General features: G+C 35.1%; 19 protein-coding genes across 26 annotated transcripts; 2 read left to right on the plus strand and 17 right to left on the minus strand.

The window, feature by feature from the left end:
* Positions 1–9969: 9969 nt before the first annotated feature.
* Positions 9970–11264, minus strand: LOC149493446 (uncharacterized). Its single transcript, XM_089726143.1, has one exon. The coding sequence runs from the start codon at positions 11004–11006 to the stop codon at positions 10209–10211; it is 798 nt and encodes a 265-aa protein (XP_089582269.1). The 5' UTR covers positions 11007–11264; the 3' UTR covers positions 9970–10208.
* Positions 11265–16085: 4821 nt separating this feature from the next.
* On the minus strand, positions 16086–20818 carry RID3 (Transducin/WD40 repeat-like superfamily protein). Its single transcript, XM_089726486.1, has 8 exons — positions 20465–20818; positions 20271–20384; positions 20027–20160; positions 19755–19902; positions 18583–18782; positions 17437–17564; positions 16669–16916; positions 16086–16482 (listed from the first exon to the last, which is right to left on the minus strand). Exons 1-8 carry the CDS (start codon positions 20672–20674, stop codon positions 16306–16308), a joined length of 1359 nt encoding a protein of 452 aa, XP_089582612.1. The 5' UTR covers positions 20675–20818; the 3' UTR covers positions 16086–16305.
* A 2572-nt stretch (positions 20819–23390) lies between these two features.
* LOC149493448 (heat stress transcription factor B-4-like) lies at positions 23391–25401 on the minus strand. The gene is made up of 2 exons (XM_089726468.1): positions 24798–25401; positions 23391–24666 (listed from the first exon to the last, which is right to left on the minus strand). The coding sequence occupies exons 1-2, from the start codon at positions 25044–25046 to the stop codon at positions 23830–23832; spliced, it is 1086 nt and encodes a 361-aa protein (XP_089582594.1). The 5' UTR covers positions 25047–25401; the 3' UTR covers positions 23391–23829.
* An 11672-nt stretch (positions 25402–37073) lies between these two features.
* Positions 37074–40521, minus strand: SBP1 (S-ribonuclease binding protein 1). Its single transcript, XM_037638412.2, has 4 exons — positions 40338–40521; positions 40097–40200; positions 39515–39831; positions 37074–37714 (listed from the first exon to the last, which is right to left on the minus strand). The coding sequence occupies exons 1-4, from the start codon at positions 40409–40411 to the stop codon at positions 37190–37192; spliced, it is 1020 nt and encodes a 339-aa protein (XP_037494340.1). The 5' UTR covers positions 40412–40521; the 3' UTR covers positions 37074–37189.
* Positions 40522–40945: 424 nt separating this feature from the next.
* Positions 40946–41879, plus strand: LOC105630942 (protein RALF-like 34). Its single transcript, XM_012212941.4, has one exon. The coding sequence runs from the start codon at positions 41320–41322 to the stop codon at positions 41686–41688; it is 369 nt and encodes a 122-aa protein (XP_012068331.1). The 5' UTR covers positions 40946–41319; the 3' UTR covers positions 41689–41879.
* Positions 41880–42740: 861 nt separating this feature from the next.
* Positions 42741–44544, minus strand: LOC105630941 (uncharacterized). Its single transcript, XM_012212940.4, has 3 exons — positions 43782–44544; positions 43492–43677; positions 42741–43396 (listed from the first exon to the last, which is right to left on the minus strand). Exons 1-3 carry the CDS (start codon positions 44268–44270, stop codon positions 43112–43114), a joined length of 960 nt encoding a protein of 319 aa, XP_012068330.1. The 5' UTR covers positions 44271–44544; the 3' UTR covers positions 42741–43111.
* Positions 44545–45791: 1247 nt separating this feature from the next.
* On the minus strand, positions 45792–48662 carry LOC105630940 (subtilisin-like protease SBT3). Its single transcript, XM_012212939.4, has one exon. The coding sequence runs from the start codon at positions 48160–48162 to the stop codon at positions 45865–45867; it is 2298 nt and encodes a 765-aa protein (XP_012068329.1). The 5' UTR covers positions 48163–48662; the 3' UTR covers positions 45792–45864.
* A 2357-nt stretch (positions 48663–51019) lies between these two features.
* On the minus strand, positions 51020–53805 carry LOC105630939 (subtilisin-like protease SBT3). The gene has a single exon (XM_012212938.4). It carries the CDS (start codon positions 53463–53465, stop codon positions 51162–51164), a length of 2304 nt encoding a protein of 767 aa, XP_012068328.1. The 5' UTR covers positions 53466–53805; the 3' UTR covers positions 51020–51161.
* Positions 53806–55223: 1418 nt separating this feature from the next.
* LOC105630938 (subtilisin-like protease SBT3) lies at positions 55224–59600 on the minus strand. The gene is made up of 2 exons (XM_089725598.1): positions 59304–59600; positions 55224–57455 (listed from the first exon to the last, which is right to left on the minus strand). The coding sequence occupies exons 1-2, from the start codon at positions 59513–59515 to the stop codon at positions 55346–55348; spliced, it is 2322 nt and encodes a 773-aa protein (XP_089581724.1). The 5' UTR covers positions 59516–59600; the 3' UTR covers positions 55224–55345.
* A 1437-nt stretch (positions 59601–61037) lies between these two features.
* Positions 61038–63587, minus strand: LOC105630937 (subtilisin-like protease SBT3). Its single transcript, XM_089725599.1, has one exon. The coding sequence runs from the start codon at positions 63448–63450 to the stop codon at positions 61141–61143; it is 2310 nt and encodes a 769-aa protein (XP_089581725.1). The 5' UTR covers positions 63451–63587; the 3' UTR covers positions 61038–61140.
* A 2107-nt stretch (positions 63588–65694) lies between these two features.
* LOC105630936 (subtilisin-like protease SBT3) lies at positions 65695–68067 on the plus strand. The gene has a single exon (XM_037638407.2). It carries the CDS (start codon positions 65695–65697, stop codon positions 67987–67989), a length of 2295 nt encoding a protein of 764 aa, XP_037494335.1. The 3' UTR covers positions 67990–68067.
* On the minus strand, positions 67675–73586 carry LOC105630935 (Protein kinase superfamily protein). 3 transcript variants are annotated; one of them, XM_089725600.1, is made up of 9 exons: positions 72616–73586; positions 72235–72339; positions 71904–72026; positions 71644–71814; positions 71415–71544; positions 71105–71314; positions 70811–70959; positions 69955–70006; positions 67675–68003 (listed from the first exon to the last, which is right to left on the minus strand). In XM_089725600.1, exons 1-8 carry the CDS (start codon positions 73281–73283, stop codon positions 69976–69978), a joined length of 1587 nt encoding a protein of 528 aa, XP_089581726.1. In that variant the 5' UTR covers positions 73284–73586; the 3' UTR covers positions 67675–68003; positions 69955–69975. The 3 variants fall into 3 exon arrangements, with proteins under 3 accessions (XP_089581726.1, XP_089581727.1, XP_089581728.1); XM_089725601.1 differs by lacking the exon at positions 69955–70006; XM_089725602.1 differs by lacking the exons at positions 67675–68003; positions 69955–70006 and having other exon boundaries at positions 70597–70959; positions 72616–73583.
* Positions 73587–75028: 1442 nt separating this feature from the next.
* LOC105630934 (transcription factor bHLH95) lies at positions 75029–77529 on the minus strand. The gene is made up of 3 exons (XM_012212932.4): positions 77094–77529; positions 75951–76394; positions 75029–75408 (listed from the first exon to the last, which is right to left on the minus strand). The coding sequence occupies exons 1-3, from the start codon at positions 77274–77276 to the stop codon at positions 75307–75309; spliced, it is 729 nt and encodes a 242-aa protein (XP_012068322.1). The 5' UTR covers positions 77277–77529; the 3' UTR covers positions 75029–75306.
* Positions 77530–78854: 1325 nt separating this feature from the next.
* On the minus strand, positions 78855–82972 carry LOC105630933 (transcription factor SPATULA). Of its 2 annotated transcripts, none has more exons than XM_020678063.3 (6): positions 82424–82972; positions 82156–82251; positions 81986–82051; positions 81825–81890; positions 79577–79894; positions 78855–79495 (listed from the first exon to the last, which is right to left on the minus strand). In XM_020678063.3, exons 1-6 carry the CDS (start codon positions 82784–82786, stop codon positions 79415–79417), a joined length of 990 nt encoding a protein of 329 aa, XP_020533722.1. In that variant the 5' UTR covers positions 82787–82972; the 3' UTR covers positions 78855–79414. The 2 variants fall into 2 exon arrangements, with proteins under 2 accessions (XP_020533722.1, XP_012068320.1); XM_012212930.4 differs by having other exon boundaries at positions 82156–82254; positions 82424–82970.
* Positions 82973–84246: 1274 nt separating this feature from the next.
* LOC149493449 (putative E3 ubiquitin-protein ligase RHG1A) lies at positions 84247–90555 on the minus strand. Of its 4 annotated transcripts, XM_089725604.1 has the most exons (7): positions 90250–90342; positions 89795–89834; positions 87028–88827; positions 85453–85506; positions 85013–85111; positions 84775–84918; positions 84247–84702 (listed from the first exon to the last, which is right to left on the minus strand). In XM_089725604.1, exons 3-7 carry the CDS (start codon positions 88738–88740, stop codon positions 84571–84573), a joined length of 2142 nt encoding a protein of 713 aa, XP_089581730.1. In that variant the 5' UTR covers positions 88741–88827; positions 89795–89834; positions 90250–90342; the 3' UTR covers positions 84247–84570. The 4 variants fall into 4 exon arrangements, with proteins under 4 accessions (XP_089581730.1, XP_089581732.1, XP_089581733.1 ...); XM_089725606.1 differs by lacking the exons at positions 89795–89834; positions 90250–90342 and adding an exon at positions 90346–90555; XM_089725607.1 differs by lacking the exon at positions 90250–90342 and having other exon boundaries at positions 85453–85503; positions 89795–90192.
* A 2838-nt stretch (positions 90556–93393) lies between these two features.
* Positions 93394–96722, minus strand: LOC105630928 (NAC domain-containing protein 19). Its single transcript, XM_012212923.4, has 4 exons — positions 96129–96722; positions 95254–95568; positions 94109–94588; positions 93394–94012 (listed from the first exon to the last, which is right to left on the minus strand). The coding sequence occupies exons 1-3, from the start codon at positions 96585–96587 to the stop codon at positions 94475–94477; spliced, it is 888 nt and encodes a 295-aa protein (XP_012068313.1). The 5' UTR covers positions 96588–96722; the 3' UTR covers positions 93394–94012; positions 94109–94474.
* Positions 96723–97185: 463 nt separating this feature from the next.
* Positions 97186–99251, minus strand: LOC105630929 (putative acetyltransferase At3g50280). Its single transcript, XM_012212924.4, has one exon. It carries the CDS (start codon positions 98964–98966, stop codon positions 97614–97616), a length of 1353 nt encoding a protein of 450 aa, XP_012068314.1. The 5' UTR covers positions 98967–99251; the 3' UTR covers positions 97186–97613.
* A 537-nt stretch (positions 99252–99788) lies between these two features.
* On the minus strand, positions 99789–105648 carry LOC105630930 (polyadenylate-binding protein 2). The gene is made up of 9 exons (XM_089726509.1): positions 104987–105648; positions 103574–103692; positions 102733–103389; positions 102526–102603; positions 102367–102456; positions 101679–101816; positions 100748–100924; positions 100461–100664; positions 99789–100333 (listed from the first exon to the last, which is right to left on the minus strand). Exons 1-9 carry the CDS (start codon positions 105237–105239, stop codon positions 100088–100090), a joined length of 1962 nt encoding a protein of 653 aa, XP_089582635.1. The 5' UTR covers positions 105240–105648; the 3' UTR covers positions 99789–100087.
* Positions 105649–107427: 1779 nt separating this feature from the next.
* WOX4 (WUSCHEL related homeobox 4) lies at positions 107428–108715 on the minus strand. 2 transcript variants are annotated; one of them, XM_012212920.4, is made up of 3 exons: positions 108420–108715; positions 108039–108326; positions 107428–107944 (listed from the first exon to the last, which is right to left on the minus strand). In XM_012212920.4, exons 1-3 carry the CDS (start codon positions 108639–108641, stop codon positions 107789–107791), a joined length of 666 nt encoding a protein of 221 aa, XP_012068310.1. In that variant the 5' UTR covers positions 108642–108715; the 3' UTR covers positions 107428–107788. The 2 variants fall into 2 exon arrangements, with proteins under 2 accessions (XP_012068310.1, XP_012068312.1); XM_012212922.4 differs by having other exon boundaries at positions 108039–108323; positions 108420–108665.
* Positions 108716–115480: the final 6765 nt, after the last annotated feature.

Here is a 115480-nt window from a genome sequence, read left to right on the forward strand (position 1 = left end):
CAAGCACTGTGATCACTGTAATGGAACTGGCCACACTAGAGAGACTTGTTTTAAACTGACTGGTTATCCAGACTGGTTTGTTGAACTCAAAAAGAAAAAGAAAGCTCAAGCACATTTTGGACGAGTAGATGATGAACAATCAATTATTAAATCAGGAGACAATGAGAATGATGTATCCAGAATGGTGAGAATGGAGGTCCAGCGTGCAATCAAGGGCAAGATGCAGTATGATGATAAGGCAGAGGATACACCTGTAGCTAATGCAGTCAGTTTTGCAGGTATTGTTTCTCATTTTCATTATAATGTGCATGATAAGTATGATTTAGTTCCATGGATTGTTGACACTGGTGCAACTGATCATATGACATACATGCATCATCTGTTTCATACATTAACCAAATTACCTAAACCAAGAACAGTGACTTTACCCGACAACTCCACTAGAACTATAACACATGTTGGCAAAGTCATAATGCATGACAGATTGGTATTAAAGGATGTGTTATATATACCAACCTTCAAATGCAATTTATTATCTGCATCAGCCCTTGCAAAGGACAATGCACTATCGGTGAAAACACTACCTAACCACTGTTTGTTACAGGATTTGCAGACTGATGAAGTAGTAGCGATTGGCAAGTTGTTTGGAGGCTTATATTTTCTTGATAAGAAGTGTTTTGTACCCATTCCTACCACTAAAGCTTTACACACTTGTACCAAACATGATGACCATTTGAAACTATTATGGCACCTTAGATTGGGTCATATTTCTATGGCTAGACAAAATCATGTAATAAACTCAGATACAAACAGTGGTTCTTTTGAATGTAATGTTTGCCCCCTTGCAAAGCAACAAAGATTGCCATTTTCTCCAAGCTGCAGTATTGCTAAAGGCATGTTTGATTTAGTACATATTGACCTATGGGGACCCTATCCTATCATTTCTTTGACTGGTGCTAGATACATGATTACTATAGTAGATGACTATAGCAGATACACATGGGCCTACATGTTACCAAATAAACAACAAGTCCACTCAATTCTTGACCATTTTATTAACCTAATAGACACCCAGTTTCATACCAAAATTAAAACAATAAGGACTGATAATGGCACTGAATTTGTAAATCATATAGTAAAGTCATTGTTCCTTTCTAAAGGAATTATACATCAACTATCTTGCCCTTATTCTCCACAGCAAAATGGAAGAGTGGAGAGAAAACATAAAGAAATTTTGAACATTGGAAGAGCCCTCCTATTTCAGGCTAAGTTTCCTAAGCTTTTTTGGTCTGAGATTCTCCTATCTGCTGTTTACCTAACAAATAGAGTGCCATCTGCACTCTTAGAATGGTTAAGCCCTTTTGAAAAACTGCACCAAATACAACCAGACCTTAAACACTTAAGAGTTATTGGCTGCTTGTGTTTTGCAACCAATACTAACCCACACAAAGACAAGTTTGACCCTAGAGCTAAGCCATGTGTATTATTGGGTTATGGGGCTCAACAGAAAGGTTACAAGTTATATGACATGCACTCTAAGCAGATTTTCTACTCCAGGGATGTTGTATTCAAGGAAACTGTTTATCCTTTCCATCACAACACACCTTTTGAGTCATGTACTTTTACGATACCAGACTGTTTAGATAACACCAACCAGGAAACCCCAGAACACACAACCACTATACCTGAAACACCAACACCAACAACACATGACAACATGATTAATCTTGACCAAACAAGACAACAATTTCCAACAGCTGCTGAACCATACATACCAAATAACCAGACAGAACCTACTCAACCTTTACTACCAGAACAATCAATTCAACCACTTAGAAGAAGCACAAGAAATTCAAGACCACCAACTTGGATGACAGATTATATAACCAATTGTGCTAATTCAAATTCCACACATCCCTTACTCAACTCACCCTATTCACATGCATATGCATCTTTTGCATCTAATGTCAACAAAATCCATGAACCTTTATCATATAATCATGCTATTTCTGATGAAAATTGGGTACAAGCAATGCAAACTGAACTCAAAGCTTTAGAAGACAATGGTACCTGGATCTTAACTGAGTTACCTAAAGGGAAGAGGGCCATCGGATGCAAGTGGGTCTACAGAGTCAAATACAAACAAGATGGGACCATAGACAGGTATAAGGCTCGCCTGGTTGCTAAAGGGTTCAATCAAAAACTGGGCATTGATTACAATGACAGTTTTTCTCCTGTTGCTAAAATGGTAACTGTGCGAATCCTATTTGCTCTAGTAGCTAAAAACCAATGGACTCTTCATCAACTTGATATTAACAATGCCTACTTACATGGCTATATTGATGAGGACATCTACATGCAACCTCCAGCTGGTTATTCTAAAGCTTCTAAAGGCCAAGTGTGCAAATTGACTAAGTCACTTTATGGACTTAAGCAGGCTGGCAGAATGTGGAACCAGGAGTTGTCAAACACATTGATCCAGTACGGTTTTCAACAGTCAGTGAATGATCACTGCCTATTTACAAAAGGGGCAGATACTGACTTTCTAGTGCTTATTGTCTATGTGGATGACATTTTAATTGCAGGGCCTAACATTCAACTTATCTGCAACATTAAGGAGTTTCTCCACTCTAAGTTTACCATTAAGGACCTAGGTGATGCCAGATTTTTCTTAGGAATTGAAATCCTACGGTCCCCTGATGGCGTCTACTTATCACAGCAAAAATTTATTCAAGACATGCTGTTAGATTCAAACATACAGCAAACAAAACATGCATCCACGCCATTGGTACAAGGTCAAAAACTTCAAGCAAATATGGGCCCATTACTCACAGAACCAGACAGTTACAGACGTTTAGTGGGGAGATTGCTTTACCTCAGCTTCACTAGACCAGACATTACTTACTCAGTCCAGCAGTTGTCACAACACATGCAAAATCCTTGTCAGGGTCACATGATAGCTGTTTTTCATCTTCTCCGCTACTTAGCTTCCTCCACAGATCTGAAACTGTTCTTCCCCACTTCCTCTACGCTTGATCTTCAAGCATATTGTGATGCTGATTGGGGGGCTTGCCCTGACACTCGACGGTCTCTCACAGGCTATTGTATTTTCATCGGTTCCTCGATCGTGTCATGGAAAACAAAAAAACAACAGGTGGTTAGTCGTTCCTCTGCTGAGGCGGAATACAGAGCCATGGCTAATACAGTGTGTGAAGTCATTTGGCTTGACAAAATATTAACAGATTTGCGGGTAAAAATCAAAAAGCCAGTACCTTTATTTTGCGACAACCAAGCAGCACTGCATATTGCCGCCAACCCTGTCTATCACGAACGCACCAAGCATATTGAAATCGACTGCCATCTCACTCGTCACTACATTCAAACAGGCCTTATCGACCCACAGCATCTTCCTTCCGACTCACAACTCGCTGATTTCTTCACCAAACTCTTACCCATCTCTAGATTTCGAATGATGACTGTCAAGTTGGGCTTGGTTTCGTTCCCCCCGCTCCAACTTGAGGGGGGCGTGAACGAGTATGAACAGCCTAAGGGCCAACACCAACAGCAAAGCAAAGAAAGAAGAATCGAGAAGCTGCCGCCCTAACCCAAAGCAAAAACCCTAAAAATAAAACACAACATTTCCTATTTATATTAAACCCATATAGCATACCCGTTTCACTTAACCCAAATCCATGTAACAAACCCATCAACCCATATTGTACAGCTGTAATTTTAATTCAGTTACAATAGACAGTATACAATACAGTAGGGCCTAGAGTAAGCAAATACAGCACCCTTGTAAATATAAATAGTACTCATTGTACAAACTTCGGTGAATGAGAAGAGATATACAGTTTCTTCATTTTTGTTTGTTTTCTGTTCAGAGCTTAATTATAATTTGTGCATTAATTGCGTGCTTTAGGTGAAGATTTCAGAATGTATATATAATATATTTTTATAGGTTTAAAGAATCATATATTAGTATTCAACATCACCATCATACTTATCCTTTAGCTCCATTAATTAATTAATATGATATATACTTGTAATAATAATAGTTATATAGTAAAAAAACGTGATTAATAATACAATTAATTTTGTAGTTAGAACTCAGAAGCTGTGAGATACCGATCTCCTCACGATACATGTGAGATTATTATTATTATTATTATTATTTTCATAATATCCGGAAATGGAGATAAGTGACAAATTAAAAAATTAAGAGACAAGAGAAATCCAAAACAAGGCCATATCTTTATTTTAAAAATGGTTTTTTAATCTCATGTATCATCTGTCGTTTTTCTGTCATCAAAATTCGCAAATTTTGATATCAAGATTTTATTGTAATAAAATTAACATTTAGTATTTTTTTTATGTTATAAATTAAAATCCATAAACAACTATATTCGATTTTTGGTATATCTTTAAATTTTGAAAGAGAAGCACGTAATTACATAGTTTAGATTTCTTATAATGTCAATCAAATACTTTACTACACAATTACTAATTTAAGGTTAATTAGTAACTCAGTCCAAATGGGAAAATAAGAACAATTGGTTGGCTTAATCATTGCAAGAAAATAAGCCAAATGAAGGATTTTGGTTCAACACGCACAAATTGTAATTTGTCCGGTTTCCACAATTCCATTTGAGTGTTCAACCTGTCTTTCTCTTTATGGGAATCATTTCTTTTTTGAACTCTACAAATTCTGAGTGCTTTCGTTTCCCTTTCATTTAATTTTTAACTTTAATTCTCTATTCCCATATATATATATAATTTCTTTTGTGAAAAATTTTAAAGATGTATCCTCCACCTTAACCATATAATAATAATATTTTGAGACCATAAGCTGATAATCTAAAATTGTTCATTTATTTCAATTGTTCAAAATAGTTGATAGATGGCGTGTGATAACAGTTACTAAAATCATCGTTAAAGGTATATTTATTTTTTATAGATTACGGTGAACAATACATTTTTTTTTTTTCAATTTTTAAAGTAGATATATGTTTTTTTTTATCTTAATATGTTATATAAGTAAAACATATTTATTAAATTTTTTTGAATACAATATTTAATACAAATTTTAATTTTTAAATGGCTAATGATTAACATAATACTAATTTATTATTAATTATTATAATTTAAATATAATATAAATACAAATAAGTTATTAACCGAAGAAACTCCAAAAATGGAGTTTAAAACTCCTAGCAAGCTCCCGAATATATAGCTATCAAAGATTTTGTCTTATGTTCTTTATTTTCTTTGTTAATTACACTCTACCCAACTTTACACTGCTTAACATAGGAAAATAAACCATCTTCTATGACTATACTATCAGCTTCGCCGGCGTCCGGCGGCGCCCCCCACCCCCACCCCTTGTCGTTGCTAGGGGTTGAAAAGTATATGAATTCCTTTAACCTGCTCAAATTGATCAAATTTTATGTTTGACTCACATTTACATCGTGCGAAAATGCAATTCTTCTGTTTTAATATATAGTTTCAAGTTTTATTATTTTCACTCATAACTCGTTAAAGAAAGTACAAATGGATCTTTAGGCCCAAATATGAACAAATTCATAACAAACACAAAGGGCTCAGCCCAATTTACAAGCCCTACGGTCAATGAGGTGGGCTAAAGTTAAACACAATCCTGTGAAAGAACTTTTTCTTTTTTTGAGCCCAAACAACACAATTTAATGAAACGTGACAAACAGCTACTCACCCAATACCAACGATCCGTTTGGTTTGCCACAAAAATAAGTCATGGTGATTTTTTTTTTTTTTTTTTTGGTTGAAAATGAATTAAACAGTGATTCTAATTGTCAAGTATGCTTCCATTCATTTTTTCAGCCATACAAGATGCAGGGGATAAAAAATTTTGATTTCGAGTCATTTTTACTACAAAAAATTACCATTAAATTGGTGAATCTTATTCAAAAAGTAAGATCATCTTTATTGTATAGTCATTATATTATTTCGATCTATTATACTTTTATGAATAAACAAAACTTATAATTCTAACTTCAATTAAAAATACTTAAAATCGTGAAGAAAATAATAGACTAAATAAATATATAATAATAATTAATTGACAGGAAAGAAGATGTGAACATTCAATTTATCTTCCTTGAGAAAAAAAAAAAAAAAAAAAAGGAAGACGAAAGTTTTTCAAGCTAAGATTGGAATTCTATATTCTGCAGACAGAATCGTGAATAATTAAGTTTGAAAAACAGCATACAGGCCACCTTTCAAATAGGACAAGATGATAAAGAAAATAGAATAATAAAGATTAGAAAATGTTAGAAACCTACCCAACCAAAATAATCTAATCTAATCCTATCCATCCATCAAATGATTTTCAAGAATATTTTGCTTGTCCTTCTTTTAATGCCCCACACCCTTAAATCTTTATATATATACCTACATCACTCCATATCTTCTTTTCTCTTTTATATTATTATTGCTTCCTATACCACTTTTATAAACCCTAAGAACAAATAACAATACGTATATATTATATATATATTTTTAAGAATGATTGTTAGAGTTCACACGATCATCTCTTCGGTACTTTTAAAAAAATAGATATAATAAATAGCTTAAATTGGAAAAATAAAACTCATTGAAAATTTTTTTCCTTTTATTTTAGGTTTACAGCATGCGATGTCTTTACCCGCTCATGCGAATGGGACTAATTTATACTTAATTACTTTGAAAATGAAGTATGCAATCCACTATTTCTTATTTCACCGCAATTCATTTTTTTCTTTTGATTTAATGAAGAATTTTTTGTCTGTTTTCTTTAAATTTTTTTTTTTTAAAACCTTCTGTTACTAAATTAAAATGTCCAAGAATGACTAGGCCAGGTATGACACCACATTTGTCTCCATCCGGTTGGTATACCACGGGTTGGGTTTTAATCGAAATTGAACCGAATTTGGTTTTTATTTTGATTAATATAAATTAATATGGAATTGCCTATTCTAAAAAATGAAACTGAATTTAACAGTTCAATAACATGTTCAAGTTTAAGGAGAGGAGAAAAACTACAGTCGTATCAACAATCCAGTTGGACATGGTTCAGTGTATAAAAAATTTTTTTAAAAATAATTTAGCTGAGTTTTTAAAAATACACGTAAATAAGTTTTTTTTTTTTTTGGACTTTTGAACTGAGCGGTTCATTGGATCGGGATGCTTATGTTGCTGGTGGAGGGTTGATTATGATTTACACAATATATGAATAAGACAATTTTCTTTTTTGAACCGATATACATAAGACAAGTTATTTGATTACATAAAAATTAAATGTTTGTCCGGGGAAATACAATGCACTGGAGGTGCAGTAAAAGGTATATGCCCTTAATTTGTAGGACAAGGAGGCAACTCCAATATCAATGGCAGAAATCCCTCAATATTTGGATGTTGGGACCTTAGCGGGAAGCTTCACATGGGTACTCTGATGGCTTCTTTGACCACACCATATCGATGGAGTATTTTTCTTTTTAGAAAAAAGAAATTAAAAGAAATATGTTTTTATATATGTATTCATGCTTTTGCTTTCAATTTGATAATATTTGTTTTTATTTCTCCTAGATTGAAACTAATGGGCATTGCTTGGAATGGAGTAAGGAGGAATAAATGTGTAATGATGAGGCATCATCCATTCCTCAAGACATAAACACTTGACTATTCCGATCTGGGAGGCAAAGACATGCCTTGCCTCGACCTAACCTGTCCTTTCCCTTCCTTCTCCAACACTAACAATCCCTTCTCTCTTTTTTAATTTCCATTCCTTTTTTTTTTTTATCAAACACGAGAACAATTTTGTTTTCTCTTCTCTTATCCATGGCACATTTATTAGGGTAAGATAATGCTAAGCAATAGTTCTATCAAAAATCATGCATGCAATCCATCAGATTGGGTTTTAGTGGTAAGCCGTAGAAACACTTGAACATTGTACCAAGATTTAATCTTTAATGACAATACTCTCGTGGAGAGGCCTTTAATTCAAATAGTCTCGGACTAGTGGAGATTCGTTTGGTGGTTGAGAGATCTGTAGACAGTTAAACTAATATTAATTCGTGTCTATCGAGATACCACGTGGTTAAAAAAGAAAAAACTTAACATTTGAATTTTAGAAAATCAGGCCTTTATTTATTCCACTTCAGCTTAAATCCCTAACCATTTGAATTTTGCAAGATCTACTTCACATCCCTAAACACACTTTGGAAGAGATGGTGGGGGTGGGCAACAATTGACTCTTACTTATTTGGAACAAAAACTATAAGGATGACACTCCAACATGGTCCCGTGTCTAACCAAGATAATTGTCTCTAAGCCCAGCCCACGAATCTGTGAGGTTTTTTTTTTTTTTTATATCTGTGAGAGGATTCGTATCTGAATTTATTGTCAAATCGTATATGCACTTATCATTAGATTATATTTTAATATGCAAATATATCAGTCTTTGCTTAAATGAGCATTTGATCGGTTGATTGTTTAGTTCCAAATTCTTACTTTAAAATTTAAATTAATTTTATTTTAAGAAATTTAATTCGACGGAAAATGAACGTCACGGTTTTTAAAAAATAAAATAAAATATATGCAAGCATTGACCGATGACTATTCCTAGTTGCTATGTTAATTATTAAATGGGATTCGATAATTAACAAAATAAGAAAAAAAAAAAAAAGATGCAGCCAGTGGAGATTGCTGACAACTTACAATATTATTAACAAACAAAAATGTAATGAATCATTTCTATAACCAGATAAGTTTTTTTATTAAATTTCTCAAACTTTTAACCAAATTTAATGTCACCGGCAAGCCACAAATCCATGACTCCGTTCCGTCATATCATATCATTGCATATTATTTGTTTTTTTTTTTTTTAATTAAGTGTAATCCTATAAATATAGTTCCAAGTTACTAAGCCGTCAGGAAAGGGGGGCTAAATAAAATAGTTAAATAAAAGAGGGAAGTTGACGTGGAGTGCCACGTAAGGGAAAAAGGGCCCAAAGCGTTGACCATGTAGATTGAGTTTCACGTGTTAACATTCTGGCGGACAAGGACGTCATTGCTTTTGCCACATTTGCAAAATGAAAGCCCACCGCTTTGTCAGAACTTCACGTGCATTTCTCGTGCATCTCTCTCCTATCCCCAAACCCTCAATTTTCCTTTTTTATTTTCACAATGGAATTCAATTTAACTATTGCTTTTTAGTATGGATTTTGTTCATCAACTGATAATAGAAATAACCCTAATTAATTTGGATTTAATTAATAATTAGTATCAATTTAACAATTGAAAGCAGAGCATTATTAATTACTCATCCAAAAAGATAAATCTAAGCTAAGTATGAGTAATTACATTTCTGGTAGGTAGATCCAACACATCTCTTTATATTTTATTTGTCTTCTTCATTTAAGCTGCAATTCGCAGGATATTATATTTTCTGGGGTTCCTATGAAACAAATGTCCCAAATTGGCAAAAACAAAAGAAGCATCATGAAGTTCTTATTTACCCACCAACCAAATCCAACAGAAACAAAAATGGGTCTACGGTCTACCTGTAAAAGAATTATTTTTTTCTAAATTTTTCTTGGCAGAGGATGCAAAGATAATTTGCACACTCTGTCACTCCACTAACATTTGTTATCATCATATTATCTTTCTTTTCCCCGGCCGGCCCATAGAGTGAAATTCCTTTTCTTCTTCATCTTTACCATTATAATATTATATTTTGTAATGGCAATTTGTATCAATAATAATACTTTAGTATCGTCAGATTCTTCGATTTCAGTTGTTACAATTACGCTATTGTTTATTTCCATGAAATCATCAAAGACAATACAGGCCGCTGTCTTTCCTTCCAACCAATTTTTTTAGCTCATATACGACGTCACATGAAGACTTCTCAGATGATAATAATAGCATCAATATAAAAAGAAGAAGAAGAAGAAGAAGATGCAATAATTGATCATAAAATATTCTCCTACAAGCTTTGAACAGTTGGCCTTCCCTGTTCTGAGATTGTAATTGTTATTGCAGAAATTAACCGAACCCTAATTAAAGCATAAAGCTTTTTACAGCTCAACGGCAGCTAAATTAAAAATTAACATTTATAGGACTATTCACTAGAGAATAATATTAAAATATTAATCTTGATTAATCACTTACTCTATAATATTATTAGAGCTTAATTAAGCATCTCCATATTGTTGAACATTTTGTTGATAAGGTTTTGCCAATGGGAAGTAACTTCCACTGGACATTGCCACTGGAAATCCTATCCCGGCTGAAGATGGTCTGTTTGCTTGAGCTCTCTCCAACGACTGCACCTGAGTTTTCAAGAACTTGACGTAGTGAATTGCTTCATCTAACATGGAAGCAGTATCCATTTTAGTACCTCCAGGGACCAGTCTTTGAAGAATTCTTATCCGCTCGCTTATCCTTTCCCTTCTATGTCGCGCAGCTACACTTTGAGGATCTTTCGATATCTTCACGTTTCTACGCTTTGGCGGTTTTACAGATTCTGGGTCTATATGAATTGGTTGCATGGCTGCAATTCGAAATATCATCTCTCTCATTGCCGCCATTGAATTCTTCTTCTGGGATTGTGTAGAATAAGAAGAATTCGCTGCCGGAAATTCTCCAACACCTCTCGATCTGGCCGTAGGCAGTGGATTTGATAGGAAATGAGGTTGGGATGATTCTTCATGAATCGTAGTGGAGTTGTTATTACTAGCAAATGGCATATTAGACGGTAGAGTTACAAAAGGAGGCGAATTTGAATTTGCAATTTGTGGGTTATCGATAAAATGTGGAATAGCATTAACACTGTTAATACAGTTAGTGTTAGTAGTTGCACCAGGAAACTCAACAGGGGAAGCTAAATCAGTAACATCGTTATATGGAGTGTAGAACTCTGGAAGCTTATCCATCATCATCATCATCTCCATCTGGTCTTCTGTTGCACACTTTAACTGGTCAATTTCCATGGCTTAATTATTCACTCTCTGTCCTTTTAAGAAAGAGAAAGAGAGAGAGAGAGCGAAAGAGTGTTGTCTGAGGAAAAGAAAGGCAAGAGATTGAGTATTTAAAGGGTGAGAGAAAGAACTGAAAAACTGGAAGACAGAGGGATGGGGAAGATAAAGGAAAAGAGTGAGTAGACTAAGAGTTTTATCAGAATTTGCAGAGAAGGGGTAAGGGTATGGATTGGAGAGAAGAAGTTCAAGTGAAAAAGTGTGATATCGGGAACAGACTATCAAACCAGCAGTGTGAAAAACTATATATATATATATGGACAACAAGTGGCTAAATATTAATATTATAATGTAAATAGTATAAATGCTTTTTGCACTTTTGCCTTTGCAAAGTTGGTGAGCTTTTGTTTTTTGTTTCCTTATCGCTAGCTAAGAAGCCATGTTTTTTTCCTCTTTTTGAGTTTTACCATTTCTGTGAAACAATATCTGCTCCGAAGCTTTGGTATAAAATGTTAAAAATTTCTATTATCATCAATGTCCTAACTCTTTATTGCTCTGGGGAGCCACCATTTCTCTCACTTTATAAAATAAATAAAGAAAACTTCCGTTTGCTTATCTTTTGAATTTTTTGATGTTTCAAGTTACAGAAATATATATTTATAATCACCACACCACTACGATTTATTATTTTTATACATTCATTTTTAAAATATTAACTTTTTTATAATTTTAAATATTTTTTGGTGTTATAAATGAAAAGTTTTAATGTTACAACAAAATTATTGTAAAAAAAAAAAAAATTCGAAAAATTATCCATTTCACTCTTTAAAATTTTACCTTTCTAATTATCATACATTTGCTACCTAAAAAGACATCATAATGCGTGTTGCTGTCTCATTTTGATCTGTATAATATAATTGTAGTAGGTCCATGATATATATTGCCTACACACGTTAGCATTTGGTAACATGTGCATTATTATTAAATTTATTTTAAAATTTTAATGTTAAGTATATATCTTGGAATACTTGGGATCAAGTATTAACATTTTGTGTATATTTTCTAATTCCGTGTAATTTGATTAATTGTTTCACGTTTTGTTTTGTTTTGTACGAGATGCAGATAATGAAAAAATCTTCGGTTCGAATCATCTTTGCTATAAAAAATTATTATATATGATATATAATTATTTTCGATACATTCTACCTCTTTTTAAATAAAGAAAAATATGTATATCGTTTTCTTTCAAAATTTCTCCACATTCTAGATACCAATAACGGAAAGTTAAAATACAGAACGGAGATTTGAGATGAAATGGTCCTACCATATGAAGGGTTCAGATCTACCAACTGTTTCCAGAGAAGGGACTATCATAAGCGGTTTTGATGGTGGATGAATGATTATTATACCCAACTATCATACATTACGCTTACAGTTACTGTTTCTCTGAAATTCACTTTATTAATTTTCAAAAAACCCTAAAACCCCACACTCACATGAAATGTGTCAGAAATCTCGCCAGACCGCCTTAAATGAGAGAGACTTTCTTAATCGACGGTGAGAATCCGGTGCCGTTGGATGAATTGGAGAGCCACACGTGGCAATAGTCTATGGTTCTTCGCGATTATTCAACATATCTTGATGAGGTGCATCTACAGCGTAAATTAACCTCCGCCTCTCGTTGAAACGGAACGCTTTTCGAGATGGATCAGGTTCTGCTGCGACCTGCTTATGTGCTGGAAATTGCCTAACAAACTTTAACAGCTAGGTCAATTCCCCTCACAAGAGAAACGTTATTTTGCCGGTGCTTTAGCCTCCATGCTGTTCTAAATATATACTCCCATATAGTATAAGTTATTTAAATTTATTGTAACTTAATTCTTTTAAATTATAATAAATTATTACTAATTTGATTAAATTAAAATTTTAGAAATAATTATCGCATTTAATATAAGAATAAAATAAAAAAATTAATTAATTATTCCTAGATATTTATGAAAAAAAATTTTATTATAAAACAACTTATATTTGTAGACAAAGAGAATATGAAATTCAGAGAAAGAAATTAAAATTTAAAAAATATAAGAATAATTTTCTCAAACAATAAGGTAGTTGTGCTCCTATACAAAGCATGGAGAATATAAAAAATAGTCACTAACTAGGTAATAATTCGCTTAAAAGAAATACTAGGCACAATCTGTAATAATTACATATATCAATGCCCACTTTCATAAATTGAAAACCCTTTGGTTCTTTTTTTTTTTTTTTTTTTTGGAAATATAGTAATGTATCATTTTTCATATTGAAGTAAATTAGGATGATTCATTCTTTGCATTTTTATATACATAGCATAGCATGTGTTATGCACCATTAGTGGAATGCCTATACATAATACATACCATGTGAAACGGACCATCGGTGGCCTAACTATCTATTGAAGCTAATGCACTGTAATATGCGATGAACTTAGATGGTTTCTTTCTCATGCATCATACATAATCAACCCATCTCATACATCCTCTCCTCTCATTTCTCTTTCTCATAATCAACAGCCATTAACAACAACAATTAAATCTTAATTCCAAACTAATTAAAAAAAGGCATAAGTTTAACTCTTTATTCAATTAAAGAAAAATAATCATCGATGATGCCAGAAATTAGAAACTTAAAAAGGCCTCACTATTATTGGTTTTATAATAATAATAATAATAATAATAATAATATTAATATTAATAACAATTTTGAGAAATTTTGAGTATTAAATTTGAATCCTGCTAATATAAAAAAAAAAAAAAACTTAGATCCGTAGCAGTGGGCCTACTTAAATGGAGCCCACAAAGTTAGCACATAATGATATGATGTAGACGTTGATAAGGAGACACCTATGGTCTACGGAGAGGGATACGGTTAGGGCTATTGAAAACGACAAGGTTTATTTTTGGTAAGAGATAACACTGTTTAATTCATTTTGGCTTCCAGTAATTTGCCAAACTGGAGCATTGATGTGATGTAATAAAATATATTTATTTATATTTTATATTAAATTGTTTTACTCTTCTAGATTATAAGAGCTAGCGAAGAAGAAGGATGAGCAATGCTATAGCTAGGCTGGGGTTTGTCCCGTCCATGCACGTAAAACATGTAAATGCATGAAAATATCATGTTAGTTACTGACTTGCTTTAATACTATTAATCAACATTGTTAATCTATTATTAAATAGGGTTTTGTAAGGGTTAGGTTAAACACATTGATTTCACAAAATTCTATCGACGTTATGGCCTTTTTTAATAGAGCAATAAGTGCCATATGATGAAAAACCTTCATTTTAAAATCACCTCTCTTTGCACGCACATGCCAACCTTAATTAAACAATTAATATACTGCCAGGTTCAATAATCAATAATTAAAGATTTGTAAATGCATGTAATCTGATAAAATACTAAGTTGTTTTGGATTTCTCAATGAGTATCTCTGCTCTCTTGATATCGAAACTATATTTTTTTGGAGTTTGTGATTATCTTTTTTTCGCAAGTGTTTTTTTGTTATGAATTAAGCTTTCGATTTTTTAAGATTGCTGATTGAATTAAACTTGAGTGATTCTTTATGAATAAATAAATTGGTAAGTGGGGGGACAATTTGCTTTTGCATAAGAGGATAGAGAAAGAGTGAAAGAAAAAGAAAGAAAGAAAGAAAGAAGGAAAGATGTGTTTGTTGGGTTCAATTTGTTGCTTTCTTTTCTGCAACACCAATACAAAACACAAGAAAACTCTCTTCCCTCTAACCCTGATTTCAAAGCACTGTCAAAATTGATGACGAGAAGTACCCTATTCTCTCTCTGTCTGTGACTGCATTTTAAAATAATAAAAGAAGAAGTGAGCTTTTCTTCTTTTTTTTTTTTTTTTTTTTTCTTTTTTTAATCAAGAAGACATGAATAAAGAGACATGTTCTCTCTGCAAGAGGAGGTTCGATTGGATAAAAAAAGAATCCAGAGAGGAGAGATTTTGATGTTGGGTTGGTGTTTTTACTTTGCATTATCACCAGTTTGCACCACCTTATCTTCTCTTCCCCACATCCCCATTTTTTATTCATAATCTTGTAATATAATAATAATAAACCAAACATACTTTAATCATTCTTGTTACTCCCACTTTCGTCATCCTCGCCTTCCCCTCCCTCATCGGGAACAACATGCAGAAGAAAAGAAAAGGAACGTTTTTAATATTTTATTATCCACTCACTCAAAAAATAATTTTAAAAAATAATAATGGTCCCACTTTATTTATTTCCTTCTCTGTCTTTCTACATGATTTTCAACACACTCTCTAACTTTGGGTCGTTTTCCTGTTGCCCAATTGCTCATATCAGACATTTGCTATCTATCTTGTGAAGAGAGTTGGGTAATGGCTAGGGCACCCATCAAAGCAAAGTGTACAGAAAGAAAGAAAGAAAAAATTTTGGTGGTTGTGTGTGTGTGCAGGCTTTTCTAGTGCTCGTGCTAGTTAAATATAGAAAGTAAATTGAAATAAAAGTTGGTGCTTGCGTCATCAAATAGAGAGGTGATTTCAGAAATTAGGCTTTTGTAAATATTGGGCTGCGTGTGTATCTCTCGTAATCAGATGTGGCTCAAGGCCCATAGATGGTTTCACTTTACGCAATCTTCACAAATTTGGGTCACGGCACAAGCACCAAATTATGATAACATCATCTCTCTGTGTTTTATTCTTCCTCTGCTCTATACTCTTGTCCCTGTCTTTTATAGAGAACTTGATGCTTTCTATCAAACCCAAATGTGCCATGCCTATCAGCTTACAGAATATGCAATTAAAAGTCTAATACCCTTTATTCTCTCTGCCATGATATCCAAGGCATTTTTTCGATTTTAAGGCACAATTCCAAAATCCTAAAATTTTAGAACCTTGTCATGCAGCACAATTCCACTAGAGTTTGTAGAGTATATTTATCCTAGTAAATGAAATTCTTTGCACCTCGAAGTATAGACTATAGTTATCAACCATTCAAAGCATGCACTATTTCCAGAGAGGAAAGTATTATTTGTGCACAGCAAATGACAAAAAGCAAAACAAGTGAAACCATTTAACGTGGGAAGTCAAAATATGACCCTATATCTTGAAGGTGTATCCCCAAAACTTTCCGAATTTCAATGGAACAGAAATGAAAATTTCCAATAACTTGCGTCATTGAGAAGAAATAAAGAAAAGAAACAAAATAAAACAATGGCGCTCAATTCTCTTAGATAATGATACATATACATCCAAAATCTTTCAAGCTGCTCACCGAGAGAACTTGTAGCGCTCAGTTTATGTTTTGATTGGTTTTTCCTGCATTGTCTCCTTCCAGTATTTCATTTACACACAATTCGTGTAAATTGTCGTACATTTTCTTCCATTTCTGAAGCATTTGGACACACTGTATGTTGTCCCGCTTTAGTCTTTCCACCTCCATTTCAGCTGCAGCAGCAGAACCTTGTTGCTGCAAACAAGGGAAAAAGAAATGTCAGGGAAGCAAAGGGTTCAAGAAGGGCAGGGATGATAATACTCTGTTTAAAATTGCATAGGTAGTTGTGCAAACTGAAATACTTGTCATGGAAATATTAGTAGAAAAAAAAGGAATATCTACATCAATAAAGGAAACTAAAACACATATGGAGCACTTAACCTGAAGCTCTTTGATTTGATTATGAATCACTTCAGAGCTGAGGTATGAAGCATCCAGAGAATTACTGCAGGTATCCTGAAGCCTAATGATTGCATTGAACCCTATGTTTTTGACTGTTGAATTCATATATTTATCCAGTGGTGGTGGTAACAACGATCCACGCCTTCTCGAGGAAGCTTGCATGTTTGATGATGCTTGAGGATTGAGATAAAGTGGTCGCCTAACAATTTGAATGTTGTTCACAGGACCTGGAATCCACATTACATCATATGATAATAAAACTGAGAAAGCATCAAGTGGGCATGTAATCACACGCACACAAAATAATAGCCCGATCGGCCTATGACTGATGTGGGCATGTTGATCTACTTCCTATGGCAAAATGTGGAAATGAAAATTTATATATTACTTTCTAGTTTTTACTAGCATGAAAATATAACGCATTGGTTTAAAATCAAGGATCACCATATTAATGTTAAACTTGCATAATTAATCTATAAATGATAACAGCTAAAAACTCCAGTTGGCAAGTAGCTTGTAAAGACTGTTTGGATGGGAGGAAAATACAAGGAAAAATTTCCTTCAGTCAGTTATATTCTTTCCTCAACATTTTCCAAGTTCCACAATCGGAGGGTTATTGTTAAAAAATAGGGGAAAGCTGATTCATGGGTGATATACTGCAGGATGAGGATAAAAAGTTAAAATCAGGAATCAGTGAAAAATAATATGCAAATAAAGAAACAGGAACTCAGGTCTTTTGGACAAAACCTTTTCCATGTTTAAAGGTGCGAACCATGTTATGGTTTCTGGGGTCCCAAACGCGAATCATGCCATCCTCTGATCCAGCTAGCAATAAATTTCCACTCGTACTATATGTTAAGCAAGTAACAGGCTTACTGTTCAAAGTAAACTGCCATATGTAAGTAAAAATAAATGACATTATGATACAAATCATGCATGAATTTTCACACTATATATATGTATATAATCTATTTTACCAGCAACCAAAATTTTAAAATATGATATGCCACAAAGCTTGGTAATTTGAAAATTCAATCATATGCATAGTCAAGACAAAAGTTAGAAACTCAAGTCATAGAAATATTTCACGATGAGATTCACTTGAAAATCACAGGAAATGAAACTATAAACAAGAGAACTTTCACTTTTGGACCAATTATAATAAAATCACAACCCAGACTGTCAATAAGAAAGGTGCTTGGACGTTTCTTGGACACATTCACATTATCTAGCTCTAGCACTTGGCTGCCAGATCCATAACAATTCAACAGGAAGTCTTTAAGATGATTGTGAGAGAAAAGCCAGAGTCACAGAAAAACAATTACAGAATTCAATCTATCAGGGGAAGCTGTGGGATTCTATGTTTATACCAATTTCTTCCTCTTTTTTTAAATCCATCGAGTAATACCAAATTAATTTACTCTTTTGCTTCCTTTGCCTCAGTAGCTGCATATGCTAGCCAATGCATATTAAGTTATCCTGAGGTACAACTATTCTTTGTCCATGATCAAGATGAGCAAGAGGTATTTAGCCAATGAAACAAAAACTCATAGACCCACGGGAATTACAAAAGGATAAAATAAAAACAGTGTGTGGAATTTTAGCAATATTACGGAAAAAAATGTTATAAAAGATCAAAACTTAACACTTTGCTTCTTTGGAAGTAAGCCCTTGCAACAAGAACATGAATGAAGTAAAGAGCAATTAAACCTTCATTAAAGAAAGATATTAATGATCAACATTACTTCTGCATAACAGGAAATCCAAAATGAATACACCAAAAATTTCCATCAAAAGTACCACTTGTGTAGTTAAGAATGATACTGAGCAACTAACACTTTTAACAGTGGAAACAGCATACTGGTATGAGCAAATATAAAACAAATCACGAACCTGTGACTAGATAATGAACCAACAATATGCAACCAATGACTTTTGCTGGAGGAACTATCAGCATTAAGTGCAGCAATATATATCTTGCCATCTCTACTGCCAGCATAGAAGACATGTTCACCAGGGTCTAGGACAATTGCATCAATTATTGAGGGAAATACAACAGTTCTCAATAATATCCCTTTAGATAAGCTCCAAACCTAAGACAAGGAATATCAGAAAAAATTTAATACAAATTTGAAGGAACAGAGAATATTAATAAGCATACTATGACCAATGCATTAAATTGTAGGAATGTGTATTTGCAATGAAGACGTTAATTCAACATAAGGTATCATATAAAGAGTATAGGAATAAAGTTTAAGGTTAAAACATATAACTGAGTCCCTAAATTATGTGCAAACTAACACTTGAGTCCATCTCTGTTTGAGAAATAATTATGACTTTCCTAACTTATGCTTCCGCCTCACTATTGGATCCTTCTATCCAAAAAGTGAGCTCTCTACCGTTAGTTAGACACACTTTTTGGATGGAAGGACCCATTAGTGCGATAAACATAAGTTAAGAATATTGTAGTTATTTCTCAAATATGAAAGGACTTAAGTGTTAATTTGGAAATAATTTTAAGAACCGAATATTTTACCCAAAATTTAATAATAGTTTTCTAAGACAGTGAAGGGAAACCACAACAAAGCAAATATTTTCACAAGATATTTTTCCATACACTATGTGGTAGACGACAAAAAATTGCCTATTAATTGTGAAATTTAAAGAACTTAAAATCTAACTACAACTCAATCCTAATCTCAGAGTGGCTTGGTTTTCTCATTTGACAAAATCAAGAAACATTTCTCCAGGTATAAAAAAGCATAGAAATCTTAATATCATTTTCAAGGTTGCCGTGTTTATCTCTCTTATATTTGCGCATCTATTTTCTTTCAAATGCATAATTTTGACAAGCCTTTTTGCTTAAACTCATGATAATATATCATGATTCTGAGTCTTAATTATTACACAATTTTCCCTGCTTTGGAATCAAAAATATCTCACGATAATACACTTCTCCTCGTGTAAATAAATGAATGACCAGCCAAACCACAAATTCAAAACAATAAACTTACACGAAGTACATATATAGAAGGCAATCATTTTAAATAAAGAGGATCTCAAACCTTACAGGTTCGATCCTCAGAAGCTGAAACTACAATCGCATTGCCTCCTCCATAACCCGTTACTAAATCAGTTACACTCAAAGTGTGCTCTGAAAAACTGTAATCGTAGAGATGGCTTGCCTGCTGTGTTTGATAATCATCAAATATCCTGATCCATCAAAGAATTTCAATTAAAAAACAAAAATCGTGAAAATTGACCAGTATCACAGTCAAAAAGGAGAAAAAGGAGGGTGGGGCTGTGAAGGAAAAAAATAAAGAAGTAAGGTAAATACATGAGAAGAGACCAAACTCTAACAGATCCATCCTCTGAACCAGACACGAGAAAAGAATCATCCTCAGTAAACACCAAGCACGTAACAGCTCTATAATGAGCACGCCATTTTTTAAGCAATCTACCAGTTGCCACCTAAAGCCCAACAAATAAAATACGCAATATCATTACAAGCTCAACAACTATATCAACTGAGTCAGACCAATCAAAACTTTTCATTTTCAAGGAGAAAGTTAAACAGTTACCTCCCAAAGGTAAATATTCCCAGATAAACCTCCGCCAACAATATAAGAGCCTTCGCTGTTAGCAGCAAGAGGCCTTATCGGCTCCTCCGGAAAGCTCTTGACCTCCACTTGAGGCTACAAATTAAAAAAAAAAAAAAAAAAAATTACAATTTGACAGAGTAATTACATCGAACAGTTTATGTGGACTGACGTACCTTAGACCAGGACCAGTAGAGGATGGAGCCAGAAGAAGCATGAGAATCGCGGAGCTGGGAAGAAGCGAGAAAGCGGTGGCCTACGCATGTAAGGCCGTGAGGGGTAGAGGCGCAAGATTTATAGCGGAGGTGCTCGGCGCCTGTTTGCAGGTCCCAGCAACCAATGCCGCCGTCGATTGAAGAGGATGCAATTACTGCTTCTTCTTCCATTGTGCTGATGGAGAAACTTCCACTGGTGCTTTTAGGCTGAAGTTCAATTGTTTTTCTCGTCAGTGGACGTACAAAACACAGGCAGCAAGTGGTTTTGTTAGGGTTTTAGAATTAGGCGATGACTGATGGCAAAGCTGCAACGTACAAAACGACATCATTCGGTAAAAGAGAAGTTAAAAAACGAGGTCGTTTGGTTGGGCGAAGGCTACATACGAAGCCGTTTATGTTGACTAACGAGTAAGTGTTACAGTTGACACGCGAGTATGACTAGGGCCTAGGTAGTTTTTGTTTTTCTGGTTAGAGCCCAAATCATTTGTCAATTTAGGCCCATTGTGGCCCGAAAGTACCAGTGGCTAAAAATGCTTGTTCCGTGTTCATGGGCAAATAGTTTTGGTGTATTCTTATGATTAATTTTATTAAAAACAAATTATTTACCATGACATTAAAATTTTTTAAAATGTAGAAAAAAAAAGATTTTAACAAAATATTTTTTGTTAAAATATTGTTTAGGAATAGTGTAAGTTAAAATTAATGGAAGAAAATGTATCATGGAAGGCAGAGTAAAAGTACAGATATCTCATCTCATCTATTACCACATGACTACACAAAAGAAGACAAGACATGAGTCATTGGGTCTTAATTATATCTTTTGGATGGATTATGTCAAATAATAAACAATTATGATTATTTTTGTCTTAAGGAAGGTACTTTTTCACTTCTACTACTACATGAAAAATCTATGGGGGACACAAATTTTTGTCCACATATTTCCTGAGCTCCACTCCACCACCCTCCTCTAGCTACTTCCCTACATCCAAACCATGTGCAACCCAAATTCATTTGCTATGCTCTTTGCAAGCAAACAAGGATAATTGAACAATTTAGATCTAATCATGTGGTTTAACTACCTAATTAATTAAACTATTCACCAAATCTACGTGTGTTCTGATTTTTTTGACGGTTTGTTTAGAACTGTATATGCATGGGCTGCCTGTAATTAACAAACAAAGTGGTCTAATTAAATTAATTAATAGAGGATTATAGGTAGGGTAGGGTAAGGGTATGGCCTCGTGAGAAAGTCTGAGGCCAAAAGCAGAAAACAAATTGGAGATTCTTAATGTATTTAAATTTGTTGCAGCCTTACACTTTGGTATAATGTGACTTTATTATTATATATTTTATACATTATTGTTAATTAAATGTAGGTTGTCAATAAAGTTGTATACATAAAGAAGCATGAAGAAATGTCAACAATTAAAGTTGCATTTCGATCAAAAGACTAAACAAAGTCTTTTCATGGTCCAATACGGCTGTTAAGCAACGCGAAACCACATTCCATTCTCTCTTAAAGCATCTTTACCGGATGATCCGTATCCACTTTCGAAATGCATACTTTTCATTACCCCTCTTCTTCTTCTTCTTCTTCTTCTTCTTCTTCTTCTTCTTCTTCTTCTTCTTCTCCTGATTCTATTCTATATTTATATAAACATGGACTTAGCTAGACGTATCTTATCCTATCCTTCTACACTGCACGTGAATTTCCAAAGTCACGTGTGATGCGTCCAAAAAGACAAAGGGTGTGAAGAGAAGCATCCGAGTGATGTCAAACTAGGGCTAGGGTTTTGTTTTTCGTATGAGACGAAATCATTGCAGGACAAAGATTTTCCAACAATACCTTTTTTATTTTATTTTATTACTAGTATCTCTCTAGAGACTTAAAATGGACCTTTCTTTTCTACCTTTCAACTCTGTCTCCTCAGAATTCTCTGCGATGGATACTGGATTTTTTTGAAAAGAAAAATACATTTACATAATTTAAATTTTAAACATGCAAACTAACAAAAGCCAAGAAAAGTTTACAAAGAAAGAGTAGAAATGGTTAGTCAAACTTTTGAGTAAAACTTTGTTGGACAATAAGACAAGTAAAGACATAAAAGAGATGGGTTTTTTTTAGCAAATGTGGGTTTGCTGAAGTTACCAGTCCAGAGTCTCTATCTATTATGGGGCTTTATCTGGAAGAAAGAGAAGAAGAGCTGTGTACAAGGGGGGGAAAGAGAGAGGGATCCCAAGAGGGTTTTGAAGATGTTGATCAGATACTTAAAGTAGGAAAAGGCAAAGGTTTCTGGTCCTCAGAAGAAGTATAGAAGCCTTGATAGAAACATTTCAAACCACATTTTTAGTCAGTTTTTCTTATATTTCGCTTTCATCGAATAACCCACTTTTTTTGTTTTTTGTTTTTGTTCTGGTTCTGTCTTTGTTTTATTTTATTTTATTTTATTTTTTACTCATGTTTTGCCCTTGACTGACAGTTCATAGAAACGAGAAATAGAGATTGTAACCTTCACCAACCGAGAAATGATGACCTTCTTTTTTTCCTAAATGACAGTATGATCATTTCTTTTTTGACAATAATAGGGATAATCATAATCATGATGGAATTGCTAATAATAAGATTTTGAGAAACAAATTATAATCATAACTAATGTTGGTGTTAGCTGCCTTTTTTTTACTAGTATTTTTTTGGGGGGATTTTTACCCTTTTCCATTTTTATGAATTTGTTTCCAGTATTTTGAAGGCGCCATAGGTGTATATGATTCATTAATGAGGGTAATCAGAGAAAGCCCCAGAGAGATTGCCGATGAACCAGTCCTGAGAGCTTCACAGCTTTTTTCTTTTTCAAAACGACTAAAAAGGAAAGCATCAAGGTCAATACTCTTTCTGATTTAACATTCTCTCACTTCTTACATTAATGTAACTGAAACATACAGTCATCAAATTCAGAAAAGAGAAGGAGAGTAGGAAGAAGAAGAGATCTGAACAATTAATTGCACCAACCAAAACAAAGAAACATCTCCAGAGAAAAAGATGGAGTTGGTGATTTTTTTTTTTAAAATCTTGATTTGATCTTCACTCTAACCAAAACCCACCTGCATTCACAGCTGGGGCGAAACAAGAGAATACCCTCCTGGCGCTAAAATTATATATACAAAGTCATAAATAACCCACACGCACGCACGCACGCATATTTAATCGACACTATCATCTCAGACTCTAAAGAACAACATGGCAATCGAACAAGAAGAAAAATCTAATTCAAGATAGTAAAAGGCCAAAAAAAAAAACGTCAAATCTTTAAATGGATTCGAGGAATAAACTAACATGTTGATGGAGGCATGAGATTCAACCCTAAATCGTCCTTTTCCAAGACCAAACGAGCCTTATTAGCCTCCATAGTTCCCGTGTTAGAAGCATACTCAGGGTGCAATCTTTTCTTGGATTGTAAAGGCACACCAAACAACTTTGTCTTGCAACCATTGTTGGGTTCTTCAAGAATTGTCAAAGAGCTTTGTGAAGTGTTACTAGGAGAGTTTAAAACTTGAACTTGAGGAACTTGCTTAGTGTTAGAAGGTGGGTAATATCCAAGAAGCTGATTTAAAGGCTTTTGTACCAAAGAACCATTAGAAGCAAAAGGATTAGCAGTAGTAGATGTCGGGGCACAAAGAAGCAAAGAAGAAGGGTAAGAATTGCTAGGAGTTACAGGCTTGACGTGGTTTTGGACAAAATAAATAATATCATTATAAAGCTTTCTCATGTGTGCAAGCTCAGACATAAGCATATTGTTGCTTCTTCTTAGTCTTTCGTTATCTTCTGATAAGGCAGTAACGGAGCTGTTATATCCACTGCCATTAATAACTGCAGCATTAGCCACTCCCCCTCTAGGCGAAGAAAGAGGCGGCGAGTCGCACCAGTTATTGTTATTGTGTTGTTCGTCTGATTCAGATGGTGAAATACTAACTCGGCTTGAAAATGGAAAGAAACTAGGTCCATTAACACCAAGTTGAGAATGTGGATGGTGATGATGGTGGTGATTGATAGCTACTTGTGGCTGAGCTGTTTTTCTTCTATGGATTTCGCAGAGTAAATGCTTCTCTCCTTTCTTGAAAAACTCATTTGCAAATTCCCATCTGTCAGGCACAATCTTTCTAAAACCCTAGTTTCGTGAGCAAACAACCAAACAAAAAATCAAAATCAATAATATAACCGACACAGAAGAGAAATGAAACACAAAGAATTTAAAAAACATGTTGAATTAAAAGAAAGAAATAGAGCAGAGAAAAATACATAGGTGTTGAGTTGCCTGACAAAGCTGGAGAAATTATTATGCTTGAAATAGTTAGGAAGAAGATCTCTAGCAAACTCAGGAGGCCGCCAAACAACAAAGGTAGTATCATCTTCACCCCAAGAAACTATATGGTCGGTGGTGGGATCATCTACCAATTGGTAAGTTTTGGTAAGAAATGGAGCTGGGACCGATTTGTGGGAGTCTAATGACAGTAATATGCCTTCACAGTTGTCTAGCATAAGCGCCATTGAAGATCAAAAGCACCTGCTGTATTCTTCTGCAGAAAGAAAGAGAAAGTGAAACAGAAGCAGTGGGGGCTTTGGCCTTTGGCTTTAGGTGTGATGGGTAAGGAAGTATAATTAAGGACTAAGACTAACAAGTGTGAAAAATAAGGGTGTGGGTGGTGGCTAAAAATGTTGGAAGAGGAAGGGGGTGCGTGCTACTGTGTACCGTGCAGTTAATTTTTTACAATTTACAATTTTTTTTTTTTTTTTTTGAAATCTCAGTATGTTTTTTTTCGGGAGGTGAGGTTTAATTAAATAACTTTATAAAAATGACGATATAGTAATTGTATATTTTAGTTTCCCTCCTCGGTTATGTAGTGAGAGAGAATATGTGTCTGTCTGTCTAGGACTGTGAAATAAGGGCCTTTCAAGACAAACCCGTGAACTCTTTCTTTCTTTATCTCTCTCTCTCTTTCTTCCTGACATTGATCCCGCGCACACCCACTTAAAATCAGGCACAGGAAGGAGGATGGTGCAACCTGTCATTGAGAATTGACAATGTCACCCTTTCCTTCCCTTTTTTGCTTTTTCCTTTTCTTTCCCTTTATAGTCTACTGCTTTAGTAGATTAGTCAACTAACTCTGCTTTATACAGTACTACACACTATAGAAACTCCCTTTAATTTCCTTTTTTCTCCTTTAAACAGTACATTTCCTTAATTACACTTCCTTCTTATCCTGCACCCATGCGTAGACTGTTCAGTGTTTAGCTGAACCTGATATTACTACTGCATCTGCTTATTCTCATTAATCTTTAACACTTACGTACTTCAAAAGAGATACTAATATCAGTATATTTATGAATGAATAATAATATTATTACATCAAAATAGAAATATGATTTTAGTGTTATTGCAATGAAGGGCTAAAAATGGTAGTGTAGTGCATTGATGAGGAGTAAAATAAGAAAAGAAAAAAGAAATAGAAGGTGGGTTCACTTCACTTCACGTCAAACGAGTGTCCTGTTTTTTTTTTTTTAAAAAAAAAATTGTAGGTCTTCTTTTGTTGTTTAATAGTATAAAAAAACCAATAAAACACACTCTCCAATTAGGAATCCCCATCATTTTCTACTACTCTAGCAGATATAAGGTAAAGGATACATCGAACTACGTGATGGGATTTAAAGCCTGCTTCTTGGTGACGACATTTTTCTTCTTCTATTGCTTCCTCTTCTTCTTCTTCTTCTTCTCTTTATCTTCTTCTTCGTCTTCTTCTTCTTCTTCTTCTTCTTCTTCTTTCTCTACACTTTCTTTTCCTCTCCCGCTCATAATATTCCAAACTTCAATATCATATCATACAGGTAGCTAGACATGCTCTCTGGCCACTACATACCTTTACTGACTGCTACGTTACAGTTTCATATTAGTATATTTTAAAAACATAAACAATAATAATAATAATATTAGCCTTTAGCCTTTAGGCTTTGCTTTGAGCCTCCAACTTTGGCTGTTTCTCGATCGGCTCGGCTTTCTTGCTCTGCTGACGTGTCTCAGGTGATTGAATTATTGGACACAAAAGTTTCCATGAATAACTGGAAAATCTACAGCTTTTCTTCTTACTTTTCTTTCTTGAGATATGGCCCAAGAAAATATTTGTTTTTGTTTTGTGTATGTAGTACTACTATTGATTCCTTCCTCAAGAGATAAGTTTTTATTTAATTACGAACAAGAACAAGATTTATCCATAAATAGATATTTGAACAATTAAGATTTTGCATGAACTGTAGTAATAATCAGTTTAATGGCCACCGGCAAGGGATCCTACAAAAGTGAAAAAAGGATTCATTTTATGATAATGAGCAAGTGAAAGTAAGGGTTGGTAGGGAGAGTAAGAGGACCAAAGTTAAAGAATGTGAAAAATCATTACTAATTATTTCACATAGATACTCAACTGATTATTTTGATCATGGCTGTGATTCTCATTATTGGAAAAACAAAGTTAAACTGTCTTGGTTCCCCACTAATAATAATTTCTCTCTTTTACAAAAAAAAAAAACTATTAATTATATATATATTTCTATTTTAGTGGTTGTTTTTGAATCACATATTGATAACTACCCCTAAAAGTTCTCAAAATTCATTCCAATCCAATCCTTTCTTTATATATCTTTTTACTAAACAAGGTAACACTTTCCATGTTGAGGATATAACTGTTTTTATTTTCTTTTAAGGAAGAAGATAATTTGTTTTTTTGGGATGGAATCCTAGATGTGGTTCTTTCCACAACAAAACTTCCCAAATTTACTTAATCAATTCTTCAATTTTGTTGTTGAACATTATTAGAAGGGAAACTTAACAGATTAATTAATGATAATTTTTTGGGACAAATTACCCACCACCTACAGCAAACCTATGAAAACAAGCTTTTTATTGTAACGAGAATATTTCGAAAATAAAAAAATAAAACAGTAATAATATTTTTATGGATTGGATTCCGATTGTGTAGTGTTGGCAAGTTTTATCCTTTCGTGTATGAGCTATACGGTCGTTACAATTAAATCTTATTTTTAATCGGTTTGGTGTATGAGTTAGATACATACAAGAGATAAGACTTGTCTATACCAATCCCATACACCAAGCGAATTTAAAGAATTTTTAAATTTTTTTTTTTTTACTATTAGATCATTTTTCTCCCGTATATAAGTAGAAAATATCTTTATTTATTTCAAAATTTTATTCTTAATTAATTTGGTGTATGAAGTATTCTTTATATTAAGTGAAGGTAAATCTTTCTACATGCATGTTTGCAGTGGAATCTTATCCTGCATTACCTTGGCATAATGCCAAAAGAATGATTTATCTATATCTAATATACGAACTCATCCGTAAACTAATCTAATACAATAAAATTATTTGGTGGTATTGATGCATTTTTATTTGAAAAAAATAACAAAATTGTAGTAATAAATATGACAGTTAATTTTTCTAGGTGACATATATCTTAGCCATGAGTTTTATGTATTAATGATTCCATTTCCATACATGAGCTAGAGCCAAAATACTTTTCTAATGGAAAATATTAATAAAATATTTTTTACATATATTAATCTGTAAAATTCCAAAAAGATATAACTGTTAATAGAAAAAGAAGGTTGCATGTGACATTATTTTTATTTCTTTTGCCTTCACCATATATACATAGCCCAGGAACTTGAAATTGATAATTAAGAAACAATATTGTCGGCTTCGAGTCCCAATGTTCAATCATATAATTGGAAATACCCTTCTTGAACCCAGATCAAAACCTTCTAAAATCGAAAATTTTTTTATATATATAAAACATTTTCACTCTCATCTTCTTGTTTCTCAATTGATTCTTTAAGTTCAAAAAGCCCTTACGTACCCTTCCTTATGTTCTGTTTATTCTGCAAGATTTGCAGCGACTGACATGGACGCTGTCTTTGTATTTTTGATGGTTCTGTACGTATAACAATCTCGTGAATCTTGTTTTGTTTTCTTCTTTGATAATATATATGTATTTATTACTATCCTCTCTATTCTCTGGCCTCATTCATGTTACACGCATATTTATAGGAAGGACTATTTGATGGCCCAGATATAGCTTGCCTTGCTTAATTATCTTCAAACACACACATATATATATAAACCTTCTACTTTTTTTTTTTTTTTTTTTTTTTTTTTTTTTTTATAATTTACATATCATAAGTTCAAAATGCACCCACTTAGTCACTGTCATCATCACTGTATATATGGATGAGATTAATTATCGAACCCTGATTGCTTAAACTAATTGTTTGATTATCTATTTTGAACCACTTGATGGTGTGAGGGGAGGGTCGGTGGGTCCAAGCCCGACAATCATATATATAAAAGTGGACCCTACAACATTGATGGAATACGAGCAGTTTTATGAGTAAAGGGCAACAGAAGCGAGCACGAAATAGTTTTAATGAGCAACAAAGTAAAATTCATGATTCATGGAGCTTTCTTTCCTTGTTTGTAGCTTTGTACAGTAGGTAGAAGAAGGACAAAGATCATAGAAAAAAAAGAAAGAAAGAAGAAGGAGAGTGGGACCCAAAGAAAGAGTATGTGAATATGAAAATCTAGAAACCAAAGGTTTGATCTTTTTCTCACACAACAAGTTGTCAGCAACTTATATATATATAGACAGATACTACCGAGCCCACCACCTCCACTAGCTAGCCAAAACTCGCTTACTCGCTCACTCACTCGCTAACTAAGCCTGCCTCTACACGTTGAAGAGAAGAGCCAAGAAGATTCTATTCTAATTTCTTTAAAAAGCACTCTTCGTGGACCCCACTTGCAAACCCACCCTCTCTCTCACATGACCACCGCCGATGGCTGATGGCGATTCCCTTCTTGAGTTCTAAATAGTTAAATACTATATTCCTAGTTATGATTAAACAAATCATTTCTTAACAGTGATAATTATTACATAAATCTTAAATTAACGAAGATTTCTAGGAGAGACAGCTTAAAACACAGAGCGAATACGGATAAAAGTATTCATATATATATATATATATATATATATATATAAATATTAATTTGTTTTTCAAAAAAGTAATTATTAATTATAGAAGCTGAAGGAGAAGCAGAAGCAGAACCCTACTTTTGATTTATCAATTTTTAAAAGTGAAAAAGAATCAAAATCTGTATTCTATACGACAAGCTACAAGGTTCGGTTCTTTCTTCTGTCTCTTCTCGCACTCTCTTTTGTCTGTTTTTCTGACTCATCTTTCATATTTAAATCATTTTTGTTCCTATATATTATGCATATCAAAGTTTAAAATAAAGTACCGTTCATGCACAAAAGCATCTCAGCAGTACTACTCTTTTCTCAAATTAATGTACAGATTAAATTATCACGTTAGCAGTTAATTATTAATAACAATAACAAGATTAATATCTGAGAAACAAGAGCAGTATATATATTGTATTTATCTGAGAAACAATGTGTGTGTGTATGGGTCACGAGACAGAATAGATCCCACGAGGAAATGCCACATTTACTTGCTACTAATATTAATGGACCGGACAAGATACCCGTTTGTCTCTCTACCACTAATATAATGTAGCAAGCTCTTGTCCTTTGTGTTATGAGATTGTCTTGCCATGGACATCTTTGTCCTTATACCTATTTATAGAATTGCACCTTCAGGATATACACTGGTGTAATAGATAAATGGAGTATGGTGATGCTAATTAATAAGGTTGGAAAGAGTTTCGATTCAGTGAAAAACACTTAGGATAGAAGCAACTATGAATCTCCACGGTGAAATACATATCGAAAAAAATACTTTTATTATTATTATGATGACTTAACTTATATTATAATCCACGTAATTGAATTTATAAATCTGTAATTGCTTTTAGTACATGGATGTAATTATTATTATCGATACAGTGGATGTGGCATGCAAAGTGTTAATTTCTCATGTGTTTGATGTTTTGATTATACTGAAATAGTGCTAATTTCTAATTAAGTAATTATCACTTCTTCTTTTGATCTAATTAGTAATAACTAATTGTAGTGGTAATTATGAAAATTGTACGATGATCATCATAAATTTATTAACGATATATATTGATCGTGTGTATGAAAATTCCACATTGGAAAATGATGATTTTGCAATTATTCCTCTATCAGTTTCTATCTTCAATTTGTTTCACATAACAGAATTCATGTGGACCATATGAATTTTTATTATTTTATTTTAATCTGGTTCTATCTCTTTCCTTCATTAAAAAAAAAGGAAAAGAAAAAACTCTTATCTCTTGGTTTTTTTTTTTTTTTTTGAGTTTATAATTTCTTTTCACACCAAATACTCTCACCCTGCAGTGATATGTTTTTGCAGACCTCAAAACTCACTATGAACGGATATTGTGGATCAGAATTCAGAAAAGCTGACATTTCTATTCAGTGTACAATTTATTAAATTAGGTTTTTTTTATTATTTTTTGCATTAAACATGTGCTAATGCAATAATTAAATTTACGTACTTGGCTCACTCTTGTTTTATTTTCTCTCCAATTTGGACCAAATTAAGCATTTTAATGAATATTTTCGTTTCTCCCATACTTTTCTTTCCAGTTTTCAAACCAAAGAAAACTATTTTCTCTTTTTATTTTTCATAGTTATTTTTTATCCTCCTGTTTTACTTTCTTCCAAGCAAACCATTAAGAAGGTTCATTTATTTTTGCTTTATACTGCTTTTTGGCATCAAAAAAAAAAAAAAAAAAAAAAAACAAAAAAACAAAAAAAACAAATGACTTACTTGTTTAAAAAAAGGCAACATAAAATTTATAAAATAAAAAGGAGGGTAAAAATTAATTTTGAGGAGAGTTTTCAAAACCAAAAAAAAAAATTCAAAACACATTTTAAATATATATGACAACTATTTTAACATTAAAAAATATACTGTTAATTAATTATTAGAGTTAAAAATTAAGAAGTTTTTTTTTTGAAAGGAAAAATTAAGAATTTATATATGCATATTATATTTATGGGAGTGGTAGTTACGAACCTTGAAATGAGTTTAATATCGTAACAAAAGATGCAGAAGATTTGTAAAAAACCAAAAAAAGAAAAGAAAAGAAAACGAGATATTCGTAAAAAAAACAAAGAAAAAGAAAGAGAGAAGAGAAGGTGAGAGCTGAAATTCTTTTGCAAACAATTGGCCCATATTTGTGGTGCACCAAATTTCACAATTTCGAAGAAGTGACTTATTTTACATTACTACTGCTTACAAAGCCTTTTCAAGAGCGATTTCTATTCTCTCGAAGTTGTTGAAAAATATAACATAATTAAATAAAAAATAGAGAAAAATTAATTAAAATGTGATAAACAAAAGACATAATGACCCAAATGTGAAGTAAAGGAAGTTGTTTTAATTGAAAGGAATCTAATAATAAATTAATGAAAATACTTTAGACTAAGATGGATTTGATTTGCATGCAAAAGCTAAATTTTTGTCCCAAAAATTTAAAAAAAAAAAAAAAAAAAAAAAAGACGTTAAAAAGCAGCTTCCTTTGAAGACTAATCTCTTTAGCAAGCAAAGCGTAGGTCCAATTCCAAAAGGGTTTCTGTACATATAAACTAAAACTCTCTCTCTATATATAATTGTTTCTCTGAATAAAAAAGAAAAGCTCATTTTCACAAGCTTTAGGCTTACATTAAAAGAAGTGAACAACAAGAGAGCTATTTCCTTTCCTCTTCCTTTTATTCTCCTTTGTTAAAGACGTTGTTGATTGATTCTACTTCTTCTACGTGAAAAAGATGCTACATATATACATATAAATAATAAATATGATCGATTTTGTATATTCCATTTCTTCAGAATGTGCAAAGATCAGTGTTGATGTTGATATTATATGGGGCCGATGGATTCCACTAATGACATGCTTTTAGTCGGTGGTGTTGATGATGATCAAAGTCTGGGCTTGTCTAAAGATGGGGTCCAATTAATTTTAATTTTTGTTTAATTTAGTATTAGTACATAACTATGTTATGACCTAAACATCATTAACTAAAAAAGTATTGAGACCCCAAATGTCAAAAAAAGATACTTAACCAGTAATTGGTGGGTTTTGTTTATTTTGGGTTAGAACTCTCATGAGGGGAACACAATGCCTGTTTGATCACATGCACGTCACTTTCTTCTTCGTGTTTTCTTCCCTTCTTCTTCTTCTTCTTCTTCTTCTTCTTCTTCTTCTTCTTCTTCTGCTTTTTCTTCTTCTTCTTCTCTCTGCTTTTTATATTGTTGCTGATACGCGTTAATGGATAATATAATAATCCTTTTCTTTCAAAATCTCTAAAAAGAGTTGAATACCCTTTCACTTTCATATTCTCGTTGAAATTGAGAAACTTACTCAAATTAAATATACCCTGTTTTTTATTTTCTTTTTCTTTATTTATTTCCAACTATTTTTTTACGTATTTTGTTAAATATAAAGCTAATTTTATTTCAAGATTTAGTGTTTTTTTCATAGAATTCAAGTTGATCTCACCACTTCAACCGCTAATTATAGATAGATATTTTTAGCACTGTAATTAGATTATTTCATTTAAAATATTTGAGTTAAAAAATTATAATATTATTCAAAAAAAAAAAGAAGACAGAGAGTATATTAATTATAGCATTAAAAAATTTAAAATAATAAAAAGATATTTAAAAATATAAGAAATTTAATTCAAAATAATTTATATAAAAATGGTAAGAAAACATGCAGATATATTATTTTTGTTTAATGCACATAAAAAGTAAAAAAAGGGACCCAGGATTCAAGGCTGCTGCTAATTACTACAACTAGTAGTACTCCTCAATCCAAGGGATTCCTTTGTGATGATCAAAAGGCTGATTTTGGGACCCTCCATTATTCATCCTGCCCATCATTTCATGCATATATGTAAAGACCCACACCCACTTCTTATAGCCTACGTAGCAGGCGATTAAAGTGAAAATTCTTTCTTTAATTCTCTTTTACTATGATCATATGATGGCTACTTGGCCTTCAATAATAATAATAATAATTATTATTATTATTATTCTTCAATCTATAATTAATATTATTAGAATCTTTAGTTGCACCGAAATTCGATGTAAATTACCAAATAATTGATCGGATGGCGATGGACGCATCATGTTCTAGGGAAATGCAGCCATCTTCAAATCATTTGCAGTGTTGGGTTGATCCAGGCAGTCCAATTTTTATTTTTTATTTTTTATTTTTTTTAAAAAAAGGAAAAAATTCTCTTATATATATATATATATATATATATATATATATATATATATATATATATATCATCATGTAGATATTATTGCCACCTAATAATCCACTGAGAAAAGCCTTTTGGCTGGTCAATCATGTCAAGGAAAAAGCTTTTGAATAATCTGGTTCTACTGTTTCCATCACTCATCAACACAGGCGCACAAATATTTTTGATGGTCCTATATATCCATCCGCTCCCCAGTTTGTTTTTATTTCTTTTTACTGTTTAATTGCAATCAATTGCCATACGTATTAATTTTCAATTTCAAGACCGTTTGATGTTTATTAGAATTATAATTTATATGATACATGGGTTAGATTTGGTTGGTGTGTATTATAGGACCACTGTTGCCAAAAGTGAAACCAATAAGAAATTGGAATTTTCAAATTCACTTACGCTGATAATGCTGCTGCTAGATAAGAATTGATGCTGCTTTCTCTTCACTCCATGCGCAATGTGGGCACTTGCAAATTACCATATGAGACAATTTCAAGATATGTAGTTGAACTTTAGATCTTAGTATCCCGCGTTTTGGGTTTCTCCAGTTTAACGGTTAAAGAAAGATCGATTCCTTATTGTCAAATTACAAAACAACCATTTGCCTAATTATGTGTTGCATATAATAAATATGACATATTATATGTTATTCACGTTCCATCAAGAGTGGTATTTAAAGTCTTTCCAATAATAATAATGACTTCAAATTTTGATATTTTAATTAATTTACTTTCATTAATTCAACTGCAGTTAATTTTCACTTAACCCATTCTATTTTGTTTGGAACCATTTTTATGGTTTTGATAAGACAATTTGTGGAGTAACAAAAAAAAAAAAAAAAAAAAAAACTATATATGAAACCGTAATTAAAAATTAAAAATAAAGAAAAGGACTTACTTATTTTTAGTATATGCATTGACCTGTATACCAAATCAATAAAAATTGAATTTTTAGTTGTAATAGACGTATTTATAATGCATTCACCGGAAAAAGGATAAAATAATAATAATATTTCAAAAAATTTTTTACGAATTGATTTGACATAGAGCACCATCCATATACGAAATATAGGTAAGTCTTATTTTAAAAACAAATAGATTGGACCGCTCTTCTTGCTGATCAAAAAGATTAATTAACCCATTTTCAAAGAAAGGATGTAAATAAGACAACATCTGAATATATAAATGTAATGAGAATATATGTTGGGGACCCCTTGCAAGTTGCAACTAAGCAAGCAATAAGCTAATATATATATATATATATATATATATATATCCAAGGCAGGGAAATGTGGGCATAGCAAGATGCATGTTCAGTTCAAAAATAACTTTGACTGGTGCAAGGGAATATATGTTGAAGCCCTAAAAAGAAAATAAGTAAAAAACACGGATAAATATATTTTATGCAGCATATGTAACGGGGAAAAAAAAAAGAAAAGAAAAGAAAGCAAAGAAGCAAAAGAAAAAACAAAGTGGAGGTAAGCCAACAGAGATATCATACCCCATATACCCCACAAAGTAGTGAAAGAAGAAAAGAAAGAAAGAAAGAAAGAGAACAGCTTTATAGGGAATAAGGAGAGGGGTTGGATGATTGAAGTCTAGTAGTAAAGTTACTCTTCCATTAAAATTTTTGAATGTTCATTTGTAAATGTACATTTTTATCCAAAGTCTTTAAAAAAGAGAGGGAGAAAAGAAAAGGGAAAGATAGAAGTGGAGGGGACAGCCATTGACAGGACTGAGATCGGCTAGGGTTTGCGGTGGAAGTGGAAGTGGAGGTGGAATAATAATAATAATAATAATAATAGTAATAATAGAGAGAGCAGATAGTTATAATCATGAGGGAAGCATATCCACTTTCCTCTTTGTCATCACTTTCTAAGGCATGATTAGAAAAAAGTTGATCAATCTTCTTTCCTCTCCTCAACCAATTCCTCTACACCACTTTTTTTTCCAATACACAAATAATAAAGACTTGCTTCCCAAGCCTTCTACATTAGTAATCACTCAGCTACAGAAGCAGAAAATATATATATATTTTTTCAAGATTTTTTTTTTAATCATACTTTCAAATTAATTAAATACCCTTGTCAAGGTTAATGTTGCTTTTCCATTTGATAAAGGAAATGGAAAAGAAAGACCAAAACTTGATTGTATGTTTCAATTATTTTAATAAAAGACAAGAGTTCCATCCCTGGCACAATCTCTTTATTTGATAATATTCAAGAGCTTCAAATGTAAGCTCTGAACATGTGGGTCAACGGACAATGACTGTTAAACTACCACATTTATCACATTGATGAATTTTCTTAATTTTCTCCATTTCGGATCCTTAATGCTAATATAATCTACATTTTAATAGGGGACTACGAGCTGTACAATATTCTTTGCAATCACATCAGAGATGAAATTAATTGAACTACCCATATTCCTTCCATGGAAATTCAATCTAATTACCCCATCCATCAATTTTGTTCAACAAAACTCATCAATATCTTCAAGGAAAGCAAGGGAAAAGGAAAAACACCTTCAACGATTAGTAATTAGGATACAGTTAGAGAGCATTTTCGTCTTCTTCGACTCTAATTGTGATGTAAAATCTCCTGAGATTACGGCGTTATCATTGGAACTCACAAGCGATGTGAAGGTAATCAATATCCCTTTGACTATAAGGTTTCGAAAGTACCTATGTTGGGTTAGGCATAATTTTTTTATTTGGGCTTTTCATAGCCCACATCACGTAAAAAGCCCATGCATGTTCCTTTAAGCAATTGATATCTTCTCTTCAAAGTTGTAACGAATAATTCAGCTTTTGACAATTCTAAAAAGAACATTAAAATAAAAAATAATTCAGCGTTTACATTTAAACATGCCAATTCATTGAGAGATGGCTTTATCAGACGCAATTCTATATTCTATAAGCGTAGTAATCCAGCTCTCGTCATGTTTTTTTCCTAGAGGAGCTAGTGAAACATCTTTCACTTCAAAGGAATGATAGAGTATAAGTAATCTCTCCGGACATGAAACACCTGCCAACAATAATTCCATGTTTTTCTCAAGTATATATTACCAAATTATTTGGTTAAATCAATGCACCAAAAGGTTTCTTGGTTACCATATATAAAGCAGAGCATCCAAGATTTTCGAACTAATATGCCGTTTACTGGGAAATGTTTATAATACAATGGCGCGACAAGGAAAAAAAAAAAACAAAAAAAAAACAAAATGTAACAGCCAGCACAAGCAACAGTCAATCATTCAAATGATATATATAAAGTGATGCATATAACTTTTAGCATAAGATTTGGCCTTTCATATATATATATATATATATATATATATATATATATATATCCTATTACATATAGACTTCCATGGCAACAAACTTAGACTGACACAGAGGACAAAAACTAAGCTTACTCTCGCAATCTTTACATAGACAGAGATGCTTACAAGGTATCAGAAGCATGCACACCTCGTTGACTCTGCAAACCTTACAAGTCATTAGTTCTTTCATGTCATTGCTCTCCTTAGAGAGCAGATGAAAATCAATGGCACGTCCATTACAGCAAGAAGCAGTATCATCCACCTCACTGTCACCACACCCTTCTTTACTATCTCTACTTTTAGCATAGACTTGCTGAAGATTAAACTTGAGGGCATTTATCACATTTTCATTGTACCTAGCGCGTTGCTGCCAAGCACCTGCTTCCACAGATAATTGTTCCATTCTTTCTTCAAGCTCCATGTTCCTCTTGTTAATGCTCTCAACCTCTGCTTCTTTTTCGCGAAGCTTTTGAAGAATTTTTTCTTCCACAAGCGAGATAGTTTGGAGTTGGTTAGCCTGAACCTTCTCTAGGATGGTTTGACGCAATCGATCACCCTACCGGAAAAGGAAGGAAATAAACAATGCTTCAATAATATGTATAAATAACCAAATCACTGCAAAAAGTGAAAACAAATATATGAGGCAGAAAAATGCCTATAATGGCCATCTTGTACAAAGTTTGGGTGATTAAGAATCAAAACGAGAAAAGAAAAGAAGCAAGCCTATGAAAATCCAGAGTTTGCATAAGTCGTGTTTCAAGAGAATGCAACATCACATTGGATTGGCTCACCAAGTACAGAGAAGAGCTGCCACCACCATATGATGCTTTGGCTAATACTCCAAAAGAGCTCGTTTTATTTCAGATAATAATGCCTCTAGCAAAAATTTTCCATGCACGTTTTAACTATGTCTAAGCTTTTCAGGTATATACCAACCCATTTCTTTGGAGGAAAAAGAAAAGTTTGTGCATGCCTAATAAAAGATAATTTCAGAGATACAAAGTGTATTTTTCCATGACATTGATTTCTATTCACTAATATCAGACAGATTTACAAATGGAGCACACGCGTGTACCAAAAGTAAGGGTAGCTAAAAAGCTTGAAAGGAAAAGTAACTCATTTAAAACTAGCATGAAATCAAATAGAGAAGGTTCATAAGTGAAGCAACAGCTAAAGTAGGAAAAGTAACTCATTTAAAACGAGCACGAAATCAAATAGAGAAGGTTCATAAGTGAAGCAACAGCTAAAGTATTTCATTCATTAACTAGAAAGAAATTCACTTACCAAAAATACATGTTCATAAAATTGATCCTATCATAAACATACCCTGTGTATCGCTTAAAGGACCAACAGAAGCATCCACGATTCTCATGTAACAAATAGAAGGATTAATCAGTTCTCATAAAGAAAAGACCAATTAAGTTTCCACTTTCAGCTGTCCTCACTAACCATCCAAAAAAAAAAAAAAAAAAAGAAAACAAAAAAAGGAGGCAAAGCCCATCATATCTATATCTGCAAAGACAACAAACGAAAAGACCCCTCCTACAGACATAACCATAAATGCATTGACTTTTTAAACTCTATTTACAAAGTTGTATACAATCATCAGATTTGATGGTAATTTGCACTGGTATTACATAGAATATTAAAACAAATGAAAGATTTTCCTATAAAAGGACAAACACACAATCAAAAACTTCCAAAATTAGCTATTTGTTTTTGCACGTTGGGAAGAGAACCTAGTCAACTTAATACAAGCCAGAAGTTGTTCTTTAAATTAACGGGCTATATCACTATGCGCACAGATCTATAAAATGAAATTAGTTCATTGATTTTTTTTTTTTTATATATTTTTTTTTTAACAATTAACACGAAATCTAGCAACAATCTACCAAGACATCCCCCTAATCATCAAAAGAATGACAAAGAAGAAAGTTAGGCCAAGTAGCTGCTCTCAACACAAAATCTAGCAACAATGTACCAATCCACCCCCCTAATCATCAAAAGAATTACAAAGAATAAGCTTAGGCTAAGTAGCAGCTTCAAATAACACAGGAAGCACATTAGCAAAGAACATAGGTCAGATCCACTTATAGATATCATTTGATTCGGAACCAATGTCAAGTACCTAAATAACTGTCATATTCAACACATCAACATAAGAACATTATAAATGCATATAAAAGAAATACAAGTAACAGCAAGTTTCACAATGCTTGAACCACATTAAGAAGGTAAGCACTTCCAACGTGAATCAAAAAAAGATAAGCCAACATAGAAAAATGGGACCTAGTAGCATGCTTATTTTCCCTATATTATAACAATTCACAAGCAGGCACACTCTTTAAGCACAGACCTGAACTTTGAGGAATCTATCAATCTCTGCATCCTGCCGTTGAAATTCCCTATCAATGTCGTCACCAATAAGTGAAATCAACGTGGAGTCTCCAGAAGATGAAACTCGGGTATTGTCAAGGGACAATCCTAACCCAGTTGAAACCGATCGTGCTTGCAAGAAGTCAATTGATGAAATTTGTGAATTATTTTCCAAAAAATCTTGCTCCTTTAACCTCTTTCTCTTAGGTTCCAGCCCATAATTCCATTGCAAATCAACTCCCCCATCACTTCCATCAGCTACAGGAGCTGGACCCGGTGCAAACCCCACGACATGAACTAGAAGAAGACCAATACAAACAGAATATTCAGAATTTTTTAAACTGATTTAAGATAAAGCCCAAGGGCAAAGCTAGCTAAACTTGAAAAATAAGAATAATTGAAGTTCTTTTGCAAAATAATAAATATTGAGGTTCATTAACCTAGAAATGACTTAGCTACGCACCAAAGAATCCTCTATTAACTACCGTATGGTTTCATAACGTTAAATGAAACACAAAAAAAAAAAAAAAAAAAAAAAAGGAAAAAGCGAAAGAGAGCTTACAAGGAGGCGGAATATAGGGAGGATTTTGAGACTGATCTTGCAAATTAGCTGGATTGTAATAGGCGATAGACGGAGTAATCTGTCCATCGATTGAATACAAATTTCTGGACATGAAAGGAAAACGATTTGTGATAACGAATTAAAAACAAAGCTGAATTTGATGAACATATCAAATGCGAAGGCGTTAGGGTTTTGAATGAAATGAACATCAAAATTCATTAGCGTTTGGAGACAAACTTACCTCAAGTTCTTGGACTGCTGATGTTGTTGTTGAGGTTGGTACTGCTGCTGAAAATGATTTTGAGGAAAAGCCATGGAGAAATCGATAGAGGAACTGGGAAAGAGAGAGAAACGAGAGGCAATGTGAATAAAGAGTCTGGCGAGATGGCCGATGGAGGGATTCTCCTTATTTTCCAGAAGGTCCTGGAAATATTGTAAATTGACTCTCTACCGCCAAAAGTTTTGCTAAATTACTAATTTGGTGCTTTTAGTTAGTTGACCGTTTGTAGCTATGAACTGGGCTGCGCCAGCCCAACCTATATTCGTTTGTCCCGCCTTAAGAAACTCCTCGGCCTGATCCACTACAAGAGGTTACAACATAACAGCTGTTGCGTTCAAATCCATTTAACTGTTATTCCATAGTTTCTGTATTTCTTTTCTTTTTTTCTTAACTAGATTTTTTTTTTTCCATGAATATTGAAATTTGATATGAAACTAATTTCTTGCTTTTTGGAGTTTGTGGTTATTCCTTTTTAAAAGTGGAAAATTTTTCATAGATCGAATCTGACATCATAGAGATAACACTCCTTGCAGAGTGATAATTTTTATACTTAAATGTAAGTAGAAATTGATTATTAATCACATGCATTTCTTATCACTCTAAGTGCAAATCATTCAAGACAATTTTTTTTTTTTTTTACTGAAACAAATTTATTTTTAAAGTTTTAGTACATGGATTTTGCACGTGATTGGCAAAGAACACCGATCGATAGTGTTTTTGATTGGATGTATTCTGATGAAATAAATTCTGAAATGAATAATCTTTAAAGAAACGGCATGGTGGCGCGTTGAAAGCTGCGTAAATAGGGCAGAGGCAAACCGGCAAGAGAAATAACTAACCTCATTTCCATGTGAACACCTCATATAGTCACGATTCTTTCCTTCTTCATAAATCATAGTCTTTCTGAACCAAACTCTCCCTCTAAGCTAACCACATAGTCCATATGGCGCTTTCACTTCTAAAAGCGACTCTTGCTCTTTCTTTTCTGTGTCTGCTCATTGAAGCTTATCAAATCAATCAAAAAAGCTTCCAGCAGATAATGATGGCCGATCCTCTTGAATGGGGCGCATCTTCAACTATGCCTAATTTCTACGACAAAGATGATGAAGATGATGATGGAAGATCGGATAGAAGGTCTCTGTATGGAAGACCAATGCACTATCACATATCTTATGGTGCTCTCTCTGCAAATCGGGTGCCTTGTCCGCCTCGTTCAGGAAGGTCTTACTATAGTCATAATTGTTTTAGATCGAGAGAGCCTGTTAATCCTTACACTAGAGGATGCTCTTGTATCACCCATTGCAGGAGATAGAAAAATTTTGAAATGAATTGTAATTTTTATTTCTTGCAATTGTTAGGTTATTGCATTGGGCTTCAAAATGATGCCGTTGACATGTCTCAAATCTCAATGGTGGTTTGGGCTTAGTTTGTAGTTCTGAAACGAAGGCATGTACTGTCACAAGTTTTATTAGTTTAATGCTGTATCTGTGCTAATTGGTATTCTTCTTGGGCGTAGATTAAACCATAACTCCTAATATTCATTTAGAAATATATATTTGCTGGATAACGCTTGTCCACTCTCGGGGTATATGGGTGGTTTCATGCATCAAGTTAATAAAATTAAAAAAAAATATATATATATATATATATATATATATATATATATATATAAAAGATACTGCTATTATTTTATTTTTTTTCCGGTACCATCCATTGAACCAATATACTATTTGTTATTGGCAGCCGACCCCATTCATACAGTCTTAGGGGTTCCAGCCTACAGCACGGCACCGACAGATTATGGAATCCTAATAAGGATTACCCATGTATTAGATATATAAATAAAGAAATCATACAGTTTCACAATAATTGAAGATGAAAAATTATTGATTTCGGTAACAATATTTTGACCAATTTAGTATTAGTAATTTATTGACCAAGAACCTGCCAGTTAACATGTGCAAAGATGAAGAAGCAACATGGCTAAGGACAACCAGACAAGACGAGATGCTTTCATTTTCATTTAAGTAATGCTTCCAAGATGCTCCATATAAGTTACCCTCTGCTAATTATATGCTTAGGAGTTAGGAGAAGCAACCAAAATGATCTGTCAAAACTCAAAACTCGAAAATGGTCTGCCACTATTATATGCTTAGTAGTGGTGGTTTAACTTTGTACTGGTTTTGTTTTTGATGCAATTTGTAAGAGAAATTTTATTTAGATTTGGTCTTTCTTTATAGATAGCTACTCCGTAATTACGGATAAATCTAATTATTTTTCAGAGCAATTAACGACTAAAGTTGACCTTTGAAAATTCAATTACTTGCGAACATAATTATATTACAAGAAATTAACAAATACAAATTCGCAAAAGAATGAATATAAATATTAAATTAAATAATACTAATAGTAATACAGTTTATTATTACACAAAAAATAATAATAATACAGTTTATTAATTTTACATCAATATTTATATTCATATTGAGAGATTAAAGAAAAGAAAAGTTACTATGACTTTATCACTCACAAGTCACTATCGAATCCATTCCAGGCTGTTTTCACACTTCGGGGCAACCAAAAAGTCCAAAACCGATCCTTGCCCACCCAGTCTCTAAAGCTGCCCGCTTAGCTGTTTCTCATTTCCACTCTTCTTCTTCAACGACAACTAAACAAAAATAAATTAAAAGAGGAATTTTTTTTTTTTAATAAAGAATGTAAATCACTATCTTCAATCAATCATATGTGCAAGATTTCTTAAGCGAGATTGGGACATTGAGCTTCTTGGAGTCAAAAGTAATATCACATTCAATTCTCTTGTAGAATTTTGGCTTAACCAATTTCCCCAAAACATAAGCTCTCGATCTGATAATGAAGTTTAGCTTTAGAGGCACTGGTAGGGTAGGCATCCCCGTTGAACTGCTTAAACCCGCTCCGCTTCCATACAGAGGAATTTTATTGCTCTTTACGGATATTGCAACCGATCTATGGCTTTTCCTTGACTGGTAAAACTTCTTTAGCTGAAATACCCATGTCAAATTATTAGGAAAATTAGTTTTAATTTAAAATCGATGCAAATGATGAAATGAATTTTTAAAAAATTTCAGAGGCTTACAATTCCTGAAGCTATGGTGATCTCTGAATAGGATAGATCGACTGGTGTGGATGTTACATGGACTCCAAAAAATGTTCCTGTGTTGCGATAAATCATCTTTATTGTAGAGTTCACTGAAATCATATCAGTTGCCACTCCTGTAGCATCGGAGCCAGCTTGAATGCCAAAATGCTCAAATGTTATACTCTGCAAACAAAATAAGCAAAATCAAGTAATCAACCAAATCCCGTCTGGAGAAATCTTAATTTTCGGATTAAATTGTGATAAGAAGTAATAAATTAAATAATTACCTTCATTGTGATCTTGGGTTTTTGTGGCTTACTGGCACCCCATAGAATTAAAGAGAAAAAAGAGAAGAGAACAAAGAAACCGAGAACAAAAATAAGAAAATAGCAGCGACGAGGTATTCCCTTTTCTCTCTCTTCATCTTCAAGAAGCCCCTCTTCTTCAATCACCGCACACTCCTTCCATTGCTTCTGTCCCTTTCTCTGATCGCCCCTTGACCCATCATTAGGAGAGATCTTGCGCGATCCGGGCTTCAAGGACCCAGAAAACCTACTAGAAGATGACTCGCGAGAGTGGCGTCCGACGGAGGAATGAGAATGAGGTGGAGATCCCACGGGACTAAGCACAGGCGTGGAATGAAACGACGTGGTCGTTTTCTCCCCATCGTGAGAGTCCCTGGATGGGCTCTGTACGTAGTAGACTGGGCGGCGCGGAGATCTAGTGGGAGACGATGGTGTGATACTGCTCACCTCCGAGTCTGTTTTGGCGTGCATTTTTGGCGTTCGTCAAAATGCCCAAACGAAAATCCAGAAACACAAACACTATCACCGGAGTCTTAAAATCAGCTGTCAATTTGTCATAAATCTTAAGAGTTATTTATGCAAAGATGAGCCGTTTTTGGTGTGTTCCTCTCTGTGGATTTGGTTAGGCGATGGTGACTTTAAGAAAATGAAAGGATTTGTTCAGATTGTCAACTGACAACTGGTGGTGTAGGTGATTAAATGAAAATAATAATGATTAATAATAAGGGGAAGATAGAATGTTGTTTTAGTAAATCCGCAAAAGAGACATAAGAATTTATGCGTTTGGGGTCGACAGCAGGGTTACAGCTGGCACCGCCACCATTCTATTATTTGTCGGTTTCTATCCTGTAGCGCTGCTTAAGGAAACTGCGACGTAATAGAACCATTTGTCTAAAGATTTTCCCTTTTTTATTTTCAATTCTAACTATCCTTTTTATTTTGTAAATTAACCAATTTAACAAGCTGGTTTAGTTGGATTGTAGGAATACTGGGTACAAAAAACATGTGAGAAAATAATTTTTGATTTTTAATTAAAACGCAAATGGAGAGCTGAGTATGGACTCTCTCTGTCTCTTCTACTATTTCATAGTGGTGCATAGTAGTCTGCCATTAGTCACTAAATTCTTTCCTGTAAAGAAAAGAAAATGGGAATCGCTCTATAAAGATAGAAAATATATATATATATAAGTGCATTTCCAAAAAATATTTTATATTTGTAAATTAAAATTTAAATTCTACTTGAGATAAATGATTTTTATATAATTTTTTTATAAATTAAATTTGTAAAAGAAATTGAACATTTTCTTTTATATGGTAAATAAATGAATAAAAAAGTTCAAAAAAAGTTGCTAACTTGCTATTAAGTTCAAGTATGGATTTCACTCGTTTTGCAATGCATATGCCAATACCAAGGGTGTAAGTTTCGGGTCATGATGTGGGCTCCACATCAAGCATGCGAACCCATGTGGAACAGATACCGATTCGAAGGCATTTCCATGTGTTACTCAATTGTTTTTTCTACTCGGCTCGCTTCCTCCTGCTATTTTTTTTTAATCTCTTTTTATTTTATTTTCATTTTCCAGTTTCTTGTCCTTGCAGATAAAAAAATTGCATTTCAAAAAAAACTTTTTTTAAGATAAATTATTTTTCCGAAATAAACGAAATTTTCGTTAGCCAATAGGCCAATGCTCGAGTACAAACCATATATATATATATATATATATATATATATATATATATATATATATATAGTATTTAAAAAAAAAAAAAAAAGAGTCAATTGGTATAAAACATAGTAAGTAAACTTGAAATGAAATGGGCTTGAACACAGAAGCCCAATAACTTCGACCCAATTTTATAAGTTCAATCCAAAAGCGAAACGTAGTTGGATCCTTCTTTTCAGTTTCCTTTGATTCAGATTCAGAATACGTATAATGTCCTTTGATTCAGATTCAGATTCAGATTCAGACAAGTGGAAATCTCCACAAACTGTTTAGCTCAGAAAGGAAAATTTTATTGAATTTACTGCTAAAAGTATAGTTATATAAATCAGGTGTTAGAACCTCTAATTAGGCCCCATTATCATATACTCCAAATTCAAGCTCGTTACCGCTATGGGACTCTTGACAATGTGTTTGCCATTAGATTCAACCCAACTGAGATACCCAAATACTATATCTTCATCCACTTTTCTTGGACCTTCTATCACCAATTTGAAACTTAGCTTCTGGTTCCTGCTTTTAAACACCAACTTGTTTGGCACAACAGTCACATTCAATCCATGATTCAACTGTGTCAATTTCGCAGTATAAGTTGCAGCTGCGTCTCCTACATTCATAACTGTTCGATGAAATTCTACAACTTTTCTTGGATTAGGTTCTGATTCGTTGTTAAAGAATCCAAGAAAAGATGGATAGTTCAGATCCAAGGAAGGAGATGAGCAATCGTTGTTAGCTGTTTTCGTGATAATTTGAATTTGCTTTTGGGTGAAATTTAATGCACAGAGAAGCTTGACGTAATCAGATGTATTAACGTCATAAACAAGTCCAGGGTCCAACGCCTTGTTTGGATTAACCTGACCGGCTCCCATTCCTAAAGGAGTTGCTGGTGCGTTTTTAAATCCAATATCTCTTACAGGCCCAAGCGTGTTATCTGTAGTATCAGCAGTTGTCATCATAGCTGATCTGATAGCTGCAGGGCTCCAATCTGGATGTGCCTTTTTTACAAGTGCTGCGATTCCTGCTGCGTGTGGGCAAGCCATTGAAGTTCCAGATTCTAAATTGAAGTTGCTGAATATTCCTTCAGCATTGATTGATTCCACTGCTGAAGTTTCAGGCCATGCAGCTAATATTAAAGAACCAGGAGCCATAATATCAGGCTTCATCACAGTTGGGCTGCTTAAAAATGGTCCTCTAGAGCTGTAACTAGTAAGACTTGGAGCTCCTTTAATATCTAATCTTGTTTTTCTGAACTCCACAGTTGCTACTGGTTTTTTGCTGCTCTTTATGTAAGTTTTTATTGTTTCTCCATCTTTTGGTGACATAAATATTGCTGGAAATTCGCTTGGAATGAAATCTTCTATGTCAACGAAATATTTGGGTATAAAAATAGCTCCAGTGATATTTTTAATGCTGAGATTCTCTTTTTGGTCTTCTAGAGAAGTATTTCCCTCTTGGCAAACCACAATCTTTTGCTCAATATCAGATAATTCCTCCTGTGTGAAACATTCGCCTCTAAAAACAATTGCAGTTGGTCTAGAAGCATAACCGCCTGGATAAAGAGCTGTGCCGGTAAGTGACACTCCATTGCCGAGTGTCAAAACAGCTTCAAATTCGCGGTCTATTGTACCAGCAGCAACTGTTAGCACCCAAGGCGCGCCATTATGAAGTGATCCGTGGAATGGTCCATTATTTCCAGCAGAAGCTGACACGAAAATATTCTTCTCTATAGCTGCAAATGTAGCCAAGGCGATAGGATCTTCATACAATGGAAACCCGTCATAGCCTAATGAAATAGACAAGACATCAACTCCGTCAATAATTGCTTGATCAATTGCAGCAATTATATCAGATTCAAAAGAGCCTTCTCTCCAAAGGGCCTTGTATATAGCTAAATGAGCGCGGGGAGCCACTCCAACGGCCGTTCCCGTAGCATACCCAAAATATGACGCGTTTTGGACAAAATTCCCAGCCGCTGTGCTGGCTGTGTGGGTCCCGTGGCCAACGTTGTCACGCGCAGAGTTCACTGATATAGAAACATTCCATTTAGCAAGTAGTCCTTTGTTGAAAAAGCGAGCTCCGATTAGTTTGTTGTTGCAAGATGAGGAGTTGAATTGTTGACCGCTTTCACATATTCCTTTCCATCTTTTTGGAATTTTAGGCATTCCTTTGTCACCGAAACTTTCACTTTCAGGCCAAACACCAGTATCCACCACTCCAATAATTATATCTTCTCCGTAATTTGAAACCTTCCAAGCTCCGGAGTTGGAAGTAAGGCCAAGAAATGTAGGCGAACGGGTAGTGTCAGGTTTAACAGGGCGGTCTTTAGTGGAAGAAATGTAACCTGGAGAATTTTTCAAGGCCTCAAGCTCAGAAGAAGAAAGATGAGCACTAAAACCATTCATAACATGTGTATAACTGTACAGAAGTTTAGAATTAGAACTTGCAGCTTTAGAGTCTGCAAAAACAGAAGAAAGAGTAGCCAAATGCCAGCTATGCTGGGTAGAGAAGGCTTTAGGCATGGCTGTTGAGTCCATATAGACAATATAAGTTTCACTTTGTGATAATGTCAGGAGGAAGAGGGAGAAGGTAGTAGTAAACAAAATCAAAGGAAAAAAAGGAATAATAATGTAATTCTTAGCCATGGTTTTTGCAATAATGGAGAGAAGTGATATTTTGGTAGAATACTGCAAATTTGGGTGTGCTTATATAGAAAATAAGTACTGAAACTCTTTAACCATTATTTTTATTTGGAAGAGGAGTGTCCCCAATCCTGTCCACTAGCCATAGCCAAAACCCAATTTAACCTTTCATTCCACTAGCCAGCTCGCAAGTTGCAGACACGGATTTGGATTTTGGATGATGACAATTTTTAAATATATGAATGGAATACCGAAATTATAATGAATATGGGATATAGATGACATGTAGGTTAGTGTGGAATATAGAAAATTCTAAAAAGAGAGAACTTTAGACTTGCTTTTCAAGGCTGCTCTTTCCATTAAGAAAACAGAAGGGGAGAGAAAGAGTGTTCCAATACCTAAACTTATTTTAACACTAATTACTTAGCATGTATTAACCACTTAGCATTTCTTAACTATACGAATGATGTAAGATTTCTATGGCTGATAGTTGGGGTGGGCTGTTACAGAAAGAACTTATAAAAGAAAAAGATATATAAATAAGAAAAAGTTAAAAGAACTTACAGAAATATCTATTAGTTAGCCTTTCTTTCAGTAGCTGTAAGGTTATGTCTATAAGTTTGGGAACTCCACTGTAACAAGCTTCTTCTTAACGAAGCACATAATTCTTTTCAAAAAAAAAAAAAAAAAAAAATTGAAGCACATAATTGTTTTGTCTATTTTTTTTATTTATGAAAAAATAAAATGGGTCAGTATACTAAAAGATTATGGAACAAGACAACTCACTCTTTCTTTTTACATTTCTCATTAATTTAGTATAAAAATAATTTCTACTGTTTAAATTAGGGCTATTAAACCATGTATTTTGCTAAGCTTAAACACTTGATTCCGATTAAAAGTGAAAAAAAAAAAAAAATTTTGTTCTTGATTAAAAATATATCCTTCTAGTCAAATATACTTTATTAAAATGGTTTTATTTTTTTATTTATTTTTTATTTTTCTATACTATTTGACCCCACTGATTTATTTGACAATAATGACTAAAAAACAGAAACAGATGACGTGGTGATGCTGAAAATGTTTAAGAAAGAGATGACATCTCCGGTTGGTCTTATTCACTTTATGAATTATATTCAACAACTGCTGGCTCGGGAATGGAGTAAAAGGATCCAACATTTTCAACGTAGATTGGCTATTTATACTGTGTACAATACGGTGTTCTCTATCACACTAGATTACAATACGGTGAACCGGAATTGTAAGTGCCTTGTCATGTTGTGTGATTAGTAACTTAGTGTTGGGCTTGGGCCTGTTGATTAAAGATCCAATTTGTATTTTACCCAAAATAAACCTAACAGAATCAACCATGATCAGTGTGAACCAGAATTATGCTCAATGAGTCAATGATTTTCAATAATTAATGTATTAGTCCAATTTCTCTAAAAGCAGCTCCTATTGACTAGAAATTCAAATTAAGGAGATGAATGTAATCGGTGATCTCCATCTTCTTCCGCAATCAGCCAGCCAATGGCCACGTAATTTTTGACTTGATACAAGAGGAAGAAATGGAAATTTTCCATGTTCTCAGCTGACAGCTCTTATCTGTATATAAATAAAATTCTAGATGCTCATTTATTTCTTTCGTTCAACATTAGTCATTAGGGCATGGGCTGGATAAAAAATAGAGTCAAAAATTTTTTGATATCTCAAAATTCTTTAAAAGAACAATCAGTTTTCATACAATGAAACTAAAAACCACGACTATAATATAGGTATAGCCTACATTGAGATAGTTAAATTCATTTTTGTATTTGAAATTGTAATTATATAATTCTACTTAAATAAGGATAAATCGCGTTTTAATTCATTAGGAAGTTCAAAATTAGCATCAGACATTGACTCACTAAATTGATGAAAATTCTTACCGTAAATTCAAACTCGATAAATATATAAAACTAGTGATATACGTTAGTATATCGTAGTTATAAATTTCTAATATATATATATATATATATATATAGAGAGAGAGAGAGAGAGAGAGAGAGAGAGAGAGAGAGAGAGAGAGAGAGAGAGAGAGAGAGAGAGAGTAGATCCAGACGAGTAGAGTAGAAATTCTGGATGTGGGCCAATGTTCTTGGCATAAAAAAAGGAGAGGTGCAGACAATTTTTTAAGATTCCGTAAAGAAATTTTCTTGTGTAATAATTTTATAATGGCTGCCTTTGGATTTTATTTCATCAAATATATTTAATTATTTTATTTTTCAATATTCATGTCGTTTGGTAGAACAATCGATCAACTGCATGTGCTTGACTGCTTCTAGATTTAAAATATATATATAAATTGTTTTAAATGTTAGTTAATTACAGAGTACATTGATTATATAATTTCTTCTTATTTAAAGAAAAATACTGGAAAAATGCCACCCAACGCGGAAGCCCTGAAGCACTTTTTCTCATCAATGATTGGCCAAGTACAGAAACCAGTGTAATAATAGTCATCAACAATTGCCAAACGTTAGTGGAAAATGGAGAAATATAAATATGAGCAGAATGAATCATAAAAATTTAGCTCTGAACTAAGCACACTAATACATAGTTTAGTCCAGTAATAAATATACATATAATTTGGCAATCTCTATTAAAACAAAAATTTAATTGGTCCTTTAATTTCTTCAAATTTTCTAATATTAAATATTTGTCTTCATATATTAATTTTATTTATTTAATGTTGGTGGCATGTGATTAACATCTTATTGTTTATTGCTTCTGCAGAAATGTATCCACTGGACTAAACAATCAAATGTATAAATTATGTATGAACCACACAAGACCCTATTGGATAAGATGAAGCTCCACCACGAACCGTTAATGCATGCAGATTAACTTTATTTCAACAATGGATATAGGAAAATGCTTGTTGACCTGTAAAGTGTACAAGTAGCAATACAAATTACTTATTCTAGGGGGAAAAAAAAAAATACTACTTGACATGGTTAGATCTTCTAAGAAGTAATTGCCTCTGAGCTTAAGCTTGTGACAACAATGGGACTCTTGACAACGTATTTACCCTCGGAATGAACCCAACTAAGATAACCATAGATTACATTTTGTCTTAGCTGGCTTTGACTTTCTACCACCAGTTTGTAACTTAGCTTTTCATACTTGCTTTTGAACTCCAACTTGTCTGGAACCACACTGACCTTTAATCCATCCATGGGTGTCACTTTTGCCGTGTAAATTGACGTTCTTTCACCTACATTGGTCACTGTCCTGTGAAATTCTGTAACGGTGGCCAAACCCAATTTTGACTCGTTAGAGTTAAAGAAAGCAATAAAAGCAGGGTAGTTGAGGTCCAAAGACGGGGATGAACAATCGTTAGAAGATGATCTCGTGATAGTTTTTATTTGGTTAGCTGTAAAGTTTAATCCACAAAGAAGTTTCACGTAATCAGTTGAATTCAAGTCATAAATCAGGCCAGGATCTAATGCCTTACTAGGATTAACTTCTCCAGCTCCCATGTCTAAAGGACTTGCCGGTTGGTTTTCATTCCCAATATCTTGAATAGGCCCTTCAGTATGATCCGCGGTGTCCGCGGTGGTCATCATGGCTGACCGGATTGCGGCGGGGCTCCAGTCTGGGTGTGCCTTCTTTAAAAGTGCTGCGACTCCTGCTGCATGTGGGCAAGACATTGACGTACCAGATAATATATTGAAGTTGCTGTACATTAGTTTGGAATTGAGTTTCAGTACTGCAACATTTTCTGGCCATGCAGCTAACACTAAAGCACCAGGAGCCATAATATCAGGCTTCATTACATATGGGCAACTTGGAGATGGTCCTCTAGAGCTGTAGCTTGTAAGAGTTGGAGCTTCTTTGATACCCACTTTTGTTTGTCGAAACTCCATGCTGGCTTGTGGGTTGTTTCTGCTTTTAATGAAATCTTTGATCGTTTCCCCATCTTTTGGAATCACGAATATTGCTGGAAATCCACTTTGGAGGAATAATTCAAGGTCTGTGTAATTTGTTATAAAAACACCTCCAGTGATATTCGCGCTCCTTAGGTTATCAAATTGGTCGTCTAAGGAAGCATTTTTGTCTTGACAGACGACAATTTTTTGACCAACGGCATCTAATTTTTTGGTATTGAGACAAGTATCCAAGAAGACGATTGGAGCTTGTGTGGAAGTGTAATTACCAGGATAGAGAGACGAGCCGGTGACTGAAACTCCATTGTCAAATGTCAAAACGGCATCGAATGACCGGTCTAATGTGCCAGCAGCAACAGTTAACACCCAAGGAATGCCGTTGTGTAGCGTACTACGGAAAGGCCCTTCGTTTCCTGCAGAAGTTGAAACAAATATATTCTTCTCCAAGGCAGCAAACGAGGCTAAGGCGATAGGATCTTCATACAAAGGAACACCGTCCAAGCCTAGTGAAATCGACAAGACATCTACTTCATCAATGATTGCTTGATCGATTGCAGCAATTATATCGGATGCAAGAGCGCCTTCATCCCAAAGAGCTTTGTACATGGCTACATGAGCCCTGGGAGCTACTCCAGCAGCAGTTCCAGGGGCATACCCAAAGAACTCTGCACCTTCCACAAAATTTCCAGCCGCCGTACTTGAGGTGTGGGTGCCATGGCCGTCGGTGTCACGGGTTGAGTTCATGGAAATAGTGATGTTTGGATTACTTGCAATTAGTCCTTTATTAAAAAAGCGAGCTCCGATTAGCTTGTTGTTGCACAATGAAGAGTTGAATCGAGTGCCACTCTCACATTCCCCTTTCCATTTTTTTGGAATTCCAGAAATTCCCTTGTCACTGTAGCTTTCACTTTCCGGCCAAATTCCGGTATCCACAACTCCAATAATGATATCTTCCCCATAATTCGAGGGCAGCCATGCTCCACCAGAGTTGGAAGTGAGACCAAGAAATGTGGGTGAACGAGTTGTGTCTAGTTTAACAGGAAGATCTTTAAAGGAAGAAATGTAGCCTGGAGATTTCTTCAAGGCTTCATGCTCAAAAGGAGAAAGATGAGCACTAAAACCATTAATTACATGAGTATAACTATAAAGAATTTTCGAATCTGCAATGGCGCTTCCGCTTCCGCCTCCGCCTCCGCCTCCGCCATTATTAGACACTGCAGAAATAGAAGAAAGAGTGGCCAAGTACCAACTATGATGGGTAGAGAAGGCTTTAGGCATGGCCGATAAATCCATATGAACAATATAATTGTCACTTAATGTTAATCCAGGAATGATGAAAAGAGAGACAGAGATAAAGGAAAGCCACAGAAAAGTAGCCATGGATGAACAAATCAAAGGGAACCAATGATATGAATATTTTAGTTGTGTATATTTATATAGAGAATAATTGAACAAGAAGAGATGCTCAAATTTTATGTCTAGTTTTTGTTTTCTTTAATATCTCCAACTTGTACCTTAAGTTTTTCACATGATTAATAATGAAAAACAGATCCATGACTTGTGCCCATTAACATCAAGCTGTATTGACTTGCATAAATCTATGGTGGGATTAGCTGTTTAGCTTAATTAAGTGAGGTTGATTCTCTTAATTACCACAAAATTGAAACTTATAAGTAGAGATATCTGAAAAGATAGGATGAGAGTGCTTTGGCTTTATCAGTTTTTGTGGATATGGACGAGCAATTGCTTCAACTGGCACAAGCAGATCCTCGCGTGCACAAAATGTCCACAGGATCTTTGTTGCTTGTCTCTTCAAATCTGAATCGGATTATAAAACACGTTTTTCTTTTTCTCGGTTTCTTTTACTCCTAATCCTGACAAAGAAAGTGGAAATGGACTAGGAAACCACCTAATTGCAGTTAATTACTAAAAATTAAAAATCTAAATGAACCAAAAAGATAAAAACGTATGTATTCGAAATGTCAAGAATAGAAAAAACAATACATTCCTTCATTTGAATCATTATAACATAACGTGCAAATTTAAGGTGCCAGTTTATTTATCTGTGGGGAATCGATAAACATTAATTTTATTATATAGTTTTTGTATTCATTCAACATGTAAAATGAGTCCAAACCAAATTTACTGATTAGCAAATTAATTCGTCATTTTGAGAAAAGAAAAATTGAAGACTTAAATGAACAAACGGATTAAAAATTTTCTTCACTTATTAATTAAGTCATGAGTGCATAAAGCATTTACATATTAATTTTTCATATAGAAAAAGGGCCAGTTGCGATTAATTAATGGTCGCATAAACACGTGGCTTCAGTTGGTGGAAAATGAATTATCATTTGCAAGAAAACTAGACAGGAAATAACCAATCACAAGTTAATGCGTTCATCATATGAAAGCATATTTATGTATAAATATATATATTTATATTCTCTTGGTATTCAAGTAGCAAATGATAGAAGCAAAATGGGTAATCATGATGTGGCCTAGAAATGTTGGTTGGGTACTCATTTCACATTATCGATAAAAAATAAGATAATTATTTTTTTTTTTCCTGTGGGGTCTTTGTGTGGACATTCATCTCTATATGCTTTTCTTATTTGATTGAGTAATTCACTAGTGGAAGACTTGCTGTTCCTAGACAGTGACATGGACTGTGTCAACTTCAAATTAAGTCACTTTCTATTTTACCTTTACTTTAAGCTAGAGAGTGAGGGGAAATTATTTTTTGTTATAATAAAACTTGTATTGTCACTTTCTATATACCTAACGATAAATGCAAAGATATATTTATATTTTTACCAATCCAAATACAGAAAAAGTTAATATAAAGTATGGAAATTCATTTTTGAATTAATTTAGGATGATTAAGAAATTTGGAAGTGAAAAATGTAAAAACAATTTTAGTAAACAAAACAAAACTAAAAATAATCAACCAACTGTCATTGTCATGTCAGCGTAGGCCCAGAAGTGAACTAGTTCATCTCTCCCCAGCCCATTCTGCTTTATTGGATATGCAGGCCCATCCGCTTCAATCTCAACTCTTAACTCTTAAAGTGGGATAACCTTTAAAATAATGAAGACGAGAGATTGATATAGGAAATAAAAGTATGGACAAGTCTGTAACCAAGAATGCCTGTCCCCTTCAATCTCAGGCTCAGTTCTTAAGCAGGAAAATCTTTAACAATTCAAATTAATGTCAAACAATTTATTTGATGATATTTCTAGATATTTAATTGCAATTATCAAGCTCGTACAAGAGGGGAAATTGCAATAGGACTCCTGACAGTATGAACTCCATTTTCTTCTATCCAAACAATGGAGCCAAACGAGACCACCCCTTTTTCATCCCTTCTATACCTTATTCTAAGATTATAACTCTGCTTATCATATTTCTTTCCGAAAACCAGTGTGTCAGGTGAAACTGTAACTATTGAGCCTCTTGGTGCAATCAACTTAGCTTTATAAGTAGCAGCACCTTCTCCAACATTTGTTACAGTCCTTTGGAAGCTCTGGGTCACTGTTGATGTCGTTTTGTTGTTATACAAAGCAATGAAGGATGGATAATTCATATCAGAAGAAGGGTTTGAACAGTTGTAGCGGATTGATCTTGTGATAGTCAAAATTTGGTTTTTAGTGTAATTCATAGAGCAGAGAATATTCACATAGTCTTGTGGAGTGGCATCATAAATTAGACCAGGCTGCAATGCTCTATTAGGATCAAGCTGGCCAGCTCCCATAGCTAATGGAGATGCCAACTCTAAGTTTATCCCATTATCCCTGATTGGATTTTGAGTGTTATCTAATGGGTTTGCAGTAGTTATCATAGCAGAGCGAATAGCAGCAGGACTCCATTCTGGGTGTGCAGCTTTAAGGAGAGCAGCCACTCCAGAAGCGTGAGGACAAGCCATTGAAGTTCCAGAAATCATATTGAAATTACTAGACAAGAAAACGTTTGACCCAATTTGAGCAGAATAGCGGTTAGGAATAAAAGAGGCTAAAACTAATGAACCAGGTGCCATTATATCCGGCTTCAGAATTCCTGGATAGCTCGGTGAGGGACCTCTTGACGTGTAAAAAGCTGCAGCTGGTGCAGGCTCTGTGCCTATAATGGTTTGCTGGAATTTCATGCTAGCTGAAGGTTTTTTATCAATTTTAGCATAGTTGATAACTGATTCTGCATCACTCGGACTAATCACAACAGAAGGACTAGAAATGCCTCCTATTTCAAACAAACCTGAATAATTATCTGAAATGAAAATAGCACCAGCAATATTTGACGATGCTGCAATTGCTTCTATTTGATCAAAGATTCTCCGCCCAACATTGTCACACAAGATTATAGCATATGGAGCTTCAGATAGCAACTTAGTTGAGTTGCAAGCTGAATAAGTATTGTTGTAAATCAATGGCACATTATCAATAATTGCATTAGCTGGAAACAAAGTCCAACTAGTGATGGTTTGACCATTGCCTAGTGTCAAAGTTCCAGGAAATGTGCGATCAATAGTGCCAGCAGCAACTGTCAACACCCATGGAATTCCATTATGCAAGGCCCCAAGTTGGGGGCCTTTATTTCCTGCTGAAGATGAGACCACCAAACCCTTTTCCATTGCAGCAAATGAAGCTATTGCTACTGGATCTTCATACAAAGGCACTTCATCAAAGCCTAATGAGATAGAAATCACGTCAACGCCATCCGCAATTGCTTGATCCATGCCAGCAAGAACATCAGAGGCGTAGCGGCCTTCTTCCCATAAGACCTTGTACATAGCTACTCTAGCTCGCGGGGCCATACCTCTAGCTGTACCAGTAGCATAGCCAAAGAATGTAGCATCTTTAACATAATTACCAGCAGCAGTTGAGGAAGTGTGAGTACCATGGCCTCTAGTATCCCTAGGAGAATTCATTATAATTTTAATCCCAGGAGCTGCAGCTTTAACACCTTTATTGAAATATCTAGCTCCAATTAGCTTTGAATTACACATAGAAGAAGTGAATTCTTCTCCTTCCTCACAAATTCCCTTCCATCTTGATGGTACAGGAGTCATACCATCATCTTTATAACTAAGGCTTTCTGGCCAAACCCCAGTATCGATGACTCCAATTATAACATCTTCGCCAAAATTGGAAGCAGGCCACAGACCAGTGGTAGAATTGAGAGAAAGGAATTCAAAAGTGTGGGTGGTGTCAATTGTTGCCATTCTGTCTCTATATGCAGAGACAAACCCTGTAGAGTTTCTAAGAGTTTCGAGCTCACTGGGAGATAAAACTGCAGCAAAACCATGAGCAACATTCTCATAAGAGTAAACAAATGGATGGACTGGTGAAGAACGGTGGTCTGTCTCTGATGAGGTGGATTTTGTAAATTTAAGGGAATTAGTGATCGAAAAGTACCAATCTTTATGGTCATTGAAGGTTCTGGGCATCAAAGACTTGTCCATGTGGACAATGTATGTAAACCTATCCACTGAACTTGAGGCACCATGTTTAGTGAAGAGACAAAGATACACAAAGAAGATTAGAATTGAAGAGGGAATTTCATTAAATTTTATCATATTTCTTCAGAAAAGGAATGGTTTACTCTGTGCTTGAGTAAGTTCCTTCATCTGCTTTTATTATATATAAACAAAGCGAAAGCAACTGAAGAAAAGAAAACATAAAGAAGCAACAACTACTAGCTGTATAAATTGGCCCTTTATTATTATTCATCTGCCACTTGCTTGAATATAATAAGAACAAACAGTTAGCTCTGAAAAAGAAAAGAATTTTGGCCCTTTAACGTTGCTTTCATGCATGGATAAGCTTAACCTTGCGACCTCTTTCATCACATGATCAGTGTTTAATAGCTATATACAAACAAAAGCTAGCTGTGAATTTCAAACTTTAGGCAATGTCATCAGTGGCCCTCAAATTCAAGATACCTAGTTCTAGTAACGAAATAGTATTGTTTAAGAATGACGAATAGTAGCTGCAAATTTTATGATTAATTGGTCTGTGCAAAATACTTCACAACATGCTTACACTGTATAAACTTCTTGCAAAGGGAACACCTTCAGCCATGAAAACTGAAAACAAATAAACACGCACTTGGGTCATTTTAAATAATGTAGTTTTATCTGATAGACTTGGATCAGTATCACAAGGCAGATACCAAAGGGTACAGCCGGAAGCAGACATGGATCACCAACATGTACAGTTACATATTTTGGATTGAGAGGACCTTTTCTTGGATATTTATGGTGAGGAAAGATAAAAGGTTGACAAAGTCCAATGCTGACCATGAAATTGGACTGATATATGTCAGCAGCCACTCAAAATCATGCGTATATTAGCAGATGACAACACAGCTTGCTTTGGGCCCTCAAGATGTAACTTGTAATAAGAGACATAAGAAAGCAGGGCACGTAAAGAATAAGTGATAAGATTAGACAAAGCAATTAAAAGAAGCACAGATGTTTAAACTAAAAAGGCCTACTATGCCAGCCCTTTTCCATTGCAGCAAATGAAGCTATTGCTACAGGATCTTCATGCAAAGGCACTTCATCAAAGCCTAATGAGATAGAAATCACGTCAACGCCATCCGCTATTGCTTGATCCATGCCAGCAAGAACATCAGAGGCGTAGCGGCCTTCTTCCCATATGACCTTGTATATAGCTACTCTAGCTCGCGGGGCCATACCTCTAGCTGTACCAGTAGCATAGCCAAAGAATGTAGCATCTTTAACATAATTACCAGCAGCAGTTGAAGAAGTGTGAGTACCATGGCCTTCAATATCCCTAGGAGAATTCATTCTAACTTTAATCCCAGGATTTGCAGCCATAACACCTTTGTTGAAGTATCTAGCTCCAATTAGCTTTAAATTACACATAGAAGAATTAAATTCTTCTCCTTCCTCACAAATTCCCTTCCATCTTGATGGTACAGGACTCATTCCGTCATCATTGTAACTCAGACTTTCAGGCCAAACCCCAGTATCAATGACTCAAACTATAACATCTTCACCAAAATTGGAAGCAGGCCATAGACCAGTTGTAGAATTGAGGGAAAGGAATTCAAAAGTATGGGTAGTGTCAATTGTTGCCGTTCTGTCTCTATAAGCGGAGACAAAACCTGTGGATTTTTTAAGAGTGTCAAGCTCATCAGGGGATAAAATTGCACTAAAACCATGAGCAACATTGTCATAAGAGTAAATAAGCCATGGTGAGTGATTATGATCATTGTCTGAGGAGAAGTATTTTGTGGTTTTAAGGGAATCAATGGTTGAGGAATACCAATCTTGTTGGCTGGTGAAGCTTTTGGGCATCAGAGACTTGTCCATGTGGACAATATATGTTGCCTTGTCTACTGAGGTTGAGGTCGTAAAGGAAAAGGGCCTTGCAAGGAAGAACAAGAAAAGAGCAACCATTTTCATTTTTTTTTCTCTCTATCTTTAAAAACTTTGCTTTTGCTTTTTGTATTGGTTCTTCATCCAATTATATATAGAACTTAAAATTATTATTATTCTTTTTTTTTTTTTTTTTTAAAAAAAAAAGCCAACAAATCAAAGGCCGGCATTGTTTAATTCCAATGTTGGCATTATCAAAGTTATGTGAAACGGGGATATTCTCTTCTTTGGATACTTACTTCTTATCTCCTTTTTGTGTAAACTAATTGATAATGAATTGAAAGTATATAATTATTTATATCGTTTTAGAACCTTGGTCACAGACTTGATATCTCCTCCAACCTGTCCAGGACAATTAGAGAACAGGAGAATTTTTTACCAGGTCTTACCATTGTCCCTATTTCATTATTGCAAGGAAATTTTCCAGAAAAAACATGAGCTTCATTTCCATTTATCAGAAAAATCAGCAGGCATTGTCTGTAAGTTTTCCATTTAACCCACTCTCTTCTTTTACAGCTGGTTCTTGAAGCTTTACCTATTAGGGATGAGGGAGGATTGTATTTAGTATCATTTCCATTAAGGTATATGCTTTAAAATTACAGGGCATAGATTCTAAATGTAAAGGCTAAATTTCATTTCAGATTTTCATCATAAATTTATAGGCTGGCTGTCTGAAATGCTTAAATTTGTTTGTTTTTTGTTTATATTGGCATAAGCATATTACTAAATCAATAAGCAGAGAAAATATGCAAAGCTGGAGAATTATACTAAGAAAATGGTAGGGCTTGATATGTACAATCTCGATGATTTTCATGAGATCCATCTTAATTAAATAAATAAAATAAAATAAAAATAAACATTAATCAAAAGAAGCATTAAAAGAAATTATTAAATGATTATATCAATAGTAGGTATTATGTTGAAAAATGCCAAAAGCTCAAATTATATTAAGGCTAATAATAACAATTTAAATTGTTTTAAACTTATTTGTGTTGCCTGATCTCAATTTTTTTTTAGAAAAAAATCAATTTCTACTGAAAGAATAATTTATTTTGTCCGAACAAAAGATTTTTATTATATTTTGATGTACTTGTATTATGTTGGTTATCAATGAATTGCTTTTTTTTTTTTTTTTGCTTCTCTTTTTTTTTTTTTTTAAATAAAAAAAAACCCCTTTTCTATCAAAGTAGTTGAAATATTATCACCATATTTGTGAAATTTTTCTCTCTTTCGCTTTTCCTAATCTCACTTTTCTTCTCTTTTTTTTTTTTTTTTTTGGAATGAATCTTACTTTCCTTTTAAAAAACAGAAACAGAATAATTTGATTATTCATGTACAGGCAAATGCTGACTGTGAAGCATGCACTAATAAGTCATGCCAGTTTGGTCGAGACAAATATGGTTTTCTATTTATCATTTTTAGGAGTACATTCAATATGAGATGTTTATGTTTAATGTAATTAGGTTATATATATATATATATATATATATAGGTTAATTTAATGTGTTCTGTAAGAAAAATTAATTATAAGGAATAAATTATAAGAAGATTTTGAAAATAATAAAGTATATTTATTATTAGGTTCTGCAATGGCATTTAGGCAGACTGAAATTATTTGATTATAATAATTAGATAATTTTTTTCCTTTCATATTACCACAACTTCACAGCAGGAGAGACTGCGATAGGACTCCTGACAGTGTGTACCCCATTCTGCTCAATCCAAACAATGGAACCAAATGAAACTCTCCCTCCTTTGTCTTTGCTGTACTTTATTGTAAGAGTATAGGTCTGCTTATCATATTTCTTCCCGAAAACCAAAGAATCAGGCGAAACAGTAACTTTTGAACCTTTCGTTACAACTATCTTAGCTTTATACGTCGCAGCACCATCTCCCACATTAGTTAAAGTCCTTCGAAATCTTTGGACTGCTACTGCTGCTGTTTTATTATCATACAAAGCAATGAATGATGGGTAGTTGAGATCAGGGGAAGGGTTTGAACAAGTGTATCTCTTTGATCTTGTGATGGTCAAAATTTGTTTTTTAGTGTAATTCATAGAGCATAGGATATTCACATAATCGTGTGGGGTGGCATCATAAATTAAACCAGGGTCCAATGCTCTGTGAGGATCAATTTGGCCAGCTCCCATGGCTAAAGGAGATGCATATGCAAACTTTTCACCGTTGTCCCTGATTGGATTCAGAGTATTATCTAATGGGTTTGCAGTGGTAACTATGGCAGATCGGATAGCCGCTGGGCTCCATTCTGGATGTGCACCTTTTAGGAGTGCAGCAACACCAGAAACATGAGGGCAAGCCATTGAAGTACCAGATACCATATTGAAATTGCTCGACAAGGGAATATTCAGTCCAATTCTTGCAGAATTGTCATTTGGAATCCAAGAGGCTAAAACTAATGAACCCGGCGCCATGACATCTGGCTTTAGAATTCCAGGATAGCTCCGCGAAGGACCTCTTGAAGTATAATAGGCTGCAGCTGGAGCAGGCTTTGTGCCTACAATGGTTTGCTGGAATTTCATGCTAGCGGAAGGATCCTTATCAGTTGTAACATATTTCATAACAGATATTGCATCATTAGGATTAATCACAACTCCGGGACAAGAAAAACCCCCTAACTCGAATAACACAGTATGGTTTGAAATGAAAATAGCACCAGGCACATTTGACAAGGCTGCAATAGTATTTATTTGATTAAAGACAAACCCAGTATCGTCGCACAAGATTATCGCATACGGGGCCTGAGATAACAATTTAGTTGAGTTGCATGCTGAAAAAGTCTTGTTGTACAGTAGTGGCTGATTTTGTATGAAGGCATTAGCTGGGAACATGGTCCATCCAGTGATTTTTTGGCCATTACCCAGTGTTAATGTTCCAGCAAAAGAACGATCAATAGTACCAGCAGTAACAGTCAAGACCCATGGAATCCCATTATGCAGATTTCCTAGAGGTGGCCCTTCATTTCCTGCAGAAGCTGATACCACCACACCTTTTTCCATTGCAGCAAATGAAGCTATTGCTATAGGATCCTCATACAAAGGCACTTCATCAAAGCCTGACGAGATAGAAATCACGTCAACGCCATCAGCGATTGCTTGATCCATGCCAGCAAGGACATCAGAGGCGTAGCGGCCTTCTTCCCATAAGACCTTGTACATAGCTACTCTAGCTCGCGGGGCCATACCTCTAGCTGTACCAGTAGCATAGCCAAAGAATGTGGCATCTTTAACATAATTACCAGCAGCAGTTGAGGAAGTGTGAGTACCATGGCCTCTAGTATCCCTAGGAGAATTCATTATAATTTTAATCCCAGGAGCTGCAGCTTTAACACCTTTATTGAAATATCTAGCCCCAATTAGCTTTGAATTACACATAGAAGAAGTGAATTCTTCTCCTTCCTCACAAATTCCCTTCCATCTTGATGGTACAGGAGTCATACCATCATCTTTATAACTAAGGCTTTCTGGCCAAACCCCAGTATCGATGACTCCAATTATAACATCTTCGCCAAAATTGGAAGCAGGCCATAGACCAGTGGTAGAATTGAGAGAAAGGAATTCAAAAGTGTGGGTGGTGTCAATTGTTGCCATTCTGTCTCTATATGCAGAGACAAACCCTGTAGAGTTTCTAAGAGTTTCGAGCTCACTGGGAGATAAAACTGCAGCAAAACCATGAGCAACATTCTCATAAGAGTAAACAAATGAATGGACTGGTGAAGAACGGTGGTCTGTCTCTGATGAGGTGGATTTTGTAAATTTAAGGGAATTAGTGATTGAAAAGTACCAATCTTTATGGTCATTGAAGGTTCTGGGCATCAAAGACTTGTCCATGTGGACAATGTATGTAAACCTATCCACTGAACTTGAGGCACCATGTTTAGTGAAGAGACAAAGATACACAAAGAAGATTAGAATTGAAGAGGGAATTTCATTAAATTTTATCATATTTCTTCAGAAAAGGAATGGTTTACTCTGTGCTTGAGTAAGTTCCTTCATCTGCTTTTATTATATATAAACAAAGCGAAAGCAACTGAAGAAAAGAAAACATAAAGAAGCAACAACTACTAGCTGTATAAATTGGCCCTTTGTTATTATTCAACTGCCACATGCTTGATATATAATAAGAACAAACAGTTAGCTCTGAAAAAGAAAAGAAACTTTGATTATGACAAGGTTAACGTTGCTTTCATGCATGGATAAGCTTGACCTTGCGACCGCTTTCATCACATGATCAGTGTTTAATAGCTATATACAAACAAAAGCTAGCTGTGAATTTCAAACTTTAGGCGATGTCATCAGTGGCCCACAAATTCAAGATACCTAGTACTAGTAACAAAATAGTATTGTTTAAGAATGACGTATAGTAGCTGCAAATTTTATGATTAATTGGTCTGTGCAAAATACTTCACAACATGCTTACACTGTATAAACTTCTTGCAAAGTGAACACCTTCAGCCATGAAAACTGAATACAAATAAACACGCACTCGGGTCATTTTAAATAATGTAGTTTTATCTGATAGACTTGGATCAGTATCACAAGGCAGATAGCAAAGGGTACAGCCGGAAGCAGACATGGATCACCAACATGTACAGTTACATATTTTGGATTATGAGGACCTTTTCTTGGATATTTATGTTGAGGAAAGATAAAAGGTTGACAAAGTAATGTTGACAAAGTCCAATGCTGACCATGAAATTGGACTGATATATGTCAGCAGCTACTCAAAATCATGCGTATATTAGCAGATGACAAACACAGCTTGCTTTGGGCCCTCAAGATGTAACTTGTAATAAGAGACATAAGAAAGCAGGGCACGTAAAGAATAAGTGATAAGATTAGACAAAGCAATTAAAAGAAGCACAGATGTTTAAACTAAAAAGGCCTACTATGCCAGCCCTTCCAGTTGAAAGATAAACAAATGAAGAAAAAAGATGTTTGCTGTGGATAAGCTCCTTGTGCTTTCCTCGCTGGATTTTGCAATTAATTGACAATCATATTCATGACAATTTGTTTCGTAAGTTACACAATAAACCAACAAAAATGGAATCGAAAACCATAACAATTTGAGGAATTAACAGTGATGGAAACAGACAGAACAGAAAAATGGCTTATTTGCCATCCTCTCCAACTCTTCTTAATTATTTGATGGAACTACAGTAATATTTAGTTCTTATTTGATGATTACTATATGTAAGAATTTTAATTATGGGAGCTTATTGCACTAAAAATAAATTAGGGTATTACTGTATATGTACATATATATTGTTAAAGGATAGAGTACCCAATTCTCTTTTACTCTGAAATAGAAACAAACAAACAAATTGAAGCGTCTGGCCAGAACAAACAAACAAACAAATAAAGGAAATTGCCAGTAAGCACGCATGCTCCAGGAAATCCATTTAGCTGACAACTAAATATTCAAATTCTGGCTTACCCTTAGCTGCCAACTATAATCAGCCTCTAAATTAACTAGCGATTCAGCTCCAATGCAAGAGAGAAGCTCATTCCCTGTGGAAAATGAAAAGGGTATATACCAAGAGTCTCTTAAGTGACCTTAAACAGTGACTTCGGTCCATGTTTATTTTGGTTACTGCACATTAACCCCTTGAATCAATAATTTGCAAGCTACATGATAATAATATATGAGTTATTTTTTTTTTGGATCGGTATAGTAAATAGAATAATTGAAAAAACAGCACATTGCATTTTCGCAATTTTTTTGACAAGCTAGTTCAGAACTGAGGCCTTTCCCCCAGAAGTGTTACAGTATCAAAGCAAGTATCAGCCACGTTTCAGTTGGGCACAAGTCCTGTTTATGATTTTACAGATGAAATCATTGGCCAACAAGGTCAGGGAAAAGAAATAGAAAGGAAAAACAGAGGACAAAGGGAACAAACAAAAAGAAGAATAAAAAGGTTAGTGATAGGGACTCGGCAGCAAGCTTCTTCCTGTTTTTTTTCCCACAACGATAATACCTATTTGCAAAGCTGGCGTATTCTGGGAGGCAATCAAAAGAAGTATGAATATTTTGGTGAATTTAAACCGGCAACACTGTAAAACTTAGCGGAAAAATTAACTTGCACAGGACATTAAACCTTGAAATTTACGTTCCACATATCGTAATTTGCTTCTAAAAAGCCAAAGTATATATGTGTTACATATTGTGCCCATCATCTCTCGTCAGCCATGGCCAAAAGTATGCGTTTTTCCAATTTAATTGTGCACCATGTGTTGCCTTGGCTACTGTTGTTGCTACTGAGAAGTAGCAATGCTTTCTCAGGAAGTGAAGAGCTCGAAACCTATATCATTCACATGGACCATTCCCACAAGCCTGCAGCCTTCTTAACCGATGAATCATGGCATCGCCAAATTCTGAAGTCATTATCTAATCCTGTTGACAAGAAAGAACGGTTTTTGTACTCGTACAACCATGTCATGCATGGCTTCAGTGCAAGGCTTACACGATCTCAAATATCTGAACTTGAGAAATCTCCAGCTCATCTTGCATCATATCAGGAGTCCTTTGGCAAGCTATTCTCCACATACAGCCCCAAGTTTCTTGGACTAAAACACAAGCATGGGTTATGGCCTGCTGCATCATATGGTGAAGGTGTGATCATAGGAATACTAGATACAGGAATTTGGCCAGAGAGTGAAAGTTTCAATGACAAGGGGATGCCACCAGTGCCACAGAGATGGAAAGGCCAGTGTGAGAATGGCACAGCCTTTAGCCCATCTAGCTGCAATAGGAAGCTTATTGGAGCTCGATCTTTCAGCAAAGGACTTGCAGCTGCAGGCAGAAAAATTTCCACAGAGTTTGACTATGATTCAGCAAGAGACTTTTTTGGGCATGGAACCCACACATCATCAACTGCTGCAGGTAACTATGTGCCTGGTGTAAGCCATTTTGGATATGCAAGAGGCACAGCCAGAGGTGTAGCACCACGAGCACATGTTGCAATGTACAAAGTCCTCTTTGCAACAGATTCGCAAGAGAGTGCAGCAAGCGATGTGCTTGCAGGCATGGATCAAGCCATTGCTGATGGGGTTGACATCATGTCACTGTCTCTCGGCTTTGATCAGAAACCTTACTTCAATGATGTCATTGCCATAGCTTCTCTCTCAGCAACCGAGAAAGGAATTTTTGTTGTATGTGCAACTGGTAATGATGGAGGTCATAATACAACACATAATGGAGCTCCTTGGATCACAACAGTAGGAGCTGGTACCCTTGATCGAAGTTTCACTGCTACTATGACCCTGGAAAATGGATTGACAGTGGAGGGAACATCATACTTCCCAGAGAGCATTTACATTACTGATCGTTCTCTGTACTATGGCAAAGATAATGAAAACAAAGCCATCTGCTACTATGGTTCTTTGAATCAAAGTGAGGTTCATAAAAAGATAGTCCTCTGTGATAATACTACTAAAATTGACGTTGTGAGACAAAAGGAGGAGCTTGAACGAGTAGGTGCATATGCTGGAATATTCATGACAGATATGCCACTTTTGGGTCCAGAAGACTACACTATTCCCTGCATGGTTCTACCAACTGCATCTGGGAATTTGGTTAAAAAGTATGTCACTGAGGTGACTAAAACAAAGGTAAAAAACATGATGTTCATGTCCACCAATTTGGGTACCAAACCAGCACCCCAAGTGGCCTATTTCTCTTCCAGAGGTCCTGACCCAATTAGTCCAAATGTTCTAAAACCAGATATTCTGGCTCCAGGGGAGGATGTGCTAGCAGCAATAGCTCCAAACAAGCCATACATTGAATTGGGAAGATACAATCTTGCGACAGATTACGCACTACTTTCAGGCACATCAATGGCAGCACCTCATGTTGCTGGAGTGGCAGCTTTACTAAAAAATATCCATCCTGAATGGTGCCCAGCAGCCATCCGATCAGCTATTATGACCACAGCATATAACACAGACAACACTGGTGCCATTTTGAAAGATCAGTGGACAGGTCTTCCAGCAACACCTTTAGATTTTGGAGCTGGGCATATCAACCCAAACAAAGCCATGGATCCTGGGCTCGTCTATGACATGAGTTTTCAAGATTACATTGACTTCCTATGCAGCCTTGGATACACTAGAAAGCAAATGAGTGCCATTACAAGACAAAGTCAATGGAATTGCAGCAAAGAACCAAGCAACCTAAATTACCCATCCTTTATTGCCATATTTAACAACGAAAGGAACTCTTCAACATTGAAGAAATTTAGCAGGGCTGTCACAAATGTTGGGGGGGATACTGCGACTTACAAGGCAACTCTACACACCCCTCCAGGAATGAGAATCAGAATAGAGCCTAGTGCCTTGTCTTTCACTAGGAAATATCAGAAACAAAATTTTTCTGTAAGTGTAGAAATAGATAAAGAAGCTCCAACAGTGCTTTATGGTCATCTCAAATGGATTGATCAGCACAACCATGTTGTTTCCAGTCCTGTAGTAGCTATCAAGCTCTAGCTGCCCTCTCATTCCTGCAGTATTTTTTCTGCTAATTGATACGAGATTTATGTGAAAAATAAAGCACAGAATTGTCAATTTGATTCTACTCATAAAGCAACAAACCAATATATGCACATTACAAGATAAATTTAAAGCAAAAGCAGTTACTATGCCACAATAATTGAAGACCTTTTGCAGGTTAATGATGCTTCAACTAAACCAAAGTAAAGCAGGGGAAAGAAAATGAATTATTTCTAGCAATTGAAGCTTAGAGGTTACAAATGGCTAGTCTCCAAAAATTTAAGTTCGTTGTTAGTTGTCCAAAGTCCAAACATTCCGTTAGCAGGTCTTTTCCCCGTCAACATTTCCATCAGGAGAATGCTATAGCAGGGCGCATCACCACCATAGGTCGACTCCTCAATTCCCAGCCCATGTGAGGATCGACGATAAATTGAATAGAAGAAAGAAATCAACTTTGAGAAAAAATCTAATGGTAAGAGGCAAATGAGCAAAATTGCACTATCGAGTTGCCGCCATTCCCAATTGAAATTGAAGCAACAAAAATATCGCCGTTGAGGTTCCCACAACCGGAGCTGCCGTCCTGCCGCTCGCCGAGATTCTCCGCCGTGGCTCTTCCACTCGCACACACCTCACCCCGTAGACCCTCTCTATACGTCTGTCCGTTTGGTTACCGAGAAAAACCGCTGGAAGAGTAATATCACCCTACGATGGTTTGTCCAATAACAACACTTCTCCTGCGCGGGGGTGTGGTTTTTGCACGCTGTCGTTCGACGGCAGGTGAGCGAGATGGCTGTTACTCGCTCAACGTCATCATTTTAGTTATTTAATCTTTGTAACAGCCATCGTTTACTTACAAGTGTTATTTGGATTCATGGAACGACACGACAATATACCCGCGGCACGGTAAATCATGCGTTTAAATTTAGCCATTTCGCTCCTGTGATGACTTGTCGTCCACTTTAACGCAGAAGTTTCTAAAGGGTCGGTAATTTCTTACCGGATGTCCAATATGAACTTGCGAAACGGCAAAATTAGGTGTAGCTGTTCACTTGTAAGTTCAGTTGTATGTCCTTTTGTCTTTTTATTAACTATATCAAAAAAATAACTCATAACGGTTGGTCGTTTAGTCAATAGTGTTTATCCTTCGTGTCGTCTATGGTCTATCCTTACCGTTGCTGTTGAATGACAAACACGACTTGTCATCAATCATGTATTTGAATAGACAATTTCTTTTGAATTAAATATACTTTATCGAAATTTATAATTATCCCTGACGATAACTTATTATGCTGTTTTACGGTTTCAAAAGGAATAATCTTTCTGCGGGTTGAGAAATTTAGAGTTCAAACTCAATCTCTATACCCCTTTCACTCCTTTGTTTGGTTGCTAAGAAAAAGTAGAGAAAAGGAAAAATCAATGAATTTTTTTAAAAAGAAAATAATTGAACTTCTGTACATTGAGCCTCTGGCAGGCCAAAATGTTTTCATTTTCATGGATTTAGGCCACTAAACACACAGAGATCACAATGTTGATTTGCGACAAGTACAGAGCTTAAGACCACCAAAAGTGGATGAAGAACGATCTTATGGGTCTAAAAGCAGAATAAAAGCTAAATATAGAAAGAGAAGACAAGTAATCTCAAACTCCCCTTTTCAATTAAGACCAAGAATCAGAAAAGCGGGTATGCTAGAGCTAGAGGGGTCCCTTGTTGATTTCTAATCCAGCTGTGAAGGGTTTCTCTTGTCACAGTTAGGGCCCCATAATCTTAAAAGCTTATGGGGGAATGCAATAGGGATTATGCAAGCATGTGAATTTGTAGGACCTAAGTGCTTATTTTCATTAGCAATGTAACTTAGAAAAGCTTGTCTTAATCATACTTCTGGATGGTAATTTACGTTCAAACATTTGAATTTGAAGTTTAGACCGACTGAGTTGCCTTTATGAAACTAAAAGTGATTGTACCTGCCCTTCTTTTTGGTCATTTCATTTGACTGGCAAATCTCTGCAACAAGTTCTGTCGGTGCAACCACAATATGTTGTTAGATCTTGCAGACCACAAACAAACATAAGGTTCCATGCACACTTTAAAGATGCTGTGTACGGTGTACCCTAACCTCCAACCAAACACTCCCCCCCACCTAAACACCCTATCCTAACTGAAAATTTGAAAAGAAAAATCTTAAGCATACAGATAAGCTGAGTTGCTCAATATCAAACATATCTACAGCATAAAGGTTCAAACTTTAATAATCTTACAAGGTTTTACCAACTCTTCAATTGATGAAGCACTAGAAACAACAGATGATAATCAAATCGTAAAATCATGGCCCAATTGGCGCAAGCTTCATACACTGAAAATCAACTTCTCTTATTACAATGGAGGAAGCAACAATTTTGTAATTTAAATGAACTATTCAGGTCCTACAATTGTTGGGGATGAATCACATAGCTTCATATAGCTTTTCAAAATTAGCTTCACGAGTTAATTTATCACATAGTTTACAACGAATCACATAGCAATGATATACAGCGCCAGGCACAAGCAAATAAAATTCAGGTTTTCATATATGTCATTAGCTGAAACTATGCCATTAAGATGATCCATCAGGGGAAGAGCAGTACTTCAGACATTAATTATATGCCCAATTGGCAGACGATGTGTAATCTACAAATAATGCAAACTCATAACAACACGGATCGTGCATTGCATATACACGTAGAGTGGGACATCTGTAAATGCCAACTCTGAATGGGAAGAATATGAATAAAACAAAGTGAATAGTGTCATCTCGTACATGAGTTTGGCAAGGCTACTTACTGTTCTTCAGGCTCCTGTTTACTCCACAATGATCTATTGGTCTGGGCACTACTTTCATAACCACTACTGTCGCCTGATTCAATAACACGCTTCTCTGGTTTCACACCATCACGTTGAGGACGCCCATGTTCCCTTCCAGTTCTACGGTCCTGAAATTAAGAGCAGAAAGACAAACATGAATGAGGAGTGGAAATCCAGAAAGGGAATTACCATAAGGCATAAATGCTTTAAAGTTTAGAAAATACAACCCTACAAATGAAAATGACTAGTTGCTTAACACCAATGTGAACTTACATCTCTGAAAGGGAACTCATCAGCTTCAAGCATATGAATTACATGCCCCATCTTTGGCCTCTTCTGTGCATTTGGGTCCACACAGCGTAAAGCTACTAAAAGGGCACGCTTCAGCGCTCTTGGAGAAGGCTTCTCTTGCAACCTAGGATCTAAAACTCCTTCAGCATTCCGATTTGTAACCATTGTTTTAAGCCATTCAACTAGGTTCACCTGAAGTTAGATTCACAAATAAATATCAAGAGGAAAAACTTTCAGAAATTTATATTGAACTGATTGGAAAATATCATTAATTCGATTTGCTGAAACAAACCTCTCCAGGAGGGCGACTATAATCAACTGGGTTTCTTCCGGAAATGATTTCCATAAGAAGAATCCCAAAGCTGTATACATCACTTCTTTCATTCAACATGCCAGTGCTGGCATATTCTGGAGCCACATATCTGTCAAACATGAACTTAATTTTCGTTCTAATTTGCTGGACCAGAAAGTATATATATCGAATTAAAAGGGCAACTACAAAAATTCAATTGATGACACACCCGAATGTCCCCATCACACGAGTTGTCACGTAACTTCTCTCTGAGCCTAAGAGTTTTGCAAGGCCAAAATCAGACACTTTAGCATTCCACTGCTTATCCAGTAAAATGTTGCTTGATTTAATATCACGATGAACAACCTTCGGCTCAAGCCCTTCATGCAAGTATGTCAGCCTATATTTTAATCACAAATAACAAACAATCAGAAAAGGTGAAATCATCTGAAGCTCTTATTCTTAACCATGCTCAATGTAAATCAGTACCCTTTTGCTGTTCCCAATACTATATTCATGCGAATCTCCCACGTAAGTGGGCTGCAAGGCCCAACATCTCCATGAAGCCACTGTTCTAAGTTTCCATTGTCAACATACTCGTAAACAAGCATCCTATACAAGCCACGAAATGTCGTTAGTGAAGCAATGCCAGAAACAAAATAAAAAACCCGGAAATACAATTATTTCAAGGATTTTGAAATTAAAGAATGATGACAAAATTCTTTTCAAGGACAATAAATTCAAAGAATGAAGGGGGAAGAATTCTAACTTGCAAAACTGCAAATCAAGATCAGAAATCTAAAGCAGAAAATGTAAGTACCTATGAGCTCCCTCAGCACAATAGCCAAGCAACCGCACCAAATTCTTGTGTCGTACGCGTCCAATTGCTTCAACTTCTACTTTAAACTCCTTCTCAGCCTGTCCCCTGAAAAAAAAGTAGAAAAAAGAAACAAACTTTTAAACCTAAACCAGGCCTTTCACTCTCCTCTCTGTCCTATTAACTGGAAAGCACAAAACTGCATGCACCACCAGAAAGTATAAGGCACGAGTGTAAAATCGTGAAACTAACATAAACGAAAGAAGTACAGGCAGTCATTAACATCCCCAGCTGGATTCCTAAACAAAATGACAAACCGTGACCTCAAATTACTGAGGCAGGGCAAACCCAAATTAATGCTAGCATTTAATAATGATACAATACCTGTTGTTAAGCAAATTTTTTACAGCAACTTTGGTATTATCCTCCAAAATACCACGGTAAACAATTCCATACCCACCTTCCCCAATCACATTCTCATCAGCGAAGCCATTAGTAGAGACCTCAAGCTCCCTAAGATTGTACCAGTGACCCCACCCTAAATGTGAAACCTCTGGCACCGAAATCGCCGTGCAAGCCTGATCACCGGAACGAGGACCGGACCGCGACTCTCCACTCCCGTGACCCGACCCTCCAGCCCGCTCCGGATATGATATTCTATGGTCCTTCCCAATCTCAATGTGAATCCTGTTTCGCCCACCAACAGGACTAGTGTCTCCTTCATGTTGCAAAAGCAGAACTGGTTCCGATTCGGGTACTGGGTCCGGGCTCAGCGGTTTCGGGTCTGGTGTAGGGTGTGATGGGTCTATACGGATCTCCTGAATTTCCTTCGAGACACTGGGGATTGTGGGATTATTAAGAGATGACTTGAATTTAGAGCGTGCAGAATTGTTGTTAGTTTTGTTGCGCTTAGAAGTGAACCAGAGAGAGATAAGGAAAAGAACAAGAACTATGGCAGCCCCTACACAGATACCAAGAACAACCCATAAACGTAAACCAAAGATTGAGGTTCTCTTGGACAGCTGATCGTTTAAGAAAGAATAATTAGACATTTGTTTCTCTTCTTCCTTCTTTTTCTTCTTCTTCCACTTCCACCTATTTGTTTTTTACGCTATACAAAAGGAAAAAGCTTCCAACTTTCTCGCATAAACAGAGGAGATAAGAAAGAAGAAGAAGAAGAAAGAGAAATAGAGCATGCGCAGCAGTGGTAGAATGGTAATAAAAATTTTATGAAAATGGAGCGGTTGAAAATGGGGAGAGTAATAGAGTAGTGAACAGAGTGAGTGGGGTTTGAGATAGAGAAGGGTAAGCACTAGCAGCTGGCATTGATGGGACTTCCAGAAATAAGGAATCACCAATTGTTCTAGTGATGTTGTAATTGAAGGCTAATCTATGTTTATATATTGAATAATATTTGGTGCTATCTAAAGTAGATACTAAATTAATAGTGTAATCCACTTTCCATTTACTTATCTCTCCGTATTGGGTTTGGTGGGGGAGATGGAATTTTGGAAATTTTCTGTTGATTTTGGATACTTTTTCAGCTATTTCACAATGATAACGTAACTCCGTCGTGGCTCGCAGTGGCGGTGAAAACTTTTATTATGGAGAGGACAGTGAAATTTTTTATCTCTTATTTTCTATATAAGTGTGAAGAACAGATACATTATATATATAATTGTTTCGTTATAATTTTATTATGTATAAAAAATTATTAATTGCTTTGTTATATTAATATTTTAGTGTATGTAAAGTTGCTGATGTCATTTATCCAAAAAATATTATCTGTGAGAAAGATGGATTTGACTTTTGGTGTGGACCTTTTGGTGTTTTAGTAATTGGATGCTTAATGCAATCTCGACCAAGAGATTAAACAATATCATTCAGACAAACACTTTATTCACATCTTCCATGATTTTCAGTTCAACGTGGCATTTTTTTAAATTAAATAAAAAGAATACGAAGTTAGGAAGTAAATTTGCTATATATGACAATGGAGAGTCAACATCAATCTTGGTTGTCTATTTGGGCCCATATTTAAGCCAGGATGAAATTGGGCCCACGGCCTGCAATATTATATGACCCTACCCCATTACTACGTGAATTGCCAGAGTCAGCCATAGAAATGTTCTTTCTAATAGTAGAAGTGAAGATCACTAAATGAAGACCCAGGATTGGCAAGTGCCTCCATGCTGTGGAGTCTGGAGCTTTGGATTACAGGATTAGATGCTTTTGGTCCCACCATTTCCACAACTAATAAAAAAAATTTATTCTCTGTCATCATTTTTACCAGTTGTAAATATTTATGATCATGATTTTGTAATTAGTTATAAATAATTTTGATAATATTTTAGTATTATTTCAAGCAACACTTGATAAATATTTTAGATGAAATTATTCAAATGCCACTACTTGCTAGTAGTTGCTGTTGCTATGACTTCAATACCCTCTCCTCTCAAATGGGTGTGGTATTAATTTATATTTATTTCACTCAAAAAAATTTCAGAGGGATCATTCAAAATAAAAGCAACATCTTTAACACGTGGCCAACAAAGGTATAGTCTTGCTGCAAGATATTTGTCCAGTTTCAAAGCAAGAAACCTTCTCATCATTACAGGATAAGGATATCCAACCTTGATGAACCTACATCAAATATTTAGGGTTCATTATCGATTTGATTCAATTGGGATCGACTTATTTAGGCAAATTAACTTAATCCTAAATTTAAAAAAAAAAAAAAAAAAAGAAAATTTATAATTTGCAAAGAATTTCACAAAACAAATGGATAATAACTGAACTTCCATAAACTTTTTGGTATATCCAATATATTATATACACACACGCAGAAATTTCATTGCAGTTGCAGAAATATGCATCTTTCTACATGCAAGTTCTAGGCTTAACAATGATAAAAAAAACCATGTCCTTTATGCACAAGAGCTTTCCGAGTCTCCTGGTAGAGCAAAGTTACTCTATATAACATGTATATTTTCCGAACTAATTACGAGGCTCCCCTTGTACAAAAATGGCAGACAATGACTAAAGGAACTGATTCTTTCTGTTGACTGCCTGGAATCAACATGACAAGATCCATAAGTTCATCTCTCCTGCTGCTAGTTTGAATGTATCTTCCACTGACAATGCCTCTGGGTACCGACCAGAAGCGCCACCTGCAGCCTGAACATAAAGGCATCATTAATATTTAATTAGATGCAATTCCATTGAAAAATAAACAAGGAGTCTTTTTAAAAAAAAAAAAAAAAAAAAAAAAAACAAATTCTTATGGAATTTGAACTTCCAATCTCCAACATAGATATTACAAGACGAGCATTTAACTGTGAGACTAGTAATTAAATAGTTAGTGCCCTAAACAAGTCAAACCGCTCATTAAAAACATACTAGCTTGAACTTGATCACAATTTAAAAATTGAGCTTAGTTTAGCTCAATTAAGGTGTATAGTTAAAAAAAAATGTGGCTCATTTATAGATTCGAGCTCAGCTTGTTTATTAATGTTTATTAAATGAGTCTAGTAAGTAAACTCAACTCAGCTTTTTAAACTTATTGAATGAATTTAAACGAGGTCTTTTTCTAAGCCAAACATCAAGAAATTTGGTTCTTTACAGCTTTTTTAGAAGTTAAAAGAAAACAGCGTAAACCCATGATGCATGAAACCCTATGTGCTCGTAGACAAACAAATTAGAGGAATACAAGAACTTACATGAACGTGGATCATGTAAATGCTACGGAATTGCTCAGAGGAAACATGAGCAGATACAACATCCAGCTTATGTTTCTCTAGTATGTAGAAGATGCTGGTAAGTAAACCAGGTCTCTTCAGTGTACACACACTGATCTGTGCATCATCGCCGCACATGCTCATAACAACATTTGGAGAAAACCAAGTCTGATAGCAAGCTGGGGAAAGAGTGACCGGAAAAGAATTATGCATTGGATAGCCCTTTGATGGTCCTTGAATAGCCAAGAATGCTTCCCTGGATTCAAAAAGTGCTTCTGTGGGTGATGTAATTAGTGATTGTCCAATGCTGTCAACAATTGTTGCTCCTTGCAGCTTTTCTTGCCTTTGTTTCTCTAGCGTTTGGAGAGTTTCTTGGAGGCTCTTTATGTATTTTACTGCTTCATCAACAATGGTGGACTTGTCTGCCTGTGCAAGTAGTGTAAAATTTAGAAAGCTAAGAAACTAAGCTTTTAAAAAATATTTCATATGTTTGGAATTAAAATAGAATCAATTATGAAAACTAACCTTTCAAAACCATACATTTTGGAAATAAAATAGAAATAATTATGAGGTGCAGCAAGTTTACAAGTTCATGCACTGAATCACATAGATTTAATTGTCACGGAATGCTTCATTGATACGTGAACAGAAATATTGGTGATTAAACCTAATTTGTCATATAGCTACTCCACTATTGAACTACTAATCAAATTCAAAAAGCTAAATTTGAAATGCAATGGCAATAGACACTATCTAGTACACAATGTGAATGCTAATGATGGAGAATATTTGACAGTTCCTATACATATATTCAATGAAATTTGATCTCTATATGCAATTATAAAAAAACCAATTGTAGGCTCAAATTTGATCATATATGAGAATCTAAAATCAAAGAAATTAAATTTTAAGTAGACAAATTTGATCATACAAGAGATTCTGAAATTAAATTTCACCGTATATAAGAAACTATAACTAATCGAATGACAACCTAAAGAAATTATAAAAATTAACTTTCGTGAGGTTAAATTAAGGCAGCCAAAAGTTTGCATATTATAGGATAGGAGCATTAATGCATATATGCTAATTTTATTATTAGTTAAAACCAATAATTTTAAGAAATACCTTATTGGGGAGTTGAGGAAGCAAAGAATGAAGACTTGTGAACATGTTCCTCATCTTTTTTCTCCTCTCTCTCTCAGTCAAGATGTGAACCTCATGCTCTGATTCTCCTCCACCGCCATGATTAACAGTATCTCTATTTCTACTTCTCTTCTGACCCAACAGTGCAACAACTTTCTCTGCCATAGGAGATAGGCTATTGGAGCTGGAATTATTGTTTGCCTCAAAACCCAATAACTAGTTTTCGCTTCAGGAACCAATGATACTATATATGGAGGCATTGATGAAAAGGTCTGATTGCAGACATGGGTTGGGTATTGTTAGGGGAGATGATGGATTGAGTAGTGAGAAATTAAGATGGGCAAATTAAAGTAGAGATGATTTCATTTTAGAGTGCAAATGGAAGAAGTGACCAAAATACAATCATGAGACCATGCCGTTATTTGCCTTCCAAACAAAAAACGGAAATTAGGTGCGTCGTATATAAGATTTCCCAAAGAAGGGTCCACTTTAATTGTCTTACACCTTTAATCTATATACTAAAGTTTGATTTTCAATTTTTTTTACTTTTTTAATTTTGGTAAAATACAAGTGTTTTTACACTCAATTCAACTCTTATAACTTCCAGTAAAATTCGCCTAAAAATACAGTGGTGGAGGTAAAATAGTTTTAGGAGAATTTGGAAGGTAAAATCAAGAACAATAAGCAACTGTGGTCGTTCGTAAAATTAGGCAACATGAAAACATATGAGTCCTTGTGTGTTGTGAGTTGTGACAGAGCAGCATAAGGCCGTTACGGAGTTGTCCCTATATTCGTGTCACATATGAAAAGAAACCTGCCTTCAAAACTGCGGGCTAGCGCAGCGGCTCAACAACCCAACTTTTTCATTTTTTTTTTTTATTTATGTTGAATATAAGCTTCAAAATTTTCTGGTATAAATGATTTGTTTTTAGTTAAATGAAAAAAAAGAGATTATATTTAAATTATATTTTCATTTTTTCAGAATTTTTTTTTTCTCTCTTTTTGGTGTATGGTTTCTGTAAAAGTATATCCGAACGTAACCTCCCTTACTTTTTGAGTAGTTCCGAAAGAATGTTTTAATAACTAGCAAAGCTGGAGATTTTGTTTCCATATGAGGCCATTAATCATTAGTATACATGTAACCACTTACCTTGTAATAGAATGCAATGTAACACAACCTTGGGTTTCAAAGGAATGAACAAAAAATTTCTGTATCAGAGTTTCCTGTGTTACTGTTGTTTCAATTTTTTTCTATCAAGTTTTCTTCTTCCTTCTGGCCGCTGTCCACTTGTTTTGTTTTATCTGTTTTTCGTTCGATTAATCATTAAACATTCCAGCATGAATTCGTCTTCCCCTTCAATCATATGAAATTAAATTTACGTCACAAGAGAACGCTTTTTTTGTCTTTATCGACAGTAAAGTTTTGTCAATATCCAATCTGAGACAAAGGAAACAGGAATCCTATCAGAAACAGAAACGCTCCACACGTCGTACATTGGTCCAACATTGAAGAACCGACCGATCACCGTTCAAGGTGTAGGAAAAAGAAAAACTAAGATCATATTGGATTTATCAACAACCAATGAAAGAAAATATAATCCCGGCCAGCATTTTATGTAGGAAAAAGAAAAGCATGAGTGCACCACTGACGCGATAATGAATTAAGATATCTACTAGAATATTGATAAGATCTTGGAAATTTCATGGAGAAATTTCAAAATCAATTGCCCGGAAAATGAGATAGGAAATTAAATAGGTTACATGAAGCTACTTACATTATGTACTTCATCCAATAAAAAACACAAAAGTAAACTTGCAACATGTCCAATGGCGAAAGACAATGACTTCCACTGGATGCTTTCCAGTCTAGCTAGGACACCCCTATGGCATTCGTAATAGTTTGTATTCACAGCTATTGACAGGCAAAGATTAATAAACAAGGCACAATGTTGTCAAAACTCAAAAGAATATCAAAATAGCAAGCATTACAACACACCCTTCCACTTCATTTTTCATCTCCTGACTACAGGCTTCAAACAGTTGTTTCAACCGTTGGAACATCTTCACTTTCTAAATGATTTAAATACCATTTCGGGCAGAACGATTCTATTGAAGTTAAGGGATGTCAAACATTTTGGTTCTGACAATTGTATGAAATGTTAAAACATAAATATCCTGATGTGTAAAACGTCAGCATTTTCACGGATCATTTGCACCTTATATGGGGTAAAAAGAGAAATAAAAAAATAAAAAGGATTTGTCACACGTTTTTGTTGATCATGCATCTAAGAATGAGATCTCAACTAGGACACGCCAGATGAGGTGGTCTTCACTGTTTGATTAGTATCTAATGGTGCCTGTGTTGTTCCTTCCCTGCAGATTTCCTTCATTTTGCAAGAAAATATGAGGTATTAATTCACACAAGGTTAGGTGAAATATAGTTCAAATTTGATACAAGAATTTACCTTTGAAGATGAGATATTGAAGGGTTCATAGTGAACCTGAAAAAGTGGCTCAAAACCATAGGAGGCTTCTGAAGAGGTGATGTTTGTTGCTGAAGGCAAACCAACTGGCTGATTTGTTACAGTGCACCGGTTGGGAAGACTGAGAACAGTCTGTGCCGATTTTTCATCATTCTCAGCAAAAGCACCTGTTGCTGCATTGGTGTTTAACAGTCCATTTCCTTCATCAAAGCTCATTCCTGTCATGGGCAGCTGCATAGGCTGTAGAACTCCTGGTAAGCACATTGGATGCAAACTCAATCCATTTCTCATTGTTAACATCTGCAAAACCAATTGCAATTGCAAACTAACTTAATTATGTTACCATGATAATATGTGAAAATTTTCCAGCATCGATCTTCATGGTTATGCGAGCTCAGTGGAGCAACAACAGCTTGTCTAAATTCATACTATTAGAGATGGTCCTTAGCTCTCTCTCTCTCTATCTCTCTCTCTTATAAATTAGGGATGGATTGTGATTAAGTCCTTCCTATTGTGTCAGATTTGTAAAAGGAACATAAATGAACTCCTGACTTTATCATCAGCCTCAACTAAATACACAATGTTACAAGTTGTCCTTGAATTACATGGGATTTAACACTTGATTTGAGGCATAGCAATGTAAACTAATTTCCTAAACAACTTCATTAATCTTTGATGAAATGCAGATAAATAGGTGTCGTTTCATTGAGTTATCAACACAACATATAGAATACGTTGTAAAGCAATTAATAAGAGAATTGATTAATTTGAAAAATTAATAGATAATTTAGTATAATATCCCAAAAGGTTCCCTCCTTACATCTATGAAGATGAAGATTTTGCCCTAGCCTCACCAAGTTTAGATTTGGGAAGCAGACAGTTCAGGAAGGCCCATAGGGAGGAATTTTCAGTAGGTCGGGGCATGGATGAGGAATCTGGGGCATGGATAAGGAATCTGATGTCCACTCCTCAAACATCCCTATTATCTAGTTCCAATAAACATACTTCCTATGAGGCTTTAAGGTTGCCTTAAAGGTAATTTCAAGGTAACCAATCCATTGAAACCTGTCTAGCTCAAAAAGAATGACAAAAGCAAAAGCAACCAGATTAGCAGATGCTGCATGTGGGCAGCTGATTCTGGAATAAAACTAAGCTGAAACTCAGTGCATTGGTCATATTGTGCATCAAGAGATTGCAGGAGATACATAATGAGAAGACTTATGATAGCTTTATAATAATTGCTTGAAGGTTTTGGAGAAATTATACTATACCAGAAAGTTTGTAAATTTACATATTTCATGCATGTAACCACAAATGCCGAATAGTCTAACGAACATATTCAAGTAATGATAACTTACCGTCATTTTCTTAATTTTTTCTTCCTAATTGTTATATGTCCTTCCTCGTTAGTTCTAAACAAATACATCCATAATAATTCTATAGCTATATGATAGCTTAAACAAATACAGCCACATAGGCTTAAACTGATTGTTATATGATGCATTAGCTCTAAATATAGTTACAGAATGTGCCATAACGATTTTTGCAAATATGTGGTAGTGCGAAAGACCTAGGCATGAATCATGCGGTGTTTTTTCATACTATCTAACCAATTGCCATCACCATGCCAAACTAAAAAGTGAAAACGGATTTACATACTCAACATAACTTCGTTATTGTTTTTCAAGTTTAAATTAGTCAACCAACATAACAGGTCATTGCTTTCTACTTCACAAATAAAGTTCACTTTTTTTCTCATGTCAATTTCAGAAGACCCATGATCAACTTCAGCACTGAATAACCTAATTAATTATATGTTTTTACTCTTCACTGTCAAGAATTTAGGAGAAGAACTAAATTATCCGAGCTATGAAAAGATTTAATCCTAATAACTACATCGGCCAGTTACACCATCACACAATTGTTGTCTGCCCAAGTATTAGTCATGAGAGGTTAATCTAGAAACATTATGAATCAATATTTTACATCAAGAAATAGCTACCAGATTTCATTCAGCATTGGCTGCCAGCATTGCTATCTTGGTAATGATCTTCAATCCTTGTAACAATATAAATTGCAATATGAGACAATAGTCCCCTATTCTTTTTGCTGAAGATCTCATCAGTGTAAAAAACGATGGATAGAGAATCACAAGATACAGAAGAAGTTGCTCTTAATTCAGGCTAAACTACAGATTTCAAACAAGGATAGAGTTAAGAAGAAAACTGACCTGTACTTGCAGCTGAAGCTGCTTTAAGTATTCAATCGCCTCATCCAGCATGGATGCCTTATCAGTCTTCACAAAATGAAAAAAAAAAAAATATATATCAAATCATTTATTTGAAATGCGCTATTTCAAGTTCACAGGTTTGAGAAGTTGTTGAGGAATACCTTATTAGAATTTGGAATAAGATTCTGTAAGGCCTTCATTTTCTCATTAATCCTACTCCTCCTCCTCTATGAACAATTCAGCCATTTCCAAGCAAGCCCATGAATCAAATTTTACATTAAAAACACACAAACGCAGATAATTGGGCATAATTAGAGTCCTAAGAGCTAACCTTTTCAGATAAATTATGAACCTCTGCAGCTCTGCTCCTCTTGGAGGAAGTTCGAGGCCGCGCTGTTTCTGACGGCATGTCTGAAACCTCTGCACCCTTCTAAAAAGTGTAAGGGAACACATCATCTCCAAAATTCCAAACGATTAGCAATCGCAGTTGATAAATCTCACATTTAAGTTCCATTACTTAGCAAAAAAGCTTATTTTGAGAAAGAAAAAAAAATACAGAGAAATCAATACAGATTCTTCAAATGTCAATCAACGATTACCTCGCTATCACAGCTTAAGTCACCCAGATCATTCTCCACGGAGACTCCCCTCCTCTTTGACATAACCGAAGAGACAGCATTTTCCGTACTCTCTTTTGCGAAATAACCACCGGGATCGGAGAAATTAACGCAGGAGCTCCGGCCATCGGCTAGACACCCTGATTGCGACCGGCCAAACAACAATTCAGTTGCTGGTGAAGAATCGGCCTGCGGCGGCAGCGCGGGAGGTGGAGAAGAGAGAGCATTCTGCATGAATTTAGAAGAAGAAGATGAAGAGGAATTGTGGAGTAGATGGTGAAGGAAGGATGAGATTTCTTCAGGCTCCGGAGCCGGAGAGGTAGCAGTTCCGTACAGATCGGCCATGGATAATAAATCTAAGTAAGTAAATGGAGAAGGCAAAAGCAATTGAGCAACGTCAGATTCTTGTTAGCGTCTCGTTTCTATGCAAAAACCGTCAGTGCCTCTGCCTGTTTGAGCTCTCTTTTTCTGTGCTCTCTTTGTCTGTTGGCTTTTGCTCTCTTGGGGAAGGGTTTCTGGGCTAATGAAGCTTTTTGATACAAAAAAAGGCTCATAATCAAATTTGATTAATCTCCCGCCTTAATTAAAGTATTTTAATTGGTGTTGCTTTTAGTTAGGAGTCCCTATTTTTTGCCATAATTTCGTTTACACCCTATTATTTATTTTATTCTTAAACCTGCCCCATACTTCAACATTTATTTTCTATGAAACCCTTGTCAATGCGATCCAATTTTTTCCCCAAGTTCAAATACAAAAAGGGCATATTTGGATTAAGGATATTGAAAATGACGGATTTTATATAATGTATGGATTTAAGTAAAATCTATCATTTCGTTAATAGAAAAAAACATATAAAAAACCATGTAATTTACAATTTTTCCCATTTTACCATTTATTTCTAATCTGATATTATGGTGGTTCAAACTTTAAATTTAGGAATGGAGGGACGGGGATGCAAAAATATTGAGGGACGTGATTGAAAATTTGAACTTGTTAGGGAAAGCATATAAATAGAATATGGTCCTTAATAAATTAGTGAAGTTAAAAGTCAAAGAGACATCTCACAACTTTCACAGTCTTATCCCAAACAAAAACGTCACCTTAGCCTGAGCTGAGAGGAGACGAGAGGAGCATTGACCCAAAAAAGATACAATTCCCGATGTCACTTTTTGGTGGCGTGTTAGCTAACATTTATCCTCCCCTCCTCCGCTTAACCAACACCTAACCCCATCGGCTATCCCCCACTACAGACTGGCAAAGAATAGAGGCTCCAAAACCTGGTCTGTTCACTCCTCAAATATAGAATTAGGAACTAGCAGAAACTAAATTATCAGATCGAACAATCTTTTTTTGGCTGGTAGATGCACATGCTTTTGCTTTTTCCAAGAAATGTATCCTTTGCATGGGCTTGGCCGAAAACATAAGAGCGTTATTGTTGTTAAATAGAATATCAAACTCAGCTCATTATACTTCTTAAGCAGTTCCTCTAAACCCAATTTCCAATTCATATCTTCCAGAGAAACTTGCTCAAGAAATGTTACCAATTAATTTCCACAAAATGAGATAAAACATAATATCCTTCAATGCTAATTTAACACCTGGATAGAATTCAGAGTTTTTTTTTTTTTTTTTTGAACAATTATGCTCGGTTACATTAGGAAATAATAATAATAATAATAAAAAGGAGTTACTAGCTTGACCTGCCATTAGGCTCCCCCAAAATGTCGCAACTCCAAATTTAAACAGGCATTGTTACCTAAATGAACAAAAAAAAAAAAAAAAAAAGAGAGACGGGAAAAAGGACAGAAGAAAAAAGGGGCACAATGAATATCCAATAAACTAATTGTTCAATAACAAATTAAAATTTTGAAAACCAGTTTTGCACTCTTTAGACAGTTGCAGCATCGACTTGGATTTTGTCTCTTTCTTTGAAAAAAAACAAAGAAAATTCCTTCCTCTGATGAGTCATGCTATAGACTAGTCTCAAAGGATGAACTGAGAGGTGATGCAAAGGCAGTACCTCGCCAAGACAATGGATTCAATAACTGAAACATGCGACAGATTTTCGTGCCAACCTTCGTTCTTCACATTCTGAGCATAATCTAACTGCCTAACATCGAAATAACTTATCATGTAGCGAGCCCTGTTGTTTTACAAATGGGGCACCAATTCTTATGCATCAACCATTGTTTAACACAGTCACTGTGAAAATCATGCCCACAGTCCAGTGTTCCTACATCATCTCCATTATTATATTCCTCCTGCAAGTAAATAATTGTGTGAGCAGTAATGCAGAGACATAGAAGGAATAATGCACTAGACAATATAATTACCTGACAAATGCAACATGGTTCTGCCTCCACCTCAGTTTCTGCTGCTGCAACAGAATATTTCCGCTGCCTTAGCCGATTTAAGATGGTTTCTTCACTCAATCCAGTACTAACATTTCCAATGCGCTCTTCCAAAGCCAACAACTCCTATGGTTTCCCCAAAACAAAATCATTGTACTATGAGAATGATAAACAAAAACGAGCAGAAAAAATCAGATGCTGAGCAAACCGCATTTCTTACCTCATACGACATGTTATCAACATCAAGCCGCATGTCCCTATGCCTATCATGAATATCAGCCACTCCAAAAAATACCGATTGGTCAAGAATCATGACATCCTGATGCACAATTAGAAGTCACACTTCAGACACTTCAACCAAAAACTATTAATTGAACTATTAAAGGCCTCATGCATTATTTCCACCACTGACCAAACCAGGCATCATTTACCACCACCACCATAAACTTACAATAAAATAGTAATGTAAACCCATTGAATTACTCATTCAAGCTTTGAAAAATCAGTTTACAGGATCTTTTGATTCAATTCCACAGTAAGGAGCCACCATCAATTATAATAGAGTGAGAAATGAATTTTATTCACCAATCTCACCATTTAACACATGTACTTTTTTTTTTTTTTTTTTTTTAAAAAAAAGGCAGAATAAAATAAACTAACCTCAAATCGCAAGTTCTCACCCCTACGCATCAGATCCAAGACATTGCGAATCTGCTATATAAACATAAAAAGTATTGTAAGTTCCAGAAGAATGCTTTTATGGATGTGAATGTTGCTACTTTCAAAATTATAACAGGCATAATATAAATTAATAGATAGATAATTAGAGAGAGAGACCATCATTAAAATATGTATAACCTAAAGCAAAATCTCTTATAGATATGCTTGCTACTCTTATTGTTAATGTTCCCTAATCACATATTCTCCTTAGTCCTCTTTCCATTCGCAGTCATTTTGTTGACCATATGACTTACAAGTTTAATAAGGCTATTGGTAATTTTACAGTAACAAATACTGCTGGTAATATTTTGTGCTAAGTAATTGTGAGCCTAATAAGGAGTAATGTTTTTTATTTTATTTTATTTTATGGAAGAATATACATGCATCTTCAAAAACAAGAGCCCATCCATTTGCTTGTTGTGGAACAAGGCAGTGTTCCCATTATGGGTTATGCTTATGGAGCTTTTAGGGAAGTCTTTTTGAATGTCATCCAAATAAATTGAAGGGCATTACTATTAGCTTGGTTCTATTTTTCTTCTTATCTCTACTTGCTATATAAATTAGTAAATGGTGTTTTTACCCCTTTGCTACATGAGTCCACAATATATTACTACTGATTTGAAAATCAAATAAGTTGACTTTTATTAAGCCAAGTATGTCCACCTAGTCACTTCACATACAGTTTAAAAGCCAACAGAGACTTCTACAATTTGGACAGACTCCCAATTATAAATTACAGAATTAATTGCCACAATTGAAAGGCTGTGCAGAGATCGGAGTGTACTGAATAATTATACAATTAATAGACATTTTGCATGCAGGCACTATTTTAGAAAACAAAAGATTTCAAGCATCAGAAATTATGCATAACACATGCAATTTAACAGTCGTGCGAAATCAAGAGCCTATCTTACTATAGAAGAAAATCAGGATCAAAACTATTGAAGCAGTACCCTAAACTGAAATCAACCATTACATCTCATTATAGTGACTTCTTCAGAATATCTAGGGCTTCTAAAAGCTCCAACTCTACTTTTCCCCACAACATCTTAGCCGTGCTGTTTCCTTTCTGTTCTCTTGCAACTTCAATATAGTTGTATTTCTAATTTCTTTTCACTAATTACAGCTAAATCTATAGAAGCAATACTGATATAAAAATATATATATTTGCCAATTACAATTAAATTAGTATCAGTCTCAAAAAAAAAAAAAAAAAAAAAAAAAAAAAAAAAAATCCTCACAACATAAAATACTAATGGGTTAAATCCCAAAAAAGTACTGAACTTTATGTCCTTTTGCTGTTATGGTTACAGGAATAGGCAACTGTACCCCAATCATTAACTGTGAGTTGCAACAAAATTAAAGGTCTTGCTACAATTGGCTATTTAGTGATGCAAGCCATAATTGCAAATTGGCATAATGTAAGGACTGATTAATTTGCATATAGCAAAAGAAACTACTCCACATTTCAATATCAGAAATTCATAGCTCAACAAAGAGAGTTCAAGAACAAACCTCAGATACAAGAAGCCTGCTTCTTCCTCCTTCACTGGCAGCAGCCAAAGTTCGCAAAGGATAGGGAATTCCAAGCACGCCATCACCCTGTCTGTCCGTCCATAATGCTGATCTTGGATATGATCGATGATGAACTTGGTTACCAACAACAGAAGGAATTATTGTTTCCTCCGAGGAACCAGGAGGACCAGCATGCAATGGAGAATTAGCACTGCTCTGGCCCCCAGAATCTGCACCAGCAGAAGAAAACAATGATCGACGAACATATTCAGCTAATCTTCGAGAATTTCTTGAAGAAGGAGTTGGATGAGAAAGCCATGGCGAAGCTGATAAAGGATGGACACCCAAACTTGAGCCAGCACGAGATGTAGATGCAACATTTCCAGGAACGCTTGCATTTGCACTAGTTACACTTCTGTTTGTTGGATTTCTAACCGATGTTCTCAACTCGGTTGCAGGTACAAACATTGGATGTTCCCATAAATTTCTCATTCCGCCTCTTGAGCTGGCTTCCTCTCTATCAGCTAAAGAAATAGGATTTGATGAATTGCTAGTTCTGGAGCTAGAGCTTTCATTCCACCTAAAAGACTGCAGATTCTGCGGTAAAGCTGGAACAGGGATAACAACAGGCTGGCTCTGCGAAGTTGCACTTTCTACTGTTGGTGGTGCCCTAAAGTCCAATGAATGATCAATTGGAATTAGTCTTGATGAGCGGTGAGAAGATAGTGCATTCGAACGTCTACCAGCATTCCCTGCAGAAAATAAAGCAGGGGGAATTGATTCTTGATTTGAAGGATTTATCCTCAACCGAAAATTTCTTTGGGAGGTTTCTGGGCGTCCTGCTAATGCCGAGTCAGGAATACTATCAGAAGCTAGTCCTCTCAGACCTAGTCCAAGTCTGGGGTTCACTTGTTCTGATGGAGCAGATATACTTAAACTGCTGCCTGCATCATAGCGAGTGGGAACACCAGGCCACCCGCTACTCTCTGAGCACTGAAAGAAACTAGAACTTCCACTCACAGAGGACTGTCCAATATGTCCCTCAACAGCCTTTCTCTTGCAAGATTGACGACGACCATCCAATGAACAACCTGGTCTGCCATCATTTTCTTCCACCATGTATCCGCTACTTCCAGAAGAATGCAGAAAAGCATCAGAGCTACTAGCAGGAGGAATGCGCTCATTTTCTGGTCCAGCAGATTTAAACATGTTAGAGCTTTCCATTACTTGGCCATTATCACTACCATGACCCATATAACCTGCATTCAGGTTGAGATTCTGTGGAATCACATTGGAATGGGAACTCTGCACAAATTGAGGGTTCACATTAACACTGTCTAGCGAAAGAATATTGGTTGGTTCATATCGCCTTTCTTCTAACCTTGAACCAGCTCCAGCACAAGTACTTGCCGAAGATGACCAAGCATGTTCTGATTTCTGTTCTTCATGATTTGCCTCATTTTGTGTACCACTAGAGCTGGGTTCACCCAAACTCCATCCACCCAAATTTTGTCTTTCATGTTCAACGGAATTGACAAATGCATTGGTCATGTGGCTCGGTGATAGCAAAAAGTCTGCCGATCGGTTTTCTGCAGGATTTTGCATGTTATTCCAGCAAATTTGCTGATCTAGGATCGCATTACCTGATGTTGATCCATGGTCAAAGTCCAATATTTCTGGCAAGGAGCCAAGAATACCCCTCTGCCCTTGCATTAGGGCTGCTGTCGATGCAAATTATAAACTGTATGCAAGAGCTGAAGAATATTCCAACGCAAAGAGCAATATAAATTTCTTCAAAATCTGGCACAGAAAATCAAATTGTGGCAAGGAAATAATTAATATAAGTATTATGAAAATGCTCCATATAACATAAAAGAACCTAAAATATATCCCCACACACCACATTATAATTTCTGTCAGAAACTCCAAACCCTTTATATCTCCTAGGTTGACAACCGCCACAAAGAAAGAATGGACGCAGGAGGGTGTGCTACGCAAGTTGGCTTTAGTTTTAAACAAAGAAAAGCCTACACTTGTATCTCAAGCAATACACTGAACTTCAATAACAAAGGCCAAGAGGTTGCCCTTGCTGATGAATAAAAATCTCTATATGCTCGAAACCTATTGCTACATTACCATTCCAGCAACTTACTGGCAGAAGCTAGGTTCAGAAACGCACGCATACTAACAACTCCAAAGAAACAACCTCAAACACCAACAAACAACAAAAAAAAAAAAAAAAAAAATCCTTTGAAAGAATTGGGGACGGTTAAAACTTCACAGGGCATCAAAGAGAAGAAACATTCAACTCAAAACCATAATCAAGTTTTATAACGACGAAAATAGAGACATCCAATAGGAATACGATTCCAACCCAAGGAAAGAAAGACCACTAAAGAAATCCATCTACAAACAAACACGGTCAAACTAGGAAACTACATCTAATTCGAGATCGATTTGTATCGTGACAGAAAAAAAAAAACTTTTACAAATTAAACAGCTAATAAAACGAAAAAACCAGTAATATTAATATAGTTAGATACCATAAAAAAATTCTTTTTTTAAATGAAAAATCAACAAATTAAAAAAAAAATCTACCTTTTGGAAAAATTACTTCATATATTAAACCAAAAACAACCAAAGAAATTCACAACCCCCATGACATGAACCATTAACAAAAACAAAAAACGAAAGAGAACGGTCACAGCACGGCCCATCATCCGCCGATCGAACAAAAGAAATTAAAAATCAAATCTAAGGAGCTTACCTAAGAAATAAAAACAGAAAAGCCTGATCGATCTAAGAATCTGCAGCCAAAAAAATAAAAAAATTAGCAAAAAAAACGGTAGAAAATCTCAACTTTCCTGCCGATGAAATTTTCTGCCTCTTTCTCGAGAAAAGAAAGAGAAAAAGGAGAAGAAGAAAACAAAACCCCAGTTAGAGAGGAATGGAAAGGAGAGAAAATGAGGAGAAGAAAGAGAGGGGGGGCTTGCAGGAGGAAGAGGAAGAAATGAGATGGGGAATACAATGTACACAGATGAAAAGAGAGATTAAAAGAGGACAGTAATCGTTAATTTACGAAATAACCCAAAGAGAGAGAAAGAAAGGAGAGTTAAATGGTCATAAGACAGAGCAGTTTCCAAACAAAGAATTTGAATTAAAAATTGAAAAAATATCAAAAATAAAAATGACAGAGAAGTAGCAAAGCAAGCAACAACTTACAGCCCCCAACGCATCCACCCATCCATCTATCCATCCATCATCAACAAATAGAGCAACAACTAAGCTAAAAAGGTGTACCTCTATTGGGCCGCTTACCTTACAAAAAATGAAAATGCCTCTCTCTCTCTCTCTCTAATTACAAATCCCTGTCTCTTTCTCTGTTTATCTCTCTAATGCCAACAAAATAGAGAATACAAATTAATTAATTAAAGAAAAGACCCTTCTCCCAATGCGCGCCGTAGGCAGCCCCACCCGCTCTTTGTTCCCATCTTCTTCACGCCAAGCACCTCTTTTTACCGTCACATGCCTCACCCCTTTCCTTTGCTGTTGCTGCCCTCTTTCTCCCTGTCGTTTTTTTGATGTGTGAATAGGGGCAGCGTTTGGGTTGTGACTTAAAAAGAAATTTAAAATTAATAATATTTTGCACACGTGCCATAGATATAATATTTTGGGACCCACTGTAGATGACTTAGATTTTCCTCTCCACCTAAAAATCTGATTGCTTCCTATTGCCCTTTTGACTATCTATTAATGGTCATTATTGGCTTTTTTTTTTTTTTCTATGGTTAAAAATGGTAAAACCCAAATCAAATCATTTAACTCCGGGCTGTAAATGAATTAATCAAAACCTTAAGAAGCAAACCTATGATCCTCCAGGCATATAATTTGGTGGATTCGCTCATAGATTCTGTTGGAATCATTTTCTATAAGGGACTAAATAGTAAATACAAATAGTGAAAAATAAATCCGTAATTTTATGGAAAAATAAAAATACGATAGTGATTCTGTTCGAAAAAACCTCAACAACTAAATAGCTAATTGCACTTTGCTTAAAAGAGGTGTGAATACAAAGACCTAAGTAAATAAGTTATCTAGCAAGCAGAAGCAGGTTCAGCCTCAACTTCCTAGGGTATCTGTATGGTGGCGTGGGCCGCTTATTCTCAAGCGTTTGGTCCCTATTTTGAGTTCTTTTCCTTTTTCTTCATCTTTCAAAAGCATTTGGTAGTCTTCGAATTAGATAAAAATTAGAGTGGACTCCAATCCCTCCCTCCCTCCCTCCACATGGAATACTTTAACATAACCCATTGCGTAATGACACATTTGATAGTGTTTAGAATACTAATCAAACAAGATAAGATTGATTATTCTTCCACTCAAGTGAATATTTAGAAACAACCCACGCTTTTGGCAAGGAAGAAAGTTTTTTTGCCAACCTAACCATCTTAGCAAAGCGCCAAACCCCAATATTGTCTGTGTGGTGGGTTCAATCATATGTAAAATTCCCAAGCTTTGACACGGTCCACCATTGGACTCCTAATTTATATTTTGCCTATTTCATTTGACTTTACACCAAAGAATATGCTTGCCAACACCGTAGGCCAATTTGGATTAGAAAATTTATTTCCTAATTGGAAGGCCTAATTGTTGGCAATTAAGCAATTACTCTCATCCCTCCCTCTCTGTACAGTGTTTTTCATAATAGCCTTTTGAAAAGGTTGGTGTGTCTGTGTGGGTTATTGAATCGATTTTTACTTGAGGGAAAGGCAAAAATCTGCAACAACATAAAGGTTGAAATGACCCACTTTCATCCACAAGAGATGCAGAGGGAGAGATTGAATCCTCCAGTAATGATGGAGCACATGGCAACTCCTCCAAAATTTTAATCTAAAGCCAAAAGAGGAGTGAAGAGAGAGACTTTGTTCTATTATTATTATTATTTTTTTTTAAATGGTTAGGGAGAGTGGTGTTTCTACCAAAATATGGATGATGAGACATTGGTAGTAGGAGAATAATAACCATCTTAAGGCAGCCAAGTCATTGGCTACAGACATAAGGTATGTAAAGATGGGAAGCAATTATCATACATACTTCCTAATAGCTGTGCCTGTACTGTCCTACAGCAAAAGAATAAAAAAAAAAAATATTTCTGTAGTAAAGAAATGAAGCTCATTGCTTAAAACTTCATGAAATGGGAATAAAGTTAAAGAGGGTAGAAAGCAACGATGTAAAAGAACCACTTGCAAGATTTCACTTTGATCAGCTTTCTGTTATTGTAACTAAGTTTCAACTACTTCATCTACCATAGGTTAGCTTCAGTTTGTGTTATTTATTTAATAACCCAGCAGTCAAATGTTACTCTATAAAAGTAAACTTCAATATAAATATAAACATGAGACGGGAGGGCCAAAAATAAAAATAGATTCAACAATAATGTAAGGTGTAGTCCACGTATCATTTGTCAACTTGTGGAATCGTCAATCCTCAATCTACAATTAATACCCTCACCAAAAGAACCGCGTAGAGTGCATTTTAATTACGAAATTCAATATTTTCATAAAGGACCATCTTAAAATTATTGAAGTTTTATCATATTTAGCAGTTGAATTTTGAAACAGTATGAAATTTTAAATCAAAGAGGTTTTTGTTTACTAAAATTTAATGTTCATATGTAACTTAAGAATATTGAATTACCAGTTTAGGTGACAATAAAATTTTTTTCAAAAAAAGTAATATAAATTATGGATTTATATATGAATTTTTAATTTAAATACTTTTATTTTGTGTACAATGTACACACACTAATATAGTGAATTCTTTATAATAACCAATAAACACGGAACATAACTATTATTCAAAAACTAATTAATAAAAAATAGTATATTTTACTAATGGATCAACATATATAATCTAAAATGTAATTTTGATTATAGTAAATAATAATACTTTAAAAGTGAGAGAGATAAATTATAATATAATAGTACATAAAAAATATATTTAACTAAAAAAGACATATGGACAGGCTACGAGGTAACCTAATCTAAAATAGGCTTCTAAGTTCCACCCATTTCTATTTGCAGCACCTCTTAACATGATTGATACGCGCTCCATAAATTCACCGAGGATCAAGATTTAACCAAAGGACCATAAATACCATGTACTAGTACTCCAAACTCTCCTCCACTCTCAGCCTTTTTTTGCAACAAAATTGCAATCAAGGCACTAACAGAAATCTTAAAAATCCAGGAAAGGTCTAAATTACCGTCCCAAAAAGAAAGCAACATATGCAAAACCAATATAAAACTATTGTACAAATCTAGTCTCGTCAGAAAATCAGACACATTAGAACCTGCAGAGACTAACAAATTAAAAGGCTAAACATCCTAAATACTTGCCGATGAGCTATATATTATGAGTAAGATCTGCTGAAAATAACAGAATAAAGTAACATACTTAGGTCCATGGAATTACTCATTTACCATCATCACTTCTGGTTTTATAAGCATTTTGACAAGATTCTGCAACAAATAAGAAAGCAGTATAAACACAATTGCAGAAGAATTTGTTTACCCTGCTTACTCTGTGATAATGTTATCTAAGTCTGCTGTAAGACACTGAGAAATAGAATACAGTTGATGGCAGGCTAAACAATGATAGTCCTCCCAAGCTAAGCAAAGTTGCTGACAAGGTAAGGAGGAACAAATTAAGACATCTATCCCTGCAACTTCAGAAAGTGAGAACAGATGACTAAAGAACAAGATGCTCTGTTAAACGAAGGCACTAGAGAAACAATGGGAAAATATAATTTTCCCATTATATGAAAAGACAAGAACCCCCCACCATCAATGTTACAACAGTGAGATGCTGAGGCCAGATGAAACAGCTGTACTCAGAGATTTTCTTAAATCTGAATTTACCATCTGATATACCAATATTGTTCAAATACCGCTGGAGGAAAAATGCCCGTTATGGGCACAAGAGAAATCTGCACATAACATTATAAAATATAAGACAAAATGCTAGTCATGACATGAAGAGATTGAAGTTAAAAAATTAAATTAAAGCTTTGTCATTAGTGTACCTCAAGTGACGAAGCAATTCTGCTATGAAATCTCCCTAAACATCATAACTAACAGTATGAGTCCTTCATTAAACTGCTGAACGTTCCACACAACACTAATATCTTCTGTTCCTTTGCACAATGTTTTACATAAGGTTCCTCAAAATATAAATCTCTCGTTCAAAACTGGATTTCAGGCCCTTTTCTATTTTTAGCTGCACATTAAAATTCATTCTGCTCCTTCTAAAATCTAAGCTTCTAGCTGGGCATCAAAAGCTCCTATTACTTCTAAAGTCCACAAATCAATTGTTTCAGTAAATAGTGAACCGCATTAGGGTTAATGACATATATCTTTCATAAATTATCATTTCCACCTTGTTTGGATGATCAATCCACAAGATCATCCAGCTCTATGAAATCTCCCTTTAGAATGGATACTAATTGATCAGCAGTTTCAGCTTCTAGAAACATATCACCACCAGGAAGTCTAGGTGTCATAACCTGCCACAGGGTATCAGATCAAAAGAGACATAAGTTGTTTGAAAGAGGAAAAGAACGAGGATTTATTAAAAATTAAAATAAAATTACATGACATGGATACTAGATGACATCCAACATTTCCTTATATGGGATCACAGAAGAGACATTCACATGTGCACATCATCCACTTGAAGCAGTAATATATGCAGTAAGACAGGGCATTAAAGATGAAAATGGACGGAGTGATATAGAAAAAACCTAGTAAAGTCAGGTCTACATGAGGAGATACAAAGCAATAAGGTTAAAACTCAGGTTTTCCAATTGCAACATATACATCAGATAAAAAAAGAGCCCATATCGTGCAAAAAAAAGAAGGGATTTATGAGAAAATTGATCATCAATTTTCCAGATCAAAAATTCTTGCAAGTTACAACAAAGCAAAAGAACCATGCTTAGATAGAAAATCGAACAATATAAAGTTAGTTCTTTGCTTATCAGTGCCTCTCCATCATTGTATTAGTAATGCACAATGCAGATGAAAAAAGACCGGATATGATTAGGAAGCACACAGATGAGGTAAAATGAGTTTTGATGGAAATGATTGGCATAAATAGAATAAAAGAAACATGAAAAACCACTAATAAAGTATACATTAAGTGACAGGATATACTTTTGAAGTATCTTACTAGCTTATTAGATTCAATATTGGAATTGTTGCCTGAAGGAAATTGAGAACTGGCAACAGAAACACGTCCAGCGTTGGCTTCATCATCAAACTCAGCATTCGGTCTAAAAGAACATCTAGACATATTATTCCTATCAACGATGGTGTGATTAAGCACTTTAGCTTCAACAATGTCAGGTGTCAGAAATCCATCATGCTGAATGCCAACATGACGTACAGCAGAAACACATTCTTCCGCACAGGAACTTAACATATTCTCTGAAGTGCTATTTCCACCACGAGACTTGACAAATACTCGGCAAAGGACATAAGATGCCTGCACATGACAAAAACTAAGGTTTCACAACAGAAATACATAGCAACCAAAGTGATGGTTCATTAGACATGTAAATGGACTTCATTGATTGGAAGAAAGGAAAGTTTGGATAACTAAACACCAATTGCATCCAGTCAATTATGCATAAGAGAATGATCTTGAGTCGGTAGGCAGAAACTAATAAGAGCAATGTAATGTGATTAAACAATTATATGCAAAAACAAAGATAAAATGAATAGCACTTGCGAGCTATTAAGAAACAAGGAGGATTCCCATTCACCCCCCCCCCCTCCCCCACCCCCCAAAAAAAAAAAAAAAAAAAAAAATATATATATATATATATATATATATACTCTGCCGATAACGCATAAATTCCGGGCACAAAGATCACAAACTTCCTTATTACCAGGAAAAAAAAAAAAAACACAGCCCCTTCCTAAGACGAAGGAAGAACCAAAATACTTAAAGCTTATGATAGCAATAGCATTCACATTAGTTAATAAGTGTACATCATAACCATAACCAAATTCAATTCTAGAACAATAATAATCCTAAAATACCTTTCCCCGGTCTATTAAGGCGTACTCATACAGGATCCAATCCGTCCTAATTGCACTTTTCACTGAATTCCCCAAATAAAAAACGAATCTAGTCCTCCTCCCTATCACGGCCTTCCCACCAGGACCCGCCACATCCCTAACCCTACCGCTCTTCCTCCAATACCCACCCTTGGCCCTCCTGCTCCTCCCTCCTCTGCTCTCGTTCAAAACCCTAAGCTTCGCATAACAATACCAGTGTCTTTTTCTCCCCCCGCAACCATATGCATAGCACGAATTATCCGGTAAATCAAACGGCTCGTAGTCGTACAAATCCAGCTCTTTTATCAAATCGTATCCGTTCGTATTACTATTGACGTCGTCGGCGTCTCTATTTGTGTTATTCTTGTTGGTGAGGTAGAAACAGAGAAGTTGTTCGTCGGAGGGGTAAAATCGACACCCAGGAGGACGCGAAAACGACATCGTTTCAGGGTTTTAGCGCTCTCCCAGTGTCAAACCGACCTGAGAGTAAACACAAAACAGAGCAGCAAGAAGGAAAATGAGAAGACGGGTTTAGGGGTTTGTATATAGGCGAAAGATGCGTGCCCCTGACGTTTCCAAGTGACTGTATGTAACTAAAGAGTACGTCTTCCGCATCCACCAGTGCTCCTAGTGTAATTTTTGGGTAGGGTGGGCCACTAATATTGAGTTGGCTATTTTTCATTGGCTGGGTCGATTCTGAAAGGTCGACGGATAGTGGTGGTCCTTGATTGAGTCAATTTTGGAGCAGGAAATGCTATGGGAACCTCTGATGTACAAGTAATTCATGCCACTATGAAGTGTTTCTGTTAAATAACCTTTTGTGGTATGCAATTTTGTCACTATTGGGGATAATTTTATCAATTGGAAGTGGGGTTCCTGTATATTTGGCCAAAACTGATGTGTTGGCGGCGCAGTGGCACGTGTCAATTATGAAGTAGCGAGTGTCAAAATAAAATGTACCTGCGAGGAAAAGGTATGGAATCTTTGAACGACAATTGATGTTTCCAGTGTGTGAGGCAAGAGCAAGTAATGTCCGAAGTCTAAGAATTTTCGTATTTTATTATAGACTGGAAAGTATGGACCCAACGTATGGGCCGCGGCCCAAGGACACATGACCTTGGTTCATAAAAAGGAAACAAAATGACATGATCTAAGACGGCGAGAAGGAATCGGACTGGACTAGTAAAATTAACAGTAGTATTTATGGGCCCAAGCCCAATAGACAATTAACCTGGTCTTTGACACAAGTCGCTGACTTGCATGATCTGATGTGTAGATATGAGAACAGGACAAATGCATAATTTAATCTCTAAATTTTAAATATATATAAAAAAAAAATCAAATAGTGATTACAAATAATGCTGGATTTATTGTATGGGTGAACCCATATGCTGGACAGGAGTAGGTAAGTCTTCCCTATTTTGGAATCCAATTATTGAAATATTAGAATATTAGCCCCATGGACTTCTAGCGTTGCAGAGAGACAACAGCAAAGAATTCCTTGTCAGATTCAAGAGCAGCCATTGAATCTGGAGGAAGACAAACCTCCAAATCCACACTTCCACCACCTTCACGTCCTGGATAAGCTGACACTTTCCCACTAAATTTATGTGCATACCCACTGCGAAGTGTCAAAGCTTTCCCCAATCCAAATTGGCAGCCATACTTATTGAATCTAGGAGAGCTTCCCATCATCACACTGAAGGGATCAAAAGAACGACCAATGTGATAAATAAAAGGTGATTTCTTCCACGCTTCAATTCGCTCCTGAATCTTTTCACTTGTCTGATTAACCACAGACTGATGCAGCATCCATGCTGCCCATCCAAGATTCTGCTGTAGCAGTTCCCCCGCTGTGCTAGAAGCTGCGATTGCATCAATACAGTTCCCGAAGTAGTTAGGCGATAAAGGTGGATTGAATCTTGATCTGTTATTGCAGGCTAATCTGCAATTAGTGATTTGATCATGTGGTAAATGGCGGGATCGGGTTATGCACCTCCACATAAATGCAGACAACGACTGAAAGGAAGAAATCTTGTTAGTATTGTACTCTGCATTTGCTTTTTCTTTCAGTTTAGCAATAGATTCTGCTGAAAAATGAAAAATCCTTTCTTTAAGTACAGGTGACTCAAATGGGCATAAGAATTGCTCATGGTGAGTAAAAGGAAGATTGATTACAGGACCATAACCATCAGGAAACCAGGGTTTTAATACTGGTGGCCGTGAGATTGCTGCGCCATCATCTCCCTCCGCTTGGAAAATCTCAGACCATGTATTCAAGAAATGCCAATAAGAGGTCCCATCACCGATAGCATGGTTAAAAGAACACCCAATAAAGATTCCATCGACCAGTTCTGTAACTTGAATAGTTAGCAAAGACCGAACATGACCATCGTGGTTAAGAGCTCGATGATGGTCAAAGAAGGATTGAACTACTGATGGAACATAAGTAGGTGAAAGAATATCAGAAACTGTCATGTCAACAGTAGCATGGACAAATCTAGCTCCTGGGCTATTTCTGCAATCCACATAGATTACATATGAAGGAGGGTCTTGACTCTTAGAAGTTGCAAGGCGACCGGCTAGTGGATAGAAATGGACAAGAGTGAGAGCTAAGGAGTGCTTGAGCTTCTCCAGCAGATGTAAGATATTGAAGTCTTCTCGTGGTGGCTTGGGAAAGAGAAGACCTTTTTGGATGTAGTGAACAGAGACCATAGCGAGATCCCATGGGGACAAATAGTAAGGTTGCTCTGCTTCTTCAACTACGTGTTGGGGCTTGATGAAGCATTCTGAGATATATTGGATTGCTGTTGGATTCATTAGAGAAGGTGTGCTAATTGCTTGCAAATTCTCTCTACCTTGCCCGTATGGAGATATTTGACTGCTGAAAACCTAATATTTATGTGCAAAGTCTCGTATCAGAAAAAGATGGAATAAAACCCAGTCCATATGAGACAAATGTGCGCCAGTTTCACCAACCCTTGCTTGGCCACCAGGCAATAGACAAAAGTCCCAATCAACTGCTTTCTTCTTTTTATTTTTTCTAGGAAATATTAAAGCTAAAAAGCCAACCTGGACTGAAGCAAGTTGAAACAATTTGTAGCAAATATTTAGCTGAAAATCTTTTCGAAATTTCTGCGAACCCAGGCACCTGATGTATTTAAAAGGTAGCACCATCCAAGTAAATATAACTAATTTAGTCGCCGATTGAGCTAGACAAACAAATAACGCCACCAATGATGTCATAGACCCATATTTCTTTTTCATAGTCAAAAGATAAACATCTTTGCTGAAGATTATCCACCAAGCAATGTAAGCATTAAAAGAAAAGGAAAAAGAGGTGCTTTGCAAGAGCCAGGATGAATCGTATCCTCTACTTTCAAATAGAATTGCCCAAGTCTTCAAAATTCTGTAGTCAAAAAAGCCCTACGCGGAAGCATGAGCCTGCGTAGGGCTCGAGCTTCTGAATAATATCCAAGCAAAAGACGGTATACAAAGTAGATATTTAATTTAAATACTGATTATTTCGTTCCCTGCTATAGGGGCTAAAAGGGTGTTAAAAAAAGTCTAGCCAAAATTAAATAATAAAATTGAGCTGACCAACAATCACAAAGATGGTAGAAACAGAACAGTAGGCAAATCTCAGACAACGCAAATATGGAATTATTATCAAATCTGCAAATCAGCCAACATGCCAAAAGCTCGACGAAAAATATATCTTGTTCTACCAAATATGTTCAAAAACCTATCAAACACACTACAAGTTCCAACTTCCAAGTTCCAACAACCTACTTAAGCCTAGAATAACCAAATATTGGATGGTCTAAATCTGCTTAACAAGAAATAAAATGGTGTCTAGAGCTGCTTAACAATAAATATAACTAACTCTTGAAATTGCAAAACCACTTGATGGGCATGTCTTAGTTCACCAAAAACATTCTTTAGGAAACCAGGCCATCATTCAGGGATAGTGATGCAAGCTGATCGGCAGGGTTGGCTGCCTGCTGCTGAACAGCAACATTTCTAAGGACTTCCATGGCCTCTGCAACTTTTGCTTTTAAAGCCTCTGGTGATTCAAGCAGGTGTAGAACTTCAGTTTGATCCATCTCCAGAAGCATGCCTGTAACCTTGGCTGCTGAATCATGCTCCAGTTGATCCACCAATGGGTACAGACTTTCACCCAACAGCTGTCCCCCCCCCCCCCAACAAAAAATAAATAAATAAATAAATAAATAAAAACAATAAGTCTACAATTAAACCATTGAACCATCAGGCAAATGCATTGCAGGCAAGAAAACAGAAGTATGAGCATACCGTCCTTTGCTGCTCAGGGGTAGCATTTGCAAGGGCTGTAGCCAAAGCAGTGATTGGCATGGGCTGCCCTGTAGCAGCATCCCTTATCGGCATGCCACCCATGTCATAGGGAACAGAAAGCGGCATTCCAGCAACACCTGCCATTGGAACATCTGGCATGTTTCGACCAGTCGGGTAACGATAGACACGTCCCCTAGGAAGCATCTGCAACGAGCCATCTTCTGTCAACCAAAAATGTGATCTGAAATAAACATGCAATGAAAAGAAGAGGATGAATCTCTAACAACCTGCTGGTGCATTAGTGGAACCGGCTGCTGGCTCTGTTGCACAGGACCAGCTCCACGTCGCCCACCAGGGCGCTGGCTCTGCTGACCCTGCTGAACAAGTGGTACAAAGAAATTTGGCATAGGAGCGCCTCCAGGCCTCATTCCAGGAACCAGTTGCTGCTGATAGCCAAATCCAGCCTAAAGAAATTGAGAGATCCAACATCAGCATTGACAATGAATGGTTTACAATTGTGAATCATCGAGGATCTTGTGAACTACATAAAATGCAACCTAACTTCTATAAGTGTTAATTAGATTCACAAGATATGCCATTAGGTTGAATTGATAATGCCCTATGCTTGTCATATGTTATTAAGACCATAAAAACAGGTAGTATAAAATGAGAGAAAAGATCGAATTTTAGAAATACAAGGCATACAATGTCTCAGATAGATGCCCAAGCATGCTGCACTGCCTAGACTAAAGAATAAATGAAGCAACTTCTAAGTTCAGTTTATGTAGCATAAATATTAAAGAAACCATCTCAGACAGCTATTACCATTACACCATTACAGATGAGAGAAATTTTTCTTCCACCTATTGCTAGCAAACAAACATGCATCATTTTCAAATATGTAATTGATACCTAGTAGAGTCAATGTAAACAGAAAACCTGCCCAATTTTACAACAATTAGAAGCTTGATATGCTTTGCAGACCATGGACCATCATACGATGTAATTTTTAATTATCTAAATCAAAAGGAAAGAGGATACAGCATCAAACAAAGGCAAGCACACATTTCCAATTACTAGTAAAAAATTCAAAAAATAGAAATGAATAATCATATACTTCCAGAAATTGATTTTTAACAGAAGAACCAATTTTTTGTTACTCTTAATCAAGAAATAAGAATGAAAAAAACAGAAAAAAGAAAATTAAAGATAAGCTACCTGAGGAGGAATTATTGCTGGAGGAGCTTGCCCATATAAAAATTGCTGACCTAGACCTGGAGCACCTGGAGAATACATTGGCATACGAGGAGCAACAGAAGGTGACATGGCAACTGGCCTCATCTGTGAAAATTGTGCCTGCATGAAACACATATCACATGTGAATAAGTATTCAATTAACCCTGACTACAGCAAAATGAAAAAGACAAAATTACAGGTTATTGTGTCCTGCAGCAAATTCTGTGAGAACACAGGGGAAAAGGGAGATTGAGGCAGTTATATACACTCATCCCGCATCAGATAGAAGAAGGAATATTTAATTCAAGGTACATACCCATATCTGATAATATATCATTTGCTATTTTAATAAGCCACGGAGAGTGTTATGAACATAACCAATATAAACAATTTGTTCAAAGATCATTCCAAATAAATGAAAAAACTAAAATAAATTTTGAAAGATAAATAGATGAAACCAAATTGTCTTCACAAGAATCAAAAGCCAACAGACTGCAATTGAATAAAATAAAGTATAAACCACAAAAGCCTTATATGCAACCAAATTAATTCGAGTAAACTGAAGAACTGATTTTGAAAAATCCTAATCCTCCAAAAATTTGAATGTTTTTAAAAAAAAAAAAAAAAAAAAAAAAAGAACATCCGCGCATTAGCTCCTTAGCCACAATACCTGAAGCCTTGCCCTTCTTTCTTCCTTCCGTTGCGCAAGGGCAACATACAGTGGTTTACTAACAACCATTTTGCCATTCATCTCTGCCAGCTGTAGAGAAACAAACAACGACAAATCAATTTCAGATCACATATGACAACAAAAACGATCAGGACTTACAGCTCGAGATGCTTCCTCAGGATTTGAGAAAGCAACAAACCCAGATCCTCTGCTAATTCCGCTTGGATCTCGCATAACCTGTGCATTTAGTGAATGCAAAAAAAAAAAAAAAAAAAAAAAAAAAAAAGGTGGACTTAACTACCAAGTTAAAAGAGATAAGATCATTAAGGATTCCTTTTAATGGAACTAAGGAGCATACATATATACCTTGCATGAAGTAATTGTGCCAAAATCAGAAAAAAGTTCCTTAAGTTTTTCATCATTGATGCTATCATCCAAATTCTTGATATACAAATTCACCCCTTGGAATTTGTCTACAGCTTCCTTCATACTCTGTTCAAATCGACTTTTCAGTTCAAGCTCCCTCTCAGATTTTTTCTGTGCTTTCCCAACATACCACTCCTTGTCATCAAACTTCTTTCCATTAAGAGACTCAACAGCTCTAGCAGCATCATCAGCATTTTCAAAGTTCACAAATCCAAAACCCTTTGATTTTCCATCTGCATCCCTCATAACCACGGCACTAGTAATTGCTCCATATTCACCAAAAGTATTCTTCAAATCCTCATCCGTTGTAGATTCTGATAAATTTTTCACATAAACATTATTGAATTTTGTCTTATTGAATGCAGTTTCTCGTTCCTGCTTGCGAAGGAAGTGTCCCACATAAACTTGTTTGTCATTAAGCAACATGCCGTTTAATTTATCTATAGCATTTTGAGCAGCTTCCTCATTGTCAAATTGTACAAAACCATAGCCTCTGGACTGGCCAGAAGCATCAGTTGCCACCTTGCAAGAAAGAATGTTGCCAAATGTAGAAAATGTATCGTGTAAAGCTTTGTGATCAATAGTCTTATCCAAGTTCTGCAATCCACAAAACACAATGGGAGAACAAAAGGTCAATGTTAAGTGAACAATATCCACCAAAAAAGGAATTGAAATGTGAATATCTAACTTCAAGGCAAAGTAACTCAACAAACCCAGCAAGACACCTTACTAGCTACTATAGAGACAAAAGAAAGAAATAACACATCAGCAAATTGAATACCTTGATAAAAATATTTCCAGTCCCACTCTTGCGAATACTTGGGTCTCGATGAGAGTACATGATCCTAATGGGCTTGTTGTTAAGAGGAGTGAAGTTTAGTACATCCAATGCCCTAGCAGCTGTAGATGAGGAAACCATAAATTCAGCACGGAAGCCATAAAATTTAAACACGAGGGGAGCGGAGAATAATGAAAATAAATACATAGTATACCAATTCAGTATCAAACAAATGTAATTGGAATATTGCATTTATTTACCTAAACTTTGTTATCAGCATTATTAAAATCATTTATCAACTTCATTTATTAGAAAGTCAAATGTATTCAAGTTATTTACGCAATAAATTTTTTTCCAAAGTCTAAGTAACCACACATTGTCTCAAATTTCATTGGAAAAATCACCCCATTAGAAACAAAGCAGATTAGCAACTAAATTAGGTTCGACAGATAAAATAAGTAACTTAGAAGAAAATAGTAAAATACATAGCTTATCAAAAAACTAACAGATAAAATAACTAATTACAACAAACAATTATGAGGCTGAATACCCACCAGGGGACGAGATACGTTGTATACATAGCATTGAAAACTTAAGCTGACTAGAAAAATATTTCTTTATGCCCATTCCAACATCATTAAAGGCTAGCCAGAAATCTAGTGTTGCCTACAACCTTATATCAATTCTTCCCTCCTTTACGAGATCATAAAATATTTATCTCATTCCAAATCCTTTGTTCGTTTCACTTAAAGTCAACCATTGTTACTTCCTATCATATCTAGAAGCATATCTTGCACAAAGCCAAATTTCTCTGGAGACTCTAATAGGATCCCATCAACGTTTGCACAGCTAGTGACAGCTTTTTACAGCACTTCTGCATTTAATACTCCATTAATTCCATATTTAAACATATCCATATTAACATGCTCATGTCAAAACTCTTAATGCTCAACAGGCTTTCCATGGCACAATAAAATTTTTCCTTTGACATAGTAAGCAATTTAAGGTCCAAAACATGGACTCTAGGTTTCAAATTGAGACTGAGGTCCTTCGACAGAGAGAAAGCAATAATCGGTATAATAGCATGCATTACACAATTCAATCACAATAGCACATAATTACTGGGATGGATTAGAATCTACTGGTCAGAGGTAGCAAAACTAGCAGCACTTCTCTAGTCTCCATGTTCTCATTTCAGAAAAATCATCTACAAAATTCTCAACCGCACAAAAAAAAAAATTCCTTACCGGTTACGGTTATAAACACAAAAATTCCAAAAACATTGTTACTAAATAGCCAATGCACGATAAAGCTTTCAATTGCATCACAATTTCCACAAAATAGCACATAAAATAAGCATTTTTAAAGGAAAGAACAACATTTTAATTTGAAAATTGGATGAACGTGAATACTAACCATCCTGAGGATTGCTGTAGTTAACATAACCATATCCCAGCGATCGCCGGGTGCTCAAGTCCCTACAGACTCGAACAGAAACGACCTGGCCAACCTGATTAAACAGATCGTAAAGCTGTGAGTCGGTCACGTTCAGGTCAAGATCTCCAACATAGAGCGACGTCGGCATGAATGGAATCCCGGCTTGAGTCGCCGCAACTCCGTTCGGCCCCGGTACCGGCGCCGCCTGATGCTGTACCTGAATCTGTGCCATCTCGAAACCACAGACGTTCTAGATCCTTCTCTCTTCTTTCCCAAATAAAAAAATAAATAAAAATCTATTACCCCCTCTCTCCTCTTCTTATTTGAAGATAAACCTTAGATAGCTAGAAAACGCAGACAGATACGATAATAATGGCAATAACTCTGATCCTAAAGCTGAAAAGTGAACTATAATCTATGACCTAATAGTGTGAATTTGAGAGCCTTTTTTTTTCTTCTTTTTTTGATAATTTAGGGATAGGAAGGAAGAGGAGAGAGAAGGGTAAAATAGGGATAGAATCGTCCGAGAACCGTACAGAACCGGACGCGAGACGACGGATGAAGGTATAGAGAAGAAATTTTTTTTGGTTTTTTGATTTGGGGTGGGAGGGCAGATCGAACTGCACCGCACTGGCTTATATCTGTAGGTTATTTGTAAAATCGATAGAAACCCTAGCTTAGTCTTTGAGTTCTTTGCTTATGCACCGTCCGATCTTTTGATGGTCCCACACCTCGCAGTTTTAAATGGACGGCTAAAATTACATGCCTAAGATGATGATCAAGGGTAGTAGTGCGTTACGTAACTTTGTTGCAGAAGGGATTACACGTGGTGACATAACCGGCGACCACGATTTCTCCGTTATGTTATTTTTCTTTTTCGTATCTTCTTTATTTTGTTTTACTGTTTCTAATTTGATTATTATATGAATTTTTTTTATTAAAAAGAAAGTCGAATGCGTGACTCAAATTACATTTTCTTTATCTTTTGAAAATAAATCGAATTAATTTAATTCAAATGTACTAAAAATTAAAAATCAAGTTAAAATTAAAACTCCAATTTTGATTTAAGTTATCTGGAATTGAATCTTATTTTCCAATGATAAGGTGAAAAAATTGAAAGCTAGATAAAATAGGCAAAGAAAGAAAAAAGGCTCAAGGGACTACCGTTTAAGATTTCGCCTTAAGCCCACTGTGAAGTTCCATAAGCCCTTTCCATCAGTTCCAATAAGCAAAAATAAATCTCATAATCACTTTGGCCCAATAGCCCAACAATAACTCCATTATGGGCCTTGATGATTGAATTACTTTTTCTTTAATTATCAAGTGTTAGCCCATAGTTCCTTGCTGTCACATGTGAAATTTTGCCCATTTTTCATGGATGGTATTTATTTATTTCATGAATTATGGATTTTCATATGTCTAATGTGATGATCTACCTCATTTCACTCTCCTCAATTTTTTTAATTAAAACCACGGTATCCGGATCATATTACAGGAACTGCTTAATCAGACAAATCTTGTATTTTTTACGTTGTTATTAAATTTACTCTTTCTAAATTTATTAAAAATTATTAATATGCAAGTTAATGTATTTTTGGCTGACTTTCTCCTTCCACTCATCAGTTTTCAATTACCATGATAGAATTGTTTAAACTTGCATTGTTTTTTTTAAAACAAAAGAATAACTACTTGTATGTTTTTTTTTTTTTTTTTTTGCTATGCAATAAATTTTGGTTGGCTTTAGGAAGAAAAAACAAAGCTTAAATTTGTGTATGCTTATATAATTATTTTATTTATTATTTTTCTGTGCTTATTTTGAATTTAGCGGATGAATATATATAAAAATAATTTAAAAAAAAGACTTTAAAAGACAAAAATAATTTTTTTGTTTTTTTAGAAATAAAAACCCAGAGACATAAAATGCTAACAAATTCCCCAAGTAAAGAATCTAATTAGCATTTCCCTTTATTGGAATGTAACTGAATAGAAACACTAATTAATTAATAAATGATCGCCATGATCCAATTAATCCCTGGAATGTTAAAAACATTTAATACGACCATAGACAATTGTCGTCCATGTTCCAATTTAAGCAAATTAACGAGTTTAACTAAAAAAGAACTGTGTGTTTTTACTCTAATTAGTAAATTACAGCACTTTTAATTGCCGCAAGAAAGTAGAAAAGCAGCCTTCTTGTTGGTTTCAAATTTAGGGGATCCACATCTTTCCCTCCAAAGAGCATAGGCATCGCATGATGGGTAGCCCCACCACAACACTAGCTGGCTGTTTTCTTTTCTTGGAAAATGCATGTCAATCACACTCAGAAAAGAAAAAATAAAATTGATAGTTGGTGTTTTACTTTATGAAAGTCTTCCAAGTAGTGCAAATTTTTATCATGTAGATTTTTCTTGGTATTGATGGAAGAAGACAACGACCCTTTTCCCATTTCAAACTTAAAATATGAAAGACTAGGCTTAAGATTACAACAACAAGAAGGTGCGTGGACTTCAGTGTCCGGAGGCTACACTTTCTTTTTAATTTAACCTAAAAGCTTTGTCTTAACGAGTTTCTCTGATAGTCAAAGGGAGGAGGGGAAGATGGAACAAGAAAGAGTGACAAAGAGCTATTGGTTCCAGGTCAGAAATAGAGTACAAAGAGACCAACTTTTCTTTCTTCATCCTCGAAACGAAACAAGAAATAAAGAAAGAAAAGCACATCAAGCAGATCATCATCACAATTGATAAAATTTCAAATAAAAATTACAAAAAGTTAATTTGAAAATCATCTGCCTTCTGGATGCAATGGGAAAAGCTCCAGAGTTCTATCTGCTCCTTCCTCTCTACATGTTGACCTGCTTTCTTCTAATTCCAAGCTCTCAAATCCCCAGCTTCTGCACTTTCTCTTGTATGGACTGTCTTTCTCTCTCTCAACTTCTCCCTGCATCATAAATTTATATTTATGTCAGAAATTTAAACTATCTCTATTAGAATTCGTTTCAAATTATATAATATAAAAAAGAAGACATGCGTACCCTAGTTTCCAAAGATATAGAAGTGGTAATAGGGCTGGGGGTTCTCGGACTATGGCTTAAACCAAGGCTATTGCGCTTCTGCTTTTGCCTTTCGCGGGCTTTGTGATTTTGGAACCAGTAAAAAACATTCTTCCCTTCAATTTTTCCATATCTTCCTAACTGTGCAGTGATTTGTTCTATTTGTTGGGCATTAGGAGTTCTCATTCCTCCTCTATAAAGCATCTCTAGTATACCTATCTGTTCTTGGGTCGGGTTCCAACGTGTCCCTCCTGGATGCGTCTCCACCTGCTTTGAAACAAGTTTAGTTAGATCATCATCCGTACGTATGCATACGATATAAAAACAAGTACGTTATAGTTAGGAATGTAATATTTTAATCACCTGAGGCTGAGGTGAATCTTTCTTGTCGTCAGAGGAACCAAGCTTTCTTGGACCACTTTCTGGTCTAATGAAGCTCTTGAGGTCGAAAGAGGTGACAGTAGTAGTAGTAGTATCGTTGGAGAGTTTAGGAGCAAGAGGGCGAAGACGCTTGCAACCAAGCGTGAGAGAGGGTTCATGCTCCCAAAATCCACGTGCCAACTGATGCACCTTCATGCTTCCCATGGTGAGGGACTGAATTAAAGAGAATGGCTCATTATATAGAGAAAGTGGGATATGAGATGGTGCTTAGGAGAACCCAAGACCAAATGATGAGGGGAGGTTGACTTGGGATTTCCATTTTTAATAAAGCAAAAGCTGTATTAAAGAAAAAAAGAAAAGAAAAGAAAAGACACATAAGTATAATTGTTTGTTTGTGTAAGCGTGTGGGTGTGTGAGTGAGTGAGTATATGCGTGTGGGTTGGGCAGTCTAGTCGGGTCATTTTTTTCTTCCTTTCATGATAAGGTGTTCATGCTTTTCGGTGGCCTCTATATCTCACTCAAGCTTTTTGAATTTATTTATTTATGGCTCTAATAAAGTAGTAGAGTGAGAGTGAGGAATGAAAAAGATTCCTCCAATCCCAAAACTTGAAAATGTAACTTGTTGTTTGCTTTTCAAGATACGGATATTGCTTCAAGAGGAACAAGTGAATGCCGTCTTCTTTTCTTTTTTTATTATGTAGTAGAGAATGTTGAAAATTAAAACATAGCAATATATATATATATATATATATATATATATATATATATATATATAAATTTTCTTTCTCTTTTTATTAGTGCATGCCATATCCAATCCCTCTTCTTTGGGAACTGTAGCTCCAATTTCCCAAATAGTTACAAAATATATAAGATCCCACCCATACCAAAACCCACCATTTTATTTTTCTTTATTGTATAAATATAAATAAATATAATTATACCCAGTTCATTATTGTTCTATTCTAATATTTTTAAATGACAGATAGTATAATCTTGGTCTTGGCATATTCTGGTATTATTGTGTATTCCATCTCCATCCACATCTACTGATTAGCTGATAATAAGTAGGTAAGCAGGTATTATAACAGAGAGGTGAATAATAATTCTGTTTCCTTGTAAACGTGATGATGAGCTGTTGAGTGAAAACCAGCATTGCAGAAGAATATCTATTTGCTTATCAATTCTAGTTGGCTTGATGACTACAATCACGGACAATTTGGAGTACTGCCAAGTGCTTCTTCACAATCACATGCACGTGTGATTGGAGGGTATATCATCAAGTGACAATTCAGACATGAACAGCATTTGTGCTCAGTTCTAAATCATTGCCTTCAATTATTCATCATTAACACTTGCTTAGGGTAAATCTTTCATCATTTGCTTGCTTTGTTTCTTCTAATCCCGACTATTTCGGTTTTAAAATAGCTAACCGAACAGAATAAAATATTCCTTTTTCTTTTTCCTGAACATAAGAAGAACTATAGTATGACATAAAATATGTAAATTAAACCAGTGTCTTAATATTTCAGATGTAAATTGGAGAATTTTTTAAAGTTCTGGTGTACTGAAGAAGTGTAGTAAATAAAGATTAAAAGAGAATACATATTTGATTAATTCAAGTGGGGTTTTGGATAACATATCAAGGTGGTTTGCAGCATTCTCTTGCAGATGCAGCATCTGATCACGTTGGGTTGGAATTTTTTTTTTTTTTTTTTTTACATTATCAAAGGAACAAACTCTATCACTGATCAGCTCCGACGTAAGACCTCTCACTTTTATATCTTCTACTAGAGATGGGAAACTCAATTAGACCACACCCGTTATGATTTAGTTAACCATGCGCGTTTTGGCGTATACTATGCAATATGTGCAATTAAATTTTGAAAGATCCACTTCAGTTTTCTTGTACGAGGCCAATGTGTACATACTAGAGTTCACAGGAACATTTGTATTATATAATTTCTCCCGGTACGTAATGGATAATGGTTGAAGCTTGAAAATTAATGTCTGGAGGCAGTTGCAAGAATCTTGACTTCAATTCTGTCGTTTGCCAAACATTGGCCCAAATAATTATATAATAAAATGCTTTTTTTTCCCCAACTCGTACTAATTTGCACTGATTTTGTGGGAGATGAATATGGAATTCAGCCCAGAGGGTTGTTTTTTTCCTCAAAAACTCACATGTTTTCTAGAGGTAGTTAAAGAAGGAGACCGTCCTGGCAAACATATGTACCGATCAAAGTCATTTTCCTGTTATAGTAGCTATGAAAAACATTCTCACTGCATGTGAATGCAACATTAATTCTTCTACCGTAACTTTCAGGCATTTTTACTGGCCTTCAAATGGTAATTTCTATTATTATTATTTTGAAAATGAAAGCTTCTACATGTCCTTATAGTTTCCGGCAAACAACCATTTTCAAATATAAAGATTTGGTTGCCGGGTTGATGTGACTCTTTCTCCTTCTTTCTTTCCACCTTTGATTTGCTAATGCACGCAAACAGTACAGAGAGAATCACTATACAACTATACATTGACAAATTGATACTTTGGGTTCTTAATATTTGCTTAACAGCTCATTCTAAACTCTTGACTAGTTTACACACAGATAAGAAAATGCCCTTACCTCTTGGATCCATTTGGAGTCATTTTTACCTTAATTTCCTCGTACGTACGTACCATAATGCTTCAAATCCAAAATGTCTTAAAAAGGAAATTGTTAGAGTTTAAATCCTTAATCTTTAGATATTTTGGGTGTTAGATAAATTAATTAATTCCAAAATATGCAACGCTAAGTCAAAGATCATCATTTATTATACATTTAAGGCTTGAAATTCTGAGCCAGTATTTATCTTTTTATCCGTTGCTCAAACAAAGACAATGATAACTTGCAAATTCTATAAATTCTATTATTAAAAACTTCAGAGGACAGATTACAATCTTTCAATTCTGTAATTCGAATACAGTTCTTGTTTCTATCCTCATTATTGTAAGTGGGAAATTAAGCATTTGATTACTGGATTGATAGCTGAATTGTATCAAATGATAAACGTATCTCCACACGAACGCAGTAGTACTTAAACAAAATCCTCTAGACAAAAGTGATTATAAAATCGCTAGGAAAACAATCCATCTCTCCTTTATATCAAAATTTGATGCTATATAACAATATTTGATGAGTCATGTCATATTGGAGCTTTTATTTATAGCAATTCCAAATTTGTTAAAAGAGAATGTGAATGTTAAAACAATGGGCACTTGGTAGCTGGTGCTTTTGGGAATTACTTGACTTATAGAGTAGTTAATTATTAATTGAACCTTATTATAAACCAAAAATAGAATGGTTAAAAAAAGAAGAAAAGATTGAATTAACCCTTATTCCTAGTTGTTATTATAATGCTCCAAAAGAGGAAGATTTCACTTGCACAAAGTGATATTTCATTAGAAGATTTCACTTGCAAAAAGTGATATTTCATTGGCCAGGTGTCATTCCAGCTTGACTAAAATTGCTTGGGATAATGATATCAAATGTTGACATATAATTAGATTTGAAGAGGTTTTATTTTGGCCTCTACTAAACTCATCCATTCCCTTCAATCACGATGCATAAAATTTAATTTTTCCTTCATAAATCTCCGCCTATGGCTAATTAGATATTAGGGGGCCATTATTCTGTACCTAATCCTGGGTTGTTATGCAATGCAACCACACATTTCTATTATACCTAATTAATTTTTAATTTAATTTTGCTAGTTCCAGAGCCATTCATGACTATTCACATAATAATTGCACTTCTCTCTTTTTCTTTAACATTAAAATGAAAATTAATTATTAGAAAATTGCTTTCTGGAAAGCAAGGAGTAGTTTTGAAACCACAAATCTATTGTATTTTTAGAAAGTAATGATCAAAAGTTAAAGATAATATGTGCAATTGATCATTTGCATAAGAAATCATATTTATTGTGTCAGACTATTTCTAATTAATAATCTTCTTGGTGATAAAGTGATTTCATTAATTAAAAGTGAGATTAGCTGGCTAACCTATACCTCATTAATTACGTACTATTATTAATTATATAACATTGACATTATTATAGTAACATAACATAACATAACATAGTAGTATAATTGTGATAATTATACTAAAACAGATACTTTTTCCTTTCCTTTTTTGGTGCCAATGACTAGCTTAAAAGTAAGCATTTTCAATGTTTTAATTGAAAAATTAAACTGAATTAATTATTTAAATTGTCAAATTCAAAAGAATCAAATATATAATTTAATTTTAAAATTCGGTTTAGAAAGTATGATTCAATTTTCATTTTTGTCAGTCCTTAACTGAATCGACAGGTGGCATACCCACCCTTAAATGAAAACATAATTCACTACCAAATTTCCACCTGGTTCAGTCATTTTAAATACTTTATGAGATAGGAGGGCACCTGGTTAAAAAAAATAATAATAGTATAAGACAAGAGAATTAGGTCATATGTTTGCATTGAAAATTTGTTCATTAATTGGTGGAACACAACACGAAGTAGCGAATAGAATAAGGGAAAATGCAACATACAGACACTTGTCGCAAATTGGGATGTTGTTGAATTGATCGTACAAGATAGAACTCTAAGACAGGACTGGATAGTGTTGGCAAATTTTGATGAGATACAACTGTGTTTTAATTGTCTGTGTGTGTATGTACAAAGATAAAGAGATTAGTGATGGTGTGATGAGAGTAGTGATGGTCAAAGATAAAGAGGACATAGTGAAGTAAGGTTGCATGATAAGGAGTGGATCCCACACAGTGGAAGAAACGGTGCGAATCCATCATTAGGGAAGACAATGCCATCATTTGCACGTGTTTATGGGCCATGCTCTCCAAATTCCATCATTATCAACAACGCTAACTGTACCTTTCTACTTCCCAAAAGCCTCTTCTCATGCACTTCCCACCTCTTTCTTCCTTTTATTTCTCCTGCTATTTGCAGAAAAACAACCACAGTTGTTGAATAAATTGCTATTTTTAAAATTTCAAATATTTTGGCAATTTGGTTAGCTCATGAGCGTGAGAAAACGAGAAGAGTCGCTGTGTTCAAATTGTTCTTTTTGCCGCTATAGGTAGTAAAACTATGGTTATCAAGACATCTGCGCGGTTTAAGCCAATGGATCCTACGGCGGAGGTGGGAAGACCGTTAAAAGCACTAGAAGACAAATAAGGAGAAAAATGATATATTGGAAGTTGATCCAAAGGGGCTAACATGTCGGTAGGAGAAACGTCATTGACATGTGGCACCAAGTGGCATCACACAAATTAATCATAAATTATGAAACAGGAGAAGAGTCATCTTCACCCACTTTTGTTAATCACTTTATATTTCTATACTCTAGTTTTCGTTTTGCTTGGAAACCTTTTCAGCTTGGAAATTGATAGAAAGGGATTGCATTGGTGCTGTAGTTACTGACCTTATTTTTTACTTTTTTTTTCATAAAATAATAAAAAAAAAACCTTTAATGCATTATATATGCCAAATTAAAAAAAAGTGAATGCGGGAAGGCATCATTGTTCGGATTGAAATATATTCCCAACTAGATTTAGATGGGGCATCTTTATGTATACTTAGCTCATGACTTTATGGTTCTACAGTCTAATTCTCTTTGCTTTTTCATTCTCCTTTTTCTTTTTTCTCGAGAAAGAGAGAGCCCAGGAAAAAGAATATAAAAGGGTGATAAACATGATCGCTCGGCGAGAAAATTGTCATGTCGTGTAAGGGAAAGTGGGTGCAAATGTGCAGGGAAAGGGATTTTGTTTTGAGAGTAAATGGATGACAGTAGTCCAACCACAATTTATCGAATTGATGGCACTGAAAGATCCTCATTATACATTTTTTTTTTTTTCTTTTCCTTTCTTTACTTTCTTTCATCTTTTTATTTTCTGATCCTACGTACGTTTTTTCTTCCTCTCTTTTATTTTTTTCTTTTAACCCTCCTGCTGATGCATGTTTTGCACAAACTCAAAGAGTTAAAATTTTGACTCCTGTTATAAAAGTCTACTTCCATTCTCATATCTTTATTCATCTAAAAAGAAACTGATCCTCAATCAAGTAGACCCAATGTGCTTCGCTAATATCAACTCTGACCCACTTTAATACTTGTTATTTAGATCTCAAATCAATCTGTTTTAGGGCTGCATTTTCAGTTTCCCGCCAAAAGGATCAACGCAGAAGAATTTTAATGGTTCCTTTTCTTTTCACTGCTGAATTGAACTGGAATGTGCGTCCAAAAACTTTTTTGGTCACATTCCACCATGCATAAAACATCAAATGGTTCTCCTTTTGGTGATATATATTTCTTTGAGAAATTAACCAAAGTTAAAATATATGGGCTAGAGGCCATTAATATGCATGAGTAGAGGAGCAATTTTCCATATATGTCCAAAACTTATTCAACAGCTAATGATAGCTATTAAAGTAGCACCCACAAAGCAAATAAGTTAAACAAAAAAAAATATATATTTGGGATTAGATTAGGGTTTGGATTTTTCTGAATTTAATCAGTGAAAGAAACAGGTGATATGATATATTAATTAATCAATTAATCAACATACTATCATGATCCCTTTGTAATATAAACTACACCAGATTCAAAATCCCAGGTCCATCGAATTAAAAGGGAAAAAATCTATGATAGAATCAGAATCCTTAGCAATGCAAATTGACAAAAAAATATTTGCAGTAAAAAAATAAAAAAAAAAGGGAGTCACAGTGTGCCCACCATTTTTTGCACATTTCGGGAATCACATTTTATCACCTTTCAATAATTAATTTTTGAAAATCCTTAAGAGTTGGCAATCGTTTGGGATCCAAATTTGACCCATATGGACCAAATTAAATAATAAAAACAAAAAGGTTTGACTCTTCAATCAAATTATTTCTTTACATACAGTGGAATGAAAAGATGACATTTTTAATTAAAAAATAATTTGCCGTCCTCATCTCAACTGTTGCGAGTTTGATAGAAGCGGAAACACATTTTACCCATATTTGCT

This window comes from Jatropha curcas, chromosome 9 (assembly GCF_041381405.1).
Source record: "Jatropha curcas cultivar XTBG-Jc1 chromosome 9, XTBG_Jcur_1.0, whole genome shotgun sequence".
In the NCBI taxonomy this organism is placed as follows: domain Eukaryota; kingdom Viridiplantae; phylum Streptophyta; class Magnoliopsida; order Malpighiales; family Euphorbiaceae; genus Jatropha; species Jatropha curcas.

Bases quoted from the DNA above. Each gene is read 5' to 3' on its own strand.
- WOX4 (XM_012212920.4), bottom strand. From the start codon at position 108,641: ATGGGAAGCATGAAGGTGCATCAGTTGGCACGTGGATTTTGGGAGCAT. The intron at 108,327-108,419 runs GTGATTAAAATA...CTTGTTTCAAAG, and splicing joins AAGATTCACCTCAGCCTCAG to CAGGTGGAGACGCATCCAGG. The intron at 107,945-108,038 runs GTACGCATGTCT...TTTATGATGCAG, and splicing joins CTATATCTTTGGAAACTAGG to GGAGAAGTTGAGAGAGAGAA.
- RID3 (XM_089726486.1), bottom strand. From the start codon at position 20,674: ATGGAAGAAGAAGCAGTAATTGCATCCTCTTCAATCGACGGCGGCATT. The intron at 20,385-20,464 runs GTACGTCAGTCC...TTTAATTTGTAG, and splicing joins TCTACTGGTCCTGGTCTAAG to CCTCAAGTGGAGGTCAAGAG. The intron at 18,783-19,754 runs GTTTGAGATCCT...TCCTTGTCTTAG, and splicing joins CTGAGGATCGAACCTGTAAG to GTTTGGAGCTTATCTAAAGG.
- LOC105630934 (XM_012212932.4), bottom strand. From the start codon at position 77,276: ATGGCAGAGAAAGTTGTTGCACTGTTGGGTCAGAAGAGAAGTAGAAAT. The intron at 76,395-77,093 runs GTATTTCTTAAA...CTACTTGCACAG, and splicing joins TTCCTCAACTCCCCAATAAG to GCAGACAAGTCCACCATTGT. The intron at 75,409-75,950 runs GTAAGTTCTTGT...CTTTATGTTCAG, and splicing joins TTTACATGATCCACGTTCAT to GCTGCAGGTGGCGCTTCTGG.
- LOC105630940 (XM_012212939.4), bottom strand. From the start codon at position 48,162: ATGGCTAAGAATTACATTATTATTCCTTTTTTTCCTTTGATTTTGTTT.
- LOC105630928 (XM_012212923.4), bottom strand. From the start codon at position 96,587: ATGTCGTTTTCGCGTCCTCCTGGGTGTCGATTTTACCCCTCCGACGAA. The intron at 95,569-96,128 runs GTATTTTAGGAT...TGTCATGTGCAG, and splicing joins CCTTAATAGACCGGGGAAAG to GCATCTTATGTCCTTTGCCG. The intron at 94,589-95,253 runs GTAAGATACTTC...ACCCTGTGGCAG, and splicing joins ATATTGAATCTAATAAGCTA to GTTATGACACCTAGACTTCC.
- LOC105630937 (XM_089725599.1), bottom strand. From the start codon at position 63,450: ATGATAAAATTTAATGAAATTCCCTCTTCAATTCTAATCTTCTTTGTG.
- LOC105630933 (XM_012212930.4), bottom strand. From the start codon at position 82,786: ATGGCCGATCTGTACGGAACTGCTACCTCTCCGGCTCCGGAGCCTGAA. The intron at 79,895-81,824 runs GTCAGTTTTCTT...TTGGTTTTGCAG, and splicing joins AGCTTCAGCTGCAAGTACAG to ATGTTAACAATGAGAAATGG. The intron at 79,496-79,576 runs GTAAATTCTTGT...TGCAAAATGAAG, and splicing joins TCAATATCTCATCTTCAAAG to GAAATCTGCAGGGAAGGAAC.
- LOC105630939 (XM_012212938.4), bottom strand. From the start codon at position 53,465: ATGGCTACTTTTCTGTGGCTTTCCTTTATCTCTGTCTCTCTTTTCATC.
- LOC105630942 (XM_012212941.4), top strand. From the start codon at position 41,320: ATGGCGCTTTCACTTCTAAAAGCGACTCTTGCTCTTTCTTTTCTGTGT.
- LOC149493446 (XM_089726143.1), bottom strand. From the start codon at position 11,006: ATGGAAATTGACCAGTTAAAGTGTGCAACAGAAGACCAGATGGAGATG.
- LOC149493449 (XM_089725606.1), bottom strand. From the start codon at position 88,740: ATGCAAGGGCAGAGGGGTATTCTTGGCTCCTTGCCAGAAATATTGGAC. The intron at 85,507-87,027 runs GTTTGTTCTTGA...ATGTTTATATAG, and splicing joins GCAGGCTTCTTGTATCTGAG to CAGATTCGCAATGTCTTGGA. The intron at 84,703-84,774 runs GTAATTATATTG...ATTTACTTGCAG, and splicing joins AACCATGTTGCATTTGTCAG to GAGGAATATAATAATGGAGA.
- SBP1 (XM_037638412.2), bottom strand. From the start codon at position 40,411: ATGGCTTTTCCTCAAAATCATTTTCAGCAGCAGTACCAACCTCAACAA. The intron at 40,201-40,337 runs GTAAGTTTGTCT...TTTCATGTCCAG, and splicing joins CAGCAGTCCAAGAACTTGAG to AAATTTGTATTCAATCGATG. The intron at 37,715-39,514 runs GTCTGTGCTTAA...CTTTTCCGGTAG, and splicing joins ATAGATTCCTCAAAGTTCAG to GGTGATCGATTGCGTCAAAC.
- LOC105630930 (XM_089726509.1), bottom strand. From the start codon at position 105,239: ATGGCACAGATTCAGGTACAGCATCAGGCGGCGCCGGTACCGGGGCCG. The intron at 102,604-102,732 runs GTATATATGTAT...CTAAATGCACAG, and splicing joins GCACAATTACTTCATGCAAG to GTTATGCGAGATCCAAGCGG. The intron at 101,817-102,366 runs GTATTGTGGCTA...TGTTTCATGCAG, and splicing joins AAAGAAGGGCAAGGCTTCAG to GCACAATTTTCACAGATGAG.
- LOC105630936 (XM_037638407.2), top strand. From the start codon at position 65,695: ATGGCCAAAAGTATGCGTTTTTCCAATTTAATTGTGCACCATGTGTTG.
- LOC105630935 (XM_089725600.1), bottom strand. From the start codon at position 73,283: ATGTCTAATTATTCTTTCTTAAACGATCAGCTGTCCAAGAGAACCTCA. The intron at 72,027-72,234 runs GTACTTACATTT...TGGCTTGTATAG, and splicing joins TGTGCTGAGGGAGCTCATAG to GATGCTTGTTTACGAGTATG. The intron at 70,007-70,810 runs GTAAGTAGCCTT...TTGCACCGACAG, and splicing joins AAACAGGAGCCTGAAGAACA to AACTTGTTGCAGAGATTTGC.
- LOC105630938 (XM_089725598.1), bottom strand. From the start codon at position 59,515: ATGAAAATGGTTGCTCTTTTCTTGTTCTTCCTTGCAAGGCCCTTTTCC. The intron at 57,456-59,303 runs ATGGCTTATTTA...TACAAAATCCAC, and splicing joins AATGATCATAATCACTCACC to CTCATCAGAGACAGACCACC.
- LOC105630941 (XM_012212940.4), bottom strand. From the start codon at position 44,270: ATGCACGCCAAAACAGACTCGGAGGTGAGCAGTATCACACCATCGTCT. The intron at 43,678-43,781 runs GTAATTATTTAA...TTTTGTTTGCAG, and splicing joins AACCCAAGATCACAATGAAG to AGTATAACATTTGAGCATTT. The intron at 43,397-43,491 runs GTAAGCCTCTGA...TGGGTATTTCAG, and splicing joins TCACCATAGCTTCAGGAATT to CTAAAGAAGTTTTACCAGTC.
- LOC149493448 (XM_089726468.1), bottom strand. From the start codon at position 25,046: ATGGCGCTTATGCTAGACAACTGTGAAGGCATATTACTGTCATTAGAC. The intron at 24,667-24,797 runs GTATTTTTCTCT...TCACGAAACTAG, and splicing joins TCAGGCAACTCAACACCTAT to GGTTTTAGAAAGATTGTGCC.
- LOC105630929 (XM_012212924.4), bottom strand. From the start codon at position 98,966: ATGAATCCAACAGCAATCCAATATATCTCAGAATGCTTCATCAAGCCC.